This window comes from Pipistrellus kuhlii, unplaced genomic scaffold (assembly GCF_014108245.1).
Source record: "Pipistrellus kuhlii isolate mPipKuh1 unplaced genomic scaffold, mPipKuh1.p scaffold_m20_p_6, whole genome shotgun sequence".
Lineage (NCBI taxonomy): Eukaryota > Metazoa > Chordata > Mammalia > Chiroptera > Vespertilionidae > Pipistrellus > Pipistrellus kuhlii.
This window is the reverse complement of record NW_023425562.1, coordinates 55,949,425-56,090,144: the sequence shown is the minus strand read 5'-3', so window position 1 is coordinate 56,090,144 and position 140,720 is coordinate 55,949,425. Positions and strand designations below refer to the sequence as shown.

Genomic DNA, 140,720 nt, shown 5'->3' with positions numbered 1-140,720 from the left:
TCAATTGCTCTATCATCCTGCCACAGTCCTGCCCTCGTTGGGGCAGGCAGCACCTCCACTGCCACTTGATGCCAGCGCTACTTCGCCAACACCTGCCATGTTCTGCTCTGCCCCCTGGTGGTCAGCACACATCATAGCGAGCAATCAAACTCCTGGTAGAGGGAACAATTTGCATATTATGCTTTTATTATATAGGATAGCTGTGGAAGTAGGTAAGGTGCTCACCATTTCACAGGTCAAGATGCTGAGCCTTAGAAAGGTTAAGTAACTCATAGTTGCTTTTATGTCAGATTCAAGCCCAAGTCTGTCGAACTCCAGAGTTACTTTTACTTACCATTTAGCACCTCCCACCCCTGTACTTAGCCGAGGGTCAACAAAGAGGTAGTAGTTTTTTGTTTTTTTCTTCCATCTAACAAAACTATACTTTTTGAGAATTTCAGGGACTACCATTGTCTGATCTAAAACTATACTGTCCATTATAGTAGCCACTAGCCTCGTGTGTTTTTTTAAATTAAGTATTTGTACTTAACCACATTCAAATGCTCAGTAGCCACATGTGACTAGTGGTTCCATATTTGATAATCCACACTGCAGAAAATGTGATCTGACAAAGGACATTTATGCCACTTTAGGGTTCCAGAGTAGCCTGAGAAATAGAGTTTTGATGTTGAAAAATTGAGATTTCTGAGACATTTTGCCAACTTGTGGAGGACAAAGACAAAATATTCTGAAATTGGCAGTGTCCTCAAGACATCCATACCATTAAGGTAACTCTCAGAAGTGTTTCTCAAATAGTCAGTCTCTCTCCCCCCCACCACCCACCTCTGGTTTTTATCACATTATTGTGTATGTCCATGGACTATGGGCATGAATGATTTTAAGGCAGTTGTTGAACAGGCCCCTAGATCATAAGCAAGGCTTGGAGATCCCGTACAGTCCATTGAGCAATGAAACTATTAAATATTTCATTTGTGGGGCCTGAGGATTTGCAAACTGTGAGAAATCCAAATCCTCAGGCCCCACTTTAGACCTCTATATTCAGGGTTTATTTTTGTTTTTATTGGTTAAAATGGTTGCTGGTCGCCTCCCGCCCCTGAGAGCTCCTGGGCTGTGAGAGAGGGCAGGCTGGGCTAAGGAACTCCCCCTTCCAGTGCAAGAATTTTCATGTACCTGTACCAGGCCTCTAGTCTTACATAATAATAGACAAACATGTAAATTAACCATACCTCTGCCACACCCACAGCCAATCAGAGTGAGTGTGTAAATTAGAAGGCCAAAGATGGCCGATACCCAGCTGCTCCAGGTGTAGAGTGGCCAGGCGGGGCAGGACGCCTGCTATTCGAGGGAGAACGGAGGGAGGGTGGGGGGGAGTGTGGGGTTGAAGGGACCTACAGGAGCAGAGTGCCGCAGCAAAGATGAAGATGGCAGACTGGCCAGAGTGAAGGCCTGGGTCCAGGGTCCCGGGTGAAAGCCAGTGCTGGAAGCCAAGGGAAGGAAGGCCTATTGCATGAATTTCTTTGTGCAGTGGGCCTCTAGTGTTTTTATAAAATGAATGTCTTGTGATCCTTGAAAAACTAAGATGGTTCTTCGCAGACAAATCTAAACTAGAAAAAAAGTGGCAGTGTAAGACAACGTCAGAGGAGGAAATTAATCCTCCACACACTCATTTTTTGTGTGCCTCTAAACTACACCACAGGCAACTCTGCTTTTTTTCTAAATATTGAAAATACTTTTAAAATTTTTTTTTATTGATTTCAGAGAGAAAGGGAGAGGATGAGAGAGAGAGAAACATTAATGATGAGAGGATCATTGATTGGCTGCCTCCTGCATGCCCCCAACCGGGGATCGAGCCCACAACCCGGGCATGTGCCCTCAACCGGAATTGAACCTGGGACCCTTCAGTCTATAGGCCGACACTCTATCCACTGAGCCAAACTGGCTAGGGTCATTAGTAATTTTTTAATATATTTTATTGATTTTTTTACAGGGAGGAAGAGAGAGGGATAGAGAGTTAGAAACATCAATTAGAGAGAATCATCCACCAGCTGCCTCTTGCACAACCTCTACTGGGGATGCGCCCGCAACCAAGGTACATGCCCTTGACCGGAATCGAACCCGGGACATTTCAGTCTGCAGGCTGACGCTCTGTCCACTGAGCCAAACCAGTTTCGGCCATTAGTAAATTTTTTAAATAGTGCAGACTCCCATCCTGTTTCTCTCCCCCTTTCTAAACTTATTATCAATCCTGTGTCACCTTGAAGAAATAAATGCCACATTATTTTATATATAAACTTGGAGAGATTAACTGTTTTCTACAAAAATCCTCTTCCTATCCACCAAAAAATCTAACCCCAGTGTCCTCAACTCCTTAACAGCTGGTGATGGGGGTTACCTTTCATGAACTTCCCTGAGATAATTTTGTTGTTTTCTGCATCTCTAGCGATAACAGGGTAACATCCTTCAAAGACCTCATTCATGACCAAGATGATGATGAGGAAGAGGAAGAAGGCCAGAGGTGAGTCTTTGATGGGGGAACACAATTCACAGAAAAGTTCGTGCTAATGTATAAATCATGGTAAGGTGTAAATCATGTAGAAGGATAAACGTGTTTGGTTATCATTAGCTATTGTTACCGTGGACTAGTCACACACATAGTAGAAACAGTCTCCCCCTCCTCCCAGAGATAACTTAGAAGTAATCCCTATCCCCTGTTACTGCTGCTTTTATTTTGGTATATTCGGGGTTTATTTTTGTTTTTAATGGTTAAAATATTTACTTGTTGAAGAAAATTATGAGAAGGGAAATAAATCAATAAGAAAGAAAAAAGTATCTTATGATACCACAACCTAGAGGTAACCAGGTATCAGTATTTTTTGGTGTATTTCTTTCCAGCGTTTTCTTTTTAATTAAAGCAATACATCCAGCCCTGACAGGTGTGGCTCAAGTGAGCATCTTTCTGTGCACCAAAAGGCTGCTGGTCTGATTCCTGGTCAGGACACATGGCTAGATTGCTGACTCGATCCCCACTATGGGGTATGCAGGAGGCAGCTGATTGATGTTCTGCTTTCACATTGTTGTTTCTCTTCCTTCTTCTTCCTCTAAAAAAATCAGTTAAAAAAAAAACACATTAAAAAAAAAAAAAAAAGTCAATACATTATTCCCCAGTGGCGTGGCTCAGTGCTTGAGCTGCAAACCGGAAGGTCACAGTTCAATTTTCAGTCAGGGCACATGCTCAGTTGTGGGCTCCATTCCCAGTATGGGATGTGTAGGAGGCAGCATCAATTATTCTCTCTCATCATTGATGTTTTTATCTCTCTCTCGCCCTCTCTCTTCCTCTCTGAAATCAATGAAGTAATATTTAAAAGTAAAATAAAATAAAAAGCAATACATCACATAATAAACAATAAAAGGATTATAAATGTATATTTCCCCCACTATATTTTATTGATTTTTTACAGAGAGGAAGAGAGAGGGATAGAGAGTTAGAAACATTGATGAGAAAGAATCATCGATCAGCTGCCTCTTGCACACCCCTACTGGGGATGTGCCAGCAACCAAGGTACATGCCCTTGACCAGAATCGAACCTAGGACCTTTCAGTCTGCAGGCCGATGCTCTATCCACTGAGCCATATTGATTTCGGCTGCTGAGTGCTTTTTGGTGTTTTTTTTTTTTTTTTAATGAATTTACTTTAGTGTTTGTTTTTTAAAATCTTTATTGTTGAAAGTATTGCAGATGTCCCATTTTCCCCCCCATTGACCCCTTCTGAGCAATCCCACCTCCATCCCCCGCCTCCCATCTCTGGTCTTTATCACACTATTGTGTATGTCCTTGGGCTATGGGCTGAATCATTTTAAGGCAGTTGTTGAACAGACCTCTAGTTCATAAGCAAGGCTTGGAGATCCTGTACAGTCCATTGAGCAAAACTTCATCTACCTGAAATGAGCAAAAATGAACTGGCTGCAGCCTCATTTCACGGGTTTTGCTTCTTCGTGGATTCTGCCTTGGTCTCTCAGACATTCCTAAGGAACATTGTGTAATAACCATTATGGAAATGCAATTAGCTTATCATGGTCATTCTTTGGGAAGAGGGCTGAGAAATTGCATATGTTTTATTCTCTGATTTCATCTGAATACACTTTACACTGCCTTCAGCCTTCTTGGATACACTCAAGGTTGAGAAAGAAATGTTAACTTGGGGGTTTTACACTCCTTGAGTGACAGGCAATGTCATCAAGTATGTGACTGCCTAGCTCCTAAATGACCTGTTCTTCCAAACATTGACCCTTTATTTCACCTCCTAATTACTTCCTTGGCTCCTCAGCATTTTAGACCTGATGACTCTGGTGGTAGTGTTCTTGCCAAAGCCTATAGCTTTGCCTTGCAAAATATATATATATAGTTGATATTTTCACAGAGAGGGAGAGGGAGAGAGATAGAAACATCGATTATAGAGAAACATCGATCAGCTGTCTCCTGCACACCTCCTACTGGGGATATGCCCGCAACAAGGTACCTTCCCTTGACCGGAATTGAACCTCGGATCCTTCAGTCCTTAGGCCAACGTTAGGCTATCCACTGAGCCAAACCGGTTAGGGCTGCCTTGCATTTCTTAGGGAATGTCAGGAAATGAAAGGCTGAGACTTATTTTTATAGGTTCTTAATTCCCCCTATCCAGGTAATGCTATTGACTTAGCTGTGAATAGGAGTAATAAGGAGGCAGCTAGCCAGGCTATGTGACTCCTGGTTTTCAGACCCAGGTAAAAAAGTGCTAACTTAATCTCAAGTCATGCTTGGCCCATTGCAACACCCAATGTGGGTGTCTTCAGGCTTGTTTTTGGGCATCCCTGACCTTTTCCAGTACCCTCACCTCAGTGCCCGCAGTATATGTCACAAGATTAGCAAGGTGAGGTAAGGCTTGGGTGAGCTGTTGATGCTGTATCACCCCACCTTACATGTGTGCATTACTTTGTGCTTGTTCTTTTGCATACATCTGCTGATTTGAACCTCATGGCCCTGACTTAAGGAGCCGGTAGGTAGAGCATGTGATTCTTTCCTCTCATTTCAGAGACAAAGAAAATAAGATGCAGGGCAATGCACTGTCTTGCCCAGCGTCACTCAGCAGCAGAGCCAGTACTGGAGTCTCGCTGCCTGTACTGATTATGCCATTGTTACCATTAACACAGAACTGCTAGAGGCAGCTGCTTCTGACTGTGACCATAGTTGCTATGTTCTGGAGAAGTGCTGACCACCGGATGGCCAATTGCCAGTGGGACTCTCCGGAGCTGACTTGCTGTCATGCATGCCTGGAATGCCTTCCCCTTGATTTCTTCGCCTGATAATCTCATCCTCTTACTCAAGACTCAGCTCAGAAGACACCTTTCTTAGGAAGCCTTGACTGTCCTCCCCAGCTCAGTGTTCCTAGAGTATCCCTTATACTGGCCTGTTGCTGCTCAGCCTGCATTGTGCCTGCCTGCCTCCTTACATATGCCCCAACTAGATAGTGAGTTCCTTAAAGATGAGCATAGTACCCTTCTCCTCAGTGTGCCCAGAACCTGGTACATACTGTATTTGTGTTTTCAAGTGCATTTGGTGTTAGATGTGTATTTTCTGCACAGGTTTTATGCCGGAGGCTCAGAGAGAAGTGGACAACAGATTGTTGGCCCTCCCAGGAAGAAAAGTCCCAATGAGCTGGTGGATGATCTATTTAAAGGTGCCAAGGAACATGGAGCTGTAGCTGTGGAGCAAATGACCAGGAGCCCTGGAGAGACCAGTAAACCAAAAGTGAGCATAGAAGGTCATCTCTGTCTACAGGACTCAGGTTCCAGCAAGAGAAGGAGGCCCTCCTCACCGCAGTAGTGACTGAATTTTTGTTTTGTTTTTCATTTGTCGCTTACTCTCATACACAGGAGAGCAGCATGGTTTCTCCCACCCTTTAATATGAAATTAACATTTGGAGCAATGTTTTCAAACTTGTGACCCATAGTTTGGGTTGGGTGCAGAACCTAACCCATTTTTATATGGCCTATCCTATTTGACTTAGTGTTTTGCTTTATTTTGTTTTAATTGAATTAATAGATACTTGTTTTATATAAAATCTGGATTTCTGTCACTTTGGGGAAATCAGAAATTCTACATTTATCCTATACACCCTTTTCTACATTAGGTCTAGTAATAATTAATGTCGTTTTCTAATACTTTTTTTAAATCGAATTTATTTAAACAACACAATAAAATTTAATCAACAATATAGTTGCCGTTGTTTTCTACTACTTGTGCCCAACGCTCAGGAAGCATTTTAATCCCTCTGTTGTAAAATTCTTGTGATTTTGATGCAAAAAATTCGGTCAATGCATTTTTGAGGCATTCTTCATTATTAAATTTTTTTCCAAGAAGGAAGTTTTGCAAAGAACGAAACAAATGGTAATCGGAAGGGGCAATATCAGGAGAATATGCAGGTTGAGGGAGAACTTCCCATTCCAACTGGCGCAGTTTTTCAGCAGTGATTCTTGCAGTATGCGGTCGTGCGATATCGTGGTGAAGAATTACGCCCTTCCGATTAATCAGCGCAGGTTCTTTTTCTCTTAAAGCTTGGGCTTAACCTTTCCAATTGGGCACTATACACTGCACTTGTAATGGTTTGGTTAGATGGTAAAAATTCATAATGAAGAATTCCTTTAAAATTCCACCAAACACACAACATCACTTTTTTCGCATGCAAGTCAGGTTTTGGCGTGGGCTGCGGAGCCTCATTTTTGTCCAACCATTGAGGCCGCCTTTTCAAATTAACATACAGCACCCATTCTTCATCTCCGGTAACAATTTGCTCTAAAAACAGCAAACGGTTTTGACGAGAGAGGAGCGAACTGCAAATTGTGACTCTTTGATTACGGTTGTTGTCGGTCAACTCATGAGGAACCCATTTTCCAAACTTTTGGACTTTGCCAAGTGCACGCAATCGATTGGAAATTGTTTTTTGTGAACAATTTAAAGTTGTCGCAAGCTCTTGTTGGGTAATTTGAGGATTTTGCACCAAAAGAGCTTGAAGAGCTTATTGATCAAAATTGGACACACGGCCTCGACCACTCTTGTCATCTAACGAAAAATTTCCCTCGCGAAATTTCTCAAACCAACGCTGGCATTTTCTGGCGCTAACTGCATCTTGAGCAAGAGCACTACAGATGTTTTTTGCAGCCTCACTTGCTTTTCTTCCTAATTGGAACTCGTAAAGCATGCAGTGCCGAATATGCTCTTCATCCGCCATCTTCTTAGCCCTAGTTTTGCAACAAAAACCAAACCAAACACAAACTTTTTCAAGCAAAACTTGTTAATTGCACTTCACACGTTCTGTAGATACCACGTGTTTGAAGGTTATGTCAATACAAGTCAACGCCAAGCAAGATTTTAAACGAATGTTTAAAACGACATTAATTATTACTAGACCCGATACATGGTGATGATTAACTAGAGCTAGGAGCAACTGTTCTCTTGAGCCAAGCAGCATTCCCCTCTTCCAGTTCTCACCCTAATCCTGACCACTTAATGACCAGGCTGTTAATGGCTCTGCAGTCCACCTGGGCCTATAGCTCTACATTTATGGGAAGTGGATCTAGTAGTTAACGAGCTTTTACTACATCAAGAGAGTATCCCCACCTCTATTGACCCATTCTTCAAGTCTTTATGAATTTTTCTTTTACAGCCATTTGCTGGGGGTGGTTACCGTCTTGGGGCAGCACCAGAGGAAGAGTCTGCTTATGTAGCAGGAGAAAGGAGGCGGCATTCCAGCCACGATGTGAGTGTGCATCTACCTTCCTTAGGGGAAGTTTGTGAACTGTTCTACCGTTTTCCAGAGGGGACTGGTCATGTTGCACATGAACCAGCAGCCCGTGAGAGGGGAGAGACAGTGTCCTTGCTGTGGCCCATGAACAGAGGCTTACCTGAGAATCCAAGGCAGCTTTCATCTGGCTGGGCAGGGGGCTCTGAGAAGGGGTAAGCAGAGGGGATGGACAAAGAAGTCAACTAGCACTCCATGGACCTCAGGCAGAGGGGCAGTATATTCAGGGTTGTCTGGTGAGGTAAGCACAGCTAAAGAATGATCTCCATACCACTAGAAGAGGTGTGAAATGCAACCTAAATTTTTTTTCTTATTATTTTTCAGTTCTCTTGTCCTTGTGCATAAGGGTTTCTCTCCCCCCCTCCTTGTAAGACTAATCATACTATATAAACAATTTTGAGGTTGTTTTAATTTAATATTAATGCCATAAACTTTTTTTAAAGTTCCCTTTCTTTTTAATATATTTTATTGATTTTAGAGAGAAAAGGTGTGAGGGAGAGAGAGATAGAAATATCAATAATGAAAGAGAATCATTGATGGGCTGCATCTGCATGCCTCCTACTGGGGACCGAGCCCACAACCCGGGCTTGTGCCCTTGACACAGAATCTGACTGGGAATCGCACCTGTGACCTCTTGGTGCATGGATTGATACTCAACCATTTAGCCACATCAGCCAGGCTGTCTGTGTTTTAATAATGGCACAATAAAATAGTAAAAACATGCTAACTTGCAGGTTCACAATGGTGTGCTTGCGAGGTTCCTGACAATGTATGGACTACGTCCTCTTGTCACAGGTTCATATAGTGTTGAAGCTCTGGAAGAGTGGATTCAGCCTGGACAATGGTGAACTCAGAAGCTACCAAGACCCATCTAATGCCCAGTTTCTGGAATCAATCCGCAGAGGGTGAGCAGAAAAGTCCTCTTCTGGATTCCAGGTCAGCGAGTGAGATGGGGTGATCTGAATGTTTACTATTTAAGAAGTAAATTTGTAAGCAGATTTAGCACAGTTGAGATACAGATTCACAGATCTGCGCCTAAAACCTTCTGTGTCTTCCCTCTTTGGTTCTTGAGCAGAACCAAGTGACCAAATAAATACAGGTCTCTACCATGCCTTTGAGTAGACAAGAGAAAAGGGGAGGCAAACAGATAGCCATGAGAGTAGCCAGTTTCTGTGGAGGCCCAGTGATTTTCACTGAGAAGTTTATACTATCACTGTCATTCCCATCCTTCTCTGTGGGTCCCAGCATTGCTTTTTCTCCTGCAGGGAGGTGCCAGCAGAGCTCCGGAGGTTAGCTCATGGTGGGCAGGTGAATTTGGACATGGAGGACCATCGAGATGAGGACTTTGTGAAGCCCAAAGGAGCCTTCAAAGCCTTCACTGGCGAGGGTCAGAAACTGGGCAGGTAAGGAGCAGCACAGGTAGGAGCGGAACTGCTGTTAGGTTCAACATTTCCTGCGTATTGCTCACTTTATATAAGTCTTCACTCTTTATTAAGTATTTCACATTTTATTTTTATGGGAGGAAAATTATGGAGAATGTGAACTTTGATGTTAATAGACCTGAGTTTAAATCTTCATTTCCTAGCCACGTGACCTTGGACTGTATAGCCTCAGTTTTCCCACTTATAAAATAGGACTGATAGTAGTCATTATCTCTTTGATATTGTTTTGAGGAGCACATAGCACTGTTCCACAATGAGTATTGTTCCACAATAAGGGTAACACATTGCTGGTTTGACTAAGTAATTTAGAGTGTGAAGCCTTGTGGCTTAAGGCTGAAACAGACAAATATACTTAGGTCAGCTGAAATGGGGATTTAGGGGGAATAAGGAATCTTGGTCTCTTCCCTCCCAGCAAGCCCTGCAGCAGCATGTTCAGGATCCAAAAAAGCTCAAATATACTGTTGACCAGTGCAGGATACTGGTCAACCATTATGTTAGCTCTTATCTCTTACTTCTGTGCTCCTTCCTGACACTCACTCTGCCACTTCCTGTGACTTTTCTGCTTGTGTCCTCTGGCATGGCCTCCATCTTGCATTCAGACCCCTGATGGGAACTGGTTAATTGATAAGCACTGTTACCTGATAGGCAGAGTTCTCCCACCAGACCCTTGACGACCCTATATGCAGGCTACCTCTCTCGGGTCCCATTCACTTTTGGCAATGGTCATGGGGTCACTTGACCATTATTCTTCAGAGGGAATTGAGTACACATGAGAGGCACTTGGAGCATAGTCCTTGCTTTACAAAGAGAAAACTGAGGCTCTTGGACTTTAGGGTTACTACCCTTGGGTATATGATTGGTATGTGTTGGAGCCAGAACCCAGGCCTTCTAATTGGCATTCCTTCCCACAGTCCTGCCTAACAAGATATCCTCTCTGTCTTAGATCTGGCAGCTCTTCCATTGCCCTTGCTCTTCTCACCCTCATCTGCAGGGATCAGAGTGTGGTCTATCAACAGCTGTGCTTTTTGAGCTGCTGGCTGGCCCTCCTAGGATCCCCTACCTCCTTGTTGGCCAGCATGCCTCATCAGAGGCAAGGGTCATAGCTCAGGGCATTAGAGACCAACAGATTATAATTTACCAGAACCAACATAGTTAAGTCCACCTGCTTCATCATTTCACCTACCACATTGGGGTTGTGGATTAGTTCAGGACAACTATTCTCAAAGTAGTCCATTTGTAGCTTTCCTGTTAGCTATGGTAAGCTTTGTAGAGCATCAGATAATTTTTTCTTTTATTTTTATTAAAATGAAATGTTTTCTTTTTTTAAAAAAAAAAACTAGAAAATAAAAACTATTCCTAAATCTAATTACCAGATATATTCAGTCAGTATCTTGGTGGTTTTATGTATATTATAGTGTGTGTGTAAACATGCTCTTTTAGCTCCTGCTATTTTGCCTAATCCATATAGTTTTGCTGTCATTTCATATCAGCAGAAGTATTTCTATAACTTTATTTTTTAAATATATTTTATTGATTTTTTTACAAAGAGGAAGAGAGAGGGATAGAGAGTTAGAAACATCGATCAGCTGCCTCTTGCACACCCCCTACTGGGGATGTGCCCGCAACCAGGGTACATGCCCTTTACTGGAATCGAACCTGGGACCTGTCAGTCCACAGGCTGACGCTCTATCCATTGAGTCAAACCGGTTTCGGCTATAACTTTATTTCTAATGTTAATATAATTTTCTGTCCCATGTATGTGCTATAATTGAACCAGTCTTTGCTGTTAAATATTTAGGCAGCTGCCACTACCTGGTTTCCCTGAAAATAAGACAGCCTCCGAAAATAAGACCTAGCGCATGGAAAGATAAGGCATCCCCTAGCACAACTTTGGGAGAAAAAATTAATATAAGACATTGTCTTATTTTTGGGGAAACGGTATTATGAACAACATTGTAGTGAATATCTCTAATTAAATCTTTGTATACCCCTTAATCATAGACTAGGAGTAAAATTGCTGGCTCCAAAGGTCTTTACATTTTTAAATTGTCAAATTGACCTCCAAAAAAAGGATTTATCAGTTTTTTAACCACTAGCAATTCTAGAGAAAGGCTCAGAACACCATGAAATTTGGGAATTGTTCAGTTTCATAATACTAACAGGAAATGCTTTTATTAGAAGATCCAACAATATTATGTGTACAAGACTCCACATCTCAAAAAATGAAAATATTTTTAAGGAAGTCTATTTTAGCCAGATGGGAATACATACTTTATTAGTGTGGAGGATGAACCCACAGATGGAGACAGAGTGTGATAATCAGGTGTGGTGTTTGTCAGCTAAATAAATATTCATTGCCAGTTCCACTTTCATTTTATTTTAGTTCTGGTGTGTTATTGGTTTTTTTAATTTGTTCTTACTGATTTTTGTTTGTTTGTTTTTTAAGGGAGAGAGAAAAAACATTGATGTGAGAGCAAATTATCAATCAGTTGGCTGCCTCTGGCACGCAACCTATTGAGAATAGAGCCCACAAGCATGTGTCCTGATGGGTTTCAAACTGGCAACCTTTTGCCCTAGCCCAATGGTCGGCAAATTCATTAGTCAATAGAGCGGCAAACTGGGGCTCGAGAGTTTATCCACTCGCCGGTTTGGCTCAGTGGATAAAGCGTTGGCCTGTGGACTGAAGAGTCCTGGGTTCGATTTCAGTCAGGGGCACATGCCTGGGTTGTGTCCTCGATCCCCAGTGTGGGTATGCAGAAGGTAGTGAATCAATGGTTCTTTCTCATCATTGATGTTTCTATCTCTTCCTCTCCCTTCCTCTCTGAAATCAATACAAATATCTCAATTACTTTACAAAAACAAACAGGCAGTCCTTTGGTGCATAGAACAATGCTCAACCAACTGAGCCACACTGGCTAGGGCTTTTAAAAAGTTTTATATAGTTAAGTGAGATGGGATTTTAGTTTTTTAGTCTAAACCAGGTGGATAACCTTTTGGGTTTGTTTTTTGTTGTTCCATTTTGTGGGGTGTGTGTGTGTGTGTGTGTGTGTGTGTGTGTTTTAGTTTTTTCCATAAATTTTACTGTTTTCCATTGTCATCTTGTCAACTAAAATGATCTGGAACCAAAAGTTTTAAAAAAAAATTTCTCAAATTTGCTTCAAAAGTCAGTCCTGAGCGTTTTTTTCTTCTTCTTCTTTTTTTTTTTTTTCTCCAGTAATCTGGAAAAATACTTTGAAGTGAATGAATAGGTTGTTCTCAGTTGAAAAATTTCTTTCAGTTACATTACACTTATTGTTTTAGCTGTTGCAGTTGTTTGCATGGGAACTAATTTGAAGATTTGGATAAGACTGCATTTATTTGAGTTTGAGTAACAAACACCAGGAGTTGCACTTGGGTGGGCCTGGGTCACTACAGTGTGGGGATGATCGCCCTGCTTTGTAGTAGTCAATTTTGATGGCAGGGTCTCAGAACTTATAATTGTGGAAACAAAGCATCTTAGTGTCCACTTTATTTTCACTACAAAGGAAATGAGCAGACAGGTGATTTAAACTCTTAATCTGAGTAAGACTCAATTTTCCTGTGATTCATGTGATATTTTCAGGGAGACAGTAAAGAAACTACTTTTTTAATAGATGTCTGATCTGATCTGACCATTCCTGCCTCTGGATGTAGTACCCTCACTGCTACAGATGGCCCAGCCACTGCTGGAGAGGAATGACCCAGATGATAACAGTTCTCAAGCACCAGACACGGCTGGGCATCCCTTGAACAGATGCACGTGGCTGTCCTACGATGATTAGAACAATATAGATCTAATGTTCTTTGAATGTATTGCTTCAAATTAGAACCGCAAGGCCAGTATTGAGGTTTCTCCTCCACTCCCTACCTCTCAGCATAGGCTGCAGTGCCTCTGGTGGCCTTCCATTTACAGCCTATGGGTAGACAGTTGCATCTCTGAGTGATCTGGGTCCATCATTTAGGCCACATGTGTCAAACACAAGGCCCGCGGGCCAAATCCGTCCCGCCAGGCCTTGCAATGTGGCCCGCAGCGCGCTGTCATCACTGCACTCCGCTGCGTTTCCATCACAATGACAGTTTATGACTGTTCAGTAAACCATTCGGCCCGCGATTTAGGCTGGATTTTAGATTTTGGCCCCTTCTCTGATTGAGTTCGACACCACTAATTTAGGCAAACGTAAGTGGAAGAGGACTTGAAGAATGATAGCAATCAGCTATTTGAGTATTTTCCTACAGTTAACTAAGGACTATATTAAATACCGTATTTTTCGGACCATAAGACGCTCCGGACCATAAGACGCACCAGTTTTTAGAGAAGGGAAATGAAGAAAAAAAGATTCTGAAACAAATAGTGTCCTAAAATATTTTATGTGCATTAAAACCCAACATCACAGTCATAAACACATGTAATCAACCCTGTAAAGTAAACAGCAGCATTTAGAACCATTTTAGAGCCGGGCAAGCACACAGAGACCACACAGAGCCGGGCAAGTAAAAAAACTTTTTTTTTAAAGTATATGTGTAGGCTATATTTGGACCATAAGACGCAGGGACTTTCCCCCCCCACTTCTGGGGGGAAAAAAGTGCATCTTATGGTCCGAAAAATACGGTATTTCATATGTATTATGGCCTTTAATCCTGTTTTGATCCACATCCTACAAATGAGGATTCTGAGGCTTTTTTTTTTTCTTGTTATTGAGTTTATTGGGGTGACACTGGTTTACAAAATTATACAGGTTTTAGGTGCATAATTCTACAACATGTTAATGTAAAAACATTCAAACCTGTAAGAATTTTTGTGAGTTTATTTTAGGCAAACTGTCGACAATTGCCAGGAAGCAGTATCTCAATGGATTGGGATAATGCTCCAGAGCACATGTGTCAAACACAACGTCCGCGGGCCAAATCCGTCCCGCCAGGCCTTGCAATGTGGCCCGCAGCGCGCTGTCATCACTGCACTCCGCTGCGTTTCCATCACAATGACAGTTTATGACTGTTCAGTAAACCATTCGGCCCGCGATTTAGGCTGGATTTAAGATTTTGGCCCCTTCTCTGATTGAGTTCGACACCCCTACTCCAGAGCAGTTTCCCAAACTTCTCTCATGATGAGAATAACCTGGTGGAGTTGTTAAACTACAGATTCCTGAATCCCAAATAAGAAGTGCTAAACTAGAATTTTTGGGAACATATAGGTAAAACTGTATAAATTATATACTTAAAATTTTACCTATATGTTCCCAAAAATTCTAGTTTAGTACTTTTAAAAAATATATATATTTTATTGATTTTTCACAGAAAGGGAGAGGGACAGAGAGCTAGAAACAGAATCATCGATCAGCTGCCTTCTGCACACCCCCCACCTAGGATGTGCCCGCAACCAAGGCACATGCCCCTGACCGGAGTCGAACCCGGGACCTTCCAGTCCGCAGGCCGATGCTCTATCCACTGAGCAAAACCGGTTTCGGCAGTTTAGCACTTCTTAGTTGGGATTCAGGAATCTGTAGTTTAACAACAACACCAGATGATTCTCATCATGAGAGAAGTTTGGGAAACACTGCTCCAGAGAATGGTAGTCTTTCATCTATTTTTATACATTTCAATCAAAGAAGGAGACAGGTGGGTTACATGAAATCTATTGGTGATAGAGGAGAGGTAGGAGAAAGCAAAGTGGGGAAACCTCGAAGTGGATAAAAAGCAAAGTGATAGACACACACTTAAGTGGATGCAGGACAGTTAAAGGAATTTGTGGCGTCCGTCCTGGCATCCAGACACATTAGGTTGTGCCCCAAAGGGCCCAGAAAAAGGGAAGTTACAAGTTACCCAGATGTTTCAAGAATGTGTTATAATAGATGCAAAAAGTTATGCTTAGTTAAGGTAAAGGTTGACCTTGTCAATGAAGATACCGGCCTAGGAGGTGACTACCCCCCAACTGCTTTTAGTTAAAGTTTAAATTCAGACCATCCTTTGTGGTTACTTAGGTCTTTGATTTTGCTAGACTGCCACGCAGGCCTTCCCTGAGCTTGGCAGGTTAGCATGTGGCCCCATTCGTCAACGAACACATAATCTATACACTTATTTTGTGTTTGCCACTCCAAAGTGGTAAAAGTCTGTCCATCACCATTTATACTTCACCCTTCTCTACCTTTCCTAACTCCCTCTCCCCTTTGCAATCACTACACTGCTGTCTGCATCTGAGTTGTTTTTTTTTCTCTCTTTTTTTCTGTTTTGTGAAATTCTCTGTCCATGAGTCAAGTCACACCCAAGACCAGTGCAGAGCTGGGTTCCCTCCGTACTGCATTTTACCCTGGAATATATATATTCCAGACAGGAAAGGAAAAAGAGAGAGATAGAAACATCAATGATGATAGAGAATCATTGGTTGGCTGCCTCCTGCATGACCCCAATTGGGGATCGAGCCCACAACCCATGCATGTGCCTTTGACCAGAATTGAACCTGGGACCTTTTAGTCCATAGGGAAATGCTTTATCCATGAGCCAAACCAGCTAGGGCTAACCTGGATGTTCTTCCATAGCCGCATAGACTTTAATATTTGTTTCCATTATATTCTGGGTATGGTGCATTAGTTTTAGCTATTATCTTAGTAATTATGGGAGATTTTGTCTAACTCCCATTTTATTGATGAGGAATTTCATCTTGGGGGTAATGTTTCTGAAATCAAGTCTAGGTCAGTCTGACCCCTAGACCTGGCAGGAGAGTGTGGTAAGTGTTAGAAGCACTGGACCTAGAGCTAGACAGCTTGGATTGTATCCTGGATTCACCTACCCTATTTCCCCGAAAATAAGACAGAGTCTTATATTAATTTTTTCTCCCAAAGTTGTGCTAGGTCTTATTTTCAGGGGATGTCTTATCTTTCCATGCGCTAGGTCTTATTTTCGGAGGATGTCTTATTTTCGGGGAAACACGGTAGAACCAACACTGGAATTTTGGGAGAGTTGCCTAATCCCACTGTGCCTTGATTTCCTCATCTGTGAAGTGTTGGTGATGAATCCCTTCCTCGCACGCTGGTGTGAGGATTAAATGAACTGGTACTTGCAAAGTACTCAGCACAGGGTCCAACTTGGTAATGGGTGCTTCGTAAACATACACTATATTCACCATGCTTCTCTAACCCACCTTATTTTCAGAGTATGCAAGAGAAACAGTCAAGCATGACAAGTCCATGTGTCATGCTTTCTTTGACCTTCAAATGATGAGCACCAGCTCTATGCAAGAGGCTGTGCTAGGAAGAAAGCCAAAAATATCAGTTGCTTTCTTGTATGGAGTGCCCTGTCTTGGGCATTCTGCATACCTTATCTTATCTAATCCTATAGCGCACATGTGTCAAACAAGGCCCGCGGGCCAAATCCGTCCCGCCAGGCCTTGCAATGTGGCCCGCACCGCACTGTCATCACTGCACTCCGCTGCGTTTCCATCACAATGACAGTTTATGACTGTTCAGTAAACCATTCGGCCCGCGATTTAGGCTGGATTTTAGATTTTGGCCCCTTCTCTGATTGAGTTCGACACCCCTACTATAGCAGAACAGTTCCTTGTGCTACACATGGAGAAACTGAAGCCCTGGGAAGTCAAGTGACTTATCCAAGGCCAGTCTTCTTGTTTAATTTAGCAGTAGAGCAGGGACCAGGTGGCCGGTCTTACGCTGTTTCTCCAGCATCACACTGACTCCTGTATAATAATGGCTGCCATTCAGTAGTCTGAAATTCTCTGCAAGAGATCAACAAGTGTAACATGAAAAGGACATGGTGCTAGAATAAGTTTGCCTTAACCGCCCAATCTCTCAAGACTTTAATACGCTAGTGCCCCATGATGCTCAGATGCTCATGGGGCACTAGCGTATTAAAGTCTTGAGAGATAGGTGGCATTTCTGAGACCTTCCTGGAGATATCTCAAGGGACAGGACCCTAGGAAGCACATTTGGGAAATAACTTCCAATTCAATGTGTTAAGAGCACCCTTCTTAGTTTTAAAGATCAGAGGGAAGGGAAAGGTATAGGGACTGATCTGATTGTAGGGGTGTCGAACTCAGAGAAGGGGCCAAAATCTAAAATCCAGCCTAAATCGCGGGCCGAATGGTTTACTGAACAGTCATAAACTGTCATTGTGATGGAAACGCAGCGGAGTGCAGTGATGACAGCGCGGTGCGGGCCACATTGCAAGGCCTGGCGGGACGGATTTGGCCCTCGGGCCTTGTGTTTGACAAATGTGGATTAGAGGCTTTGAGGGGAAACAAGATCTGCAGAGGCCTAGGCCAGGGCATCTGCTAAGAGAAAGGCTGCAAGCAAGATGTATGTTGGTTTACAGGAGAGAGACAAAGATCAGAGAATTGGGAATTGTATGTACTTTTTGTGTTTGTCAGCTACCCTAATAGCTTTATTTGATTCACTCCTTAAATTCCCACAAAACCTGAGCAGGGCTAGTAGCCTTAACCCTTGTTAAAAATCCTTGTTACCATCCTTGTTGAAACTAAGGGAGCTTAAGTAACTTGCTGAACACACCATGGGTAGGGGGTGAATTCCAGCCTCGGTCCATCTTCGAGCTCTAAACACGGCAGCAGACACCGTGTCTTATTCATAAAACATCCCGCACCCACTCCCCTTTCTCATAGTTGGCGCATGAGTATGAAATAGACACATGAGAGGTTTCAGTAAGGAATGCAGGCCTGAAAATTCCATCACAGAGAAAGAGTCTAGACTCATCCCTGTGTCCCATCGGCCACGGCCAGGCTGTGACAATCCTGCCTCCACTGCAGACTTAGAGTGCTTCTCCCCATTCTGCCCTCCACCTCTCATTGAAGCTAAACGCATCCTGATCTGTTGGACCCTCCAAGTTCCCGCCATGGTCTCTCCTACCCCAGGCTGTCTTACATACAGCTTTCATCTCTTTAAGCCCTTATTCATGTGAGCACATCAAGGAAGAGGGGGTTGAATAACTTACCTAATGTTACTAGAGTGAGGGGGAGCTAGCAGTAACTCAGAGTCTGAGGTGAATTCTGCTGGGCCTGTAAGTTCCACGAGGGCAGGCATTCTGTCTCAGTCATTCCTGTTTCAGCAAGACCAACACAATGCCAGGTGCAGCAAATGCTTAGTAAAAGTCTGAGACAGGATCTTCCTCCTGCTTCGGGCCTTGTTTTTGTTAGTATCCTGACATGATCCTCTCTCCTCAGCACTGTACCCCAGGTATTGAATACTGACTTTCCAGCCCAGCAAGCAGAAAATGAAGCCAAAGCCAGCTCTTCTGTCTCAATCGACGAGTCACAGCCTACCACAAACATCCAAATACGGCTTGCTGATGGCGGGAGGCTGGTGCAGAAATTTAATCACAGCCACAGGTACCTTATGTTGTCTGGCCTACCTTATTTTAGGAGGGTCCCAAAGATTCCCACAAAAGGGGGAAGCAGAGGACTGTTTTTTCTTCTAACCTCGGCAGGCACTCCATGCCTTTCGAAAAGGAGGCAGTGGAATGGAAAGCATGCAAGTCTGAAGCCTTTTGCCCCTACTTCCATTAAATGAGGCCAGTGGCTGCTCTCTTGGCCTACTGTGGTTCTCATTCCTTTCCTGTAAAATTAGGGGATTGGATTCCTTAGGGATTTTTCAGCCATCACACTCTTTATTCAAAGGAAATCTCATGCTAAATCCCAAATGTAGAACAGATAAAATTTGAACAGCTGTGCTTAATAGAAAGGAGAGGAGACACAGGACCAGCATCCCACCCATGGCTTTCTCCACCTTCTTCCCACAAGGGGTCTCTGAAAATGACCAGGATGTTAAGATCTCTTTCAGATCTGGCATTTGAGAATTCCAGAACACCTGCTTTACTATCTCAGATCATCTGGCCTGGATCAAAGTAAACTGCCTCCCTCCATTAAGACTCAGAGTGATGAAGTGATTAGCAGGGGAAGATAGAGTCAAAATATTTCACAACTCCTTTTTCTAGACTAGCAGTGTCTAAATGTCATCAATCATAGGCCAGGTGAACCAGAACCCACATGTGGGACTCAATGAATGGCTCGACAATGCTTGAGTGTTGACAAGGCTCACATGTTGGGTGAGCTGTGAAACAGGCCCCAGGAGCACATGGAATCTTTGTTCAAACATTTCTGTTAGTAGGAACTATTCACTGCACTGTCAGGTGCTTTGTGTTTAAGGGAATTAATTCATGTCACTTGTCTGAGTTCTTGGCCTCAGTTTCATGTCGCTCAGTAACTCCAGCTTTTCAGCATGAGTGTTGCTCACTCACCCGGGTGGTCAGCCCATCCCAAGAGTTTACCAGCTGGTTGGGTAGAAGATTCTGCTGGAGGTCTCAGACTATGTCATGGATATCTACGCCCTTAAATGTGCCAGATTGTGAACTGCATAAATTTTAAGTGTTGGAGGTAGAAAGAAGATTCTGTTTAAGCACTCTAGGGAAGAAGGCTGGCTCTTTCAGATCACTTTTCTCATGGTTGGTGACCATGGTGGTTCAGGACACAAGCAGTATCTAGAGTAGGGATTCCTGGAATCACCTTCAGTGATTCTTCTCACTAATCATTTTCACTAAAATGGTGATTTTCTAAGAGACGTAGTATTTGCTGCCCTTATGGAATTCGTGGTCTACAGGGGGAGACAGACCTTAATCCTATCCCAAAATTATTTGATTACAAACTTGATCAGTCCTGTGGAAGCAAGATCAGGGGATGGAGCTTGGGGAGAAGGCTGTTCAAGGAGGCAGCATTTGAGCTGAGGCCTAAGGTTTGGTTAGGATTACAGGGGGGGAAATCAGGCAGAGGAGCTTCTAGAAAGAGGGACCCAAATGTAGGCATGGAACATAGCATGATAAGGAACTGAAAGAAGGGTGGTGTAAAATAGGTCAGGCCTTGGGACCACAGTAAGGAGATGGGCATTTCTCCCAAAGAAAATGGGAGTAACCCTGAAGGGTTTTAGGCAAGGGAGTGACCTGCTCAGGTGGGCTTCCAAAGGAGAGCTTTGGCCACTCCAGAAGATGGGGCCTCGGGAGGGAGCTTGGGGATGCGGTGCATCCTTCTGAAGGGTGGGGTTTGTGGGCAGCAGAGAAGGGCACTGCTCACCCACTTCCCACTCACCCTTGCTCCACCAGGATCAGTGACATCCGACTCTTCATTGTGGACGCCCGGCCGGCCATGGCTGCCACCAGCTTTGTCCTCATGACTACTTTCCCGAACACAGAGCTGGCTGATGAGAACCAGACCCTTAAGGAAGCCAACCTGCTCAACGCCGTCATCGTGCAGCGATTAACATAACCACTTGGCCCTGCCAGGTGGCCTCACCTTCCTCCTGTGTTTCCCATGGCCAGCTGCCCCGTGGAGACTGCCCCTTCCGCCCCCTCTTGAACACCCAGCAGTCCAGTGCCGTCTCCTCCATAGCTCTGGGTTCTTAGATCTCCGTTGGACATTTGTTTTCTCCTTAGTTGCATTTCCTGGGTTTTTGTGACGATCAATGGACTTTAAAGAAAAAAGATAATAAAAACAACTAAAAAAATTGAAGGAATATTGCCAGGATGTTATAGGGAACCTCTCCCACTGAAATAGGCTTTGATTGCTTTAAAATAACTTCTCTCCAGGGCATGTGAGAAGAACCTCTCCTTTCTGCATAAAAATTGCTTGTGGCCCACAATACCCATCTACTTGTGTGTCCACCTGCCTCTCCCATGACGACTAGTGGAGGATTTCCCCCTTTATAAGGAAGGAAGTGGGGGATTTCTAGAAAGAGGATTTGCAGCCACTTACTCCCATAAGAACAAACCTCTTGCCCAGATAAAACCAGGCAGCAGCAAAATTCCCCAGATCTAGAGGCACATGACTCCTTTAGATGAAAATAAATATTCCCTGTGCTCCTTTCACTCAACCTGGGAAGTTGGAACCAGTTGAGATTCTAATTTCACCTGTCTGCCCCGGGCCTTTCCTCCCTCATCATCTGGACCATTGTCACCCTGGTGATTCTCAGCTGCCCTGCCATTGCTTTACTCCACGGGCAGAAGTGTGTACCTAGGGAATAGATGGGATATTTTCTCATTGGGAAACAGTTCATGCCAACCTGAGTTCAGAGTCAGGGTATCTTAGTGAGAAATAATCAAAATATTACTGAGCATCCTAGCCAGTGTATCTCAGCAGTTAAGAGTGTTGGCCTGCACATCGAAGGGTCTCAGATTCAATTCCTGGTTAAGGGTGTGTACCTGGGTTGCAGATTTGATTCCCTGCCCTGTCGGGGTATATGCAGGAGGCAGTCAATCAATGTTTCTGTCTCTTTCCCTTCCTCCTTTCCATTCTCTGAAAAAAGAAATGGGAAAATGTCCTCTGGTGATATATTAATATATATATCGGCTAGCTATTTGATAATGTGTGTAGCAAATCAAATGTTGAAAGGGGAGAGGAGGCCTGTGCTGAGTAAATTTTAAGAGTAAGGGTAATGTCAGTGCCTGGCTTTGGTGTGCAGGTTCCGCCTCACAGTTCTTTGCCCCACTGAATTCAGACTTATAGCAACTTAGGCAGTCTGATAAGTAAGTGCCTTTTTTTGTGTGTGTGCAAGTTTGGGAAAGGAGGGTCACTGGGGTCTTGAAAGCCTTTCCACATCCCAATTAAGTGAACCACATAGTTAGAATCAACACTGACTCAGAATCTCCTGGTTTCGAATCAATATGCCTCAATCCTCTTCCAAGCACTCATCACCAATCCTGCTTCACACCCTGCAACAAGCCAAGAACCAACACTACTTACATTCAGAGCTGGGGAATGGCTTGGATTTCCCCAAGACCCATTCTGAGGAAGGGACACACAGTTTGGTGCTTCTGATCCCAAATTGGCACAGGCCTGTCAGGGCTGCAGCAGCTGCCAGTGTCCTACAGCAGATGGAAACAATGCAGGTCTGGAAAAGCTTTGTAAATTATTGTCACCTTGACCATGCAACCCATGACCGGGAATTGAACAGAATGAGGACAATGGAGTTTGATACTTTATAATGGGTTGCCTTGAAGAAGTGTAATAGCAACCATTGTAAGTCCATCTGTGCCACAAGCATTCCATTTTACAGTGCAAAACCTAAAGCCCAGCTGGTAAGTGGTAAGGTTTGCTTGCTTCCAAACATGCTCTAAATCTTGATGCTCCACATACATACATGCTGTCCCCAACCCGGGCCCTGTATACATTCACTCAACCCCCTCCTACCCTGCTTCAGAGTTTTTTTTTCCCCAAAGATTTTTTTTTATTGAATTTAAAAAAATATATATATTTTATTGATTTTTTTACAGAGAGGAAAGGAGAGGGATAGAGAGCTAGAAACATCGATGAGAGAGAAACATCGACCAGCTGCCTCCCGCACAGCCCCCACTGGGGATGTGCCCGCAACGAAGGTACCAGAATCGAACCTGGGACTTTCCAGTCCTCAGGCCAATACTCTATTCACTGAGCCAAATCAGTTCGGCATGAATTTTTTTTGTTTTAAGAGAGGAAAGAAAAGGAGAGGGAGAGAGTAAAACATCAATCAGCTGTCTCTGACATGCCCCCTACTGGGGATAAAGCTTGCAACCTGGGTATGTACCCTGATCGAATCAAACTGGCAACCTTTTGGTGCACTGGACAATGCCCAACTAACAGCTATACTGCCAGGGCATGCTTTTTTAATTTTTTTAACATCAGAATTTCTGCTTAAGTTTCATTAGTACATACCAGAAGAGATCACAAAAACACCCCTTACAACCTGCATCATCTAGAAAAGCACAGAGTCCTTAGCGATTCCCAGCCTGGAGAAGCGATCTGATGCAGTTGTCACAGTTCTGACCATCCAAGGTTAGAGAACTTGGTCCAGAGGGAAAGGTTCATCCACCCACGGTGGGTTTTGTTTTTGTTTTCTTTTGTTGTTTTGTGTGTATGTGTGTGTGTGTGTGTGTGTGTGTTTTAATATAGGGTACTTAGCAACTGGTTCTGGGGCTTCTGAATGCAGGGCATTCATTCTCAACTGAAGCATTTTGTTAATTGGTAGGAACATTTTGGATCATCCCAAAATTTGGTTGGCAAGTAAGGAACCTCCTGCAGTTAAATAGGCCAGGCCAAGAATATATTGCAATGCATGGGACATGTCCTGATGGAATGACATCCGCAGTGAAAAGGCAAATTAGTTAGGAGGATGCCCTTCCTAACAAGTTCAGCTTAAACTGCTCTCTACTGTGGGGCAAACATGGTGTTTCTGTTTGGTCTTGTAAACCACACCATGCCCAACAACCTTGTAGGTACAGTTTGGGGCACATCTGGTCGCTTCGTCAGAAGCAGGCATGTGTGGCAAGAGCTGAGCATGTCTTTGTGGCTTTGGACAGCATTGCCAAAATGTCTTTCAAAGCAGCAATGCCCTTTTCTGTGCCCACCAGCACTGCAAAATATGCTGGTCAACTTCTTCAAGCTGACTGGGCTCATATGTGTCCATGGAAGCAACTGGTGCAGAAGTGTGGGTTCTCTGCTGCCCTCTAGCCCATCCACTAGGATTTCCAGAGGAACTGCTGTCTGGATTTCTCCCTGCCAAAGCCATATTTTTTCTTTAAAATGGATTCTCCCCTCCCTTCCCCATCCCACACCCCTCCTCTCAAATATACACTTTCTTCCAGGTCCATTTTCCTCAGGGCAGGACAGGGAAGCACATTGTTGACTTCAAGTGGACAATCTGGCCCCAGTTGAGCAAGCTTCTGTGCTGTTTGGCTATATCTCTTCTCACCCCACATCCAGTCCATGAGCAAATTCTCAAGGTTCTGCTGCAGATGCATCCCAAATCCAGCCACTCACCCTTCCTATCCTGCAATCTCCCACGTCCAGCCTCCATCATCTCTCACATGGACAACTGCAGTGACCTGGCCCACTACTAGCTCCATTTGCCCTGCTTTATTTCCCTTATTCTGTCTCCATGTGATGCATTATATACTCTCTCTGTGTTCATTTCCTGTGTCCCTCCACTGGGTTATAAGCTCCATGACTCGAAGCACTTGGCACAGTGCCTGATATATCTTAGGTCTTCAACAAAAGACTGGTTGTATGAACTTGTGAAATGGAGATAAGATTTCCCTGTCTAAAGGGCGAAGGTGATGATGCTTCAAGTGTCCCTTGAAATAGTGCTTATGTAACTGCAGTCCTTCCCTCTCTCCCGAAGTAGGTTCTCATTCAGCCACAGGGGGCATCGTTCTAAAGGGCACCTGTAGCTGCCAGTAAAGGCATCCAGGTTCTTCCAGCAAAGACACTAAGAAGGTGGAACTAAGCCGAAACCGGTTTGGCTCAGTGGTGGAGCATCAATCTGTGGACTGAAAGGTCCCGGGTTCAATTCCGGTCAGGGGCATGTACCTTGGTTGCGGGCACATCCCTGGTAGAGGGTGTGCAAGAGGCAGCTGGTCGATGTTTCTCTCATTGACGTTTCTAGCTCTCTAGCTCTCTCCCTTCCTCTCTCTAAAACACATGTGTCAAACACAAGGCCCGCGGGCCAAATCCGTCCCGCCAGGCCTTGCAATGTGGCCCGCACCGCGCTGTCATCACTGCACTCCGCTGCGTTTCCATCACAATGACAGTTTATGACTGTTCAGTAAACCATTCGGCCCGCGATTTAGGCTGGATTTTAGATTTTGGCCCCTTCTCTGATTGAGTTCGACACCCCTACTCTAAAAAATCAATAAAATATATTTAAAAAAAAAAAAAAAAAAAGGAGGTGGAACTAAAACAGATATGGCCCTAGCCGATTTGGCTCAGAGGATAGAGTGTCAGCCTGCACACCAGAGGGTCCCAGGTTTGATCCCGTCAAGGGCACATACCTTGGTTGCAGTTTCTCCCCAGCCCAAACCCAACTGGGCCCTTGCAATCAATGTGTTTCTCTCAGATGTTTCTGTCTTTCCCCTCTCTCTTCCACTCTCCCTAAAAATCAGTGGAAAAATATCCTCGATTGAGGATTATCAACAACAAAAACCCACAAAAAGGCAGATATGAATGTGGAGTGGGAGAGCAAGATGTGCAGGGGCTGCCTCACCACCTTCCCCACCCTGACAGGATTGGACTCAGAAGTTTAAGGGCCAATCACCCTCCATCTAGAGCACCTGAAACTCTCAATGCCAGGACCAGATCTTCAGCCACAACCACTGATAACAGCAGCTGCCATTATCTGAGCACAATTTTGTGCTAGGCTCTATATGTACCTTGCCTTGTGTAGTTTGATAGCAACTCAAAGGTACCATGGCTAGCTTATTATGGGGGAAGACAGGCTCAGAGTAGTGAGGTCACACACCATGTAAAAGGCACAGCCATGATTGGAACCCCCAACTGCCTGAACCCTTGGCTTTAGGAGGAGTTAGGTCAAGAGCTAAGTTATGGTAACCTTTGCCAGGTGGTTTAAATGAGGGCCATAGGGATCTATACCGTAATCAAAGGAAATAAATGATTCACAAAGAAGCTTAATATATGATAGTCTCACTACAAAACCTCAAATACACTCCTTTCTTAAAGAGGGTCAGAGGATCTCATAATAGATGTTTATTTACAAATGGTCACGAAATGCACTTAACTGCGTGCAAAACTACCTGCACTGCCGCCTCCACCATCTCGGCCATCTTCCACCACTTCCTCTCCGTCACCATCACCTTTACCACCATCTGCACAATTACCAGTACCACCACCTGTGTCCACCACCACCATCTCCACAATCTCCACTATCATCTTATGGGACGTTCCAGTCTCACCCACCTGCTCTCTCCCAGCCTCCTATACAAGATACTCATTTTTTGTCTGATTTTTTTTTCTGTTTGTTTGTTTTGAGCACTTTATTACTTTTCATCACAACCAGAAGCTCCAGGCTCATCTTGTATGCTTCCTTTCCCAGTTCTAGAATCAGCCCTGGTTTCTTTACTTTGAGAATTGTATGGGAAACCAAGATCTGGGCACTAGTCAAGTTCATTGCTCTTTGGATATCTTTCTTTTAGGCTATCTTAGCTAACAGTGTAAAGAAATATATGCCTGAATACTAATCCACAATATACACATATCCATAAATATTACTATATGTAACCATCTGTATTAAATTAAACAAGTTCTTAACAGAGGCTTTCTTTTTTTATAATGTGTATTTCATTGCTGAGATTTCTAATTTTTCCTTGTTGCAAGAGATTTGTAATTGATGGCTGTTTTCAAACCCTTGTCCTATAATTCCATTTTTGTTTGTTTTTAAATATATATATTTTGTTGATTTTTTACAGAGAGAAAGGGAGAGGGATAAAGAGTTAGAAACATTGATGGGAGAGAAACATTGATCAGCTGCCTCTTGCACACCCCCTACTGGAGATGTGCCCACAATCAAGGTACATGTCCCTGACTAGAATCAAACCTGGGACCCTTGAGTCTGTAAGCCGACGCTCTCTGTATCCACTGAGCCAAACTAGTCAGGGCCATTTTTATGTTTTTAATTGATTTTTTAGGAGAAGAGAAAGAGAGAGAGATCTGTTGTTCCACTTATTCATACATTCATTGGTTGATTCTTGTATGTGCCCTGACCAAAGATTGAACCTGCAGCCCTGGTGAATCAGTTCGATTCTCCAAGCAACTGAGCTGCCTGGCCAACTAACATCTAACTTATCTCAATGTTGGAGTTAGTTGATTGTGTTCTCATTCAAGTTGTGACTTTTTTTAAAAAAATATATTTTATTGATTTTGTACAGAGAGGAAGGGAGAGAGATAGAGAGTTAGAAACATCGATGAGAGTCATCGATCAGCTGCCTCTTGCACACCCCCTACTGGGGATATATATGCTCGAAACCAAGGTACGTGCCCTTGACCGGAATCAAACCCGGGACCCTTCAGTCCCCAAGCCGACGCTCTATCCATTGAGCCAAACCGGTCTCGGCAAGTTGTGACTTTTTTATTCTTATTTTTATGGGTGATTTTCTCTCTGGGTTCTATTTCAATCCTTTATTTTAGCAGGCAACCACCCTGTTTAGGTTTAGCACACAGCCTACTTTTGTAGGCTTTGGTTCCAATGATTTGCTTGGATTATCTGGTGTTGCAGGGTCTTCCACCGGCCTCTGCTTAAGCTGCCATGAGGGTGGGAGGAGTTTCCCCAGGCCTGGCCACCATGTGTCTCTTGGTGGGGAGGGAAATGTCAGACCTACTGTGGTTGCTTATTGTCCCAGGTTCCCTCCTGCCTGTTCCACCTGCTCACCTTCCCCTGTGTCTCCCTATGGGAAGGAGACTATTACCCCACCCCCACCTCCGGTCCACCATGCTTACTGTTAGTGAGGCTTCCCATCAGCAGTGTTGGGTGCACCTATTGCTGGCAGTGGGGCTCCCATTCAATCTGGAGCTGCCTACCTGGGCCACCTTCTGTTGCTGGGTTGGGGTGAGGAAGTGCCAGGTCCAGGTTCCTTCTTCTGTGGGGTGGAGGAATATAAGAGATACTGCCTCTGTTGCTTTTTCAATCCTGGGCAACTTCCTTTACCACTTGTCATAGTGCTCCTTAGGTTGCCTCTTGGTTTATCATTGTGCTTAACCATGAAGAAAAGTATGTAATGTCATCTTGTCCAACCAAAAGTCCAGTAAGCACATTTTTAACGCTATGGATTTGTGTTGCCAGCTACAATACTTTCTTGAAAGGCCATTCTAGCCATGGCCAGTTTGGCTCAGTGGATAGAGCATCGGCCTGCAAACTAAAGGGTCCTGGGTTTGATTCCGGTCAAGGGCACATGCCTGGGTTGTGGGCTCAATCCCCAATAGGGGGCATGCAGGAGGCAGCCAATCAATGGTTCTTTCATCATTGATATTTCTATTTCTCTCTGAAATCGATAAAAAAAATTTTTTTAAGGCCATTCTAATATATATTGCCTCAAAAGCTGCACGAGGGCCTATTCTCATTTTACAGTGTAAGATCACCTGCCCAATGTCACACAGGAGCACATAGCAGTGCAGAGTCCTGCACAAATCCTGTGTTCTACATCCCCACCTGCTGCTACCACACTCAGCACCACTTCCCAGCGCTCCAGGAAGCTCACAGCCTGGCAAGGACAGCAGACTCAGGCATTAAGCTCTGAGGGGGAATGAAAGTAGAAGGGCACCCAGGCCTGAGAGTGAAGAATCAGTCCAGAGAGGACATCCTTGAGCCTGACAAGATGCTCTGCTCAGAGCCCTGCTCCTGCCCCTTCCAGCCCTCTGTGTTCAAGCACTTCAGGCTCTAGGCCACTGTGAGCACTGCAGATATGGATTCAGATTCCCCAACTGTGGGGACTCCTGCATGTCTCTGCTGATGACTGCCACCAGTCCTCCGGTGGGAAATAGGGGGCAGATCCAGGCATCTGTGACAGCACAGGCACCGCCTGCCCTAGGAGAGCCTGGACACCCAGCCCCACCCCTGGCACAGTGGATCCCACTGGGCAAGCCACTGCCCCTGTTTGTGCTTTAATTTCCTTCCCTGTGAAATGGAGGCACTCATTCTCATCCTTCGGAGAATCCATGTTGTTAATAGGCCAGATAGACTAAGCTCTGTTAAAATGTGAGAGTTGGAAAGCTTTAATAGGATAAAGCAAATCTTGGCTCTCTCTGGCTTAAAATCGTCCAGTGGCTTCCATCACATTTGAACTAAAACCAAGGCCTCATGTAGTAATGGAATTAATACCCTTCACTCCTCATGCTCCTTTACCCTGTTCTTATTTTTCTTCATAGACTCATCACTTAGTGTGTGTGTGTTTCTTTTCAGTCTCTTCCCACAAGCACCATGGAGGCAGGAATAATGTCTTCTTCAGTCCCTGAGCCTAGGACAGCGCACCACAGACTCCTGCCTCCCTGCCCACAGCTCTTCCCACTGTACCACGCACCTCACCCTGGAAACTGTTTCGTGTCCCTCCTATTTCTTCTCTGTGACTGGCTCGTCTCTGGAGGGAAACTGTCCAGTTCTGGTGCCCTGACAACTTTGCACATGTCCACCTAGGCCATGTAGGCAAGGCTTAACCACAGCTGACCTCTGCCTTGATCGAACATCCAAGGATCCTCCTGGAACATGAGGAGTCAGGTGGTCATGAGAGAAGCTGCCACAAGGCCGTTTCTATCCTCATAGGCTCCCCCATTTCTATCCCCCATTTCTGCAGCCATAGGCTCTTTCTCACCTGTCACCCTGATTCTGATGAGCTCGGGGTTCATCCCCTTACCTTCCTTCCAGCTTCAGGCTGTCAAATGGCTTAGCTGCAGCATGGAATTGGGATCCTATTATTCTTGTTTCATGTTACCGAGTCCCTTTTGTTTCAGTATTATCTTGTGGACTAGGGATGCTAACACCATTGCTGATCTTGCTTTTGCTGTCTATGTAAATAATAAACCATTTGGGCTTGATGTATTTCCATCTGCTAACTCTATGACAGAATGACACTCTTATCTAGCAGCTTATGATACTTGGAATTTGTAAGTCTGCCTGACAATATTATTTTCATGTCAGCATTATTGTCCCTCTCAGGAGCATCTGTCGAGCATCCCTCATCCTGGGTTGTGCCACCACGCCTCCTCAGGATCCAGCCCCTAGAATCCTGTTATTCAGAAGCCTGAATCAAGGAGCATTTTCAGACTACCACATCTAGCCCAAGACCAACCTGGTCAATTGCTTACTAAAACAAAATATATCACAATCTTCCATGGGAGTTTAAAAAGACTCAATATTGTATCATGACATTCAAAATGTTCAGGATATATTCCAATATTATTTGACATATTGTTAGGGTCACCAAAGAAGAAATGCACAAGGACAAAAGTGGCAAGGGATTACAAATTTATTAGATCATTTGGAGACCAGATGAGCTGAACCAAAATGGCATCAGCAGCCAGGGACAGAGAGTCAGAAATTTTAAATGACTCTAGGAGGATTTTTTTTCTATGGAGAATTCTCTCGGCAGGTCCAGATCCTGGGCAAGTCTGGAGGGGAAAGTTACTGTTCTTAGCAAATGGAATGTGGTCTAAGCGAAAGAGAATGTCAGTTGTGAAATGATCTAAAGGTCAGTTTCCAGAGGAGGCAAAATTGATTTGATTATTTGATCAGAGCTAACACATATGAAGGAACATGAAAATCTCAACTCACAAAGGAAAAGACAATCAACAAATGCTGAGAGTACACAGCTGTTGGAATTATCTGACAAAGTCTTTAAAACAGCTACTATAAACATGCTCCAGTAAGGACAAACCATCTAGAAACAAATGGAAAGATAGAAAGTTTAAGCAAATTCATATGTAAATAACAAAATGGAACTCTTTGAACTGAAAAATAAAGTAACCAAAAATGTAAAAACTCTTTGCCCCTAGCTGGTTTGGCTCAGTGGATAGAGCATTGACCTGCAGACCAAAGGTCCTTGGTTTGCATTATACAATGATTGCAGGCTTCTTCCCCCCACCTTTTTTTTTGGGGGGGGGGCGCTCTTAATACCTGTTCTTCCCTTTTTCTATAAGCACAGAACTCCTATTTTTCACTGGGCACACAAGAAGCTAAATTTGGCCATACAAATAGGTTGTAGCCAATGAGATGTGTGAAGAAGAGATGTGTGCAACTTCTAGGTCATGCACCTAAAGGGACTGGGTAAGCTTTCACTCCCCCTTTCCACTGGTTGGAATGCAAGAATGTTGGAGTCAGCTTGGACCATGCAGAGGAAGGTAGGATCCTACAGACAGAGAGGCACAAGTAAAGGAACACAATCCTCTGGAGAGCCTGTGAAGCCAAGCTGTCTGTCCTACCTGCCTCTGGGCCATTAAAAGAGAGAAAGCCTGGCTAGCTTAGCTCAGTGGTTGAGCATTGACCTATGAACCAGGAGGTCACGGTTCCATTCCCAGTCAGGGCAGTCAGAGCACAAGCCTGGGTTAGAGGCTCCATCCCCAGTGTGGGGTGTGCAGGAGGCAGCCGATCAATGATCCTCTCTCATCATTGGTGTTTCTCTCTCCCTCTCCCTTTCTCTTTGAAATCAATACAAATATATTAAAAAAAATAATAATAAGACAGCAGTTTAAGTCACAAGGTCCCTGAGATTGTAAGGAAGGGAATGCAGATGATGGGAAGAGTGACAAAGAACTTTAAAGTCATATTTGAGACACCTGAGGAACACACGCAGGTCCCAGACCCATGGTCGGTAAACTGTGGCTCTTTGGCCCCTTGAGTGTGGCTCTTCTACAAAATACCACAGCCTGGGCAAGTCTGTTTTGAAGAAGTGGTGTTAGAAGAAGTTTAAGTTTAAAAAATGTGGCTTTCGAAAGAAATTTCAATTGTTGTACTGTTGATATTTGGCTCTGTTGACTAATGAGTTTGCCTACCACTGTCCTCGACTGTCACAATGCTCCTTCAAGTCACTATGCTTCCCTCCTATGACATCACAATGCTTCCCACCTGCCACAATGCCTCCTGCGTGTTCTTTCTGCCTCTCCCAGCTCAACACACACAGCTGGTCAACTCTTTCAGACCTTGGCTAAACCTAGCTACCTAAGGAAGCATTTCACTACACTCCAGGCTGAGACAGGCCTCTCTATTCTGTCTCAGAACATAACGACAGGGATCGCTCTCACACAACTTACAAGTTTGAAACTTGACATTTACCTCTGTGGTTATTGGTTGTCTCTCACCAAAGTTTAAGTTCTATGAGATCAGGGACTGAATCTGTCTCCTTCTCTGCTCTTTCCCCAGCACCTAGCACAAAGTAAGGTATGAATCAATGAATCCAGGGTACACAATGACTCCTCCAACGTCGAAAAGCAGAGATCCTTATCTTGAACCATTTGTACGCACATCTGCGCTGCACCCTCACAATCATCCTTTTTTACAGGATGAGTGTGTACTTAGTGTGAACCTGCTGAAAGTCACCTATTCATTTACCGTCGGATCCCCAACTAGTCTTCCCATTCCTGATGCAGAAACTTGATTAAAGAGATGCCGGCTTGGCCGGACGCTAAGAGAAAGGAAGCGGGGCGGGGGCGGGGTAGGTCTAGAGTCCGCACGAGAGCATCCGCAAGGTAGCCACCGCAGGCCTCCGGACTTCCGGTTCCCTGGCGCGGGGACGTGCGCGCCGTGAGTGTACGGGGCGCGCGCGCAGGGCGGGGCGTGCAGGGCGGGGCGCGCGTGCGCAGGCGTCGCGCGAGGGCCGGGGCAGAGCCGCGCAATCGCCAGATCCGCTCTCGGTCCACGCCGTCCATCGCGCTGCCCGCCCGCCCGCCCGCCGCCGCCGCCGCCGCTGCCGCCGCCGCCGCCATGGGAGTGCAGGTGGAGACCATCTCCCCCGGAGACGGTGAGTAGGCGCATCCGACGGTCCTGGGGCCCCCGCTGCCGCGCGCATCCGCTCACCGCGCCCGTCTGTCGTCTGTCTCCTCAGGGCGCACCTTCCCGAAGCGCGGCCAGACCTGTGTGGTGCACTACACGGGTGAGTCGGCGGGCCCGGAGGCGGGGAGGAAGAGGAGGAGAGCCACCGGGAGGGCGGCCTGGGGGCAAAGGCCTGAGGCGTGGCGGCGGCGAGGCCCGCGTGGCCGGAGGCCGAGGCCTGGGCGGTGGCAGCGCCCCCGAGGGGCAGCCTCCGGCCTGTGGAACCCGCGACCGGTTGAGCCGGCGCCGGCCTCGGACCGGGTATTACCTTGCCCTTCACAAGCAGTTCTGTGCCTCAGATGCTGCTCCTATGCCCACTGCACAGATAAGGAAACTGAGGCTGGGGGAAGCGAAGGCTCTCGTCCATGGTTACGCTCAGGAAATTGGCAGAGCCCCGGGCAGGGACCTTCAGAAAGGATTTGGGTCCCGGTGGACACCCTACTTCCCACCCCCACCTCCACCCTCACCCCGCCCGCACCCCGCCCCGTCCGGCCCTCCCTTCTTCGGCGATTAGAAGGGCGAGGCACTTCCCAATCTGCCGAGCGGCCTTTCGCCCCGGGAGGTCGGGCTTCAGCCCCTCTGCCGGGAGGAGAAAAGAACGTCCCAGTTCCTAAGCCATTGCTGTGGCCCGGCCTGGCCGCGGAGAAGCCAGATCCGCACGGCCTTTTGCCTCTTGTTACTTTTGAGACACTTAACACATCCAGGCTTCAGTGGCATGGATGGCCCTGGCTGACAGAACGTGTCATTCAGTCCCGCAGCCCTCCTTGGAGACTCTTCTCATCTCCATTTTAAAGATGAGGAAACGGGCCCGGTTAGGGTAACAAACAGTAACGGAAGCCAGAGGAAATGGTAGACCCTCAGCCAGAATTCACATCCGAGCCCAGCACCTTGAGACCATTTTTTAGTCTATGCCCTTACAAGGTCCTCCTGGGCTGAATTGAGGAGGGGGTGGGGAGACTGCGCAGGCGGAGACTCCCGGTCTGTGGGTGGAGAGGGGGGGTTGGTGTAGCTACAATTGCTGATATGAATCACTTTCCCTCCCCCTCCTCCTTCCCCTTCCTCCCCCTTTCCATCCTTCTCTCTGTTCCTCTTCCTTCCTCTTTTTGTTCTCTCTTTTCTCATCTGCTACTTTGCCTGGGTAGGAGGCTGTAAGCAGTTCTGAGTGGCTCAGACCTGCCTTTCCAAGCTTTACCCTTCTCTCCCAGACCATGGAGGCAGCCCTCTCCTCTGGTGAAGGAAAAAAGGCATTTAACGTCTCCCTTCTTCTCTGGGGGTCGACATGCCAAGGACTAGAACTATTTATTTATTTATTTATTTATTTAAAAGTATTTTATTGATTTTTTACAGAGAGGAAGGGAGAGGGATAGAGAGTTAGAAACATCAATGAGAGAGAATTCTTGATCAGCCATCTCCTGCACACCCCCCACCGGGAATGTGCCCACAACCATGGTACATGTCTTTGACCGGAATCGAACCCTGGACCCTTCAGTCTGCAGGCTGACGCTCTAGCTACTGAGCCAAACGGGTTTCGTCAAGACTAGAACCTTTTAAAAGGCTATGGAAGTGGAGGTATTGAAATCCATCTTTGTAAGGAACAGTCTGACGCCTGTGAAGGAAACTGGAAGGTGGTTTTGACATTTTAAATGACTGTCTTTGTAAGCCACAATCAGCACCTGAACCTAGGGAGGCGTCTGGTGGAGGAAAGCTCGTCAGTGTGGTTATTTGTGATCAGTGGGATGAGAAGAGTAACCATTGCCTTTTACTGTGTGGGGGTGAGTGGGCAGTTCATTCACTTCCCACAGCCAGCTGGGCAGAGATGAGCTCAGGTGATGAGGTGATTTCTGCACCCCTCCCCTCACCCCCAGTTTGTAAGTAGCCACATTCAGATAATTGGCTGCTACATCAGTCCTACCCGTCTGCTGGTGCTGGTGGCAGGACTGGGCACCAATACGTAGGCAGAGCCACATTTCACTGTGCCTCTTGATGAGTTGTCCCCACACAGCATTCCTGGAGCCTTTCTCTAAGAGAACAGATGGTCGTGGGACCTAGAACACCATCAGGGTTCCCAGTGCCTCTTCTCAAAGTCTATGCTTTTCCTTGAGGGTGGCACCCACCCACACGTTCCCAGCACAGCAGCAGGACCCTGGCATGCATTAGGACAAAAGCTTTCTTTTTTTATTTCATTTTTTATAAGCCTTACAAAGGCACCTTAGTGAGAAGTCAGCTCTGTCTCATGCTCACAGAATAGGTGGTTCTCAGGTGGGTGGCTTTGTTCCTGTGGGCCTTTGCCACCAGCTTCCCAGGAAGAACCTGTTTCAGACCTGTGGGGGCGTGAGAGGAATGGGTAAGCACTTTGAGATTTCATCTGTAGTAGTTAAACTTTTATGCCATTGGGAACAGATCCACCTTGTGGGAAAATGATTGGCAGGGAGGGGGGCAGGGAGATTATCATAAAAATTCAAAGGCAGGAAGCTTCCTGGGCCTTAAGAAGGGAGAAGGGTTTCTCATGATACCCCCTAGTTTTCATATCTGCTTTGCTCTGCCTGGCTGCCTTAATAATTTCCTATTACAGATTTCTGTTTTTCTGTTCCCAAGTGGTAGGAGCCCCTTGTGTACCCCCTTCTCCACTGCACCCCAATCCCATATCCAGTTTCTGTGTCTCCTTTTGATTGCCTTCCTCTATACTTCTGGTGGCTATCAGTAGTAGCCTTGATGTCACTCTCAAGGTTTCTTCTGGTGCCTTCTAGCAGAACACAGCATGAGCATGGCCTCAGAGAAAGGCCTGTGGTGCCAGAAGGGAAAATGAAAACTTACCAGCCAAGCACCTCCTAATAGCATGCTATCATGCTATATTGAGGTGGAAGGGAAGAGGTGGAAATGCCACATATGTGCCTTGAGGATCAAGTGGATTCTCGCTCCTCCCTCCTTGCCTCCAGTAGCTTTGTCATCTTGATTGTTGAGTTGTCCTGACACAGAGCTAGGCTTATATTTCTTTTACTCACATCAGCTGCCCACGTGCCTCCCATTGTCAGAGCAACCTCAAGTGGATTGAAGGCATTCTTTTTTTTTATCCTCTTAAATGGTAGTTGACATCATGTCCTTGGGATCAGATTTGTCAGAAGCCTGGCTTCTGACAGAAAAACCAAGGTACCTTCAACCCCATTTCCTCAGGAGGTCCAATTGGAGGGCGACTGAGCTCCCCGGGCAGGTGTGGCCACTTGCCTGCGGGCCCCCTCCAGCGCCTTGCTTTTCTTCAGCCCCCCGTTTCCCTTCTCTCTGTTTAATTCCATCCATTTTCCTGCTGGCTGTTTCTTGGATGATGATCTGATGTCTGGAGGAAGGCACGCCCCTCAGATTGCTTCCCTCTGCTCTCTTCAGGTAGACAGACTATAACTATTGGGTCTGGACTGCAGCAGGGCCTTTCCTTTCTACTGCAGATGTTTAGTGAGCAATAGCAACAAGCCAGGCAATAGGGATGTGGCCAGTGAGGTAATCTGGGGGGCTTACCTGGTGATAAGACTAATAACTTGAAGGTAGTTAGAAGCATTGTGCAGAGATTAAACAGGGTTAGAGAGGGCATGGGGAGCAGACTTGTTTTTAGTGAGGGAGTTCAGAAAAGGCCTCTGACAAAATGACTAATATTTACCCAAAGAAAGTTGGGGAGTGAGTGGCATGACTGTCTAGAGCAGTGGTCGGCAAACTCATTAGTCAATAGAGCCAGATGTCAACAGTACAACGACTGAAATTTCTTTTGAGAGCCAAATTTTTTAAACTTCTTCTAATGCCACTTCTTCAAAATAGACTCACCCAGGCTGTGGTATTTTGTGGAAGAGCCACACTCAAGGGGCCAAAGAGCTGCATGTGGCTCGAGAGCCGTAGTTTGCCAACCATGGGTCTAGAGTAGGGGTGTCGAACCCAATCAGAGAAGGGGCCAAAATCTAAAATCCAGCCTAAATCGTGGGCCGAATGGTTTACTGAACAGTCATAAACTGTCATTGTGATGGAAACACAGCGGAGTGCAGTGATGACAGCGCGGTGCGGGCCACATTGCAAGGCTCTAGAGCACATGTGTCAAACACAAGGCCCGCGGGCCAAATCCGTCCCGCCAGGCCTTGCAATGTGGCCCGCACCTCGCTGTCATCACTGCACTCCGCTGCGTTTCCATCACAGTGACAGTTTATGACTGTTCAGTAAACCATTCGGCCCGCGATTTAGGCTGGATTTTAGATTTTGGCCCCTTCTCTGATTGAGTTTGACACCCCTACTCTAGAGGAATACTCAGGCAGAGGGAAGACCTAGTACAGAGATCTTGAGGCTTTGTGTATATCAGGGGAACAGCAAGGCGACCAGTATGGCTGGAATAGATTGTGTAAGGAGGTGGATTGATAGAAGATGAAGTGATGATGGAGCCTGGTAGGTTGTTATAGGAACATTAGAGGCTTGGTGCAGGAATTCGTGCACAGGTGGGGATCCCTCAGCCTGGCCAGATGGGTTCCGATTGGGGCAGACTTGGAGAGACCACTGGAGGTTGGCCTGCTGTGGGAGATTGGCTGTGGGAACACACTGACAACCAGGGAGCAGCTCCTGTGTCGAGTGTCTGCCCCCTAGTGGTCAATGCGATCATAGCAACTGGTTTTTCGGTTGCTTAGGCTTTTATATATACAGATTGTCTTTCTCCGGGAGTAAGGTGGGACCATTGGAGGGTGATGAGCTGTTCTGGGTTTTAATAGGCCCCTTTTAGCTATTGTATGGACATTGAACTGTTTGGTGGCAAGGGCAGAAACAGGGCCCTGGTTGTATCCTGGGTGGGTGTAGTGTGCCAGCGAGGGCAGGTGTGCAGAGGTGGTGCCAAGTGGATGTGAGCCCCAAGAAGATATGTGGGTCCTTTGTTGGGTTCACATCTTCCTCTGCTGTGTGTGACACGTTATGAGTGTTTGGGACAATCCATGTGCCATCTGCATAATGGGAGTGACAATGCCTGGTATAAGGAGTCGCTGGGGCAAGTGCATTCCCAGATGGGCAGTGACAACAGTGATGCTGTTATTTCACATACTGTCATTAAGGCTCCATGTCCCAGTCACTGGACTATGCTCTGCCCCCACATCTTTTGTCCAGCTAACAAGATCTGTAATGTCTAGACTCTAGAGTAGGGGTGTCGAACCCAATCAGAGAAGGGGCCAAAATCTAAAATCCAGCCTAAATCGCGGGCCGAATGGTTTACTGAACAGTCATAAACTGTCATTGTGATGGAAACACAGCGGAGTGCAGTGATGACAGCGCGGTGCGGGCCACATTGCAAGGCTCTAGAGCACATGTGTCAAACACAAGGCCCGCGGGCCAAATCCGTCCCGCCAGGCCTTGCAATGTGGCCCGCACCTCGCTGTCATCACTGCACTCCGCTGCGTTTCCATCACAATGACAGTTTATGACTGTTCAGTAAACCATTCGGCCTGCGATTTAGGCTGGATTTTAGATTTTGGCCCCTTCTCTGATTGAGTTTGACACCCCTACTCTAGAGGAATACTCAGGCAGAGGGAAGACCTAGTACAGAGATCTTGAGGCTTTGTGTATATCAGGGGAACAGCAAGGCGACCAGTATGGCTGGAATAGATTGTGTAAGGAGGTGGATTGATAGAAGATGAAGTGATGATGGAGCCTGGTAGGTTGTTATAGGAACATTAGAGGCTTGGTGCAGGAATTCGTGCACAGGTGGGGATCCCTCAGCCTGGCCAGATGGGTTCCGATTGGGGCAGACTTGGAGAGACCACTGGAGGTTGGCCTGCTGTGGGAGATTGGCTGTGGGAACACACTGACAACCGGGGAGCAGCTCCTGTGTCGAGTGTCTGCCCCCTAGTGGTCAATGCGATCATAGCAACTGGTTTTTCGGTTGCTTAGGCTTTTATATATACAGATTGTCTTTCTCCGGGAGTAAGGTGGGACCATTGGAGGGTGATGAGCTGTACTGGGTTTTAATAGGCCCCTTTTAGCTATTGTATGGACATTGAACTGTTTGGTGGCAAGGGCAGAAACAGGGCCCTGGTTGTATCCTGGGTGGGTGTAGTGTGCCAGCGAGGGCAGGTGTGCAGAGGTGGTGCCAAGTGGATGTGAGCCCCAAGAAGATATGTGGGTCCTTTGTTGGGTTCACATCTTCCTCTGCTGTGTGTGACACGTTATGAGTGTTTGGGACAATCCATGTGCCATCTGCATAATGGGAGTGACAATGCCTGGTATAAGGAGTCGCTGGGGCAAGTGCATTCCCAGATGGGCAGTGACAACAGTGATGCTGTTATTTCACATACTGTCATTAAGGCTCCATGTCCCAGTCACTGGACTATGCTCTGCCCCCACATCTTTTGTCCAGCTAACAAGATCTGCAATGTCTAGACTCTAGAGTAGGGGTGTCGAACTCAATCAGAGAAGGGGCCAAAATCTAAAATCCAGCCTAAATCGCGGGCCGAATGGTTTACTGAACAGTCATAAACTGTCATTGTGATGGAAGCGGTGCGGGCCACATTGCAAGGCCTGGCGGGACGGATTTGGCCCGCGGGCCTTGTGTTTGACACATGTGCTCTAGAGGAACCCTGGTGTGAGTCTAGCACTGCAGCTTCTGGAGTGGCCCAAATGTACATGCACTTTAGGGTCAGTGGAGGGGGTTGGGCCGAGACCTCACTCCTTTTGTTTTACAGATAGGGAAATAGGTACCTATAAAAAAGAGATGAACCTGAGCTGGAATTTATTTTAAAACATGCTTACATGTTGCCTGCAGAATATAATGGCTAAGAAGAACGCAGCAGTTTTTTTAAGTTTGAGGACCACGGGACGTTTTTAGTGTTTGTTGTTGTTTTTTGTGGGTATGAGAGGGACGAGGTTGGGCTATAGCAGCATGGCCATGTGGGCAATTTAAAATGCAGTCCTTTTTCTCCTCAAGTTTCTTTTAACATGATATTTTAACATTTTGAAAATGGACCTTGTTATAGACACATTATTTTTTTTCCTTTGAGATTGTGATCATCATAATACAGAATCCTTCAGATGCTATTGCTTGTCTTAAATGAACCAAAGGCCCCACAGCATTCTTGTGTGTATGTGCAGCTATTATTTGTAAAGTTTTCAGACAAAGAGAAAAATAAAACTGGAACAGTAAATACCCATGTACTCACCACCTATGTTCCATGATGGTTGACATTTTGTCACATTGGCCATTTGCTATTTACAGAATTCACGGGTTTTGTTTTGCTGAGCCATTAAAGTTATAGACATGACACTGTACCTATAAATATTTGAGCATGCTCTAAGAACTAGAATAATCTTATTCTCCTATTGGTCATATCTAAGAAAAATGATTCAGTAATATGATTCAATATGAACCAAATTCATATTGAAACTGCCACAGTTGTTTTCTGCCTTGATTTCCTGTACATTGGAAGTTGAAATGTCTGATGGTTTAAAAAAATTAAAAAAAATATATATATTTTATTGATTTTGTACAGAGAGGAAGGGAGAGAGATAGAGAGTTAGAAACATAGATGAGAGAGAGTCACCGATCAGCTGCCTCCTGCACACCCCCCACTGGAGATGTGCCCGCAACCAAGGTACATGCCCCTGACCGGAATCGAACCTGGGACCTTTCAGTCCCTAAGCCGACGCTCTATCCACTGAGCCAAACTGGTTTTGGCTAAAAAAATTTTTTTTTAAATCAGAAATAATTTTATTGTTGCCCTGGCCAGTATGGCTCAGTTGGTTGGAGAATCCTCCCATGCACTTAAAGGTCGCAGGTTTGATTCCTGGTCAAGACACATACCTAGGTTGTGGATTTGATCCCATCAGGATGCTTGCAGGAGGTAACCCATGGATGTTTCACTCTTATATCAATGTTTCAGTCTCCCTCCCTCCCTCTCACCCTTCTCTCTTCCACTCCCTCCTCCCCCTTTCCATCTTTCTAAAAAAAGAATGAACATGTTATTAAATAAAATACAGAGATTAAAAAATAATAATTTTATTTTTGACACTATTACATGTGTCCCCATTTTCCCTCCCTTTGCCCCCATCTACCCAGTCCCCGCCCTACCCTCTCCCTCTGGCCATCATCACACTGTTATCTGTTTCTGTGAGTTATGCATATATTTTATTTGGCTAATCTCTTCACCTTTCATATAGACCCCTAACCCCTCTGACAGCTGTCCTGACTGGTCTCTATTTCTCTTTTGTCAGTTTATTTTGTTCATTAGATTCTACATATAAGTAAGATCAGATGGTATTTATCTTTCTCTGACTGGCTTATTTAATTTAGCATAATAATCTCCAGGTCCATCCATATAAGGTTTTCTTTGTTTTTCATGGCCACATAGTATTCCATTGTACCACATCTTTCATAGTATTCCATTGTACCACTCATTTACTAGTGAACACTTGGGCTGTTTCCAGATCTTGGCTATCTATGTATATAAAAGCCTAAGTGACCCGCCAATCGGCCGACCAACCAGTAGCTATGATGCACACTGACTACACAGGGCAGATGTTCAATGCAGGAGTGGAAGCCACAGGCATGGAAACCTGGAACAGACTATGAATCTCAGAGGGAAGTGGGGAGGAGGGTATGCGGGAAGAGTTTAAACAAAGATCTTATATGCATATTAAAGGCCCGGTGCATGGATTTGTGCACCGGTGGGGTCCCTTGGCCTGGCCTGCGGGGATCGGGCCAAAACTGGCTCTCAAACATCCCCTAAGGGGTTCTGGATTGCAAGAGGGCTCAGGCCAGGCCCAGGGAACCCAAAGGTGCACAAATCTGTGCATTGGGCCTCTAGTTATAAATAAATCTGCTATGAACATAGGGAGCATATATTCTTTTGAGTTGGTGTCTGGGTTTCTTAGGATATGTCCCCCAGAAGTGGGATAGCTAGGTCAAAAGATAGTTCCATTTTAAATTTTTTAAGGAAACAAATCTGCACTGTTTTCTACAGTGGCTGCACCAGTCTGCATTCCCACCAACATTGCACATCCTTGCCAGTACGTGTTTGTTGATGTATTGATGGTAGCCATTATTGCAGATGTGAGATGATACCTCATTGTGGTTTTAATTTGCATATCTGACAATTAGTAATGTGGAGTATTTTTCATATGTCTATTGACCATCTGTCCTCTTTGGAGAACTATCTATTTAGGTCTTTTGCCAATTTTTAAAATTGGATTATTTGTCTTATCTGGTGTTGACTTGTATAAATCTTTATGTATTTTGGGTATTAACTCCTTACCAGGTGTATCATTGGAAAATATGTTCTTCCATACAGTAGGTTCCCTTTTCATTTTGCTGGTGGCTGCTTCTGCTGTACAGAAACTTTTTAGTTTGATGGAGTCCCATTAGTTTATTTTTTCTTTTATAGCTCTTGCCCTGAAGACATATCAATAAAAATATTACTATAAGAGATACCTGATTTTTTACTGCTTGTGTTTTGTTTTAGGATTTTTATGGTTTTGTGACTTACATTTAATTGCCCATTTTTAAAATTGGATTATTTGTCTTAACTGGTATTGACTTGTATAAAGCTTTATGTATTTTGGGTATAACTCCTTACCAGGTATATCATTCGAAAATATAAAGTGATCAGGTTGGCAGGCAGAAGTGGTTAGTAGTCCTGGATTGTGAGAGGGATGTCCGACTGCCCTCTCACAATCATGACGGGCAGTTTAACATCCCTCTAGGGGTCCCAGATTGGAGAGGGTCACCCCTAGAGGGGCTGAGGGACACCCCCTATACCCCGTGCACGAATTTCGTGCACCGGGCCTCTAGTGTTGAATAATATTGGTGAAAGTGGACATCCCTATCTTGTTTCTGATCTTAAGGGAAGAATTTTAAGAATTTTTTTTTTATTGGTTTCAAAGAGGGGGAGAGAGAGAGAGAGGGAGGGAGGGAGGGAGGGAGGGAGGGGGAGAGGGAGAGGGGAACAGCAATGATGAGAGTGAATCATTGGTTGGCTGCCTCCTGTTCGACCCCCACTGGGGATGGAGTCTGCAGCCCAAGCATGTGCCCTGACCAGGAATGGAACTGTGACCTGGTTGACACAAACACTGAGCCATGTTGGCTGGGCTTAAGGCAAGCACTTTTAGTTTTTGCCCACTGAGTATGATGTAGGCTGTGGATTTGTCATATGGTCTTTTTTATGTTGAGGTATGTTTCTTTTTCTTTCTTTCTTTTTTTTTTCAGACATACTGAGTTTTATTTTTTTGGTCTTAGACTCTACAGAAATTAGGAGGTACTGACCCCGGGCGGCAGCCCTGGCCCTGGATTGCGTTTGCCTCAGTGGATCTGTTTACACAGATGAATATAAGAAGTTCTTTTTCTTTTAGATTATTGCTTTTTTTGTGTGTTTTTTTTTGTTTGTTTGTTTGTTTGCCCCCCTCCCTCCCAGTATGTTTCTTCTATTCCCACTTTGCTGAGAGTTTTTATCATAAATGGGTACTGGATTTCATCAAATGCTTTTTCTGCATCTATGTGTATGCTCATGCAATTTTTATCCTTCATTTTGTTTATGTGGTATATCACCTTTATTGATTGGTGAATATTGTACCAACCTTGCATTCCTGGCATAAATCCCACTTAATCATGGTGTATGACCTTTGTATTGTATTGCTGGATCAAGTTTGCTAATATTGTATTTTGTTGAGGATTTTAGCATCTATGTTCATTAGGGATATTTGCCTATTTTTGTCATATCTTTATCTGGTTTTGGAATTTAGATAATGCTAACCTGGTAAAATGAGCTTGAGAGTCTTCCTTCCTTTTTAATTTTTTGGAATACTTAGAGAAGGATAGATATTAGTTCTTTGGATGTTTGGTAAAATTCATCTATGAAGCCATCTAGTTCAGGACTTTTACTTGTTGGGAGGTTTTTGTTGTTGTTGGTTGTTTTTTTACTGCTTCAATTTTACTAGTTGTAATCTGTCTATTCAGATTCTCTGATTCTTCCTGTTTCAGTTTTGAAGGATTGTATGTTTTTAGGAATTTATTGAGTTCTTCCAGATTGTCCAATTTTTTAGCATATAGCTGTTTATCCTTTCCTTCCTTCCTTCCTTCCTTCCTTCCTTCCTTCCTTCCTTCCTTCCTTTCTTCCTTCCTTCCTTCCTTTTTTTCCCTCCCTCCCTCCCTCCCTCCCTCCCTCCTTCCTTCCTTCCTTCCTTTCTTCCTTTCCTTCTGAATATTTTTCCATTGTTTTTTAGAGGGAGTGGAAGGGAGGAGTGGGGAAAGAGAGAGACATCGATGTGAGAGACACACATTGATTGCTTGCCTCCTGCACGCATCTTGAATCGGGGCCAAGGGTCAAACATGTAATCCAGGTACATGCCCTTGACCAGGAATCAAATCCATGATCTTTCAGTGTGCAGTCCAACACTAACCACTGAGCAACACATTACCTGCTTTTCTCTTGCTGCTTTTAAGATTCTCTTTAATTGTCTTTATGCCCTGGACAGCAATCAGGGCTGATCAGGTTCCCCACTTCCCTGCCTCCTTCCCCTCCAGCCTATGGATCTCTCTGCCTCCCCCTTCTCTCCCTCAGCACTCCTCCCCCTCCGCTCTTTGCCCTCCATGTGGTGGTCAGCACATGTCATAGTGAGTGATCGAACTCCCAGTCAAACTTTCAAGGGGACACTTTGCATACTAGCCTTTTATATAAATTTAGACGTGTCTTGCTAGATGGTCTCTTTGGTTCGTCTTGTTTGGGACTCTCTGCACTTCCTGGACTGTGTCTTTTTCCTTCACCAGGTTAGGGAATTTTTCAGGCATTATTTCTTGAATTAGATTTTTGATCCCTTGCTCTCAATCTCTTCTCCTTCTGGTACCCCTAAGATCTGCATGTTGTTACATTTCATGTTGTCCCCAAATTCCCTTAAACTATCCTAATTCTTTTTCATTTTTTCTTCACCCAGCTCTTAGTGGTGTTTTTTTTTCCCCTCTCTACCTTGTTTTCCAAATCTGATTTGATCCTTTGCTTTATCCATCCTACTTTTTATTCCTTCTGTGTATTCTTTGAATATTTGTGAAATGTGGTATTTTTCATTTCTGACAGGTTCTTTTTTATGGTTTCTATATCCCTTTTCTTGCTGGTATAGTTCTTACTAAGTTCCTTGAGCATTCTTATTATCATTACTTTGACCTTTATATCCGCTAAGTTGTTTACCTCCATTCCATTTAGCTCTTTTTCTGTAGATTTCTTCTGTTCTTTCATTTGGGGCCTGTTTTTTGTTTTGTGTTTGTTTTTGTCTCCCATTTTGGTTGTCTCTTTGTATATGTTCCTGTGTATTAGATAGAACTTCTATGACTCCCAGGCTTTTGAAGTGGCCTAATGTAGTATCCTGTTTCCCCGAAAATAAGACAGTTTCTTATATTAATTTTTTTTCCCAAAGTTGCGCTAGGTCTTATTTTCAGGGAATGTCTTATCTTTCCATGGGCTAGGTCTTATTTTTGGGAAAACACGGTAGGTGTCCTGTGGGAGCCAGTGGTATATTCTCCTTGATCCCCTGAGTGGGTGCTCTAGAAATGTCCCTTGTGTAGGTTATATGGGCCTTCCTATTGTATAATAATTGGGTCTTGATTGTTGTTGACCCATTTGTTGGAGGAATCAATCCTTTGGCTGGCTGACTGTGAGGCTCAATCATGACCAAGGCATGCAAGCTGCTGTACAGATGCCATTTTCACTGGAATTTTACACTGCATCTCCTCAGAGCTGCTCCTTCTGAGACTCCGTCTGAATGGTTTCTGGTTAAACATTTGAGTTTGAAGACTTCATATATGATGCTGTTTACTTTTTTCTCAGCATCACTATTTGTAATTTTAAATGTGATTTTTTTTTTTTTTTTTTTTTTTGTAAAGGCACATTTTCCCCTTTGCAAGGAGCAGGCAATCTGGGAGGTATTGCACATCCTGCAAATGCCCTGCTCCTCATCAGGCTTCTCCCTACTGGCATTTACACCAATGATAATTCATACTGGAGGAAATTATTTCATTGCCATTTACAACATGGCGATTTTAAATTCCTTCATATCTTGTACACTTGTTAGCTGCAACTCTATAAAGTGGGGTAAAACTTAATTCTTTTGATTACTATGGTCTCGTGATTTTTAACTGGAGACCCCCACATTTTTTAAGTGAGAAGTTGATTTTATAGTCATTCCCAATGGTGGCGTGACTTTTTTCTCCTCTTTTTGTTTATTTTTAGTATACTGTGAACTCATAAATTGTACTTAGTAGGGTCATTTCTCTTTTTGATACACTGTCTCAAATTTTGCCAGTAGGAGTCCCTTCAGGCTGGCTCTCATACCTTTTTGAAATGCTCCCACTATTTCTTAATCACCACCTTGGTTTTACTGCTCTGGCCTTGGTTGCATTAATCTCTCTAAAGAGCTCTGGTTCCTTTTATTGGGTCTCATGGACTTCTGTTTTCATTAGCAGCTTTATTGGATATAATTTGTGTACAAAAAAATACTCCTATTTACCCAGAGGCTTTTTAACTTGAACATTTTTGGTGGTTAAAAACTGATTTTTTGTGAAGTGTAATGGATTCACTGTACCCGCAAACTGGAAAATCCTTGTATGCCATGGGATTTTCTCTAAAAATAGTATTGTCACCTGCTATTTCCTGGAAAAGGCCAGGGGTATTTTGTATAACAGGCATGTATTATCCAGTTCTTACTTTGGTGCTCTTGGTAATGTTTGCTTGTTTTCATTTCTGTTTTCCTTGTTCTGTTTTGTTTTTTGTTGTTATTTTTATCTACTAAGGAACTGAACTGGGTCCTTGCATCCCTTCCACCAGCACCCTTTAACTTGAACCAGATAAACTCTAGCAGTTTCAGAAAGAAGCAGGAGGGGAAAGGAAGTGCGCAAAAGAAATAATCTGGATGCTGCTGTCTCTGCTCTCATTGCCTTTACACTTCCTTCCCAAGACTCAGACCATCCTGGCTTGCATTTATTTCCTCAAGTACCCCTTCCAGGAAGGACTCTGCCCCTATGCTTATGTGCCACCACACTGCCCCCACTCCCCATCACAAGGCAGGCTGTTATTGCAGCTTAATTGATACCCTTTCAGTAGATCTCCCATGACCCTTGATCCTTGACCCTCTCTGATTCTCCAACAAGGCACCTGTCCATTTTCTTCTTAGCCTTCCTCACAGTCTGATTTGTATTCTGGGATCCTGTGTGTTGTACCCCTCATGGACCCTCCTTTGAAAATACACTTTTAGTCATAGAACCTACATGGATTTAGCCAAAGGTTAGAAGCATTTCCAGATGGGAAAATATTCTTGCAGTCATTTTGTGTGGTGGAGAGAAAGAAGCTGGTTCTGTCTTTAGGTAGACATTTGATCTTTGTACCACAGTAGGCTCTCAGAACTCACGAGTGCCCTCATTGTGAGTGCCAGGGGGTAAGCTGAGTGCCACAAAGACATAGAACTCTGAGTCCAGGTCTGTGACCTCAAGAGAGTTTTTGAAATCGAGAATATGGAGCTATCTCAGGCAGATTCTGGGTCATGCGGTATATAGGTTTGTGTGTAGTCAGAAATGAAATCAGTCATGCTGACGATTTTCGCTAAGAGTGCCCTTTGGAGCTTAGAGAATGCCAGCTGTCGTGTCTGAGCTGTAACTTCAGTTGCCTTTGCGCAGCAGAGCATGCCTTCTCTAGGAAATTATGGCACCAACTTGGCAGGTGGTTTCGCTGTTGAAGGGCTCCAGGCCCTGGCACGGAGAAGTTTAGAACTAAAATGGGAACAGCTGCTGAGACTTGACTTGCTGCTGCTTTACCTGCTCCTTCCCCAAACAGGAAGCACCTTACTGTTACTGCCAGCTTGGGTGTAGTAGGTAAACATGCGGAATTTTAATAAATCTCATTTTTTTTCCTTTAAAAAAACAAACACAGTTTTATAGAGGCATAATTGACATCCAATAAACTGATTATATTCAATATTTAATGTGTACAATTTCATAAGTTTTGATGTTACTTTGTTACCCTTTCTTCCCATCTCCAAAAACCATATGATTTTTTCTGTCAGCATAGATTAGTTTGCATTTCATAAAGCTTTATATAGCCGAGACCGGTTTGGCTCAATGGATAGAGCGTCGGCTTGGGGACTGAAGAGTCCCGGGTTCGATTCCGGTCAAGGGCATGTACCTTGGTTGCGGGCATTTCCCCAGTAGGGGATGTGCAAGAGGCAGCTGATCGATGACTCTCTCTCATCGATGTTTCTAACTATCTCTCTCCCTTCCTCTCTGCACAAAATCAATAAAATATATTAAAAAAATAAATAAAGCTTTATATAAATGGAATCATACAGTATGTACTCTTTAATTTTTCAGTTGTAGTTGACATTTTATAGTTGACATTCTATATTGGTTTCAGGTGTCGGTATATCTTCTTTTTTCTTTTTCTTTTGTTTGGCTGCTTTCACCTGACATAATTATTTTGAGATTTTTGTGTTAGTCCATGTGTTCATAGTTCATTCCTTTTTATTACTGAGTAGCTTTCTTTCTTTTTTTTTTCTTTTTATTTTTTTTTATTGATTTCAGAGAGAGGGAGAGGGAAAGAGAGATAGGAACATCAATGATGAGAGATAATCATTGATCGGTTGCCTCCGCATGGCCCGCACTGGGATCCAGCCCGTATCCCAGGTATGTGCCCTGATCAGGAATCGAACCATGACCTCCTGGTTCATGGATTGATGCTCAACCACTGAGCCACACCTTTCCAGCAATGCTATATGCTTTACAAAGATTTTTTTTCTCTGTCTTGTGCCTTAACTTTGCATTCTCTCTCTTTAAAAAAAAATATATATTTTATTGATTTTTCCAGAGAGGAAGAGAGAGGGATAGAGAGTTAGAAACATCGATGAGAGAGAATCATGATCAGCTGCCCTACTGGTGATGTGCCCACAACCAAGGTACATGCTCTTGCCGGAATCTAACCTGGGACCTTTCAGTCTGCAGGACAAAGCTCTATCCACTGAGCCAAACCGGTTTGGCTCTTTTTTTTTTTTTTTTTGTCTTTTAAAGTTCAGAAGTTTTTAATTTTGATGAAGTTCAATTTATCCTTTTATGAATTGTGCTTTTTGGTTTCATATCTATGGAATCTTTGCCTAAACCACAGTTACAATGATGATTTCCCTACTTCTAGAAGTTTTATAGATTTCTTGTTTATATTTAGATCTGTTACCCATTTTGAGTTGATATTAATTATGATGTTAAGTGCAGGTTTAGATTTTTACTTTTTGCTCGTGGATATCTCATTGTTCCAGCCTAGTGTATTTTTCAGACATTGTAGTTTTCATATCTGGAAGTTTGATTTAAATCTTACTGTCCTTCTCTACTAATTTTATTTTATTTATTTAAAAAAAAACAAACATGTTTTTTTATTTTATTTATTTTATTTATTTTATTTATTTAAAAAACAAACAAACATGTTTGTGTGCATGGGTGGGAATATGTGATTTTTTAAAAACATATTTTATTGATTTTTGTATAGAGAGGAAGGGAGAGAGAGAGAGAGTTAGAAACATTGATGAGAGTCATCAATCAGCTGCCTCTTGCACACCCCCTCCTGGGAATATGCTTGCAACCAAGGTACATGCCCTTGACCGGAATCAAACCCAGGACCCCCAAGCTCTATCCATTGAGCCAAACTGGTCCCGGCATTCTCTACTAATTTTAACATCTGTGTCAGTTCTGAGTTGTTTTCAATTGATTGATTAGTCTTCGCATTGTGAGTCATGTTTTCCTGCCTCTTTGCATGCTTGGTAATCAGATAATATACATTATGAATTTTACTTTTTTGGGGTACTGGCTATTTTCATTCCTGTAAATCAGTGTTTCCCAAGCCTCTCTCATGATGAGAATCACCTGGTGGAGTTGTTAAAATACAGAGTCCTGAATCCCAACTAAGAAGTGCTAAACTAGAATTTTTGGGAACATATAAGTAAAATTGTATACTTAACTAGTGCTCTAAGTTTAGCACTTCTTAGTTGGGATTCAGGAATTTGTAGTTTAACAACTCCACCAGGTGATTCTCATCATGAAAGAAGTTTGGGAAACGCTGCTTAACTCATCCTGAGCTTTGTACTGGGAACCAATTTGCTTGAAAGCAGTTTCCAAGATCCTGCCTCAGTTCTTCCTGGGTATCCTACCCAGTGCCTCATGAACTGTGTCTTTCTCCTGTCGGGCTAGTGGGAACAGGTGCTGACCCTTTTAAACATTTGGGTGGTTCTTTTCCTGGCCTTAAGTAGTTTCCTAAAACACATGCATTGATTAGTACTCTCTGAATACTTAAAGGAGACCCCCCCCTCCAAATCCCTGGGGATCTCTCTATAGTTCTCTGCTCCCTGGTACATGTCCTGTACACTCGGGCTGTCTTGAGCTCCATCCCAGTTTCCTCTTCCTGGAAACTCCCAAGGATAGGGCCCATCTTGTTAGTTTCTTTTGTGTGGGGGTTATTTTTTTTATTTGTTTGGGATTTTTGTTTTTGGTTTAGATGGGAGGGTAAATCCAATTCCTGTTTCTCCATCTTGCCAGAACTATGACCTGTTTTGATGTCACAGCTTCTCTTATATTCTACATTCAACACTGACCAGCCCAATTCCCACTTCAGAAAATAACTGTATGCACATTTGTTCCTGCTGCTTAGGGGACTCTGCTTCCTTTCCTGAATGATCCTCTCCCCCAGGCTAACAACTTACAGCCGTATATAAAGTGGTCTGTCCCTCCCCATTGCGAGGAAGCCCTCCTTCTAGCACCTCCTTGCTCCTCTAGCCTGGGCCAGTTGTGTGACTTTATGCTCAGCTCTGGGGATATTGTTTACCTTTTAGTCTTAGATTATAGGAAATCCCCTCCTCAGGCTAAAGGGACCCCATCATTTATCAACACCACCACTTAGCCCTTCTCTGTGAAGATTTCTCAAAGGAAGTAGGTGAGATTGACAGTTGGTGTCTGTGGTCTGATGTTCTGGAGCAAGACTCATGTACTCTTCCGAGAAACAAGAGCTCATCTGAATTGAGTAGGAGAATAAGATCCTTGGCAAGGTTCTTGCTTAAAGCCCCTTTACTCAGAAGTCCTACTTCTTGGCATTTATGGTTTCTTAAAATAATAGGAAGAGGCTTTGCCCCTCAGTGTCCCAGAAGAGTTTAAGAAAGACACACTCCCAGACCAGTGGCCCCAAACTCAGTCAATAGAGCCACATATCAACAGTACAGTGATTGAAATTTCTTTTGAGAGCCGAAAACTTACTTCTGTGCATGGGCCACGAAGTTTCGATCGCACTGTATGTGCGCGCTGGCACGTGGTATTTTGTGGAAGAGCCACACTCAAGGGGCCAAAGAGCTGCATGTGGCTTGCCAGCTGCAGTTTGCCGACCACTGACCCAGACCTAGCCTCTTTGCTAAAGAGCTCTGGTTCTCTAGGCAGGCTCAGTAGCAGGTAGAGGCTGGTTCCAGCTTGTGCTTCCAGCTTGGTACCAGTCAAACACTAAAGCATTTCACCTTTAGGCAAAGTGAAATGGATGCACGTCTGGAGAATGCGTGGCAATGCATTTAATCAGGAATAAAGGGAGTCTGTCTCAGTACCCTGTGGTTTTTCATTGTAATTAAATGCAATCTTGCCCTGGTCTGGGGCATGTTCAAATTTGGCAGGAAATAAGATAATTCTTTCATAGGTTTACTGTATTTAAAAGTGAGTTGCAGCTCATTAGCGTATCATAAAATAAATTTAGTGGTCACAATCAGCATTCTTCTTAATGCTGCGAAGTGTTTCCCATGTAGTAACTATTACATAATGTAAATATCTCAATCAGTGATAGCTCTTTGTGGAGTAGGTGATTGAATTCCATTTCTCTGTTTCTCCTCTCTTGGCAGCGCTGCAATTGGGTATGCTCAGTAAATGTCATATAAATATGTACCTCATACCAATTAGGTTATTTTCAGCTGCAAGTAACTGAAAACCTGACTTAAGGCAAAGCAGACTTTCAGTCACTTAGAGCACAAGCCTTGAGGGAGGTGATTTGGGCCTGGTTTAGATCAATGAGACATCTACTCTGTGGTGCTCCTGACCTTTTCATGGTTACAAGGTGGCTGCTATCCTCACACAACAGCGTTCAACAGGAAGGGAGAACAGGAGCTTTCTTCCTGAGCGTGTTTTTCTTTTTTACCACTGAGACAGGTCTTTTCTTGCAAGATTTCAGTAGACTTCACAGTTATTCTGAATGCCCAAACTGACACATATGCCCAACCCTGGTATAAAAGAACAGCTTAGATTGATTCCAGTTCATGTACTGGGCCATGCGGTTGCTGCTCCTGGAAAGTTGATATTCAGTTAAAAAGGAGGGGAGGGCTGCTGAGTTTGAAATGTGCCATAGCCTGGGTTCCAGGTGTCTCTCTGGCAGGTATTTCTCTGAGGGTTTTGTTCAGCTAGCCTTTGCAGACAGTCAGGGCTGGGGACCTCACCCTTCCATCCTTGGCTCTTTCCCCGAGAGTTTCTTCACCAGTGACTTACCCACTATAACCCCTCAGGAAGCCCTAGGAGTCCTCACATTCTGCTCTATAACGAGCAGAGCAGACCAGGGAGAAGCTATTTCTTCTCATTAGCCTCCTTTGTAGCTCACAGTCCCCACTGAGCTAAATAAAGCCTTTTGGTAGAGCCAGACCCCACTGCTCACTGGCTCTGACCTTGAGCAGGTTACTGAACCTGGAAGTTGTTCCCTTATTTCGGTTACATAGTCTCAGGAGAGTTAATGGGAAGGCTCCCTGCCTGGCACACAGAGAATTGAGAATCCTAGCTGTTCATTGCCTACTCTCACCCTAAATGCTGAGTCAGCTGGTTTGAGTTCACTGTATGAAGCAGAGCCCAATGTTTTGAAAAGGGATCTCTACAATGAGGATTGTGAAAAGTGGAGATCTGTTCTTCTCCCAGTTACTCATTTATAGAAAACTGTTCAAGTCCTGCCATTTGTTATTTCTTTTACCAGATAGTGAAAGTGTTCTGGCAAGGAGTTGAGCTTCATGTACAACCCAACTTGCTAGTTCTGGGTGCCAGTTCCTGGCCCTGCACTTGGCAGGCGTGGATTCCCGTCCTCCTATCTTCCTCTCAGTCCTTAGCTCCCAGTTCCACACAGTCTCAGCATGTACTCTGCCTCAGGACATCTGTCACCCCTCCTGCTCTGTAAGGACAGCAGTTCCTGTCCACCTCCCTCCTCAGTTCCCCATTTTGTCAACGGATAGTCTGTGGCTGAGATAAAGCTCTCTCTTGATCTCTGCTTTCCTAACCCACCTACAAGTTTTGACATTTTTAGGTTGGGATTTTGTTGGGATTCTCTCTTCCTGTAAAAAATACAGACACAACTAAATTCTGTATTTTAGAGGGTCTTCTGAGTGATGCTTAGAACCACGGCAGCCTGTCCTTAGCCTCCAATGGAATTAGCTGTATGTTACATGACAACTGGCTGATCCCTTCCAGTCTGGGATCCTGGCATAAGAGTTTTCAGGCCCTTACTGACAGTTACCACAATTGGCTGACAATCTTTTAAAAAATATTTTATGTACTTTATTTTTTAAAGATATTTTTATTTTTATTGATTTCAGAGAGGAAAGGAGAGGGAGAGAGATAGAACATACTTGAGAGAATCATGAGTCAGTTGCCCCCTGCATGCCCCATACTGAGGATTGAGCTAGAAACTCAGGCATATGTCCTGACCAGGATTCGAACCATGACCTCCTGGTTCATAGGTCAACGCTCAACCACTGAGCCACTCTAGCCGGGCATGGCTGACAGTCTTTTTTGAACAAGGAGTTGCAAATGTCTGTTCCTCTTTTCTCAGGGCACATCTTCATCCCTGGAATTCCCCCTTTTAGGAAGGTGCCATTGTGGTTTGTCTGGTTTCTAAGAAACTGGAATAGTAAAATGAACATGGTTTTTGGATTTTATAGTCCAGCTTTATTACTTCAACAAGCTACTTCACTACTCTCTGACTCGGTTCCTTCATTTGGGAAATGGAGACAGTGCAGTGGGGGGGATTGAGTAAGTTTTATATGGAAAGTGCCTCGCTCTGCCCCTGGCTTGGGGTGGAAGCACTGCCCACAGTTCAACTGGAGTTGTCAGCAGTTCACTTGGAAGAGGTTTTCTGTGTCTTTTCCAATGCCACTCCTCTGATTCTGATTAGCTGCTGTCCTACAACTCAGTTCAGTGCTGCCACTACCCACATTTCTGTAAAAGATGACGGGTGAATTAAGAAAGGAATAGTGCTGCTTACCCTGTATGTGAGTTTGAGCCATTGTGTGTGCCTAAAGGACCCACAGTTAGTCTGGGAGGAAATCCACAGGGTACTGGAAATTCATGCAATGAGTGTGTACACTTCCCTATTCTCCAGACTAAGCAAGGTACCTTGCTGCCTGCCTCTCGTGATCAACATACTACTTTGAGTTAGGGAGGAGCATTCACAAGGCCGGGTGGAGGACTACCACACTCCTTAGAGACCCACTGAGCCCTCCCTGGACTCTGCAGTCCCTCTTCAGGCCTAGACACCCTTCCAGGCCCTTCAGTTCAGGCATCTGGGATTTGCACTCTGCTAATGGCTTATGACTTGCCTCATGTCATTACTCCTTGTTGCTCATGTTACAACTGCCCTTTTTCACAGGGATGCTTGAAGATGGAAAGAAATTTGATTCCTCCCGGGACAGAAACAAGCCCTTTAAGTTTATGCTAGGCAAACAGGAGGTGATCCGAGGCTGGGAAGAAGGGGTTGCCCAGGTATGCTCTCATTTGTTTTGTTCTGTTTCTGAGTGTGTCTACCTTTTAAACTATATTTATGGTTAGAACATTTATATGGTTCAAAAATACGAAAGGTATGAGTAAAAAAGTCTATTCCCATCTCACCTGATTTTTCAGTCTCTCCCTCCTCCCCCAACTCCTGTTATTAATGTTTCTTGTAGAGTCCCTTTAAGCATATACTTTTTTTTTTCTTTTATACACACGCATTGTTTTGCTCTTTGCTTTTTTACTTACTCTATTTTTAAAACACTTTCTAATCCAGGACAAAACCCCCCCCACAGTTTTTCTTTCAGCTGCATAGTGTTTCCTTAGGTGTGTACAATCTAATTTACTTGACCTGGACTCTGTTGATGGCCATTTGGGTCGTTTCCAGTGTTTAGCTATTGTAAACCGTGCTATAGTGACTAACCTTGTATGGACTTTATTTTACGTTTATCAAGTGGTGTTAGAGGCAAATTCTCTGTAGTGGGGTGAGTGGTTCAGTGGCTGTCTTTGGCATGCTGCCATCCGTAGGGATCACACTGAACTGCCACCAGTGGCCTCTGAAGCTGCCTGTTTCCTCTTAGCCTTGCCAGCAGTGTGTGTTGTTAGACTTTTGGCTCAGGGCAGTATGAATGACAAATGTTGTCTTGGGGTAGTTTCAGTTTGTGTGTGTCTTATTGTAGACCATGTTGTGTCAGACCACTTCTGAGAGGTCATATTCACAGATAAAGTAATTTTGTTTGTTTTGAGTCTTTCTTCACCTCTCCCTCCCCATCGTGTAAACATCTTTTGTCTGCCAACACTACAAAATTCCCAGTACACAATAGGGTTGCCAAATTTCAGTTGGATTCTAGCCTTCCATGGAGTCCAGAAATTTTTTTCTTGGCCCTACCAGGTAAAGGGGTGTTTACAGTGGCTTGAGACCAAGCAAGCTTTATAATTAGGCCCTGAATGATAGTAATCAGTCGATTTCCCTCTCACCAAAGAGAATTGGGAGATTTAACCAAAGTGTACAGAGATTTCTCTTTTTTTGTTGTTAATCCTTATCCAAGGATATATTTCATTGATCTTTAGAGAGAGTGGAAGGAAGAGGCAGAGACAGAGAGAAACATTGATGTGAGAGAGACTGATTGCTTGCTTTCCACATGTACCCTGACCAGGACCAGGGGTCAAGCCTACAACCAAGGTACATGCCCATGACTGGGAATTGAATCTGGGACCCTTCAGTCTGCAGGCCGATAACTCCATCCACTGAGCCAAACTGGGTAGGGCTCTCTTTCTCTTTTCTAGAATAGACATTGCTCCACTTCCTCAATAAATATCAATGATTTACCTCCAATTAAATTGCTTAACTTTCAGGGACTTTAAGCCATTCCACTCGTAGGCATCTAGAATTCTGTTCCTGCAGGGCAAAGGAGAGGATCTTTGTGACTTACTTCCCTTTGGAAACCCCTTCAGCTGTACCTTTCTGTCTCATCCTCTCCCCTCTCCCAAGTCTGGGCAGCTCTTGGTCTGTAGCCCTTCCCCCATCTCCCATGCCAGCCATTGTCCATATCACAACTCATCTTCTGTGGCTATTCTAACACTGGAACAATAATTGTGTTTTGTGTTCCAAGATCTGTAATTGTCACCAAGGTAGTATTATCAGGCTTGGTAAGGCATGACATGGTACTGGGAAGATGCCCAGATGCCCCCTGGGCCCAGTGTGCTTGGAAGTCAGTCACAGCTCACTTGTCAGAAGTCTGGGTGCTCTTGAGACCTCTGCAGGGCATCTTCCTTTAAACTCCTCTACAGATACTATATACTTCAGCAAGTGAGCTAAAAGCACAGAAAGACAGGGGATAGTTTTTTGCCCCTTTCTCCTTGTTTTGATATTGTTTTGTTTTTAAGTGTTCACAGATATGTAATCCTACCACAAGTACTATTTTGACAGCTTGCTTTTTTCATTTAACGATATATCTTGAGCATCTTTCCATATTAATATATTTAAAGTCATTATATTCTTTCTAGTGGCCACTCCATGGTGTGCATGTGTCTTTGACATGTCTGTTCTTTAATGTACATTTAGGGTTGTTAGCAGAAGATTCTGGAAGTAGAATTGCTGGGTAAAAGGATATGATTCATGCTTTTAACTGTCTTTATCACCTTGGTCTAACATGTCCTTGTTTTTGAAGGGAGCTGTAGGAAGCAAGGCTTTTGAATTTCATTGGAAACTTCATTCCAGCCTGCTGCTTCCTCTTTAGTCATTGTCTCTTAGTCTGGGTCAGAGTTAGTTTCAGAATGGAAATACAGCAGAAAACTTGCTCATGCTTCAGAATAAAAGAGCTAGTTAAACTTATTTGTATATTTGATTAGAAAATGAAAAAAGTACAATTATTTTTCTTTCTCCCTCTCCTCCTTCCCTACTCTGTCTCCCTCTCCCTCTCCTTCATTTTAGAGAGGGAGGAAGAGAGAGAGAGAGAGTGATGGAGATATATGAAAGACACATCTACTGGCTGCCATAGATCAGACCTACAACATAAGTGTGTGCCCTGACCAGGAATCACACCTGAGACCTGGTGCATTGGACAACACTCCACTCAACTGAAACACACAGCCAGGGCAATACCAATATTTTTAAGTGAAAAAAATTTTTCTTTTCTCTTTTTGTTATTTTGATCAGTTGCTTCCCATCTTGGCCAATACTATCTTCTCCCTATAGAAAAATGCTGGTTTAAAAACTTTTTCTGTATTTCTGAGGTATGAGTATAAATATAGGCCCTGAATGATAGTAATCAGTCGATTTCTCTCTCACCAAAGAGAATTGGGAGAAGTGCAGAAAAGTAGACTACCCTCCTGCCCCCAGTATTACTTTCTCTGTGTATGTTTTTTAAAGCAAAGGTTTGGACAAAGTAATGCTTTTTTCAAGAGCATCTGTCCTTGGACTGAGCAGACCACTGAAAGACTAGGTGGTGACACTTCCCGAGTGTTGGCTGCCTAGAGTCAGGTTAGTTACACCCGTGCAGAAAGGTTGAGGGCCTGACCGTTTCAGGAATCAGAGGTTTTATCTGCCTTTGGGCTCCTTGGAGATGCAAGGATCATCCCACTTGACTGCCAGTATCCACGTCCTGCACAGTGGAGTGCCCGGTGCCCATGCAGCTGCACAGTCTCTGTAATGTCCTGCTCATATCGTCCTGGGCAAGGGACACCCAGACTTCTTCCGGAGACAGTTGAGGGATGCATCCAGCTGATTCTTTTTCCCTTGTTCTTTTCACAGATGAGTGTGGGTCAGAGAGCCAAACTGACTATCTCCCCAGACTATGCCTATGGTTCCACTGGGCACCCAGGCATCATCCCACCAAATGCCACTCTCGTCTTTGATGTGGAACTTCTAAAACTGGAATGACAGGAATGGCCTACTCCCTGAGTTCCCTGTGCTTGGGTAAGGAACTGAATGCTAAAGAACCTTTAAATTACCGTTACTCCTCCCATGTCATGATCAGCATTTGATGGGTGGGTAGTAGAGAGAATGAAAAATGCCATGGGCTGCTTCCTCCCTCCCCCTATTCTAACTCTCGGGATCCTTTCAGTTTTAGTTGTCAGTGTACACTTTGAATGTAAAGATTGGTCACCCTATGAAAGGGATGGCATATGTTCTTCAATGTATTTATGGGGATGGGACAGCTTAATGTAGCTGTCTAAATAAAATGTTTTTTATGTAGCTTATAAACTAAACCTCAGTTGGGAGCTGGAAATATTAGGCTGATTTTTAGTGCCAACATTTTAGTTCTTTAGAAGTAAGAGTGTTGGTGACTTTGCTTACCCTGCCCTGGTTTGTACAGCTTCCTCACCCATAGTTTGTGGCTACCTGCCTTGGGGAGCAAACTCTGCATGGTTGAGGCCAGCAGGCCAGCTTCTTTTCAGTGGGTTGAAAGTAAGGCCTCAGGACATTATTGAAGTGTAAAGGGTGCTCTCAGACAGTCATAGGAAGGAATCTTAGGGTGTCAGCTTTCCTATGCAACAGATGAGGAAACAGGCTCAGAGAAAAGGGCCTTACAAAGTCTCATTTAGTCAGTGGCATACTAGATCCAGACCAGAATCCCTTTCATGTTTTTCTTTCTGAGGCTTTTTTTCTTCCCATTACCTTCATTTCTAGGAAACCAAACTCCATATCCTAATGACACATAACTTTTCATGTGGCTGCTAGAATCCTAAAACACATTCATCTTCTTTCACTTGGCCCCACATCTCTGTTTGCTCTCCTCAGGAACCAGAGGTCCACAGCCAGTGGCTGGGAAAAATGCTTCTGTTTGAAAGCTACAATAATTGTTTGCCAACTGTCAGTTATAGTGTAACCTTGTCCTGTTTTGGACTTCCTTAAGTAGAGGGCTTTTAAAAAATTAATAGTTATTTTCTCTCTTAGTGGTTTGAACTCTACACACCTGGGTCATACAGTCCTGGTCAGGTTTGATGACTTTGGCTTCTCCATTTGCCATTTCTACAAGAGGGGAACTCCTGACACTTTAGAGTAGGGGTGTCGAACTCAATCAGAGAAGGGACCAAAATCTAAAATCCAGCCTAAATCACGGGCCGAATGGTTTACTGAACAGTCATAAACTGTCATTGTGATGGAAACGCAGCGGAGTGCAGTGATGACAGCGCGGTGCGGGCCACATTGCAAGGCCTGGCGGGACGGATTTGGCCCGCGGGCCTTGTGTTTGACACATGTGCTTTAGAGAGTCTCCCTCTGCCCAAAGGTCTACCCCTAGTCCAAACCCTCTTTTCTGTTCTTTGAGAGCTAAGTCCTTTGAACATAATTGTATTTGAGGGAGCCTTGGAGTTATTCTGATTTGGGAATAGGCTTTCTGTAAATCTGAGAGGATGGAGGGTGGAGAAGGAAAGGAGAAGGAGATGAATGGCTAAAAGTCACTCTGATCTAAGCCTCCCCATGCACTGCCACAGAGCATCTCAGGGCTTCTTGCAAGACTGCAGACATTCTCTAAGTAAGTTCAACACGGGGACTATCTGCTTAGAGCACATGTGTCAAACACAAGGCCCGCGGGCCAAATCCGTCCCGCCAGGCCTTGCAATGTGGCCCGCACCGCGCTGTCATCACTGCACTCCGCTGCGTTTCCATCACAATGACAGTTTATGACTGTTCAGTAAACCATTCGGCCCGCGATTTAGGCTGGATTTTAGATTTTGGCCCCTTCTCTGATTGAGTTCGACACCCCTAGCTTAGAGCTTTGCACATTAAAGGTACCTGAGAAGCTTTTAAAACTCTCCTGATGGCCAGGCCACAGATGACCACAGTCATTGGGAGTGAGATCTAGACATTAAAGATTTTATTTTTTATTTATTTTTTAAATATATATTTTATTGAATTTTTTTACAGAGAGGAAGAGAGAGGGACAGAGAATTAGAAATATCAATGAGAGAGAATCATCGATCAGCTGCCTCTTGCACACCCACTACTGGGGATGTAACTGCACCAAGGTACATACCCTTAACCAGAATCGAACCTGGGACCTTTCAGTCCGCAGGCTGACGCTCTATCCACTGAGCCAAACCGGTTTTGGCTAGACATTAAAGATTTTAAACAGCTCCCCACCCCCAAGCAATTCCTATATGCAACCAATGATAATAGGAAACTGTATTTGTTAGTGGCCTTGGTGGACTGCCCCTCCTGCTGTCCTCAGCAAGATAAACTTACCTTAGGTATTTAAGCAAGAAGGAGGTTGTTCGTCTGGGAATCCAACCCTATCCCAGGGACTCTCCCAGCTCAAGCAGAAGTGGCTTGGTCCACGTAAGACCTCCCGGATGTTGGGGAAGGGACTTGGTGTGGCAGCCAGCGGTGTGTTTGTCCCACTGCACACAAAGAGCACTGAGTTGCTGGAACTCACAAATTTTCTGTCCCCAACAGATGTGCCATGGAGGGATCTGGCGCCCCCGACGCGCACACGCGAATCCGTGCGGAGCTTTTCCTGATGTTCCACTACACTTTGTATAAACATCTGCCCCGACTGAATGTGTTCTGTCACCCAGCTTTGCTCTTCCCCTTCCTCTTCGTATGTGTGTTGACCTAAACTACATGCCATAAACCTCAAGTTACTCTTTATTTTTGTTTTGGGGTGAAGATTCAGTTTCAGTCTTTTGGGTCTAGGTTTTCAATTACATATTAGTCAAGTATTAACAGCACAAGTAATGGGTTAACTTTAGACTAGGAATTGGTGTGTGGGGGATGAATCTTTATTTTATTTTATTTTTTTGGATGAAATTTTTATCTATTATATATTAAACATTCTTGCTGCTGCGCTGCAAAGCCATAGCAGACAGGCGCTGTTGAGGGCCGAACTATCTCCAAGTTGAGAGATGTCTTTAGGTTGATTTAAGAGCCCTACCCAAAACTGAAGTGGGGAGGGGAGAGCCCTCACCTCCACTGCCCCATCCCACTCTCCCCTTAAACCCTCTGCCTTTTAAAAGCAAATCGTTTTCACTGCGATGTTGGACACTACAGGTATCTGTCCCCCGGCCAGCAGGGACCTCTGAAGCCTTCTTTATGGCCTGGCTTTTCCCCCCCATCCTGTGGTTTTTTTCCTAATAGACATTCAGGACTTTTATAATATCATAGCTATCCAGGCTCCACTCCCCTGAATTTAACAACTTTAATCGAAAGTTTAAAATGAAGGTGCTGTTTGTAGACACTTAAAACCCAATGAAAGCCCAGCCATCATGACAAATCCTTGAGTGTTGTCTTAAGAAAATGATGCTGGTCATCACAGCTTCAGCATCTCCTGTTTTTTTGATGCTCACCTTCCCCTGCTGAGCTCAAAGTTTTCTGGCTTCTTCCCTCCTCTCACTCCTTTGCTGTCCTGTGTAGTGATTTGGTGAGAGAAATTATGGCTGCCTACCCCCCACCCACTCCCCTGCACTACATATGAGTTTCGAGTTTATTGCAATAAAAGTGCTTTACGCTGGCTTTTCTCAGCTCGGTGTGATGGTGGTTCCTTTCAGGGTCCCCGCCCTGCCACTTGGTGCAACTCGATGGGGTTAGAGGTTTGACACGGTACATAGCGTGGGAGGTTGTGTCTTGTCAGAAGAACCGCAGCAGGAACTTCTCCCCTGGTCTCTGGAAGCAGGGTGGTGGGGGTAGGTTTGTCATCAGGGAGAACCCCCTCACCCATCGTCAAGTGTTTATTAAGTACATGTTCTGGGTAGAGCACTACACTGGGTTGTCTGGGGTTACCAAGAAGTTGGAGATGCACATCTAGCAAACTGATGAATTACAAAGGGAAGAAGGGATTTTAAATTGGTTTCCTCAATAACATTTGGTGTGGAGGTTTTGTCCTGTGGACAGGCTGGGTGGTTACAGTACCTTCCTGGCCCCTGCCCTGTATATGTTCCCCATCTCCCTTATTACAGAGACAACCAAAAATGCTCCCACGTCGATATAGACGGTTTCCAAAATTGCCCTAGTGAAGAGCCTTTGATTTTTATTTATTTATTTATTTATTTATTTATTATTTTTTTAAAATATATATTTTATTGATTGTTTACAGAGAGGAAGAGAGAGGGATGGAGAGTTAGAAAGTAAGACTTCCTGGTCTTACTCGGAGGTTTTACTTGGTCTGCGGACTGAAAGGTCCCAGTTTCGATTCCAGTCAAGGGCATGTACATTGGTTGCGGGGATGTGCAAGAGGCAGCTGGTCGATGTTTCTCTCTCATCGATGTTTCTAGCTCTCTATTCCACTCCCTTCCTCTCTGTAAAAAAAATCAATAAAAAAAATATTTTTTAAAGGTCACATAAAAAAAAAAAAAGTATTTGCCCATGTTGCTTTATGGTATACTACTACAAGAGGACTGTAATAAAAATCAAATAATGATACTAAATTTATTTAACCACCAAATTTTAAAGAACATTTTTTAAAGTAAAATGATTCAAATACAAAATGAACATATTAAAGATTTTATTTAACTCATTAATGAAAGAGACAGAAAGATGTTTCATTTGGTTCAAAGGAGAATTCAGAGAGCAAGTAAATATACAGTAAATCCTCACTTTATGTCATCCATTGATTCTGAGAACCTGTGACTTAAGCAAAGCCCTGTGTGATAAAACCCATTTTACCCTTGCCTAATTATATAAATAAGTTAAATTCCTATTGCATGTTTCTGGTCACAAAAAAAAATCAAACTTCTAAATAAAGACCCAAAACACTTGTCATATGAAACACTAAAATAAATGTGAGCTATACTTACATTGAAGAAAGATTAATAAAAACATAATTATTTTACAACCCATTCAATCCAATTCAGGGTTGAAGGTAGACAGAGCCTCTCCTGGTAGCTCAGAGCACAAGGTGGGCACCCACCTGGAAAGGACATCCTTCCATGGCAGGGTACATTCACACCCACACTCAGGCTGGGACAGTGGAGAAACCAATTCACCTAAAGTGCATATGGATGGGATGTGAAAGGAAAGCCGAGTCCCAGAGAAAAGGCATGCAGGCATGGGGAGAAGGCACACTCCCAGACAGTGGGCCCCAGCTGGGACTGGTTTTTTTATTGTTATTTGAGGACCTGCTATATAATAAGCCCCATAAAAAACTAAGATGAATTTGCATAATACAAAACTGGCAGAGTTGGCATTAATCACTAACATTCCATTGAATGCATTTCTGTGGACAAGAATTAACGTGCATTATCAGTTTGCCTCTATATACATTATTTTAAAGTACTAGTAAGTAAAAGAAAATAAAGTGGAGACACTCAGAAGGGTGAGCTAGATAGAATGCCCTTAGGTAGGGTCAGAACCTATTTCAAAGTCCCACAGTGTTTTCTGACACCCACTTTTTCCTCATGATCATTGGCCACAATTAAATAGGAAGAGCTGACTGGTCTGGACCAACTGAGAACCCCACCCCGATATACACTAGCAATGGGGAAGGGCTCAGGCCCCAAAGCCCTGGTCCCCTGAACCAGATTCTTACTAATAAAGTGGGGAGGATGTCAGTGGGCCTGGCTAGAACTGGCTTATGTTACTACTGACTTTTATTTTTCCTTTTTGTTTTTATTTCTGAGAAGCATGATGATTATAGTCAGTTCTGGGATCCAGGAAAACTTCCTAATTCTGCTTCTGACTTCTGCTAAGGCTTTAGACACCACATCCTGTTTCTGAGTTTTCCCGTTTGTTCAATGGACTTGGGGTAGGGGCTGAGGTGTGGGTGGTGGGTCTAATTATTCAGATGAACATAAGATAACTTCCAACTCAAAAATTGTAAGTAGTTAAGTTTGATGATCACGTGAGAAACTTCTTGCTGTGACAGCCACACACACCGTCCCCCCCCAATAAATATGATGACAATTTGACTACAAAAAGGCATCCCATCAGTCTCCTCTTCTTCCAGGAAATGGCTGGCCACAGAAAACCTCTTCCTCTTTTGATATGTCCCCAAACTGCCTTTTTGCCCCTTGGGAGCTAACTGTGATGACCAACTGTACTTGAATACCAGCTGGTCTCTCCTTCACTCCATAAATCCTTCCTTACTAGGACTTTTCCCACTGAGACAGTGGTCAGCATCTCTTTTTTACTTAGTAAAAACTACTCCCTAACACCTTTGAACCCCTGCTGAAACTGGTGATGGCAGATGGGTTTTCTTGCTCCAGGTTTTATTAATCTTGTTTTGAACTTAGATTTATCTTTCACACATGGGATGTTTGTCTAAGAATTCTGCACTTAACATGCACCTGCTTCCCAGATAAAGGTGGGTTTGGGTTCACTTTGGTTGACAACCTCTGACTGCACTGGCTTCTTAGGAGCCGTCGAGAAACCATAGTTTAAGGATTCTCATGAGCCTTCTAATTAAACGTAGTGAGTTAATGAGGGACAGCTGACACCAAAAATGGATTAAAATTAAAATGTCAAGGGCAGCACTCCCTGGCTTCTGCCCGGAGTGTCTGATGCGTTCCTCTAAGTTCCCCAAGTTCCATGCATGCACAGGGCAGATGGCCTTGTGCAGCAGCTGCCCATAGGGCACCCAGGAAACAGCTGTCAGCTTTTATTAGGAAGGTAGGAATATTTGCCAGTGGGTATGTGGGACTGATACATTATTGGATCTGTCTGCTAATTACCACTATAGTTTTTCCTATTTTGGAATTAGTTCATATATTTCTCAATGCAGGGAATACCCATGATTTAGGGAAATAAATTGAGTTAAACCTTAGAATATATTTATGGTATGCCATCCCTGTGATCAGAGCTGTCCTAGGTGCTAGGAGTGAATCCAGGATAGGACAGAGAAAGACACTTCTCCCAAGGAATTTCATCCAGTGGAAACCCAAAATAGGAAGAAATAAGTAGTGTCAACTATCCAGAGAGTGAAAGCAGTGAGGAGAGTGAGGAGGCCAAGTGAAGGTTTGGAGGAAAACTGTTCTAGGCTATGGAACAAGCAGGTGTAAAGGCTTTCCAACCCACTTTGAGGAGTGGTGAGTTAGGGGTGCTTGGGAAACCCCGAGACCAGTATGGGGAGAGCAGAGGTGTGAAGGACAGGCTTGGGCAGGGGCCAGGCAAGGCAGAGTCTGTTACAGATACAGTGAGCATGATGATGCTATTGCTGGATTTCAGATGGGGTGTGGTATCTGTTTGTTTTTAAAATATGTCTCTGTGGACTCGGCTGGGCAGCATGTCTGCCCACGCACTGAAAGGTCTCAGGTTTGATTCCTGGTCAAGGTCATGTACCTGGGTTGTGGGGTTGCTTTCCTCCCTGGTGGGGGTGCATGAGGGAGGCAACCAGTCAGTGTGTGTCCCTCACATCAATATCTCCCTCTCCCCCTCTGTCTGTCTTTTACCCCCTCCTTTCCTCACGCCTCCCTCCCTCTCTCCCATTCTTTCTAAATCAATGGCAAAAATCCAAGGATAAGGATAAAAAAAAAAAAAAAAAAAAGATGTCTCTTGAAACTGGAAGATTGCCTGAAGGGGATCATGACAGCTAGTCTCCAAAGATGGCCCACAATGATCCCTGCATTCCCCTTGACTCTTGGCTTGACCATTACCAGGCAGTGGAAGGAAAGTTCTGGGACTTCCAAGCCTAGGCCTGAAGAAAACTGCCAGTTTCCACTTTCTTCCTCTTGGAATACTAGCTCTTGGGCCCAAGCTACACAGAAAAGAATTGAGGCCCAGAGCCCACCCCAGCTGAGGACCCAGCCAACTGCCAGCACCAACTACCTGCCAGGTTGAGTAAGCCATCTGGACATTCTGCCCAGTCGAGCCCACAGATGTCCACAGCCCAGCAATATCACAGGGCTAGAGAACACTCCTCAGCTCAAGAAAAGTCCCAGAACTTTCCTTCCACTGCCTGGTAATGGTCAAGCCAAGAGTCAAGGGGAATGCAGGGATCATTGTGGGCCATCTTTGGAGACTAGCTGTCATGATCCCCTTCAGGCAATCTTCCAGTTTCAAGAGACATCTTTTTTTTTTTTTTTTTTGAATTGTGAGATTTAATATATTGGTTTTGAAGTGGTTTATTTCATAGTGATGGATAACTGAAACAGGAGCCGGACACCAGTAAGCCGGCCATTGGGGTAATTTAGGCAAGAAATGGAGGCTTTCACTGGAATGGTAGAAGTGAGGGTAAATCCAGGTCACACTTTAACGTAACTTTCAGGCTGGACAGAGGGAAAGAGTCGTAATAGAAAAGCAGCAGTTCCTTGCCTGGCCCTCCTCACTCCAGACTGCTCTATGGAGAGAACTTTTAAACTCTTTACTCTCTTATAGTCACCACTATATAGCACCAATTGTTTATACTGAGTGTGTGTGTGTGTGTTTTAAGAAAATAAGATTTAAGTAAATTGTTATGTGGAAAGATTCTTTATCATAAGAAACAAAATCTCAAAGACCTAAAGGAAATTATTTGTAGATGCGGCCACTGCAAAATGGATAAAAAAATAAAAGCTTTCATAAAAGATACCATACAGTTAAAAGATAAGCCATAATGGAGAATAAATATTTATAAAATATAACAAAATCCTTATATCCTAAATAGATATACAATTCTAAATCAAAAGACAGTGTAATGGAAAATAGCATTAAGCTGCTCTAGGAATTTTATATTATGCTTCTGCATCTTCCTGTGTCGACATCTTTCCATGGCCTCTCATCCTCCGTTAGACATGCCTAGGCTTCTTCACAGCATGGTGGTTTCACTTCCAGGTAGGTAAGAGGAGATACATAAAGCCTCTTTAAAGCCATGGCTATAGAACTCACACAGTATCACTTCTGCCTCATGCTATTGGTCACAACAGATCACAAGGTCAGCCCAGATTCAAGGGAGTGAAGAAGCAAACTACCTCTCATTGAATGGACTGTTACATTGAAAGGGGCTTGGCTGCAGGGAGGAGTGATTCATTGGGGATCATTATAACACTTGAGCACACAATTTCTAAAATTGTCTTCTACCCTCACAAATGATTGATAGTTTGGCTGGGACTATTATTCTAAACTAAAGGCCTGGTGCACGAAATTGATGCACAGGTGGGGCGGGGGGTCGGGGGGTCCCTCAGCCCAGCCTGCATTCTCTTCAATCTGGGATACCTCTCATAATCCAAGACTGCTGCCTCCCAACCACTCGCCTGCCTGCAAGACTGGTCATCCCTTAAACACCACTGCCAGCCTGATCAGAGCTTAACTGCTCCCCTGGTGGCCCAGTTGCCCCCAACTGCCCTCCCTTGCCATCCTAATCACCCCACACTGCCAGCCCTGCCCCCCGCAACTGCCCTCTCCTGCAGACCCTGTCCACCGCGACTGCCCTCCCCTGCAGGCTCAGTCCTCCCCAGCTGCCCTCTCTTGCTGGCCATCTTGTGGCGGCCATCTTGTGCAAGGGTGTGAGGGTCAATTTGCATATTGCCTATTTATTATATAGGTTATCATTATCCCTAAGAATGAAGTCATTGCTGCATTGTTTTGTAGTCTCCAGTGTTGAGAAGAGTGACGCCGTTTTTTTGTGTGTGTGTTTTTTTAAAAAAATATATTTTATTGATTTTTTACAGAGAGGAAGGGAGAGAGATAGAGAGCTAGAAATGTCGATGAGAGAGAAACATCGGCCAGCTGCCTCTTGCACACCCCCTACCGGGGATGTGCCCCAACCAGCGTACATGCCCCTGACCAGAATTGAACCTGGGACCTTTCAGACCGCAGACTGATGCTCTGAGCCAAACCGGCTTCGGCAAGAGTGACGCCGTTTTGATTGCTGTTGCTTTATACTGTATGTGATCTCTTTTATTCCTCCCTGAAATCTGTCAGGATCTGCTACCTATGATTTTTTTATTGTTTGTTAATCTTCACCAAAGGATATTTCTCCATTGATTTTTTTAGAGAGAGTGGAAGGGAAGGCCAGGGATTGAGTCTGCAATTGAGGTAGGTACCCTTGATTGGAATCGAATCTGAGACTCTTCAGTCTGCAGGTTGACACTCTTAACCACTGAGCAAACTGGCTAGGGCTGCTTATCAATGGTTTGATGAAATTTCATAATATGGCTTTGTGGGGGGTCTTCTCTTTTTAAAAAATCTTTTCCTCCTGTTTTTCATTTACTCTGCTGGGTATTTGGAAAGTCATTTTAATCTGGAAACATGTGTCCTTCAGTTTGGGACTTTTTCTTAAGTCATTTATCTGATAGCTGCATTTTCCACAAATACATTTTCTCACAAAATATATTAGAAGAGTGGTATTTTACATTTTTGCAAGTCTCTTTAATGCTTGACTTAATAGAAGACAATTCTCACATCTACTTCTGCATTCCATCTGTTGCAATGTGCTGTTTTGGTTAAAGTGTATGAAGAAATTTCAGTAGGCACATTTACAAAAGAGCTTATGTCTGAACAGATAGTACAGAAACCAATATAATTAGAAACCTGGCACCCACCTGTTTATCTTAGGTCTTGGCTAAATGGGGAATATTCAATCAGTCATTTTTTTTTTTTTTAAAGAATATATCCAACCTTATATTGGTAGAAAATAAAACTGACTTTGTCTCCTTGTATAAACACCACTTAGCACTTCATTTGGAGGTCTGAATATATAATTTTGTGAAGAACGCTGTCCACTAGGTAAATATAATTAGCCAGAGAAAATCTACAAAGTCAGATAACCTCCTAGATGGTCTGACAGTTGTCATCATAAAGTGAATCAGCTGCTCAGAGTAACAACCTTCTTCCATCAGGGATTTGAGCCATGGTGTGGACAGAAGACAAATCTTAGAGACCCTGAGAATGTGGATAAGACTGTTTAGTAAGGCACTCAACTCATCACAAGCACCAGATATTCAACATGAAAGGATGGTGACAGTTTCATAAGAAGAAGGTGTCGATATTCTGTAGAACACAGCAATGTAAGACCAAGGTTATAAACCCCTGAAATTGTCTGGAAGAGAATGACTTTTTATTTTTATTTTATTTATTTATTTATTTTTTAATGTACTTTGGTCTGAGCAGGTAATTAGCAAGTAAATGATGCAGCATATCAATTCAGGCATCCAGAAGAAAACACCCCTTTACTTGGAAATCTTATCCTACCCATGACTTGAAATAAGTACCAAGTAATGCATCTAAATTTTCCTCCCTTGGATCAAAGAACAGGAACCTGGAGAGCAGAACCATAACAAGGGTCATGGCAGGAGCAGTGCTGGTCCATTGGCTCTTGGTGTCTGTCTGGCAGGAGCAGAGGGTAGTGACAGTCCAAGTGAAAGCACAGACAAAAATATCCTGGGATGCTGCTCAGCAATATGAAGGACTAAATGGCTAGTACACTCGGTGATGCTGGTGAATCCCACTGACATACTGAGTAAATGAAGGCATACTTACCAAAGAGTACATTCCATATGATTTTTTTTTTTAATCGGAAACTAGAAAATATGTCAAATCCAGCTAGAGTGACAGAAATCAGATCAGTGCTTGACTGAGGCCTGTGATGGAGAGAATTGACTGGGAAGGGGCACAGAAGGGTTTTTGGGGTGATAGAAATGTTCTTTACCTTGGCTGTGGTTACATGGGTGTATATATTTATGAAAATGTAACTTTTAAGTGGATACATTTTGCATAAATTGCACGTTAAAAAGTTAATTTAAAAATATATATGAAAAAAAATATATATGGTTTTCAATTTTCAGACAAGATGGAATAAATTGTTTTCATCCTATTCCTTCTACTTACTACAAGTAAACATTTGATAAAATACATAAAGCAACTATCAGGGTACTCTGGTAGTGGGGAAAGGAAGGTGGACTGGTGCGGCAATTTGGTTCTCAAGGGATGACCTCGTCAGGGGTCTTCAGGAGCTTTTCTTTGTCCTGCATCCCAGCCTGGGCACTAGAGAAAGCCATGACCCAAAACTACCACAGGCACAAAGTCCCAAGGAAAGCCTGTTTTCTTACATTAGAGGGCTGGGAAGGGCAGAGTTAAGGACAAGTCTTTTTCCAATACTTGCTCCTCTCCAGGCAAACACCATGAAAGAAGGCCCTCCCTCTCCAGCAGGCTCTGCAGAGACTGTGGTGTGAAGCTTGTCAGCTATCCCTTCTGTGCACTAATGTGTGGGCAGCCACGCCCTCCCTAACAGGGGTGACTGTGATATGGAACTCTTATCAGCTCCACTTTGCCCTAATGTGATCAGAGGGGGTACTCTGGAGACTGAAGGGGAGTCCTGCCACAATCCTGGCCCTGCACTAAGCAAAGGTAACAATGAGGCAGCACCCACTCCCTCACACCTTGAGTGCATGGGGAGGGGAACAGAGAAGAGGGAGCTGCAGAAAGAGATCCTTCCCATTTGTGTATGAAAACCAGGCCACACCCCCAAGTGACCCATATATGAAACCCACCAGAATTATTGTAATATAGCAAAAGCTTTGAGAACTGAACTGTGGAATACTGTGTGGTTTCAAATTGGCTTCTGGGTAGCACACAAGCAGGGAAGACCAAAATAGCACTGACTTTGAAACTAAATTGATATTCAAACTCACAGAGCACAAAAGTGAGCCATGACATGTGCATTCTGAACTTAAACAGGTTGAATGCATGCTAAAATAGATTTTAAAAGGAACCAGAGCCTCATAACATAATACCCAAAAAGTCCAGAATAAAATTTACTGCTTATACCAAAACCAAGAAGTCAACTGGAATGAGAAAGGGCAATCAACAGATGGCAGCATCAAGATGACACAGATGTAAGATTATCTGACAAGGATTTTAAAGCAGCTATCACAATAAAGAGAAAAATTTTTTTTACTAAGCTTCAACAAGCTTTCACTACAAGTGTTTAAGCTATAAACACTTGTTTTGTTGTTAAACCTCATCTAAGGATACTTTTCCATTGATTTTTAGAGAGAGTGGGAAGGAGGGGGAGAGACAGAGAAACATTAATGTGAGAAAGACACATTGATTGGTCGCCAACTGGGCCAGGGATTAGATGGGGAATCGAGCTGCAACCAAGGTACGTGCCCTTAACTGGAATCGAATCCAGAACCCTTTATTCCATGGGCAGGTGCTCTGTCCACTAAGCCATACCAGCTAGGGCCACTATAAACACTCTTAAAACAGAAAATAGAAGGGTTCAGCAAAGAAATAGAAGATATAAAGAAAACATGGGGGGGGGGGGGAGAAGATGGAAGTTGTACAACTGAAAAATACAAGTAAAAAATTTATAGGATGGGCACAGAATGGAGATGGCAGAGGGAAAAAGCAAGGAACTTGAAGATAGACCAACAAAATGTATATCATACAACCTGAACAGATAAACAATTTATGCAAAGGAACAGAACTTCAGGGCCTGTAGGCAGTACCAAAATACATTATGTCATTGGAGTACCAGAAGGAGAGGAGAAAGGGTGTAGGGTAGAAAGAGAGCTTGGCTGGTGTGGCCTCAGTTGGTTTAGGGTTCAATGTCCAGTCAGGGCACATGCCCAGGTTGTGGGCTTGATCCCCAGTAGGGGGCATGCAGGAGGCAGCCAATTGATGTTTCTTATGGGTGCTTCTATCTTCCTCTCTAAAAAAAAGTAAAAATGTATTTTTTTAAAATTATATATAGATATATAGATATGGAAAGATAGCAGAGGTTCTAGGTAGATAACAATGTCACCTTTAACCAACCTCAGCTGCAGCACGGTCCACAAGAAAGGAGAGGGCTGAGTGACAGGATTGAAAGAAGATGTCATTTTCACCCCTGGCCAGCACTCTGGGGCCTCTGTAACAGCTGGACACTGGGAATGCTGGGGAAAGAGGTGGCTACAGTGGAAGCCATGAGGCAACTCCAATGGCAGGGTTGTTGGGAGTTGGAGATGTCCAGAGCTTCAGAAAATAGCCTCTTCCCTGTAAGGGACCCCTATAGAACATTAAAGGCAGCTGAAGAGAGAGGGAGGGAGGGAGGGAGGGGGAGAGAGAGAGAGAGAGAGAGAGAGAGAGAGAGAGAGAGAGAGAGAGAGAGAGAGAGAGAGAGAGAGAGAGAGAGAAACATTGATGGGTTGCCTTCTGTACATAGTCCAATGGTGGATCGAACCCGAGATCTAGGTATGTGCTGTGACGAGGAATCAAGTCTGAAAAGCCTGAAACCTTTTGGTGTATGGGATGATGCTACAACCAAATGAGCCACCCGGCCAGGGCTGACCATTATTGTTACTCATTTTACTTTGTGATTAATAAGGACAATAATTATGTTGTATGGGGAGGGACAGAAAGCAGCAGCTGCCTGAAGGCTAACTCCAAGTAAGGTTGACTTCACCTGAAACTTCACATGGACCTCTGAGAGGGGCTTTTGTAGTCCATTTTCCAGGTGAGAAACCAAGGCTCGGTAAAGTGGGGGAATGAACTCAGGATCACACAATAAGTGGCGGGAGGAGGATTCACGCCCAAAGTCAGACTGACTAAAGTGCATGTCTGAAATGCTTGCAAGTGTTGAGATCCTGCCTGAGCAAGGCACAGGGATGTGTGCCGGGTGGCCAATTGGAGCTTGGAGGATGAGTTGCTGGGAGGGATGTCTACATGGGAGGACAGTGAAGCGTGAGGACCATGTGAGGAGTCTGAATGGGGGCTCCAGCTTGAGCCTTGTCACTTCCCGGCTGTAGTTTTCAAAGGCCTAAGATTCCAAAGATAAGATTAAGACAGTGGTCTGGGCGGTGAGCTTGCTGATAATATGACCTTTCCAGTCCCTGGCTGGAAGTCTGATGGCTGACGGTTAAAAACATAAACCTGGACTGGCTGGTGAGGCTCAGTGGTTGAGCATTGGCCCATGAACCAGGAGGCCATGGTTCAATTCCTAGTCAGGGCTCATGCCTAGGTCGTGGGCTCAATCCCCAGTGGGGGTTATGTAGGAGGCAGCTGATCGATGATATTCTCATTGACTAGAGGCCCAGTGCACAAAATTCTTGCAAAGGGGGGAGGGTGGAGAAGAGGAGGGTGTCCCTTAGCCCAGCCTGCACCCTCTCATAGTCCAGGGACCCTTGGGGGAATGTCTGACTGCCATGGAGGTGGGAGAGGCTCCCACCACCACTGTTGCACTTGCCAGCTGTGAGCCCAGCTTCTGGATGATTGGCAGTTCACTGACCTTGGGATTGCACTGACCACTAGGGGGCACTTCCCGCATTAAGAGGGATTGGGTCAAAACGGGCTTTCTGACATTCCCTGAGGGCTCCTGGTTTGCAAGAGAATGCAGGCCAGGCTGAGGGATCCCACCCCAGTTTGATCAAGGCCAGGGCATCTCTGGCCTGTCTTGCTCAGTCCTGATCTGCCAGACCCCAGCAGCAAGCTAACCTACCAGTTGGAGTTTCTGCCCCCTGGTGGTCAGTGTTCATCATAGCGAACGGTTGAGCAGCCTTAACATATCATTAGCATAGAATGCTTTGGTTGAATGGACAACTGGACACTTAGCATATTAGGATTTTATTATATAGGATGTGTTTATCTCTCCCTTCCTCTCTCTAAAATCAATAAAAACATATTTTAAAAAACACACCCCTAAACCTGGCTTGGAGTCCCCAGATCCACCACCTCCTTCCCAGATAAGTGACCTTGGACATACCACTTCCTTAACCTCAGTGTCCTAAACCACATGTGTCAAACACAAGGCCCGCGGGCCAAATCCGTCCCGCCAGGCCTTGCAATGTGGCCCGCACCGCGCTGTCATCACTGCACTCCGCTGCGTTTCCATCACAATGACAGTTTATGACTGTCCAGTAAACCATTCGGCCCACGATTTAGGCCGGATTTTAGATTTTGGCCCCTTCTCTGATTGAGTTCGACACCCCTATCCTAAACCATAAAGTAGGGTCATCATATTGACCTCAAAGGGTAGTTGTGATAATTAAATACTAATACCAGATATTTACTGGATAATTCTTATATGCCAACACTCTTCTAAAAGTTCTCATTAAAACTAAGTCTCCCCAACCACACTAGGAAGCTATTTGCCATTTATAGGTATGACAATTGAGACCAAAGTGATGATGTCACTTGTCCCACCCCATACCTCTGTTCTGCTTAGCTCACTGCCTGACTCATAGGAAAAGGTAACTATGACCATAACTAGTTCTGATACACTGGCCCCACACACATCTTCATGTTTCTGGAATCAGGATGTGCCCATCATTGATGCGGAAGGAACATGCCAGCCAGCAGGCAGAGGGTGACTTAGTCATCGTCTGCTGTCCAATTGCCTGGATGGAATTTTACCAGATCTCAAATATTGCATAAAATGACTTCTAAAATGATGCCACTTGAAAATAAAAGGTTATTGAGTGTATGGAAGGCTATCACTGGCCAGGCGATGCAATTAGAAGTGAAAATTGCCAAATTCAACTAAGGAAAGTTTAGACTCTAAATGTGAAGAGTTTTGATCACATCACCAATGGACATGTGTTGTACAACTTTTTAAGTACTAAAAACATGACCAATGTCAATTATTTATTTGTTTGTTTATTTCCTAACCTGAGGCTATTTTTTTCATTGATTTTTAGGAAGAGAGAAAAATATTTATGTGAGGCAACATGGGTTAGTTGCCTCTTGCACACACCCTGACTAGGGCCTGGGCCTGGGAGGAGCCTGCAACCCAAGCAAGTGTCGTGCTCTTGACTGGAATTGAACCCAGGACCTTTGGGTCCTCAGGCCAATGCACCATCCACTGAGCCAAACCGGCTACCGTCAGTGTTAGATTTTTATAAGGGGCACTGCTAATAGGCTTATTTTTTCATCCAAAAGTTGTTATTGAATAGATATATTTTCCTTTTAAAACCATCTTATAGCCATAGCCAGTTTGGCTCAGCGGATAGAGTGCTGGCCCAAAGACTGAAGGGACTCAGGTTCAATTCCAGTCAAGGGTACATAACTCAGATGCAGGCTCGATCCCTGACCCTGGTTGGGGTGCATGGGAGAGGCAACCAATTGATATGGCTTTCTCACATCAATGTTTTGTTTTGTTTTTAATATAGTTCACTGATTTTTTTACAGAGAGGAAGGGAGAGGGAGAGAGAAACACTGGTCAGCTGCCTCCTGCACACCACCCACTGGGGATGTGCCTGCAACCAAGGTACATGCCCTTGACCAGAATCAAACCTGGGACCTTTGAGTCTGCAGGCCGACACTCTATCCACTGAGCCACACCAGTTAGGGCAACATCAATGTTTCTGTCTTTCCCTCTTTCTTTCACTCTCTCTAAAGATCAATGCAAGAATATCCTCAGGTGAGGATTAATCAAAAATATATAAATAAATAATAAAAATCTTATAATTGATAATGCTATAAAATCAAGCAAAAACAGTCAAGACTCTTGGTTGTGAGCAACAGAAAATGCATTTCCAACTGGCTTAAGTGAAAAGGCATTTCATTGACTCTTGAACTTGAAAAGCATAATATAATAGCTAGATGGGAGGGATAAGGACACATCAACTGATCCTGATCTCCCCGCCCCCAACTCTGCCCTTCCTTTGTTTCACTGTGTCCAGCTCTAATAAACCTACTCTCAAAATCACATAGTCTCATTGTGAAGTCTTTCCTGCATGAAGTCAAGAATCCATGCACTGCCGAAACCGGTTTGGCTCAGTGGTAGAGCATCCGTCTGCGGACTGAAAGGTCCCAGGTTCGATTCCGGTCAAGGGCATGTACATTGGTTGCGGGCACATCCCCAGTAGGGGGTGTGCAAGAGGCAGCTGGTCAACGTTTCTCTCTCATCGATGTTTCTAGCTCTCTATCCCTCTCTCCTTTTCTCTGTAAAAAATCAATAAAATATATTTAAAAAAAAAAAAATCCATGCTACTGGCCGGCCAGAGGCAGACCTGCTCAGTGACACATAGACAAGATTTTTCAGCCTGGTAGGGCTTTTAGACAAGGATGATAACTAAGGACAATATTTATGACAAAAAAAAAAAAAATCTGTCAATGATACAAGTGAAAAAGGAAAACTGTGAGAAAGTATATACAGCATGAGTGTGTGTGAGTGTGTGCACGCACATGTATAAAATTTACAGAGGTTAAGAGCTTTGGATCTGGAGCTAGACTGCTCAGATCCAAATCTTGCTTTCACCTCTTAGGCATTTTACTTAAACTCTCCATATCTCAATTTCTTCATCAGTAAATAGGGCTAAAATAGGTGTAAGGCAAGGATTCCATGGGATAACCCATCTAAGGTGTTTAACTCGGGTCCTGGTGTTATCGGTGGAAGTAGGGTTTCCATTGGTGGAAGTAAGGGGATTCTTTTCCCCACTGGCTGCTGGAGGTTGGGTTCTTACAATACCCTGAGAAAAAGACTTTCTAAGACTTACACGATGGAATGAATGATTTTTATTAGCATGGAGTTATATACCTCAGTTTCAAAAGTCCCATTTTCCTTATCCAGCCTGGGAGAGGTGCAGCTGGGGACTCAGCAGAGCTAGAAGCACAGCCAGTGTGCAGGGTTTCTGTTCCGTGTGGATCTGGGCCTGCACAGAATCAGGCTAGTCGCAGCCCATCAGTGCATTAGGTGTGGGGTCCACGTGGCTGTGGTCTACATGGGCAAATGCAGAGCAGGAGAGCCTGCAAGCCAGGGTCAGGTGAGCAGCAAGAGATAAGGGGCAAGAGGCCTGGAGAGGCAACTTCCGTTGTTTAGGAGCTTGCCTGTCTCAGATTTCATATCCTTCCTTGCAGTGGCCATGCTTATTCTAGCCAATGACCTGCTCCAGGTGTGACTGACAAGTAACCACCTTTCCTAGTCGTTCCCACCTTCCTGGGCATGCCTATACTCTTCAGCCTTCCTTTGCTCCTTCTCTATCAATTAATAACTGGGTCAATTACAACGGTATTATTGGCTTGCTCTAAGTGCTCAGACAACATTAGTGGTTAATCTTGTCAGTCTCCTGTGCAGGGGCCTCATTCCCACAGTCTCCTAGAGCCGGCTCCACCCTGCTCCGGAACCCAGCACCCCTCTGCCGCTGGCCGCCCATTGTTCCTGCCTTCCTGCTCTGGCTGCTCCAAGGATCCTGTGGGAGCAGCTCCAGCCCAGGCTGGAAAAGCACCGGCTCCAGCTGCCCCTCCCCCTCCTTTATGGGCCTTCGGCCAGGCCTCTCCCGCCTCTGCACCCACCTAGGGAGGGAGGGGAGAGGGTGGGAAGCGGTGTGTGAGCACTGGACTGAGTCCTGGGGCCTCAGTTTCCTCTCTGGAAAAATAGAAAACCTCACAGGGACACGTGAGGAGGCGGAGCCCCATGCCTGGCTTCCCGCCGTGAACACTTCTGTTCTCAGAGGTATTGTCTCACGCAGGTCAGCTTTCAGATTGCGGCTCCCGGGCCCTAGTGTCTGGGCCTGAATGGGTCGGCTGCCTCTCCCTGCAATCGCCCCTCCACCAGCACCAGCAAAAAGTGGGTGAAAGGGTTGGGCAGCTTTCCCAGGCTGGCAGCCAGGAGAGAGACAGGGTCTGGAGCCCTTGCATTCTGGCTCTGCTTCAGAAGTGCTGTGTGACCTTGGCAAGGCCTTCCCCCTCTGTGCCCGTTTCCTTCCTCTCCTGGCTCAGGGAGGCCAGTGTGGCTCCTCCGCCTGGCTGCCCCGCCGGCTGGTTGGGTCACTCTGGCAAAGTTGACCTTCCAGGGCTCAGTTTATCTGCAAAATGGAATGCTCAGGGAGATTAATGAGAGGGCATCAGGGCCCCCATTTCTCTGTTCAGAAGAGGAACTGAGCCGAAACCGGTTTGGCTCAGTGGATAGAGCGTCGGCCTGCGCACTGAAAGGTCCCGGGTTCGATTCTGGTCAAGGGCTTGTACCTTGGTTGTGGGCACATCCCCAGTAGGGGGTGTGCAAGAGGCAGCTGATGGATGATTCTCTCTCATCGATGTTTCTAACTCTCTATCCCTCTCTCTTCCTCTCTGTAAAAAATCAATAAAATATATTAAGAGAGAGAGAGAGAGAGAGAGAGAGAGAGAGAGAGAGAGAGAGAGAGAGAGAGAGAGAGAGAGAGAGAGAGAGAGAGAGAAACTGTGCCACCCAACTGGGGCAGGCTATGTGAGGCTTCCAGAGAGTAAGTCTGAGCCTTAGCATCATGTCTTCCTGTGCTGGGCAGGACCAGGCCAGACACTGGCTGTGCTTTCTCTCCTGGAAGCAGGGAGAGCCTCCGTGTCCACAGGCTGGCTCTGGCATGCCACAGACACAGGGCAGCGTGCCCATGGTGCCGGAGCGAACCCCGTCAGCAGAGGGAGTTTTCTCCAGATCTCAGGGGAAGGAACTGGAGCTTAGACCTCACATCACAGCTTCAAAGCTAACCCTGTTCTCAGAATAACTTTCCCTGGAGATTACTGTACCTGCTGGCCTCTCCCCATCACGTGGCCTTCCTTCCCGTTCCCCTCTTTTTTGCTCCCAAGTCATGGGCTGCTGCAGGAACCCCCAAATCTTCTGTTGCACAGAACAATCGATCTCTTTCCAGTTTTGATGGGGACAGGTGTGGGGGCTTGGACGCTCCCAGATTCTCCATACACTCTCTCAGCACCATCTCAAATAAAGGCACCCCAAAGACATCTTAGGAATGTACTGTGCCTCAGTAAGCACACTCAGCCTTGGAAAAGCCCTTCTCCAGCCTGAGTCCTCCAAGCCCCTTTTCGACAAGCTCCTGCTTTCAAATGTGTCCACCCGAATTCTTCAATGGGCTCAGCAGGGCAAAGGCTTTTCACCAAAAATATCGCCTCCTGTGGAAGGCTGCTGGGAGGATCAAGGCACGTTTCCCCATGCTGCTCACCTATTTCAATGAATCTTCACTAACGTTCCTCAGGTCAAGGAATACTGTCCCGGTTTTACAGCAGTGGAGCCTGGGCTCCTGGCCAGCTTGGTGGGTAGGACTGTTGGGCATCACAGCCCCAGCTCTGGAATGCCAGCTGTCCTTGCTTCTCCTCATCACTCTCAGCCCCAGGTGGGTCCCAGCAGGCTCCACCGCCAGACCCAGCTGCCCCCCTTGCCCCTGCACAGGTGCAGAGCGGACCCTGATCAGAGCCCTGCGGTCATCATCAGTGCCATTCTCCATATTATTTCCCAAGCTCTGCCCTCAGGCATGTGGTAGGATGGAATATTTCTGCACCCTCGTGACTGGGTTGGGGTCATGTGACTAATCCTGGCCAAAGAAGTACGAGAAGTGACATTTGTCCCCTCGGCCTGGAGCCTTTCATTGCCAGGTGAAGACCCTCTCCCACTGCGGAGGCTACTGGAATGAGGAGCCCTGAGGAGCCCTGCCAGCCCACCACGGGTGTGTGGTGTGTGAGGCAAATAGCTTCATGCAGCCGGACCCAGCCTACCTTGCCTAGTCCACATCTCCAGAAAGCAAAACCCAGGCGGGAGCTGAGAGGTGGCCTGGAGGACCTGCCTCTGGAGACCTGTCTGTATTGTTTTAGGAGGGGCCAGTCTGGTGCAGCACAGAGGAGAGGCCCAGAACAAGTTTCTTACACTCTCAGGTCCTAGGGACGGGAGGCATGCATGCCGCTCAGGGCCACATGGTCTCTGCGGCAGGTGGCCCGGCCACTGCACTGGGAGAAACACAAGATCCGGGGGATAGAATGGAGAAGGTGATTACTTCTAGAATAACCAGCTCAGGGAGAGTCCAACCTACACTAATTGTCCAGAAGGGATGCAAGTAATTTCTGTATCTGATCTTCTGTCACATTAAGGACAGTAATGGACAGCTTTCTCACTTGGATGATGCAATAATCCAGTAACATGGATGGAAATATAATAGTTCAAACATAGTTAGCTCATCCTCTGAGCCACACATTAAGCGAGAGTACTTTACTTGTGCTAATAAATACAAAGTGAAATCATTTTCCCCATCTCACAGGTGAGGAAACTGAGGCCCAGAGAGCGCATTTGCCCAAGGTCACAGCCTAACAGTAAGGATTTGAGCCTAAGCTGTGCCCCCTTCAGGTTGTCATGTCGGGGTATTGCGAGGGCCTTAGAGGTCAGGGTCTCTGGCCAGTGCCTGCACTATCAGGCAAGGGGCCGAGGTGCTGGGTGGGGGTAAGTGGGGTACAAGTGTGAGGAACTGTCAGACACTAGCCCACTGGGCGTCTGATTTGGCTACCACCTGGGACACCTGGGACTCAGCCGTGAGGGATGGGAGACTCCTGGAGCCCAGGCAGCTGCATGCGACTTGGAGCCAAAGCCTGGCCTTCCCCCCCGGGCGGCATGGTCTGGACAAGGTGCTTCTCTCTCTCTGAATCTGGGGGTGCTGTGAACAGAGGAAACCAGGTTATGCCCCAGGCCCAACAGAGCACCCAACATGGAGGAGGGCCAACCAGCGACCTCTTCCTGTTACCATCATCTGGCCGAGAGGATACAGCCACGGTGACAGACCATCCAGATCCATGCAGAGGCAGGAGGGCACAGCGGGCACTTCTCTCTGCCCAGGACCCTGCTGCAGGAAGGACCGTTTTCACCTGAACCAGATAACTTGTATTTCTGTAGCTTATAGCTGGACTGATTCCATGCGGAAGTCGGAAACTAACATTTATTGAGTGCCAGCTGTGTCCTAGGTACTGTGTATGACTAATTCATTTAATCCTCAAGATAAGCCTGTAAAGCAGGTCCCAACATCCCCATTTGTAGGTTTGGAAACCGTAGCTCAGAGAGGTTTCGTAATGGGCGACGTCATAGATCTGGGCCTCAGATTTGATGCTGCGGCCCCGCCCAGCCCATCTTTTATCTATCTATCTATCATCTATCTATCTATCTATCTATCTATCTATATATATATATTATTGATTTTTTTTATAGAGAGGAAGGGAGAGGGACAGAGAGTTAGAAATATCAATGAGAGAGAAACATCAATCAGCTGCCTCCTGCACACCCCACACTGGGGATGTGCCCACAACCGAGGTATATGCCTCTGACCAGAATCAAATCTGGGACCTTTCAGTCCGCAAGCCAACGCTCTATCCACTGAGCCAAACCAGCTCCATCTTCTCTTAAAGGCCCTTTCAGACCATAACTAAATAAATGATTGAGGTGTGTGTGGAGGTGGGGGTGGGGAAAGTCAGGATCTCTATTTCCTACATTTCTTTGGCCTTGAAGACCTGGCCTAAGGTGGCCCATCACCCCGGCTTCCTTCAAGCTTCGGGACCATGTGGCCCAGCCCTGGGCGTGTCCACCCTTCAGCTCCAAGCTGCATTTGTCTCACAGAAGAGAGAGCATGACCTCGGAGCAACTTTCCAGCGGCGTAACTAGGGAAGGGGCTTCGCCGCTCGCCCCTGCTCTCAGGGATGAGAGGAGCCGTGGACAGACACCTCCCAAGCACCTGGGCAGGATCTGTCGTTCCACAGGCAGGACTGGAAGGGACCTCCAAGCCTGTATGTAGAGCATCTTTATGAGGTTATCTGAGCCAAACTGATGACAGCCGCTGGGAGGCAAAATCTCAATGGATGGAGAAGATGCTCTGGAGAAAGGCAGCTTATGTTATTCACGGGAATAAAGGGAGAAGAAAGGAGGGTTCCTTGAAAAACAGAAGTGGAAGATGAAGGAGGCAGGAGAAAGCAAAGTGGGGAAATCTCTGGGGTTGAATAAAAAGGCAAAACAGAGAAACGCCTATTGGTGCTCACCTTGGAGGGTACAGGACAGTTAATGAACATTTTCAGCACAGGGAGAGGGTACACCGGCGGGTACGCAGAACAAGGTAACAAGGAGCCGTTCCGTGATCTCCTGCTCTGGCGCAGGCAGCTGTGCCTTGATGGGTCTGGAGAAGGTTCCTCTGACATCTCCAAGGTATGCTCCCTTAGTGTGAGAAGACAACAGACTGGTTCACTTAAGGTAAAGAGCCACCTTTGTCCAGGAAGCTACAGGCCTAGGATGTGACTCCAGCCCGGCCCCGCCCCATGACCTTTCAGTTCGGAGCTTCAGCGTTCAGAATCTCCTCGTGGTTACTTTTGGCAGGCCTCCCTGAGCTTGTCAGGTTTGGTATGAGGCCCCCTTTCCATCCACTGTGCTGTTAATGACCGCTGCTTTCCGCGCTGTTGTCTCTCACGTGTCCTGTGGGCTCTGGGCTGTAAGCTCCTCGGAGGGCAGCGTTATCGCCTCCCCGGGGCCGAGCACCAGCAGGGCCCTGGCCGGGGTCTGACGCCGAGGCTAGTGCAGCTCCACCCAGGCTTGTCATGGGGATTGACGCGGGCCTGCCTGGCCTGGTGAGCAGCCCTGACACTCACCCGCCCTGTGTGGGAGCCCTGCGTCATCCACACGGGACTGCCCCGCACAGGTCCCCAGTCCCCTCCCGGCTCCAAGCGTGACAGGCACCTCGAGACAACTGAACACCAGCAACTAAACAAAATGTGTCCTCCTTTCTGTTTAACTCTATATGATTATTTTGGGGCATACGTAATGCATTGAAATGTTTCAAAATTTAAAAGGCACCAAAGAATGTGCTATAGAAAAGATCCCCTCATACCTCAGCACACAGCCAACCTAAATCCCTTTTTTTTCTTCATTTTTTAATTAAGGTATTATATGTGTACATATCTTACCATTGCTCCCCCCCCCCCCCCCACTCCCATACATGCCCTCACCCCCCAGAGTTTTGCGTCCATTGGATATGCTTATATTCATGCATAAAAGTCCTTCGGTTGATCTCTTATTCCTTTTTAAAACAAATGTAATTTGCTTCCTCTTTGAAAAACCATAAGCAAAGCAAAAACTAACTTCAAAACAAAACAGAACTTCACCACCTTAGAATATACACGAAAGTACAAACCAAAAACCCCACGCACCACCCAGATTTTCAGCATTTTAAGGTCTTCCCAGACCGTTTTCAATGCACATCCACTTTTCAAAACAATGAAGACAAATCACAGGAAGAGTATGGCAGTCCTGATCTTGCCAGCATCTCAAGGGCATTTCCTCCTGGCTTCTTCCCTAAACAACCCTGACAGCTGTGTCATTGCCCATAGGCACTGGCTTATGTAACCAGACCCCATGATGGGCATTTGAAATTTCTAGATTTGCCTTCAAAAGCAACATGGTGATGGCCTGAGACCTCACTGCCTACTTGTTTATTTATTATATATATATATATATTTTCTTTTTGTTTTTACATTTAATATATTTTTATTGATTTCAGAGGAAAGGAGAGGGAGAGATAGAAATATCAGTGAGAGAGAATTACAGGTCAGCTGCCTCCTGCATGCCCCCCACTGGGGATTGAGCCCACAAATGTGCCCCTGACTGAAATGGAATCCTGGGACTCCCCTCCTTCCCTACCTCTAACCCCCCAACACCCAGTCCACAGGCCAACGCTCTATCCACTGAGCCAAACCGGCCAGGGCTATTTTTGTAACAAATTCCTAGAAGAGAAAATGCCGGATCACCATTTTTCAAGACCCTGGATCCCCTTCACACTGCCTTCACGTTCACCAGGACTGGTGTCCAATGCAAATCCGAAGGCCAAGAAGTTTTGGTTCAAATCGCTCTTAATAGTAACAGCTGTGTGTGCCCCAAACCCACCTCCTCATCGAGACAAAGGCCACAGTCCTCCCGTGGGCGTGGTGACCTTTGTTTGCCCCAGAGAACTACCTGGGCCTGCCCGGTCCCAGGCCCGCTGAGTCAGCTGACCAGGAGCGGGCACCACCCTTCCAGGAGCCGGAGCAGCTGTGACAAGGGCCACCACCTCCCAGGGAGGGAAACAGTCTCTCCGGGCGGTGGCAGGAGGAGGACGTGCAGCAGCTCCAGGCCCGCAGGTAAGATCTGCCTCCCGCTTCACCCCAGCTCCCCTATAGCCTGGGACCCAGATCTGTGAGATTTGTTCTCACGCTGTCCTGAGGCCTTTGGGATTCCCCAGGCATTTCCTTTCCAGGTGCTTCGCTCCGGAAGCGAAATGTGAACGGGGGTCTCCTCTTCTGACCCAGCCCTGGGCCAGGTTTGAGGGCTGGGAGTTCTCTATCCAGAGCAGGGCCCCAGCCTCCTCCTGCTCGCCTTTGAGGGTGCACAGGGACACGGGACCCCCAGGTCACTCCTTGAAGTGGGCCCTTGGAGACCAGACAGAGAGAAGCGCATTTCCACAAGAACCGAGTGCAGGCCTCAGTATCTGCTACTTCTCTGCTGAGGCTGTTTCTCCCCACAGCCTCCCGACCACAGCCGGGAACATCGTGGGCCAGTGGCTTGAGCCCTCTAAAACCTGGTTTCCTCACTTGGAGTCTGGAAATACCCCTAACGACAGGAGAACTGAGTGAGGTAATGGACATGAGGTGCTCAGTAAACGCTCTGAAGGAACGACAGCTAATGATTAATTGCTGTGTGCCCTGCATGTGCCAGGCACTGTGATAAGTGCTTCCCATGCCTAGCTTATCTCTCTTTAAGAATCTTTTCCTCTCCACGAAAACTGTGATGCCTGTACTGCTACCTGTGTTACAACAGAAATGTCATTCGGAAGGGACGTGTCCATGCTAGTTCTCACAGACCGGCAGCTATCTGAACCGTCCTGCCTCCCGCCAAGGCCCCTGCGCCTGCCCTGCCTCCCCTGGGCCTGGCTTGGGGAGCATCTGCATTCTCGGAAGAAGTCCCCAGCCTTCCTCTAGCAGGCTGTACACCCTGAGCGGAGGAGGGGGCTGTGCTGGTGGCCTAGCAACAGCCTCTTCCTTTCCGACGCACCATGTCCCTGGGCTAATTTGGCCTTCCCGGAGCGATTCCTCTGACGCTCTAGCCCACGCTTCCCTCCCGCTCACTGTCTTCTGAGACGGATGAGTTGTCCACAGAACAGGTGGGAGTCCCCTCGCCTCAGCTCTTGGGAACACAGCGTTCCAGGGGAGTGCTCTCACCCCAAATCCAGAGATGCGGCTGAGCCCTGAGGACTCGGTTGCTGAGTTGTTGTGGGTGTTGTTATTGTGTGTGTGTGTGTGTGTGTGTGTGTGTGTGTATTCACACTGAGGCCCAGGGATGGTCATTCTGCAGAGTGCAGTGGGAGAAGGAAATTCCTCTCAGAGGGGCTACCTGTGGGATTCCGTCAGCACTGAACTGAGCAAATTCTTCCCTTGCCAGAGTGTGGGAGCCAGACCTTCACTCTGCCTCAGAGGCAGACTTATCTCCCCTTCTAGGCCCAGGGTATTTGTTCAAAGGACTTTCTGGGCTTTCTCTCCCCTCTGTGTCTGCTTTTCCATTTCTTTAAGAAATGATAACCGGACGTCTGCTGGGTGCCAGGCCCTGGGCTCAGTACTGGGGATTCGGAAATGAGCAACCTTCTTGACCAGAGAGGGAAGACAGGCAAACAAACACAAAACTGGAAATCCCACTCAGAAATGCCAAAGGCTTTGACCACAGTAGGTGATTAACCAACATGAGTGGAGTAGATGTTGAGTAGGTGAATATGAAACCTGTGGTCTAGAAAAGGGAGGCTGAGGGTGTGGGCATTTGGGGGGAAATTTAGAATTGGAGTCCACCAGATGAATAACACATTCAACTTGTTTCCTGTCCCAGAGCATCTGCATTCTCTGAAGACATCCCCGGGGGGAGGGAGAAGGCATGAATGGCATTAAAGACAAAGGGCACAGCCATGAACAAGCAGGCTGGGTTTTAGGATCAGCTGTCCGGAATGAATGAAATGCAAGATGAGTGTAGAAGAGGGTGAGATGGAGCTGTACCAGGAGTCAGGTCATGGGAATCTGGACACGAAGTTGGAGACTTCTCATGAGGAGAAGAGCTGGGTCAGGATGACTTCAGGAGCAGGTGCCGAAGACGACTCCCAGGCTTCTAGCTTAGACCTTCGGTTGGATTTGATGGGGCAGCTGAGGAAGGCGGCAGAGCTGGGGAGAATGAGTTCAGGCAGTACCAAAGACGTGGAAGGCAGCTGGACTCCTGGCCTGGGCCTCCCTATCCCTGGAATAGCACCCCCTACTCCCACCCTTCTGCACCCTCCATACTTCAGCCTTTTCAGGGTCTCCTTCCTTCCTCCTAAAGGTGCCCTTGCCTTTTACCCTTTACTCTGTAAACCCAACCTCCTGAACCCCTTGCGCTAGTAAAATGCAGTGGGTCCAATGTTGCTGTAGGACCTGGTCTGCTGGGCCAAGCACAAGTCCCCTAACCTGGGCAGCAGGGGCTCCATCACTCGGTCAGCCGGCTGGGAACACTGGGTGAGTCAGTGTGGAGTGGGGCGAGGCACCTGTAGCTCAGGCCTGGCAGGAGTCAGGGCTCCCCCCACCCCCAGGAACCGGTGAGAGAGTGGGCGGGATGGTGACGTCACAGTGGGTAGGAACTAGTCGATCAAAGATGCTTCCAAATCGCAAGAAGCGAGGGTGTGTGTGGGCTAAGATTCCTTTTCAGTTTGAGCAACAGGCAGCGGGAAACGCAGGCGTGTTGACTCTGTCCGCCTCCTCCGTACAGAGCCTCGTCAGCGGTGAGCAGCTCAACTGCACCCCACTGCTTCCGAGGCAATGAATGGCCCTCAGGGGTCCGTGGAAACGGGGCACACGCCCCTTTAAAGCTCGATTCCACCGTAATCAATTCAAAGCTGATTTCGTCTCCAGCCCGGGAAAGAGAGAACCGCGGAGCCTGGCTGACCCCTCCTGTCTTTTAATCTGCTGCTCTCCCTGATCTCTTCTTGAGGGTGCCAGCGCCAGCTGCGGGCACCTTAAGAGAGGCGCCATGGCCGGTTTGGCTCAGTGGATAGAGCATCGGCCTGTGGACTGAAGGGTCTCAGGTTCGATTCCAGCCAAAGGTACCTGCCGGGTTGCGGGCTCGGGCTCGATCCCCAGGGGGGATATGCAGGAGGCAGCTGATCAATGATTCTCTCTCATCATTGATGTTTCTCCCATCCTCTCTGAAATCAATAAAGAAATAAAAAAAAATAAAAAAGCGAGAGGCCAACCCTGACAGCGTGGCTCAGTGGCTGAGCAACGACCTATGAACAAGGAGGTCCTGGTCAGGTTGGGGCACCTGCTGGGGTTGCGGGCTCCATCCCCAGGGCTGGGCGCGCAAGAGGCAGCCCATCAGTGATTCTCTTCATCGCTGTTTCTATCTCCCCCCCCCTCTAAAATCAACGAAAACATATTAAAAACAAAGGAGCCCGAGTGGATTCTAGTAACCAACCACGCCAACAACCCACTCGGCGGAGAAGCAGGCGTTTCCAACCCCGCAACTGGGAAGCATTCTGGGAGTCGCCCGCCCGCAGCCCGCGCCTGCCGGGGTGGTCCAGACGCATGCGCCCTAGACACCGCCGCGCACCGGAGCAGCCCGTCGGGGCCTCTGCGCAGGCGCCGTAGCCCATAGCAACCGGGAGAGGCCGCTTCCGGCGGGGATCCGAGCTGCGTGGGGGCTGGAGGCCGAGTGTGTGAGAGGGATGGACGGCGGGACAGGCTGGGGAGCGGGCCTGGGGCGGAGAGCAAACCTGGGCACGCCCGGCCCTCTGGTGCCCGGGCACGGAGACTGTGCTTGGCGGCTCCCATGTGACCGTGGGAACCGAGGCTGAGGGAGGCGGGTTCGCCCTCAGCGGCCATTTCCTCCGGGAAGAAATGGACAGGATGCCCTCCGCGCCTTGGCACGAAGGAGAAACGAGGGCACTGAGAGTAACTTATAATAAAAGGTTATGCACTTCACTGTGTGAAAGCTCAGATTGGGAGATCCCCCATTATGCTCGTACCTAACAAAATGATTAGGTTTGGATTATTAAAACACAACGGTGAATTTTGCCACCAGTTTCTAGCTGACAGCTTAGGTCAAAGGCTAAATGTGTTTGCATCAGGCGTGGAAGCGCTGGGGCAGCTATAAATGCAGACCCATGGGCGTGCTCTGGGGACGGACCTGCGGTGAGAAGGCTCACAGTGATTTTCCAAAAACGGTGAACAAAACAAAATATAACTTCCCTCCATTAACCTGGTATATGCGCTTCTGGATAATCCATTGTATGTTAAAGCCGGGGGAAATGTTGTATATTTTGTGTCTGTGTATAAAACAGGCTATAAGCAGGTGTTTTGCCTCCCTGGAGGTTTGCAGGACAGAGGACAGGTTATTGCGGTGAATTTTTCTGTGCATTTGGGTCCGGATCTCTGCTCCCTGCTTCCTGAAGGCTAGTAGCGTCCCCTCGAAATGCCCACACAGAATTCCACCCTGGTTTTTGGAAAACCACTGATTTATTCAGCCAAATAAGTTTTGCCAGCATTCGTGTGCTGGGCACGTTTGGTGAAGGAGGCATAGAGTGGTGAACGGGGAGAGAGGTGCCTTCTGAGGTTGGGTCCAGTGTGAGAAAATGCCCAGATAGTAATCATATAATATGCTAAGTAGCTCAGGTTAGGAACAAAAGAAGACCCAGCCAACTGGCAGAGAAGTAGCATTTGAGCTGAGCCGTGAAAGGGCGCCAGGTAGAGAAGGGTGGTGGGCCCAGCAGAGGGACCAGCGTGACTGACAGAGGGCCAGGGTCCCCGGCCCACAGTAGACGCTCACGTTCTGTGGGTGACCAGGTGGACGGTTGAATGAGACAGCCATGCTTGCTGGCAGGGAGCCATCCCTCACTCTACCATGAACTTCTAAGCACTGCGAAAAGGCAGGGGAACCCCTGCCTCTTGATCCCCCAGACCCCCAGACTGCGCCGGGACCCCAGCAGGTGACAGTGGCGGAAGGGTCACTGACACGGAGAAAGGGCTGTGTGGTCCTGGCCTGGGAGTGATTTCCAGGAAGCGGCTCTCTGGTTCTGCTCTCCCAGAGGGCAGCTGCTAAAAATATAGCCTCTCTATTGCTTCATGGTTGGGAAAAAACCAGGGCAGGGGTAGCCTCTTACCGCTGTTCATGCGAGATTCTGCCGGCACGGGGTGTTTTTGGCAGATGGCACCTGCTGGGGACTGTCCTAAGATAAAAACTTCCCGGAGTATGTGCACAGTGGGGAGGCCACAGGCAGAGGGCGCCCCCCCCTTCACCCTCCCCGCCCTCCCGCCAGCTGGTCTAAAGGAGGTCAGAGTCACTCTCCCTCTCACCCCTAAGAAAATCCCTGACCTCCTGAGGTGATCATTTCTTCCCCAAAGGCTGGGCAAGGGCAAGGATCTGGAGCTACACCGGCTGGATGGGCACTGGGGGAAATAGGAAAGCATGAGCAGACCCCTCTAGGGGTAGGCTGAGTCCGCACGACCCCTGCTCTTGCATTGCCACATATTTTTATGGTTTTTCCCTACAATTAGAAGTGAAGGATTTTATATTTCCATATTTTACAAAGTTGGCACTAATTCAAATAAAAAGCACCTAAGCCCGTGAGAAGTGAACAAACAGGGCTGGGACCTCGGAAGGCGGGTGTCTTGAAAAGTGAGAGCCCAGGCCCAGTGCAGTGCCTCGGGCAGCATCATGGAGTTAGTGTCCGCGCTGGGGGCGAGTGCTCCACGGCAAGCCGCCAGGCCCAGTCCTGCCGTTTTGGAACTCCCAGTGGAACAGGCAGAGGGGCACTTAAAGAGGCAGCTACAGGAGGTGTGAGTGACCAGCGAGAGTAAGGATGTGGGTGGGGGTGGGGAAGAGCACAAATCAAGGCAGGCTTCCCCAGAGAAGAGTGCTCTGGTCTGGGAAAACCATGAGCCGTTAGCCAGGCAGGAAGTGGAAGGGCTGAGGAGTGTTCAGAGAGAGGGACTAGCATATGCAAAGGCCCGGAGACGAAAAAACTCGATTCATTCAAGAATCTGAAAGTAGCTCTGTCCTCACGGTTTCACCTCGGGAGGAAACCAAGCACCACGTGTAGCTCCTTTGAGTGTCTTTGGATACCTCGCTCCAAGGCCTTCCTGATGCTCCTCCGGGACTCTTAGAAGGTACTTGGTAAAGGTGCATGGTGCTCCCCAAGTCCCCTTTCTTCCTCCCTCAGGAGCAATTCTCTATTGAGTTTTTAAATTCTGCTACAGTGTGCATGCCTGTCTTTAAGAATTTCCATTGGTCTCACTTCACCGTGGGCAAGGTCAAGGCTAGAAATGGGAAATACAGTAGGAACTGAGATGCCCAGAAGTGAAAAGGGGTGTGGAGAAGGAATTCTAAAGGGCCCGCTGCCTTTCTGTGGTATACGAAGTCCCCACCCACTTGACACTGGACCGGATTCTGTGTAGTTGTGGGGCAATGCTTTGCAAACCCCTAACAGGCCGGTATGCAGCAGTTCCTCACTGTGCACCTCCTGGATTGAGTTTCGGTCTCATAAACATGTCTGACCTTTGAAACAGGGTAGGGAAGGATGTGGCCCAAGTCCTGCTTCTCCAGGCCAGCATGTCCTGGTGGTTCCCTGAGCCCGGCTCCTGTAGCCCAGAACCAACGGACTGTGATGGGGTGGAATTCTGCAAGGCTGGAGACCCTGAGCTCGGGGACCAAACAGACTTGGGTACAAACCGCAGCTCCCCCATTTCCAGAGTGGGGGATAGTTATGCCGCCCTGCTATCCTTTTCATCCTGAGAGCTAAATGGCTCATGGGGACAGAAGGTGGACATCGTGCCTCCTCTCCGTCCTCACTCCTCCTCACCCTCTGTGCCCCGCAGGGCGCTTCCAGGGGCAGCCATGGCCACCCTGTACCCGTCTCTGGAGGACCTGAAGGTAGACCAAGCCATTCAGGTATGTCGCCGGCCCCTGCTAGCCTGGGCCCCCTGGTGGAGCCTTCAGGATCACCCCAGGGCAGCTAAGGGAGACTTGGCTTGGGCATTGGGCGGTGGTTGGGGCCCCAGGCATGCAGGTCACCACCGAAGGGCCTGCTGAGCGGGGCAGGTGCCAGAGGCCAAGGCATTGGAGTCACAGCAGGAATGGAGACGGCCAGGCCTCTATCTGCCTGCTTTGTCTCAGCCTTTTTTCCACCAGGCTCGGTCCACCCCACACTGCAGGGCAGGCTCTTGGCCTTCTCAGCCCCCACAAGCCCCTCTTCCCTCCACCCCATCTGTGGTCTCAGTGAGTGTTGAGAGTTTGGGACTTTTTGACCGAGAACTTGGGCCCCAATGTCTGGCTGCCTCAGGGAGAAAATGGGTCATTTGGTGGCTCGCAGAGAATGGCCACGAACCTCCCCAGAAACATGGACATCTCAGAGGCCACGCTTACACGGGACCTCAAAGGGCCATGGACGTCCTCCAGCCCTCAGGCCCGCCAGCGCACGTAATGCCTCATCCCAGGTCCAAGGGTCCTGGGGTGGGGGGTCCCAGACACAGCTGACCAGCACCCCTCACCTCTTCCCAGGCCCAGGCCAGAGACACCTCCAAGATGCCCATCCTGCCTGCGCAGGAGAGAGCTGTCCCCCAGTCTCCAGGTGAGTGAGCCTGTGGGGGGGTACTCCTGACCGAGAGTGACCACTTCCAGCATCTCCGAGTGCTGGTCTCCCGTCTGCTTCCTGTGCTGTGTGCTCTAGCCACGCTCCACCGTCACCAGGACCCTTTGAGGGCGCAGAGAGAACAGGATGAGTGAGGCCCTCACTCCCTGCTGTGGGCCCCGCTCCGTGTGCTGCCTGAGGGCCAGATGTGGTGGTGGATCAGGGCCAGATGTGGTGGTGGGTCAGGGCCAGATGTGGTGGTGGATCGGGGCCAGATGTGGTGGTGGGTCAGGGCCAGATGTGGTGGTGGATCAGGGCCAGATGTAGTGGTGGATCAGGGCCAGATGTGGTGGTGGGTCAGGGCCAGATGTGGTGGTGGATCAGGGCCAGATGTAGTGGTGGATCGGGGCCAGATGTGGTGGTGGGTCAGGGCCAGATGTGGTGGTGGATCAGGGCCAGATGTAGTGGTGGATCAGGGCCAGATGTGGTGGTGGGTCAGGGCCAGATGTGGTGGTGGATCAGGGCCAGATGTAGTGGTGGATCAGGGCCAGATGTGGTGGTGGGTCAGGGCCAGATGTGGTGGTGGATCAGGGCCAGATGTGGTGGTGGCCCCTAGAGTGGTCCGTGGCAGTCTCGATGCAGGTTTTGGTAACAAACGTGAACTTAGGCTCAGTTCTGCCCTCCTCCCCGAGCACACTGTCCCCGGAGCTGAGCAGCCCTTGGGCCAGACGCCTCCTTCCGTGGATTTCTTCAGAGCAGGGCCTCCCGGCCCCAGCGCCGGCCCTGTGCTCTGTGTTGGGTGTCTGGCCGGTGCCAAGGAAAGTGGTGCAGGAGGCACTCGGTGTACACGAGGCCCTCCTGGAGGGAGGAGGACCCTGTGTGTGTTCCTGCCGCCTCTCCCTCACACCACCTCTCCCTCACACCACCTCTCCCTCACACCACCTCTCCCTCACACCACCTCTCCCTCACACCACCTCTCCCTCACACCACCTCTCCCTCACACCACCTCTCCCTCACACCACCTCTCCCTCACACCACCTCTCCCTCACACCACCTCTCCCTCACACCACGCCCCCGGGGGCACTGTGTCCCCAGGGAAGAGCTGCGTTCCTGGGAGCTGACAGCCTTCCCAGGCCGCTTCTTAGCAACGAGCCACCAGGTTGGAGCCAGGCAGTGGTGGCTAAGCTCACCTCGATAACACCTCTCTTCCTCCTTCTTCCTTTCCCATCAGTTTTGTACCCAAACCTGGCAGAACTGGAAAATTATATGGGTCTTTCCCTCTCCAGCCAAGAAGTCCAACAGAGCCTGCCTCAGATTCCAGACGGTACCAGTGTAGGTATCTGTCTCCTGCCTGATGTGGGCACACATCTCCCGACTCTCCCTCCTCCCTGGTCTTGCCTTTGAAACGTTCTTACAGCCCGTTTCTTGCTGGTGCTTTTCATTCTGAGCCCTCCTTGTAAGTGCTGTGGGATTTCGTGGGGTCCCGTGGGCCTTGGGGTTGGAGGGCCATGCCTGCTCTCTGACCCCTGGCTTCAGGCTGCCGAAGGAGAAGGAAAGACATTAACCTCAGCCGGCGTCTGGGAGCTTCTCAGGAAGGGCTGCCTATAGCTTGAGAGCAGCCGCATGGACAGGCAGAGGCAAGGGGGAGGAGCTTGCCCCCCAGCCCTGGTCCCCAAATTAAACCACCGGGCTTGATTCCCGATCTACTTGGCTCAGGGGCCAAAGGAAATCCTGACAGAAACATTCACTCTTGAAAATGTGTCACTTACAGACTCAGTCCCCACATAGACCCCTCCCAGTTATGTCCAGCACCCTGCGGCCATCTGTCAGAGTCCTGTCTGCCAGTCTGGGCCTGAGCCCGGGGAAATCCATGGCAAAGTGCAGCAGGCACTCTTGCTGGGCCTGGAGGATTGCTCAAAGTGGTGGAAGTGACATGGAAAATGCTGCAGCCACATACAAAGCTCTGACAGGGAGAACACTGGCAGGGATGAGGGCATGTGAGGCCCTGAGAAAAGCCAGTGGCATCTGGGGTGTTTCTCTAAAATGACCCCTTGGTAGTCATGCTGGGAAGTACATGCGAAGTAAAGAAGGTCATGTTTATGTAGTTCAATTTTAATCCATTGATTTAATCCCTCTGTTCCAATAATTAGGACATAAATGCATTTAACCTAAGTTTTGATAAAAATATGACAGATGAATGCATTTCATAATATTTTAAAGTTTTGTTCTTATTTTTAACTTTTTATTTTTAAATAATCATAGATCCATAGGAAGTGGCCAAGGACAGAGACAGGCGCCGGAGATTGTACCCTTCACTCAGTTTTCCCAGTGACCACGCCTTACATAGGGATAGTATAATGTCAGAGCAGGCGTTTCATTGTACAGTGTGTGCGAGAGTTCTGTGCTGTTCTACCACCTGCATGGATTCCTGCAGCCACCAGCACAATCCGGGTGTCTTCCCCCAGGTCTCCTACGAGCTGTCCTTTCATAATCCTGCTTCCTCCCCCGTCCCCGTTCTTCACCCGGGCAACCACTCCTCTCTCTCCTGTTCCTATAACGTCATTTAGGAATGTCACGTTAGTGGAATCCTACAGTGCGTGACCTTTTCACTCAGCATAAGGCCCTGGAGATGCTTCCAGCTTTCCCCCCTCTTTATTGCTACGCCGTGTCCCTGGTGTGGAGGGGCCGCAGTTTGCTTAGCCTGTTGAGGGGCATTTCAGTTGTTTCTATTACAAATGAAGCCGTTGTGATGTTTGTAGACAGGTTTTGTATGAACATAAGTTTTTATTTATCTGGGGTAAATGCCCAGGAGGGCAATTGCTAGGTTGTATGATAATAAATGAATGTTTACATGTTTAAAGAAATCGCTAAACTGCTCCTAGAGTGGTTTGACCAACTTATTTTCCCATTAGCAACGCATGACAGCCCCAGTTTCTTCGCATCCTCACTAGCACTTGGTTTTATTGCCAATTTTAGTTTTAGATGTTATGATGGGTGTTTATTGGAATCTTATCAAGGTCTTAATTTGCATCTCCCTAATGGCTAGTGATGTTGAATATCTTTCCATGATCTTATTTACTATCTATACTCTTTTCAGTAAAATGTTTCCTCATATCTTTTGCTTATTTTCTAAATAGATTGTTTGCTTTTTTAAGTCAAGTTTTTTTTTGTTAATCCTCACTTGTGGATATTTTTTCCTTTGCTTTTCAGAGAGAATAGAAGGAGGGAGGAGTGAGAGAAACATTGATGTGAGAGAGACACATGGACTGGTTGCCTCCTAAACTTGTCCTGACTGGGGGTGGGAACTTTACCCGACACCTAGCCCCTGACCGGGAATTGACCCGTCACCCTTCGGTGATCTTGTGTCCTGTGACCTTGCTGAATTCACTTATTAGTTTAAGGAGTTTACTCATAGATTCCTTAGAATTTTTTTAGTAGGCCATAATGCCATCTGCAAATAGGGACCATTTAATTTTTATTTTCCGATCTATATGTCTTTTATTTCCTTTTTTAAAATATATATTTTTATTGATTTTTTTTTTTTTTTTTTTTTTTTTTTTTACAGAGAGGAAGAGAGAGGGATAGAGTTAGAAACATCGATGAGAGAGAGTCATCCATCAGCTGCCTATAGCACACTGCCTATAGCAACCAACGTACATGCCGTTCTGGAATCGAACCCGGGACCTTTCAGTCTGCAGGCGGATGCTCTATCCACTGAGCCGAACCGGTTTGGGCTATTTCCTTTTCTTGCCTGTCGCTCTGGCTAGTTCCTTCAGAACTATATTTGATAGAAGTGGTGAGCATGGACATGTTACTGGTTCTGGATCTTTGGGAGAAAGCATTCATTTTTATTTTTAGAGAAATGAAACTGAGCCCACTTTTTCCCATTGGTCACTATTGCTACTTTGTAATTTTATTTACTTTTATTTTAAAGTGAATTTTAAAGAGATCTTTACCTGAAATCGATTAGCTTTGGAAAATGAGGGCCTCTTTTCTGTATAGCCTGCTCTTTCCTCATTTTCCTGGCTGTTTTTCAAGGCCGTGGAGTTGGATGCCCCCTAGTGGCTTCATGGCGTCATGTCCGCTCTGGGCTCCAGCGGATAAGTGTGTGATCTGCCGGTGGAAGAGGCCCCAGGGACCATTCCATCCTTGCCCCATCCTTTCGAGGCCCCTGGGGCCCGCTGACCCTCTCCTTCCCTGGTGTCTGCAGACGGTGGTCTCCGGCCCCTTGCCGGGCCAGGTGGTGGCGCCGGTGTCCGGGAACAGCCTGGGTGTGCGGCGTGCGGAGATCAAGCCCGGGGTGCGTGAGATCCACCTGTGCAAGGACGAGCGTGGCAAGACGGGGCTGCGGCTGCGGGCCATCGACAAGGTGGGGCTGGTGGCCTGGGGGGACGGGGGTGGTGGACAGAACCCGCAAGCAGCCTGAGCCGCCCGAGCCCCGTGCGTTTGGGGCTTTGGCCGCACAGCCCATCAGCTGGGGGGGGGGGGGGGGGGCATGGCGGGGTGGGGATGGGGGTGGGGAACACGCAGAGGATGCTGGGAGCAAGGCCCACCTAACTCCCAAGCCCAGCCCCTTCCTCTTAGCTCCTCCCCCAAGGCCCGAGGCCTGGCACTGGGTTGCTGCCGGGACCCACCAGCTGCCTCTGAAGCTCCCGTTGCTCAGAGCCCCCTTCCCCAGGTCCCCCGGTTCACAGGGACCGGGCTGCCAGGCGGCTCTCCGTAGGGCCTTGATGCCATTGGGAGAGGCCTGCGGTCCAGGGCTTTCAGGTGCAGCCTCCAGCCAGGGTTAAATCCTGCCTCAGCTGCTCCCTGGGTGAGTGGCCTGGGAGTGTCCGCTGCAGGAAAACGGGGAACCGGTGTGCCTGCTGGAGCAGTAGTCTCCGCACCTGTGGGCCCCAGAGCACCGGGAGGGGACAGCTCCCAGGAGGAGAGACGGGGCTCCCGTGGGCAGGCTGACTGGGCCCTGCCTCTCCCAGGGCCTCTTCGTGCAGCTGGTGCAGGCCAACACCCCTGCGTCCCTCGTGGGGCTGCGCTTCGGGGACCAGGTCCTGCAGATTGACGGGCGCGACTGTGCCGGGTGGAGCACGGACAAAGCCCACCGGGCGGTGAAGAGGGCCTCGGCGGAGAAGATCGTCATGGTGGTGCGGGACAGGTGAGTGCCGGGGGCCGGGGCTTCTCCATCCGCCTCCGGCCGCGAGCCCAGCCCAGCTCACGTCCCCCTCCGGCAGGCCTTTCCAGCGGACCGTCACCCTGCACAGGGACAGCGCCGGCCACGTGGGCTTCGTGATCAAGAAGGGGAAGGTGGTCTCCGTGGTCAAAGGGAGCTCCGCGGCCCGCAACGGGCTCCTCACCAACCACTACGTGTGTGAGGTGAACGGGCAGAACGTCATCGAGCTGAAGGTAGGCCAGCGGCGGCTCTGCCTGGAGCTGCAGGGGCGGGAGACGGCTGGGCGGGGGGAGGGCCCTGCCTGCAGGCGCCATCCGGGCTTGTTCCTCCACCCTGAGGCTGCTGGGAGGAGCCGGTAAGACAGTGCATAGACCTTTGGGCACATGGTCCGTGCTCAGTGAATGCTAGCTATTGACCCTAACACATGGAGGTCACAGGTGTGGCAGGAAGGGGGTGATGGCATGTCAGGTGGCTACGGGCTGCATGAACACCTCCCTGCTTTGTGTGGTAACTTCTGGCTGCATCCTGGATCACGTGGCAGGAATGTTTTGAAAACAGTTCTTCAGAAATCTGTTTCTGACCTCTGTTCATTAAAAAAAAATATATTATATATATATATATATATATCTATATCTATCTATCTATCTATCTATCTATATAGATAGATATAGATATATATATTTTATTGATTTTTTTACAGAGAGGAAGAGAGAGGGATAGAGAGCTAGAAACATCGATGAGAGAGAATCATCCATCAGCTGCCTCTTGCACACCCCCTACTGGGGATGTGCCCGCAACCAAGGTACATGCCCTTGACCAGAATCGAACCCACGACCTTTCAGTCCGCAGGCCGACGCTCTGTCCATTGAGCCAAACCAGTTTCGGCCTCTGTTCATTTTTTGAGGGGATGTGTGTAGCGAACTCTTATTTTTGAAAAACAGAGTGGCCTCGAGTCAGTGCTGTGGGCATGGGCTGCGGGTGGGTGCCTTCAGGGAATGGGCCACAGAGGATGCCGAATCACGTGGCTTGTGGTTCCTGAACAAGTGAAAGTAATTTCATCCTAACCTGGAGAAGAGTGGCTCCCAAACCAGGTGTGACTGATGAGCCCCCCCTCGGGCAGCCAGGGCTCCGGGCTCCCAGGCAGGCCGTCGCAGCAGTGAGCTCATCCCGCAGCTTTTAGGCCAGGTCTGCACCCCTCCCCAGGGCCGTCGCCGAGCCATTCCTGTCACTTCTGCTTCCCTGTGCCTGGCGGTCTCCCCCGCCTTCCCTGGCGGAAGGCTCAGCTCATGGTGATCAGGAAGAGCTTCCTAATGTCTGTCCAGGCCCTTCCTGCTGCATCTCCCCGCTCAGGGATCAGGGGGGACAATCCCAAGGGAACCCCCTGGGCCTGAGAAGCTGGTACACTGGTACCAGTTCCGAGCAGCCGGCTCCTGGATATATCACTGCATTCTCCCCGTGAGAGCGTTACTGCTCCAGACCCTGACGGTGAGAGCAGTCATGGACAGGTGCCGCCCATCCTCTCCTCTCGGACGGCTCACAGCTGCGTTAGGGCTTTCCTTATCCTGCCAAACCAGCGTGGGAGGGCTCCTACGACTGGGCTTGTCTTTGTAAGTGGCCACAGATCGCTCTGCTACTGAGATGATCTCTTCAGAGTTCATCTGCTCTCCCTCTGGGGCCTCACTGGTCCTCTCCAGCCGCCTTCTCCCCTTTGTCCTGGGGCAACCAGGCCAGAGAGGAGGAGAGCCAAGGCCTCTGGTCTCGGACGGGCCAGGGGTCTTCTGCGGCCATCGCGCTCTCCCTGTTGGGCTGCTTGGCCCACTGCACGGACAATTTTGTGCTCCCAGCATCTCATCGGCTTCTGCGGGCCTTTCCTCTTCGCTGAGTGAGATGTGAGAGGAAGCAACCCGTTCAGTCAGGCCCACGTGACTGGCTCATTTCACCGAGGGGAGCCTCAGGGGGGGTCCACGTGCCTGCGCCAGCAGGGCCTCACCCGGGCGTCTGCCTGGGACCCTCCCCTGAAGCCAGGTGCCAGGGGCTCCCTAGCAGCGGCCACACTGACCCCGTCCATAGCGTTGCCTGCAGGTACCCCTGGCCCCAGGGTGACCCCTCGCTCGCCTCCTCTCAGGACAAAGCGGTCACGGAGATTCTGGCCACGGCCGGGAACGTCGTCACCCTGACCATCATCCCGACGGTCATCTACGAGCACATGGTCAAAAAGTAAGGCCCTCCCGCTTCTTCCCCTCCCCTCCCCGCATCCCCACGCTGCTTCCTCAGAGCTCACGCAGTGCACAGCCTGCTCCCCCGGCTCCCTCCCTTCGGCATGGCGGGGGCTTCTGGTGACGGGAAATCTTAGCAATAAGAGTGGAGGCCCCGGGGAGGCACTGCCCGCTGTGGCCACTGTCGCCGTTGCCGTGTCTAGGTTGTCCCCGACGCTGCTCCGTCACACCATGGACCACTCCGTCCCCGACATCTGAGGTCAGACACCTCCCGCAGGACGGGAGGCCTGCTGCCCGGGGCCGGCACGTCCCACGGGGGGCGCTCCGGGGTGCGGGGTGGCCGCAGAGCACGTCTCCATGTGCGGCACAGGCCTCCTTGGAGCCCGACTCTCTCCTGGACGAGGGCCGGGCCGGGGCCACAGGCAGCGGCTCCCGGTGCGGGTCTCACGCTGGCCTCCGGGAGGGGCAGCGGGTCCCTCTGGAGACGTCGCTGCCACCAGGACAGCCCACATAGGAGAGGACAGAGCACATTCCTTGTGAGGATTTTCCCCGCACTGACATGGGCATGACTCCTCACTTCTTTTGAATAAAGCTTTGGTTTTAAGTAAAGTTCCTTCCTCAGAAGTCGTTGAGAAGTCCAGCATTTCAGCCCCCGCACAGGCCAGGCTGGTTTCTTCTCCCAGGCAGTCGTGGGACCGAGGCCTTGCCTGCGCCTGGCCTGAGAGCCGTTGGTGCTCCGACCCGTCATGGCTGCCCGCCCGTCTGGGGAGGGCCGTGGGCCCCAGCTGCCCACGCAGCTGCGCGGCAGAGCGGAACCACCCACCGCTCGTCTCCCCTGACCTGGAGGAGAGCTCTGCCTCCCTCACCCCCCACCTCAGGAAACAGGCCGAGGGTCGTGTGCGTTTTCATGCTTTAATTCAGAGCCGTCTGCTGCAGGTACAACTCTGAACAGAAGTTCAAAGGAGACAAAAGTGGATGTCCCTCCCGCCTCCCCCCTTCCCGGGCCCCCTGGATTCTGTCAAGGGGATGGCCGGATATGAGCGTGCACTGTGACCGGGGTGCACTGTGCCCCTGGGTCAGAGGGGGGACCGTGAGGTCACTGGGCAAGGGCCCCTCCCAGACCTTTGCCCCAGAACCTGGTCCTTTGCCCACCCCTCGCCCAGGCCCTGTCAGCTACCCGTGCAGCTGTCAGCCAGCTGTGCGAGTGGTGAGTGGGAAGGTGCTGCATGAAAAGCTCAGTTATCCCCTTGGGAGATGTGCAGGGCTCTCCGCCCGAGCCAGCGGTGTGCAGAGTCCCGGCCCGACTCTGATTCCCGCCTGAGCCTGGACCAGCGGAGCAGCAGGGCCGCTCCGGCCTGAACCTGCAACTAAGAAGCTGCCCTTCCCCACTGGGCTCCAAGGGGCCAGCATTCCCAGAAAGCGACTCTGGAGACGCTGTGCCGTGGGACCTGGCCGTCAGCTCTGGCAGAGGCTGTGGAAGGGGGCCCATGGGTCTCTGCTCCGGAAGCAGAGGGCAGCGGGGAAGGTCACAGCCCGGCGGGAGGAGGTGCTAAGCAGACATTTGCAGAAGGAGCACTCAGCAGCCCGGGCCCCTGGCCTTGCCCCAGCCCCACATTCTGCCCTGCATAGTCGGGGGGGGGGGGGGGGGGGGACAGGCCCCTCCCCCATCCATCGCCTGGAGCCGCACAGGTGGCGCTGCACCTTTTGCATAGATGCGGACACTGAGCACGCACACACACACAGACACACAGGAGCCCTGCGGGCCACTGACCAACAGGGGCCCCGGGGCTGCCTCGGGGCTGCCGGTAAGCCGTCGCCTCCACTAACACGAAGAAGAAACGCCCGCCGAAGGCCCCGCCAGACCCCTCCATCCCAAGAGAGAGGCCCCTCCGTGCTGAGAGCAGGGCCCCTGGGGCCAGACAGGCGAGTCTCAGGCCAGAGGCGGCACAGAGGGTGGCGGCCGGTCACCCTCCCACCTCACCCAGAGGCCTCGGGTCTGCGCCCGGCCAGCCCTTCAGCAGCGGCTTCTCGGGTAGCAGGCGGCGTGGACTGTGGCCCCAGCCCTGCCCACGTCCACCAAAACATAAGACACAACAGGAAGGCCACAGACAGCAAGACACGGACACGAGCAGAGGGGCTCAGCAGCGCCACTCAGTTCCAGGGGTGAGGAACAGACTCGACGATGTCTAACAGCCACACGCTGGTTTCCGCAGCGAAGCTCCGCCCGTTTCTAAGGAGACGCTCTGCGGCCCGTGAGCACGCGGCGCAGGAGGCTGGGTCCCGGCCGGTCCGGCTCGGCTTTGGGTTGGGCTTGTCCTCCCTCCACGCCGCGGCCCCAGCCGCCCCGGGCAGCCCCGGCTGGGCCCAGGCCTTCGGGTTCGCTCGGCTGCGTGGGAGGCGCCCCCCAAAGGCCGGCCGGCCTGAGGCCTGAGGAGGGGGAGCTTTGGAGGCACAGAGCGCGTGGCAGGGGGGGCTGCTGCCCCCATGGCGGCCGGCGGCCCACTCCCAGTGCATGCAGTGCTGCCCCCGTGAGGGGGCGCGCAGGAAGGAAGGGCAGAGCCCGTGAGTCGGGCAGCGGCTGCTGGAGCAGCAGGGGCGGGCAAGCAACCTTGGCAGAGAACCAGAGTGGCCCGTAGGCCAGAGGGGCGAGTAGGACACAGGGTCCCAACCCTCCCCCTTCCCCAGGTGGGGGGCCTTACTCTGAAGAGTGGGTGGGACAACCAGAGGGGGTAAGCCTGAAGGGAAAAAGGATTGGGTTTTCTTTGTAAAATAATCTATATATATATAAAAGGCTAAGTGACCGTCTGACCGTCTGACCGGCAGCTATGATGCGCACTGACCACCAGGGGGCAGGGGCTCAACGCAGGAGCTGCCGAGCTGTGGTGACTTGGCAGCAGGGGTACTCGGGTGATGCCCCCCCAGAACCAGAGAAGAGGGAGCCTGATTCCAGGGGGCATCACCCGAGAACCGCCCTCTTGCAATCCGGGAATGTCAGTGAGCTGGTTTCAGCCTGATCCCCGTAGGCTAGGCCAAGGGACCCCACCTGCCAGAGGATCCCCGCTCACTCCACCGACACCCTTCGAGCCACGGCACTGCCCGAGGTGCGGACAGCCAGGCAGGGACCATGGGAGGAGGTTGGCTCCAGGGCGTGTCCGGCCTGTCTCACCCAGTCTCGCCCCGCTGGCCGCCTTCTAATTAATTTCCTTTCAGTGTGCACAGATCCGTGCACCGGGGCACTAGTAATGGTAATAAAGTGTTAGCAGCTTTTCTGGGGACCCTGATGTGGTCCTGGGGAAGGAAGGAGGGAGGACAGTGAGCCTTCCCAGGCTGGGCTCAGGCTGGGAGCAGGGGGGCTGTGGGGTTCTCCGCCCGCCCCGTCCCCCACCCCCACCCCCAGGAAACACCCAGGCACCTGCTTTGGCCTGGACGACAAAATGGCTTCAGTTCCTTCTTGCCATTCATCCTGCAGTCATCCCCCCTGAGGCAGGTGAGTCTAAGCTCCAGGAACCCTTCCCTTAGACGGTAAGCAGCCCCTCTCAGGAGGTCCGGACACACGAGAACCAAGCCCCCGCATGAACAGTGCAAAGCAGAAGTCGGGCCCGAGGCCCCAGGGTGAGCTCCAGGGCCGTCACGGCCTTGGCTGTCCGCACCAGCTGAGGACTGCCGAGTGCAGCCCGGCCGCCCAGACCACAGGGCCTCAGCTCAGGCCGGAGGCCCCGAGCTGCCAGCCCGCCTCCCCGCCTCGCGCTGGCCCTCCGGAGGGGAGCACTCCTGCCCCAGCACAGCCTGGATTATCTGACGACGCCCAGACGCCTCAGGAGGAAAGCGGACCGCAGGGAAGGTCTGGGACCGACAGATGCAGGACTCACACTGCCCTCTGCCACCCCCGCCCGTCTCCGCCTTTCCCCCAGGTGCGGGGCAGGCTGAGGGGCGGGGGCTCCAGCCCAGGCTCGCGGTTCCGGGCTCTGCTCGGAGTCCTGGGCCAGGAGTCTGCACTTTGGGTCGCAGCTGCCTGCCCTGAGGAGGTAATACTGGTCCAGACGCCGGGCTGAGGGCGGGCGGTGTGGAGTGGCCCGGGGACTGAACAGGATGTGGGGGGTGGAGAACGGGGAGACTAACGTGGGCAACCGCGGCCCAGCCTCTCTGGCTCAGTACACCAGAGACTTCCTGAGCAGGGGCCGCCCTGGGACAGGACGGGCGGAGGGGCTGGGCTGGGCTGGGCTGGGCTGGGCTGGGGGCTCCCCAGTACTCAGCCTGCAGTGTGCCTCCCTGCCTGGCGACTCTCTTCCCTTCTCCCCGGTCCCCACACTGTGAACATCCAGAAAACGCCGCTTCCGAACCCAGAACTAAATAAGACGATGCCCCACGGGAACGTGCGGGAGGGAGGACGGCAGGCCTACGATCAGTGGCCGGGCCTCAGAGCTGGGAGCCGGCGGCGGCGGCGGGGCTGGGGCCCTGGGGGCCCAGCGAGCGGCAGCTGATCCTGCGGATGGAGTGCAAGGCCACCGTGCAGCAGCCCCGCAGCAGGGAGCTGATGTTGTAGATGGGCTGGCCCTGGCGCCGCTGCGAGCGGCACAGCCAGGCCACGGTGGGCACCGCGGGCACCACCACGGCCAGCAGATCCACGATGTAGTGGCGGCTCCAGTAGCTCTTGGGCTCGGCCGCCGCCTCCTCCTCCTCATCCACGGGGCACGCCACGCTCACCGACAGGCTGTGGCCGGGGTTGGCGCCGGGCCGGTGCGGGGTCGGCCCGCGGGTGATGGGCTCCGGGGCCTCGGCCTCATCCCCCACCGTCTCCACCACCGCCGCCGCCGCTGAGTTGGGGTCTCTGGGCCCTGAGGGGTGGGGATCCGGCTCCGGGCACCCGCCCCCCGACGCGGGACCCGTCCCGCAGCCCTGGGCCTGGGCCACCTTCTCCAGGACGGCGTCGAGGTCGGGCTGGTACTGCAGGAGGTCCGTCTGGATGGCGCGCTCCTGCATGCAGCTGGCCTGCACGCCGGCCTCCGTGGCGCACAGCAGCTTCTCGTAGGTGCTGCTGGCGGGGAAGCGGGGCCCCAGGCCGAAGGAGCCGTGCAGCGAGGCCTCCTCGGGGCCGCAGTCCACCCCCGACGACAGCAGGCTGCTGGCCTCCAGCGCGTCCGTCCGGCTCGCGGCGTCGTCGTTGGCCACGAAGCCGCTGTCGGCCCCGTCCTCGGCCGAGGAGCCGGGCTGGTCCCCGGGGGGCTGGTCCCCGCAGACGGCAGGGTCGCTCAGCTTGGTGTAGGTGGAGCTGCGGGTGAGGGAGCGGGCGGGGGAGCCGCCGGCCGACTCGCCCGCGCCGTCCTCCTTGGCCGTGCCGTTCTGGGCCACCTCCATGCTGTGCAGCAGCGTCTCCAGCTTCTTGTTCTGGATGTTGATGTCCATGAAGTACTTCTGCAGCCCCTTGTCCTTGTCGATGAGGTTGTTCTTGACGGTGTCGATGACCTGCTTGAGCTGCTTGATCTCCTTGCGGGCCTCCTTCAGGGCCAGCTGGGCCTCCACGCGGTGGCACTCCTCCTCGATCCAGTCCTCCTGCATGCGCGACAGCTGCGTCTTCAGGTCGTCGATCTCCGTGTCCCTGTGGCAGAGGAGACACACGCTCGCTGCCGACCGGGCACCGCCACCAGGGGGACAGGTCGGGGGCGGGCGGGGGGCTGTCACCACGGATAGACGATGGCCTGTGCTGCCGCCTCACAGCTAAAAACAGGATCTAGCCGAAACCGGTTTGGCTCAGTGGATAGAGCGTCGGCCTGCAGACTGGGGGGTCCCGGGTTCGATTCTGGTCAGGGGCATGTACCTTGGTTGCGGGCACATCCCCAGTGGGGGGTGTGCAGGAGGCAGCTGATCGATGATTCTCTCTCATCGATGTTTCTAACTCTCTATTCCTCTCTCTTCCTCTCTGTAAAAAAATCAATAAGATATATTAAAGAACAATAAAAACAGGATCTACTCAACACTCCTTCCTTCTCTTTACTCCCTCAGGTGAGGGGCGGGGGGGGGGGGGGGCGCGGAGAGGGCCAAGTGGTAAAGTCAGGAGAAGAAATGGGGCTGAGAGACAGCGAGGCACCCCACCCGCTCCAGGCCGCAATGCCGAGGACTGTCCACGTTTAAATCCATCCCCTACAGAGCAGAGTAGACGGTAAAGAGTTTCACTGTCAAGGTGCTACTCCTGTAGACCTAAGACATCTTTAAAACTCTTAACGTATAACCACAGAAGGAAACAGATTGTCTACTCTGTGGGAAGGGATGTGGCCTCCTGTTTAGCTGGCTTTAAATGACCACCTTCAACATGGGGGCTGGGGCAGGGGGAGTGGGGGAGGACAGGGAAGCTGGTAATTCTACGTCTCCCCTCAGGGGGAGAGAGAAGTGGACAGTCAGGGGGAGTGAAGAAACGGGGGCACTCTCATCCGGGGGCCGTTTCCTTTTTATGTCTGTTAGGAAGAGGCAGTGCCAGGTGGACCGTCGGCAGACTCTTATGCAGAAACTCTCAGGCCGTTTGAGCCCTGGAGCTGATGATGATGGGGGGGGGGGGGGTTGGACAAAGATGCCATCAGGCCCAGAGCTGACACCAGGGCAGGCCAGAGCAGTGAGAAGGCAGAGAGCCTGGGAGCCGGCCAGGCCCCTCCTCAGCACACCCCTCGGTGACACACGCAGCCTCTGGCCCGGCATTTGTGCAAATACAGCAAGTACAAGGTCACTGTGGGGTTTTGATCCCATTAGGATGACAGTCCCAGCATCATTTATGTTCAAAGTGAGACTGGAAATGCATTGGGGAGGGAGGCCTGGGATCGCAGCCACAGGGTGCTGAGGGCTGGGCCGAGGGTGTCACCACAGACCACCTGAAGGGAACAGACTGCTAACGGGACACAGCGACCAGCTCAGAGTGGCAGCAGCAGCGGCGATGCCAGCAGGCGTGGGGGTACTTGCCCTCATTCCTCCCGTCTCCCATCTCAGGGTGGGGGGCTCCTCCCCCGGGGACCCTCCTCACGGACATGGAGCCCGGGAGAAGAGTGAGCTTGGAAGAAGGAGCTGGGCACGCTCAGCTCTGCGGGCACCTGCCCCCTCTCCTCGGAGCCAGCAGGATCCCCGGGACTATGGCTTCCCAGTCCTGCCTGGGGCTGTTTTTGAACCGGGTCCTGAAGGGTAGTTTGCCAAGAACACCAATGGGGAAAGGCCATCCCACGCGGTGGGGACAGAGTGTAAGAGATGACGGCGGAGGGAGGCAACTGCTGGAGGGGCAGGTACCAAACCGGACACACAGAGAGAGTGGAGGAAGCCGTGAGGAACGGCCACAGGTCCCTGCCGGTGCAGGCAGCAGGCAGGGAGCGCAGGCCAGCCCTCCAACCTGAGAGGGCCGCCTCCTTCCTGAGACCTCAGGGCAGACGCCCAGCAGACCCGGGGCAGTGCTGAGGGGAAAGAAAAACAGAAGCCCAGCCCTGCAGACAGGAGCCCTCAGAGAGCCGCCTTCAGCTCCCACAGTTCAAGGAAGAGGCGGCCTGCGAACTGTGTGCTTCCCGGGACCTGCAGAGCCCGGACAGACGAGCCTGCAGAGAGACGGAGACTCGGGGTTCCTGGGGGGCAGGGGGTGCCTGCCGGGGAGTGGCCTGCCGCTGCTGGGTGAATGTTCTGGAATGAGATATGTGTCGGCCGCAGAGTTCTGTGAACGTGTCAGAAATGACAGAATTGTGTGGCGTGTGATTTGCAACTCAATGACGTGGCGATATGTGAAAGGCCAGACGAAGGAAGGCGTGGCCATGGGGCTGGCCCTGCCCTCCAGCGCCCGGAGCGCCCCTCTGGCCCCGGTCGGCTGCACATCAAAACCAACAGGAGATGATGGTGTAAGCGAGGGAGAGATCGGAGGGCGGCCCTGAAGATGAGGCCACCGGCCTGGATGGGGGAGGCCAAAGATCGGCTTTCAGGCTGGCGAATGCACTCGGGGGGCCCGCGGGGTCCTGGGAGACCCCTGGGCTGGGGTGGGGCTCAGCCAAAGGTTTCTCCGGCTGAACATCATCTGCAGCAGACGAGGAGGAAGGCTCCGGGCCTGAACGGGTGGGTGAGAGTCCCCTGGGGACCAGCAGGGCCAGTGGGCTGCCTCCTCCTCACAGAGAAGGCAGGCCGGGCTGGCTGCCCAGGAGGGAGGAGCCAGGGGGAGGTGGCCAGAGGGGATGCGGCTAGCCCCGGGGGAGCACAGCCCTGGGAGGGAAGTTAGACAAGCCGTCTAACACTGCTCCCGGCCCAGCCCCAAACGGCTAGCTTCCTGAGGTCCAAGACAGCTACTGGGGGGGGGGGGGGGGGGATGGGGAGGTGACAGGGACCCGCAGGCGCTCTGGAAAGGGGCTCCGGCTGGCTTTGCTGGGAGAGCAGCCCCCAGGCCACGCCCCCTCCCAGAGGTGCCAGGCCCTGGCTCCTCGGCAGCGTGGGGAGCGTGCCCCCAGAGCTGCCCCCGGCCGCCCCGGCCCCCTGCTCACCGGTCCTGGAGCCGGTCCTGCGTGTCCTTCAGCCGGGCCCTCAGGTGCCGGATGCACACCTCCTTCTGCTGCAGGGGGGTCAGGTACTGCTCCGGCGTGGGCGGCTTGATGCCATGGTTGTCGCTGCACAGCATGTACTTCATGGAGCGCCTGCAAGGGGGCGCTCGTCAGCCAGGAGGGACGGAGGGAGGGCTGGGCCAGGGGCAGGAGGCCAGCCCCACCACCCAGGCCCACGGCCACCAGGGCTCCAGGCCGGGCCTCCCGGGCAGGCCCCAGGGCCCTGGACACCACCCTTTTCCAGAAGGCGGGTTTTACCAGAGCTTTTCTGAGGGAAAACGAGTCAGGGTGGGAGCCCTGGCTCTAGTTGGGGGTGGGGAGACATGCTGTAGGACATACTGACATCCATCAATCCATCCGGAGAGCTCAGGGCCCAGTCTCCCAACCTGGGAACGAGGCTGGGGCTGGGGCTGGGCTGGAGGGCTCTCCTCCTCTAATCTGCACACACTCACAGGCGTGCACATCAGAGCACACGGACTCCCAGCCCACCTGCGCCTGCGTGTCCACATACATGAGCACACACCATGCCCACGCATCCCACCCTTTCTCTACCGGCACAGGCACATGTGAGGACCCCATGCATGTGTTCATACAAATGCATCCCCCCCTTTACTCTGGGACACATGTGAACACACGTGTAGACACTGCTGGCCCTGGACCCGATGTACCCCAGGTGGCAGCCGCTGGCTGTGCACTGCTCCGGAGGCCATGTGCTGCCCGGCATGAGGCGGCACAGGCGTGTGTGTGTGTGTGTGTGTGTGTGTGGTGAGAGCACCCTGGTCCCACCAGGGCAGAGGAAGGAAGGCCTAGGCTTTCATCCTGAGAAGGAGGGCACCCGATTCTACCAACAGAGCATGGCCCGCCCGCCTCGGCGCCCAGCTTCCTGCCTGCTGGTTGCTCTGTTCACGAACCCCCTTGGAGCTTGGCTGAACACCCCGGGCAGGTTTTCCACGCAACGCGGCTCCTCTGGGGCAGGGCTCCCAGGTCTAGGGAGGCGCAGTGGCCTGGGGAGGGCCTCCTGTGTTGCAGGCAGAGGAGGAGGGGGGAGGGGGGGAGGGGTGGAGCTCAGCGGTGCCTCGCTGGGGGGCGCTAAGAGATCTCTTTCCGAAAGACAAGCCCCCACGGGACTGCGGGACACAGCTCCGTGCCTGGGGGCGGGGAGCCAGGGTTGGTAAGTGTGAGGCTTAGCGAGGAAGTCACTCTTTTAACCTCCCCACTTGCTTTCATGAGTGTTTTCCCCAAGATAACACTGACACTCACACGTTTTAGTCACTAGCTCCATCTTTGTGGGCAAACACTTATCCGTGGGGAGAGAAATGCACTGTAACTCAGGCCTCTCCGCTGCTCCCTCGGAGAGCCCAGCCCTGCAGGGAGGCCACACAGGCCCTGCTCGCCCTCAGCGGCCTCTCCGCGGGCGCGGACCCTTCCCCGCAGAGGCCAGCCTCCGGGCGGGGCCCGCCCGGCCCGCAGTTGTGCATTACAAAAATCTGCTACTGAACGAAAAAACAGTACAGTTGTTAATTATGAACCTCTAAAAATGTAAGTGGCCCGGCCGGTGTTGCTCAGTGGCTGAGCATCAGCCCATGAACATGGACTCCCGGTCAGGGCATATGCCTGGGTTGTGGGCTCGATCCCCAGTAGGGGGCGTGCAGGAGGCAGCTGATCAGTGATTCTAATCATTGATGTTCCTAACTCTCTCTACCTCTTCTTTCCTCTCTGAAATCAATAAAAATATATTTTAAAAAATAGTTATTAATGAATCAGAACTGCAACTAGGCTGGCTGGTGTGGCTCAGTGGTTGAATGTTGACTTACGAACCAGGAGGTCATGGTTCAATTCCTGGTTGGGGCATATGCCCAGGTTGCGGGCACATCCCCAGTGCGGGGTGTGCAGGAGGCAGCTGATCAATGATTCTCTCTCATCTTTGATGTTTCTATCCCTTTCTCCCTTTCCCTTCCTCTCTCTGAAGATGCATGCGTACACTTTAAAATATACGAGTAAGTGTACACATCCATCTTCCTCACGCCTGTGTTCTGGAGCGGGGTCACCCACGGAATGCTGGGGCATGGGTCCTGCTCACGCGTCGCCCATCACACGCGTGTCACCCATCACACATGTGTCACCCATCACACGTGTGTCACCCATCATGCGTGTGTCATGCTGGACAACTCTGTGAAATGTTGCCTCAGCACAACCGGAACATCGCTTCCCACAATGACACCCTCTCCACTGGGACGAGCGGACGAGTCCTCCCGGGGTGCTCTGGCCTGGGGTGCAGGCCGCCTTCGGCCGGGACTCCCAGGAGGACCCGAGTCCCACGGACGGAGTCACCCTTTGGATGGAGCCCTGGGGACGGGAAGTGTCCAAACACAAAGCCCCCGCCCTCGGCTTCCCCTGCATGTCACCGCTGGCGGCAGGCTTGTGCCGCCGTCACAACTCTAACTCCCTGGTCTCCGGGGACCCACGGCGCCCCTGGCCCTGCCTGCCAGCCCGATCCCGCTTCCCGGGTCTCTGCTCGCCTTTCCTGAGGGCACAGCTCAGCCTTTGTCCCCCCACTCTGCTTTCCAAACCCGCTCCCCTCTGCCCCCCTCAGAGGTCCCCCAGGAAAGCAGCGGCAGAAGCTGCGGGGTGCCCTCCAGCGCGGTGCCCAGGAGCGCACGGCTCTGCCCGCCCTGGGCCTGCACGTCACCCAGCTCCACACGAGGGGCACACGGGGAGCTCCCGTCAGAGCCGGGGCCGGCGGGCAGGGGCTTTGGGCTTTTACCGTTCTCCTTCCTGCTGCCTGGAGGTGTGGGAGCCACATGAGGACGAGAGCCACACCCCGAGGACGGTGAGCAGGAAGGCAGGAGCCGGGCCTCAGCATCCCTCCCCGTGGCCTCGGACACTGTCCGGGAGACCCACAGCCGGACAGCATCACACCGTCTCAGACCCAGGACTGAGCTCCGAGAGGCAGTGAGCTGCTTGGGGCTGCACAGCCGGTGAGAGTGGGGGTGGTGAGGACACCCACTCCCCGCACCCCAAGGCCCCCGGGCAGCCGGGCCGGGCCAGGCCAGGCTGGGGGGGCGGTTACCTGGGCGTGGGGCTGCCGTCGCTGCCCTTGCAGGAGCCCGAGGTGCTGCTGCCGCTGACGGAGGAGGTGCCGTAGGCGTCCCGCATGCTCACGGGCGGCGAGGTGCGCCTGGGGGCGGGGAGAGGGGGCAGGTGCTCGTCCTGGCCGGGGGGCAGCTGCGGACCCTGGGCGAGCACAGCCACGCCGCTGCAGCCCAATGCGCCCCCGCTTCGGGGTCACCGCCGGGAGAGAAGCAGGGGCCGGGGGTGCACAGACAGGGGGACAGACAGACAGCGCCAATCAAGATGGAACACCAGAAGCACAGTCCTCCTGACTCCCCAGGGCAGGCATGGAGGCCGGACAGGGCTGCAGGCCAAGCAGGGGGGGGGGCAGGGGAGGGGGGAGAAGGATGCAGGCCAACGGGGTGGGGGGAGAGAAGCATCTTCCCTTACAGGGTCCCCAAGCCCAGAGGAGGGGTCCTGCATGGGCCGAGTCACAGGAGGAGAGATGGGGCAGGCGGGAGGAGAGGCAGAGGGCACTGCCAGGAGGCGGAGTGACACCCTCTGATTGTGAAGGTCAAACACAGCACTGTGCGGGCGGGACCCCGGGGTGTGCCTTCAGAGAACTTCACACCCACAGTCCCAGGAGGGGCCGGGAGGCAGCAAGCCCGTCTGAAAGCTGGGAAGACCAGGGAAACGCCTCCAGGGTGGTGGCAGAGCGGGGCCGCCCCTCCCGTCCTCCGGGCCGGGTCTGGGGGGGACAGGGGGGAGACTCACCTGCGGGATCCAGCAGAGGCCCGTCTACTGCCCTGCAGGGACATGGCCATGAGGCTGCGGGTCCGGGTGAGGGGTGGGACGGGCGGTGCCCCTGGGGCTGAGGAGAGAGGGCGCATTGGGGGGGCCGCGGCCAGGGCCGGGCCGGGCCACGTCATCCTCTCGCTGCCCGGCATGGCCTCTCCTCGCGCCCCTCCGCAGGGCACCCAGGACCGAGCGAGGGCCTGGCGGGCCGGGCTCTGGGCACCGCCGGCTCCGGGCGCCCGGCTCACGACGCCTGGCAGAGCCTCGGGGCAGCCAGAGGTCATCGGTCCCCGCCGTGCTCTCCGAGGGGCGGCCGCGGCTGGAGCGGAGGCCTCGGCCGAGGTCACACCTGGCGCCTGCAGACCCCGCAGCACCGGGTCCTCTCTGCTACGAGCCGGCCCCCGGGTCCCTGACACTCAGACCCCGGTCCGCCCCCCGCAGTGGGGGCTGCAGGCTGGAGGGCTCCGGGAGCCGGACCAGGACCCCAATTACGCTGGGCTGGTCTCGACGTCACCTTCCCAGAGTGCCTGCCGGCGTGTGGCTCGGGGCTTCCCGTCTACAGGGGGAGACAAGACAGACCGACAAGACAGACCGACAGCACACGTGTAGAAAGACACATGGATACACACGGTTGTGATAAGGCACCACGCCCCGGACATTCCACGGGAACATGCTCGGCAGGCCATGCAGCGGCCTCCCGCACACGTGCTGCACACACACACACATGCCCGCACCATGCAGGGGCGCGTGCCGATCCTGCCATGCAGGGAGCTCAGGGCGCGGGCTCAGGCATGAGCACCGGGGCGGTGGGAGCAGAGTCCCCCTCGGGATGTCTCGGGGGCTGGGCCCAGGAGAAGGTGACCGTGCCCGCAGAGGCCCCTCCTTGGTCCTCCTGACGGAGGGTAGGGGGACACAGGCCCTCTGGTGCCAGCCTAGGAGTCGCTAGGCCCCTCCCCTGGGACCCCCCAGGGGTGTAAGGAGGGGAGGCCCCAGGCCGGGCAGGGTGTGAGCTGCTGTGGGAAGTGGCTGCCTGGGGCTCCCGGAGTCTGAGGTGGAGGGCCTGGGCCCCTGCAGCCAACATGCTGGCCTTGTGCGGGCTCCGGAGAGCAGCCCCTTCTTCCACGCTCAGGGCGGGGAGTCAGACGGGAGCCTGGGCTACGGGAGACTCGCTGAGGACGCCGGGCCCGACACCTGCCCCCATGCCGGGAAGCAAGCATCCGCCCAGCCCCGCGCGCCCGTCTCAGACCCCAGGCCGAGCACGTTACACGGTACGTACATTCCGCCATCGACTCCTCCCAACAACCCTATGAGGAAGCGCTGGGGTTAGTCCCTTCACAGGTGAGGAGTCCCAGAGTCCCAGGTGGGGGGGCGGAGAGGGGGCTGGACCTCAAACCAGGAAACCTGGAGTCCCCGGGCCAGGAACCACCCCTTCCCACGACAGGGCCCCTGGGAGCCTGGCCGTCCGGCAGACAAAGGCGCTGCTCAGTGGCCTGTTTCCTGGCTGTGACACAGATGCGGCCTGTCCCCCGGAGGCCGGACACAGCCGGCATTGTCTGCACCGAGGTGTCGGGTGCCGGCGCGGGAGCCTCCGACACCGTGCCCGTCACCTGAGCCGCTCGCCCTCGCTAGGTGACGCGGCCCACCCGTCGTGCCCCGTCACCCAGCCGGGACCTCCTGGGGCTGCGGGGCCGGCACCCAGAGGAGGGGCCACGGAACAGGGCCCCCACACTGGTCAGGAAGCCCCGGTGGCCCCCGGCCACCTGCCTCCCGAGCACAGGGGGGCTGGGCCAGATGCAGGGGGAGGCGGTGTTGGGGGGGGGGTAAGGCCTCCAGCATCGCCTGCTGTGGCCTGAGCCCGGTGTGGCCCGCTGACATTTTGGCCAAGGTCATGCGGCTGCAGGTCTGACAGGCCCTGGTGGCTCGTCCCTGCCAGCCCGGCTCCGCTGGCATCGTCCCCCATCCCCGGCTCCCTCTGCTTCTGGGGGGAGGCAGAGTGGAGGCTGTGCCTCCAGGAGACCTCTCTGCAGGGGCGGGACTCAGGTCCTGCACGGCCTCGCTCGTCCCGGCCTGTCGGGGTGAGGGTGCTGAGGAGCTTGGGTGGGAAAGGCCAAGGGGAGCTCTAGCCCCAGGTCCCGGGAGGAGGAGCTGCGTGCGGCCTCGGACAATGAGGGCCTTGTCCCCACTGCCCCGCCCCTACCTTGCGTGGCAGCCCCACTGCTCCCCCTCTTGGGCTCCGGCTTCCTTTCCTTCCTTTCTGACGGGGGTAGGGGTGTGTGTGAGAGGGGGAGGGAAGGGGACTGCCTTTGTACTGGATAAAGCCCCGTCTCCTGGGAGGCCAGGGCCAGCCATCCACCCGGGAGGAGGTGGAAGTGGTGTTCCCCAGCTGGGACGGGGCTGTGCAGGCAGGGTCCTCCAGGGCGGCCAGTCACCCAGGCCCAGAGGCAGCCACCTTCTAGGATCCGCTCAGAGGTCCCGGGGTGGGGCCTGTGCGCTCCGCTCCTCCCTCTCCTCCAGGCCCCGCGCAGGCAGGTTGCCATGGCGTTTGTCGCCATGGCCCAGAGTCCCCGCAGGCCTGTCCCCAGGTGGCCAGAAGCTGCCACTGGAACGGAGGGCGGGAAGGAAATCCTTCGCCGAGGGTCACAGTCTCTCATCATCTCAACCCCGAGGAACTGCAGCCCCTTCTTCCCTGCCGCCTCCCTCAGGTCCCCACCTGCCCTGCGGTCAGCCCTCACACGCCCAGCGTTTCTGAGGACGCCCAGGGAGGGTGGGGGTACAGGAGGATCTCGGGAACAGCAGAGGGGAGATGCAGGAACAGTCGAAGAGATCTGGGCTCACATCCCAGCTCTGTCACCTGCCTCCTCATCTGCCAGTGGGGCTGTGCTGGAAGGCGCCTCCTGTGGTCGCTGTGAGGATGACACGGGTGAGGCATGCTGAGCCCAGGGCCCACCTCCCGGCACTCCCCGAGGGGAATGCCGGTCACTGAGAGGGGCGTCCCTGCAGGGCACGTGACCTTCAGGACAGGAACGCATCCCCGGCAGGACCGGGCCTCAGGACGGCCAGGGGAAGCTGCTCCAAGGAAATGTGCTCGGGCCCGGAGGATGAACAGGAGTTCACAGGCAGGGAAAGTGAGCAGGAAGCAAGCGGCCTGGCACAGGTACCGCTGCGCAGGGCACGAGGGGCCTGCTGAGGGCGCAGTCCCAGCGGGGTGAGGCTGCGGAGAGGGCTGCATCACCAGGCCTCACCCTCGGGGCCACAGGAGGTCATGGATTGGCATTGCAGAGAGCCCTGCGGCAGGGACCCTGGGGAGTGTGGCTGGGAAGGGACAAGAGGAGAGGCAGGGAGGTGAGGTAGGAGGTTACCAAACACTCCCAGGTAAGGAATGAGAAGGCCCAGGCTAGGGCGGCAGCGGGGGGGGGGGGGGGCAATGGACAAGAGGCGGAAACCTCCTCAGAATTCACCAGAGGCGCCCGATTAAGTAAAGATCAGGGTAACACTCTTGACCCCGGAGTCCAGGGCCCTCTCATGTGTACCCTTCCACCTGCTCTCAGCTGCTGCTATTCCCTCCCCGCTCCCCCAGGAAAGCCATTTTCTGCTCCCACAGCTGTGCCTGGGCTGACGCACCATCCTGCAGTGCACACCCCCTCCCCCCCCCCCCCCCCCCCCCCCCCCCCCCGCCAGTCCTGCCAGCCCTGCCCCCATGCGCACACCCACGCTGGGCTGTCTCCCATCACTTACTGTCATGACTATTGGGCATGCCAGGCCTGGGGTGGAAACACTGTGAGTTTCACACAGATGAACACAACCAGCACACGACTGTACATAACACAGCGGCTTACACAGGCACGTCTGGTAAGCCCAGGGCTGGGTTAGATGGTCTGAGATGCTGCCAGAGCCTTTTCTGACTGTAATTCCGGGGCCGTTCCGCGTCCTCCCCCTCCGAGCACGGGGACCCCGGCTTCGGTCCCCACGGCGGGGGAACCCGGTCGCGGCTTCCTCTGAGACACCGCGGCACTTCACTCCACCGGCAAGGCGCGAGGGAGACGCCAGGCGCTCGGTTAGCCTAACGTTCCGGCTACGTGGAAGTCCCTCACCTCCTACAAATTACCCTTTTCCAGAGAATCAGCCGTCAGTACCCGGAGACGGCTTCCTCAGGCCCAGCCAGGGAACGGCACGATCTGCGCCTGATGACTCACGCCTCTGGCAGCCGAGCCAAGCCGAGCCTCGCAGCCAGCAGGAGGGAACTTGGGGAGGGGGCCCCTCTCTGCCAAGGCAACGGGGGTGCAGAGCACCCCACCCACCGACAGCAGAGCAGAGCGGACGCCGAGGGAAGAGGGAGGAGAAAGGCCGGCCTGGGAGCGCCCAGCGGCCACCGGGATCACAGGGGGCTGTGCTCTGAGGGTCACTCACGGCCGAGCTCCGTGGCCGTCCACTGGCTTCACAACCTGGCCGGCACCCGCTCCTCGGCGCTGCCGGCCAAACCCGGGCCTTCCGTCCCGGACCTGGGGCGGAGGCAGCGGTGGCATCTCTCCAGCTGGCTGCCTGGCCCTGCCCACGTGCCCTCTGAGCTGGAACCAGGGGTGGGAGCCACGGGACGCCTCCTTCTCACCATGGCAACCCCGGCTCAACGGCAGGGCAGGCCCACCACTGGGCCAAATGCCGTCTGCTCCCTACTGCAACCGGGACGGACCGAGGGCTGAGGCGGCCGCGACACAGGGCTCCTGGGGGTCAGACTCCCGTGGCTGGGAACCTCCCGGAGAACCTGCCCCCGGGGCTGCTGAGGGGTGAGCTGGGCCCCTGCCCCACTGCCCCCGACGAGGCTCCTCTTGTGTGTGTCCTACATATCGGCGATCCGAAGGAAGACGGCTTTTTATTTTTACTTATTTATTTTACTTTAAAAAATTATTCTTTAAAAGATATATTTTTATTGATTTTAGAGAGTAAGGGAGAGGAAGAGAAAGATGGAAACACCAAGGAGGAGAGAGAATCATTGATCGGCTGCCTCCTGCACGCCCCCCCGGGCACATAACCTGGTTCATAGCTGGACGCTCAACCACGGAGCCAAACTGGTCGGGCAGGAACTGACTTTCTTTAAAAAAAAAAAAAAAAAAAAAAAAAAAAAAAAATATATATATATATATATATATATATATATATATATATATATATATATATATTTTTTTATTGATTTTTTTTACAGAGAGGAAGGGAGAGGGATAGAGGATTAGAAACATGGATGAGAGAGAAACACTGATCAGCTGCCTCCTGCCCACCCCCTACTGGGGACGTGCCTGCAACCAAGGTACATGCCCTTGACCGGAATCGAACCTGGGACCTTTCTATCAGTCCGCAGGCCGACGCTCTATCTACTGAGCCAAACCAGCTAGGGCAGGAACTGACTTTTTAAAGAGGGATTTGCAGATTAAAATCCCATGTAAAACACAGCTCCCACAATGAGATCCGATCTCACATCCACAGGATGGCTATAACAGGAGAGATGGACACAGCGAGGCGAGAATGTGCAGAAACAGGAACCTTCGTGCATGGCTGGTGGGAGTGTGAGATGGCGCAGCTGCTGTGGAAGACCGTCTGGCGGCTCCGCAAACGTGAAACTCAGACTCACACGACGCGGCAGCTCCCCCCGAGGGCACACACCCTGCGAGGAGGAGGAGGAGGCGTTCACGCAGACACCGAACAGGGTGCTCACAGAGCACCGGCCGCGGAGCCAAAGGAGACAGCCCATGCCCGTCGGGGCACACACACGGCGTCTATTCACGGAACGGAACACCAGCTGGTCACAGAGACCACAGGCTTCTGACACATGCCACCACGGGCCTGGCCGGGGCCACAGGGTGCCAAAGGGAAGAAGCCGAGCTCGAAGACCACATACTGTAGGGTTCCGTTCACAGGAAATGCCCGGAGGTGGTAAATCCACAGAGACAGAAGGCAGATTAGTGGGGGCCAAGGGTTGGGGGAAGGAGGAATTGCAAGTGACTTATTGGCATGCAGTTTCTTCTGGGGTTGATAAAAACGTGTTTTTTTTGTTTTGTTTTGTGTGTGTGTGTGTGTGTGTGTGTGTGTGTGTGTTTAAAATATATTTTATTGATTTTCCACAAATAGGAAGGAAGAGGGATAGAGAGCCAGAAACGCCGATGAGAGAGAATCATCGATCTGGGGATGTGCCTGCAACCCAGGTACATGCCCTTGACTGGAATGGAACCTGGGACCTTTCAGCCAGCAGGCTGACGCTCTATCCACTGAGCCACACGGGTTTCGGCGATAAAAACGTTCTGAAATTAGGTAGTGGGACTGAATACACAACTTTGGGACTATACTAGAAATCCTTGAACTGTGTACCTTTTAAAAGGGGGAATGCTATGGTATGTGGATTATATCTCAGTAAAAAGCAAATGTGACAGTCTGTGTAACACGTGTGTAAGAGGAACACCTGCAGAGGGACAGGCTCGGTCCAGGAAGGGAGGAAGCTCCCGGGGAGGCTCAGCAAGACGGCCTCCTCCATCGAGGCTTCCCCGGAGCTCCCGCCTCTGGTCGGCCCGGGGGAGACAGGCGCTAAGGCTGCCCCTGTGGGAGGCTTTGCAAACCCTCTCACCCATCTGGTCCTCACACGCTCCCTGTGGAGGGAGGCCAGGCAGAGACCGCTCCATCGGACCCACGGGAAACCCGAAGCTGCAGAGGCTGTAAGATCACTCAAGTCAGACCTTGGACGTCCAGGTCATGAGCACCTGCATTCCCACTGCATCATGAAGGTCTCACGAAACGAGAGATCTGGGACACATACCATTTTGCTGCATAAAAGAGACAAAATCTACCTGCCCAGGGGACTCTCAGGCCACGGTGAGATGAGGGGGCTATATCCCTATGTCCTGACCTCCCCAAGCTTCCATAAAACCAGACCCCACGGAAACAGGGGTAAGCAGGGCACGGAGGCTGTGACAGAGATTCTTCATGTCTTCTCCCGCTCCTCCCAGAATCAGCCAGCGGGCCAGGGAGAAGCCCTCATGCAAGGACCACCGTCCCCATTCTTTTTTTTTTTTCTTTTTTTAAAAAAATATGTATTTTATTGAGTTTTTACAGAAAGGAAGGGAGAGGAATAGAGAGTTAGAAACATCCAGAAACACCGATTGGCTGCCTCCTGCACACCCCCCACCGGGGATGTGCCCGCAATCACGACACATGCCCTTGACCGGAATCAAACCCGGGACCCTTCACTCTACAGGCCAACGCTCTATCCACTGAGCCAAACCGGCCTCGGCCATCCCCCATTCTCCCAGCAGCTGCTGCAGCCCAGTTTTCAGCCCAGGTCGTGGGCGAGGCCACCTCCGAGGGACCCTCAGCTCCCCTGAGCCACACCACACGGCCCCCTTTGGTGTCCCCGGGCCTTAACCTCTTCGGTCTCAGCTGCCTCACGTGTTCAGTGGGAATCACCTCCCGACCCTGCCCGCCTCTTCGGGATGCAGCCAAGGCAGGGAATGGAGGGACGGGGGACGTTCTTGGACAACTGAAAGACTGGACACTTCTTGCTATTACTACTACCACCTCTTTTAAAAATAATTTTAGTTTTATTGATTTCAGAGAGGAAGGGGGAGACAGAGAGATAGAAACATCAATGATGAGAATCATTGATTACCTGCCTCCTGCACACCCCCTAATGGAGTTCAAGCCCACAACCCAGGCATGTGCCTCAACTGGGAATAGAACCATGACCCCCTGGTTCACAGGCCAACGCTTAACCACTGAGCCACACCGCCTGGCCTTCTACTACCACCTCTTGAAGGGGATCTCTCCTTTTTTCAGCGATAGTACTGGCTTTGGCCCTCAGGGTGAGTCAGACCAGGCCCGGGACTAGCTCTGAAATTCCTGGCACCTTCTGCCAGGCCAAGCGCGGAGGCGGCTCTCCAGGGCAGTGACTGGCAGGCCTCCTGTATGGGGAGCAGCAGCAGGTGGGACACTGGTCTCCATCCTCCCACCACCCAGCTCTACGCTAGGGCTGTCTCTCCGCAGACAGCCGAGGGGAGGGGTGGGGAGCAGAGGGACCGTGGGCTGGCCCGCCGGGCAGCTGCCTGGCCAGCGGCTCCTGGCAGATGGAGGCCTTCAGCGACCTTGGCCGCAGCATTTGCTTCCCTGGGCCTCCTGGCTGATAGAGCTGTCAAGCCTCAGCCTGGCTCCTCCACCTGCTCCTGAGTTCCAGCTCTGAAGCATCATGGGAAGAAGAGAGCATGGGGCCTCCATGTCTATGGATTCTCCTTCTCCCCAGATCCCTGTCCTGGTTCTTAGGATCCTTGAGTCGGTGCCCTCCCTGCTTTCATCCCAGGCACCAACCAGGGCTGACACACCCTCAGAATTCTAAGATGGAAAGCCTCGTGGGTAGACTCGTCACTGTCCCTCATTTCAGGAGGGAAACAGAAACCTAGAGAGTGCGTGGTTTGTCTGGGGTCGCACAGCGAGTGGGGTCAGAGCCTGCACCACAGCCCCGCCCCTCACTTGCATCTGAATCCAGGCAAAAGCTCCATAAAATAAGAACAGAGAAGCATCGAACAGACTGTCCAATTACAGCGGGAAGGCTGGGGGAGGGGGTTAGAAGAGAGGAGGTAAGAGATCAACTGGAGGACTTGTAAGCAGGCATATAAGCATAACCAATGGACGCAAGACCCTGGGAGGTGAGGGCATGTATGGGAGTGGGGTGGGGTGGGGCAATGGGGAGATATGGACACACGTAATACCTTAATCAATAAAATTGGGGGGGGGGGGAGAATAAAGGGCAGCTTTCTGAGTAGAGATGTCACGGAGGGAAAACCTGGAGCTGAGACAGGAGAAGCCTCACCACCTGTAAGGCAGCTCACAAAGGACCAGTAATAAAACACACGTGAAACCCGGGCCCGGAGGACGGGAATCCGCAGCCTGACCACAGACACAAGCCTGGCACAGTGACAGGCTCAGATCTGACTCCGAGCCTCCTGGCATCCGACGCAGAAAGAGAAATTGTGCCCAAGCTCACGCTTCCTTGGTTAAGGGAGAATGGAAAGTGGACCAGTGTTTGTTTTTTTAAAAAATATATTTTATTGATTTTTCACAGAGAGGAAGAGAGAGTGATAGAGAGTTAGAAACATCGATGAGAGAGAATCATCGATCAGCTGCCTCTTGCACACCCCCTACTGGGGATGTGCCCACAACCAAGGTACATGCCCTTGACCGGAATTGAACCCAGGACCTTTCAGTCTGCAGGCCGATGCTCTATCCACTGAGCCAAACTGGTTTCGGCTGGACCAGTGTTTTAAGAGAAAGAAAGCCCTCCCTAAAGGTAATGCTAAAAGAAATATTTTTGACCAGAAACACCAATCAGAAAGGAAATATGCACCCCTATGTTCATAGCAGCACAATTTACAATAGCTAGAATTTGGAAACAGCCTAGATGCCCATCAGCAGATGATTGGATCAAAAAACTATGGTACATCTACACAATGGAATACTATGCTGCCATAAAAAAGAAGGAATTCTCATCATTTGCAGCAACCTGGATGGAATTGGAGGACATCAAGGTGAGTGAAATAAGCCAGTCAATGAAAGAGAAACACCACATGACCTCACTCATTTATGGATAATAAAGAACATTATAAACTGATGAACAAAAAGATAGATACAGAGACAGTAAAAGAAACAGACTGTTAAATTACAGTGGGGAGGGTAGGGAGATATGGGGGAGATAAGAGATAAACAGAAGGACTTGTATACATGCATATAAGCAAAACCAATGGACAAAAAATCTGGGGGGGCGGGAGGGCATGTATGGGAATGGGGAGGGCAATGGAAAGATATGTATACATATAATACCTTAATAAAAAAATAAAAAAGAGATCTTTTAGATCAATTAAGAATAAGAAAAAATAAAATAAAAATAAAAGAAATATTTTTGCACGGGATTTGCTGAAGGGGGAGAGGTCTGCCTATGGGGAACCTGCAAGGTGGGTCATAAAATAGAGGCGAGATGACGCCCTCAGAGTTCATCTAGGGGCCCCCTGTGTGCCATGGCCCCGTGTGCGCTGTGCTTTGCTGACGTGAGGGTGAGGACCTGTAGGACACAGGGCACAAGTGGCGATGTGTCTGATCTGCCTGGACCGCTGCCCCTTTCCATGGAGACCATGCCTGGCTCACCTGAAAGCAGACCGCTCTGTGTTCCTGGGAATCCAAAACAGGGAGCCACATAAACTCACTCCTTCATACTGTCACTCATCTCCTCTCTCATCAGATTCATTTCCTCCTCCCTTCCCCTCCCCTCTCCCTCTCCTGGCATTTCGTAACAATCTAGTCTAACTGCCACCTTTGCTAAGCAGCACATGGAGGACTTGCCAAAGGCCGCAGCGCGAGCTGCAGGAGCAGGGACGCCAGGCTGAGAGCTCGCTGACTCCAGTCCCACCAGCCACTCTGGGCACTGCTCCTGGCGGGAGGCATGTCTCCTCCGTCTCCTTGACGTTCCCGGGGGCTCTGCACGGAGATACAAGCCTAGCTCATCCGACCGTTTCCGCTTTAGCCTGGGAGCCATGCAGACCCCATGCAGCCATTCGCCTCCCTCCCAGACCCTCTTTCTTCCTCCAGCTGCAGCGTCCTGCCATCCTGAGCAGCCGGCTCCTGTCCGGCTGATTTCCAACAGCACGTTCCACGTCAAGCTGAATCCGTTTGCCTTCACTAAGCTCCAGGGCCTCCACAGCTCCTGCACGGCTCAGGCTGGCTGGCAGAGGTGGGTCATTGTAAACCCTCTCCTGAGAAGCCTTCTCTCAGGCTGCCCCATGCCTTCATTTGGCTAAAGCGAACATTTCAAAATGTTTTAAAAGGGAGATTCTGTAAATATCCATGTCCTATTTATTTATTTTAAATCCTCACCTGAGGATATTTTCCCATTGATTTTTAGAGAGAGTGGAAGAGAGAAGGAAAGACAGAGAAATGTTGATTGGTTGCCTCCTGCAGGAGCCCCGACCAGAGCCCGGGTTGGGAAGAAGCCTGCAACTGAGGTGCATGTCCTTGACTGGAGTTGAACCCAGGATCCTTTGGTCTGCATGGACACTCTATCCACTGAGCCAAACTGGCTAGGATTGTGGTCGGCAAACTGCGGCTCATGAGCAACTGCAGCTCGTGAGCCACATGCGGCTCTTTGGTCCCTTGAGTGTGGCTCTTCCACAAAATGCCACGGTCTGGGCGAGTCTATTTTGAAGAAGTGGCGTTAGAAGAAGTTTAAGTTTAAAAAATGTGGCTCTCAAAAGAAATTTCAATCGTTATACTGTTAATATTTGGCTCTGTGGTCTAATAAGTTTGCCGACCCCAGGCCTAGGACTATGTCCTATTTAAAAAGCCCTTTTTCACAGAGTGGACAGCGAACCTCATAGAAAGAAATCAGGCTTTGGGCTCAAATATGCCTAATTCGTGACGACACATGCTAAATGCCTAGCAATGACCTGGCACATGGAAAGCACTCTGTGAGCAGTGATGATTGTTTATTCACCTGGACACAGTCTTATTCTTAATGTCTTCATATATACCATGTCCTTATCCCACTCCAAATTCTCAATCTGAAATATTCTAATAGTTGGTATCTCAGGAGTCCTTGACTCCAGAGCCATTTATACCTACGTAGGTCTATTGACATCCACAAAAATCACAACCCAATCACTGCCTGCTCACCAACAGATCTTCCGGGCATTGCCACTTCGATCACACAGAGCGTCCTGAGATGACTATGTCCAAAACATGAACTCCTGATGTGAATGTGACGCCACCCGCACCTGACTGCCCCCTCCCTGGCCCATGCCACCACCTCTCTCCTGGTTAATGCCACAGTCTCACCCCTACGGCCTCTGTGCATTAGTCAGGGATCCTTCAGAATGCGATGTCACTCCTCTGCTCAAAACCTTTCCCAGGGGTTGATCTTGTTCTCACGGTGAAGGGAGAGCGAAAGCTCTGGGATTGGAACAGAAGCCAAAGTGACGAGAGTCCTTCTCTCTCTGACCCCGCCCACCACTCCCCGCATTCACGCTGCCTCGGTGCACACCCCACTCTGGGCCTTCGCACTTCCTGTTCCACCTCCAATCCTTGCAGTCTCTCCCTTCCGGCCCTTGCTCCAATGCCACCTTCTCAGGGACCCTCCCTTGACCACTTTATCTAATTCGCAACCCTAATTCCCCCTCTTTCTTCCCATGCTTCATTCCCCCCCCAGGCCTTAGCAGCAGCTAATGTATTTACGAATTACGTTGCTTATTGTCTCTGACATATAAGCTCCAGAAAGGTGAGGATACCTTCCCATTTTGTTCTTTATTCCAGCGCCCACACCAGCGCCTCGTACACCACAGGCCTTCAATAGATATTTGCTGAATAAACACATAGGCCTACACTCACCAACGTCACCAACCAAACAAGTGCGAGCATCTCAGTAAATAGAAAAGGGGACAAGAAAGCTTTGTAGCACTTTGTTAATCCTATGTAATAAAAGGCCAGCGGCCATAATGGCATAAGGACCAGAACAACCCATCTACCAGCCGCTATGAGGTACATTGACCACCTCTTGGTCCCTCCCCTCAGCCAATCGGCTCTGATGGCTGGATGGCCAATGGGGAACCATGGGGAACTGGGGTGGGCGTCGGCGGTGGGGCGGGACTGGGGACTGGCGAATGAGGGGAAGATGGCCCTGATAGCAGGCTAGGCCTAGGGCCCCTACCCATGCACAATTCTGTGCGCTGGACCTCTAGTTTTATTATTATCTTCTTTTGTTTAAATCCTCACCCAGGGATATGTTACTGACTTTAAAAAGAGAGGAAGGGGGAGAGCACGCCCGCGAGAGAAACATCAATGTGAGAGAGAAACATCATCGGGGATCGGTTGCCTTCCATACGCACCCTGGCCCAGGGATCAAACCTTTTGGTGTACAGGGTGAGCTCCAACCAACTGAGCCATCAGGCCAGGGCTTATGATAGTCTTTTTAATTATTATTATCATCATTATTTTAAAATATTTTTATTGACTTCAGAGAGGAAGGGGGAGAGAGAGAGAGATAGAAACATCCATGATGAGAGAGAATCATTGATCGGCTGCCTCCTGCACAACCCCTTCTGGGGATCGAGCCCACAACCCGGGCATGTGCTTTTGACTGGAATAAAACCCGGAACCCTTCAGTCCGCAAGCTGACACTCTATCTACTGAGCAACCTGGCCAGGGCTTATTATAGTCTTTTTCATACAGTATTCTATTTATTTTGTTTGTTTGTTTATTTATTTATTTATTTATTATTTTTTATATTTTATTGTTGTTTTTTTTTTTTTTCAGCGAGGAAAGGAGAGGGATAGAGAGCCAGAAACATCAATGAGAAACATCGACCAGCTGCCTCCTGCACACCCCACATCGGGAATATGCCCGCAACCAATGTACATGCCCTTGACCGGAATTGAACCCGGGACCTTTCAGTCCACAGACCAACGCTCTATCCACAGAGCCAAACCGGTTTCGGCAAGTATTCTATTCAGGTGGCCGGTCTCTCCTTCCAGATTAGGAACCGGAGGGTTTCAGGCATCTGAAACGTCAGCCTCTCGCAGGCCTGGAGTGCTAAGCTCCTAGTCACTGCATCTTACAGGAAAGCACCACGGCTGCGACCCGCCAGCTGATCGGCGTACTGCCAGGTGCTGTCTGTGTGCCACTCAGTTCTCTCAGTTCCCCGTTAGGACGCCCCCTCGGCCAGAGTGTGTCCTCTCTATTTTACCTCCGAGGAAGCTCAGGCTGCGGAGACCGTGAACTTGGACGAGGGCACACGGCAAGTAGGAGGGCGGAGCTGGGAACGGATGCAGCTGCCCCTCGAAGTGACACCCGCACTCAGAAACGCCGGTCAGTTCCGCCCCAACCCCAGGTCCTGACAGCAGCCGTGGAGAGGATGCGGGACACACAGCTGGAACTCCTGCCACGCGGGTTCTGTTCCTGTGAGTTCACCTACTCCCCGAAACCGTCTGTGACCCTCCGGTCTGAGCTCACAGCCCCGCACAGCCCTCCTCGGACGAGTGCCGAGCCGAGGGAACATCCGAGGTGGAACAGGGTGACCTTCCTGTCCCACCTCCAGTCCTTCCTCTGGCAGCCTGCTCATGCCGTGTGACACACGTCTGTGCTTCTTGTTGATTTTGCTGATTAAAATGGCCCAGGCCACTGGTCGGCAAACCGCGGCTCGCGAGCCACATGGGGCTCTTTGGCCCCTTGAGTGTGGCTCGGCGTTAGAACCACTTCTTCAAAATAGACGCGCCAGGCCGAAAACCGACTTCTGTGCACGGGCTGCGAAGTTTCCATCGCACTGCACGTGCGCGCCCACACGTGGTGTTTTGTGGAAGAGCCGCACTCAAGGGGCCAAAGAGCCGCATGTGGCTCTCGAGCCGAGGTTTGCCGACCACTGGCCCAAGCCTACGTAGTGCCGAAATGCTTCCAGTGTCCCCAGCACAGAAGGAGCCTGTGCCCGGCAGGGAAACGTGTGTCCGATAAGCCCCGTTCAGGTGTGAATGGTAGGGCTGCTGGCTCGAGTTTGATGTGAGTGAACCCGCCATCTATGGGGAAGGTGTCTTTACACGGAAACACACACAAAACAAGGTTATGGGTCGATCGGCTGTGACCGAAGGCTCAGAGGAGCCCAGCCCTGTCCTCTCCCTCAGGGGCACGGGCTCAGTACTCACTAGCTCAGGGTTCGCAGCGGCTTTATAGAACACAACTGCGACCAAGGGTGGGAACGGACGGAGCTGAGCACACCCACCCAGTACACAGACGGGCACTCAGAATGTGGAGCTGTGTTTGTGTGCCACTGTGCACGACAGTCGCCGCCGAGGGCGTGTGAGCCCGGGGCAGACACTCCTGGGTCCGGCTGGGAGTCTGTGCCTCAGGCCAGTCACGCTCAGGGACAATTTCCTATGTGCACATGAGGCCAGTCACTGACCAGACCAGAAAGGGAGCCCAAGCTGCTGAGCACAGCGTCCAGCGCACCACGACCCACAGGCTGGGCGAGAGGCCCTGGCAGCAGCAGGACGGGCCTTCCAGGGCCTGTGTGTTTGCCCAGGGCGGGCCCGGGCACAGGAGAGCCCGTCTAGGGCCTCCTCCTCCTCGGCTGACTGACCTCCCGCTCTCCCAGGCCTGGCCTCATTCTGCCCAGCGACACCTCCCGCAGGATCAGTACCAGGAGTCCAGGCAGCAGAGGGGCCAGGCCGGGTGACCTCAGAGGTGGGCGCCTCCGGAGGTCACGCTGGCAGCCCACAGTCCTCTCCTGCGTGTGCATGTTTGTTAACTGTAGCTCTCATTTGCACATGGAGAGATTCCCTTTTTGAATGAGCCCAGGTTTCTAGCTTGTCTTAACCCAGAGACCCTGCAGCCTGGGGCAGAGCCGGGTGAGGCCCAGCAGAGCCTCCCCAGGAGGCGGAGAGGGTCAGAAAGTAAGAAGATGCTGCCAACTGCTTCCCTAAAGGGTTGAGCTGCCGTTGACAATGCTCCCCCATAACACGGGCACTTCTGCTGTGCCTTCCCTTGACAAGACCATTGGCACTCAGTCCTGCCTCCTAAAAGGCAAGGAGTTCAAGCTCCTGTGCCAGCACCTCCTGAGCTTACCCCGGGCTGTTTGGGAGCTGCCTAGCACTGGAGTTCGGAATCACTTGTCTAGTCAACCCCCTCCGAGAGGGAGAGGGTCTGAGGGCGGGCAGCGTGGCACCAGGTCAGTCAGTGTAGAACTGGGACTCAAGCCCTAGGCGTGCAGTGCTGAATTCGGGGTGCTGGGATGCAGAAGAAGGTGGGGACACAGACTCGGACTTGGGCTGAGGGGGACTTCCTGGTCAGGAAAAGCCTTCCGGCTGGAGAGGTTCAGCAGCGAGCACCGCTGGGCAAACACCGCCGCCCTGTAAGGTAAGCGGGCACGGCTCTGCGGGCGGCAGTGCTCTCAGGTGTCCCTCCCGCCTGCCCTGCCCGGAGCAGCGAGATCTTCACAATCCCGGGGCCCCTGGGGGGTGGGCAGAGCAGGACCCGGGACACCTAGTTCTAAGCAGCCCGAGCATGAGCTTTAGCCTCCACACCTGAAAAGCAGGGCCTGTGAGGAGCCTGGCACACGCCACCCACGGACACGAGCTCCCCTCCCTGATGCCACACACAGGCCCAGAGACACGTGAATAATTCATCCCGAGAGCGTCACGAACGAGAATGTGCTCCCTCAGCGCTGACTGGGTGTCTTTTTTAAAAATTTCTTTATTGATTAAGGGGTTACATATATGTCCTTATCCCCCCATTACCCACCCTCCCCCCAACACACACACTCATGCCCTCATCCCCCTGTTGTCTGTGCCCACTGACTGGGTATTTTAAAAATGTTAAATATAGCCGAAATTGGTTTGGCTCAGTGGTAGAGCGTCGGTCTGTGGACTGAAAGGTTCCAGGTTCGATTCCGATTGGGGACATGTACGTTGGCTGCGGGCACATCCCCGGTGGGGGGTGTGCAGGAGGCGGCTGGTCGATGTTTCTCTTTCATCGACGTTTCTGGCTCTCTATCTCTCTCCCTTCCTATCTGTAAAAAATCAATAAAATATATATAAAAAAATAAAATAAAATAAATATAGCCGAAACTGGTTTGGCTCAGTGGATAGAGCGTCTGCCTGCGGACTGAAAGGTCCCAGGTTCGGGGGCATGTACCTTGGTTTCGGGCACATCCCCAGTGGGGGGTGTGCAAGATTTTCTTGTGTGTGTGTGTATGTGTTAGTTTCCTATGGTCTTTCCTGGGTCTTTACAAAGTGTAGCATGGGCAAGGAACTGCCCACAATATGGCATATGCTTTATAAAAAGTGTTTTAGGGGCTCCATAATATTTCATTCCATGGTCCATCACTGTTAGCGTCCCCCCCCTCTGCTGACCATTCAGACTTTCTCCCTGCCAAAAAGAACACTGTAACAGATCTGTGCGTAAGTGTGTTTCTGTGTTCAGAATGATTTCCTCAGGAGGGGTCCCGGGAGATGAATAGGGTCAGAGAGTAAGAAGATGCTGCCAATGCTTGGGCTGAGGGGGACAATGCTCCCATAACACGGCACATCGGCTGTGCCTTCCCTTGACAAGACCGTTGGCACGCAGTCCTGCCTCCTAAAAGGCAAGGAGCTCAAGCTCAAACACAAGGCTTCACCGAGGTGAGGGCTCTGTGTGTCTCCCGGCTCTGGCTGGGGGAGACCGGCCTCCTGGATAGAGCCGGCTCAGACTGAGAGCGGCTCCCGGAGCTCCTTCCCTCTGTAATCACACACTTATCTGCGCGGCGGCTCTGGCAGGCCAGTCTCAGTCAATATTTACCAAGTGTCCGCTGGGTGGGCCTCCCCCGCAGCCCCTGTAATTGAAGCCGTGGCCAGGGAGGGCAGGGCCCGAGGGCAGAATCTCTGTGCCACACTCAGGGGAGGAAGGTGGATGCAGAGCTGTCTGCGGAGGAGACGCCAGATTCAAGGCAGGGGCAGGGGTGAGCACGCAGAGGCCCGAAGAGGGAGGGGGACAAGGGGTGTCGGTAGACCAGACAGTGTGGGGGCAGCAGGGGAGCAGGAGGGAGGCTGGCAGTGCCATGTGAGCCCCCAGAAAAAGGTTCTGGGCGGGCAAGGACAAGGTCGGAAACCCTGTGCCAGCCCTGCTGAGAATGGGCTGGGAAGAGACGAGAGGCATCGCTCAAAGGGGAGAAGAGGAGGAGTGAGAGAAGCAAAGTCGGAGTGGAGGGAGATCCGGAGGCAGACTCTCAGGGCCCAGGGATGGGTGGTGGGGACGTGGGAGGGGAGAGCACCGTGGTGATTCCCAGGCCCTGGGCAGGTTGGGGTGACGGGCACTAGTCACTGTCCACTCGGTGCCCAGTCCCCTTCTCCCCTAACAACGGAGCCCCATGTGGCTCCAGGGCGGCCGCAGAGCCGGCCTGAAGCAGACGAGGAGCCGGCGTGGCCGCGGCAGCTCTGGCCGTGCGCTGTGAGCAGCACCGCCTGGGCCACTGGCCTGCGAGGCCGAGAGGGAAGTGGGCATTGCGCCTCAGAGTCTTCCCGGTGCTGAGAAAGCGCTGGCCGGAGAACCGGGGCCTCGCACACGCCGCTGAAGGAGGGGGGACCAAGCAGATGCCCCGGGAGGCTGAGACCCCACCCACTGTGCAGGGAGAGCCCCACCGTCCATCGCCCCGGACACGGCAGACAGCACGGCGGCGTGGGCCTCTGGCGCACAGGCCCAGGGCACGCTCCATCTCTTGGTACTTCAGGGGCCCCACTTATAAAATGGAGATACGTCTTCCCCCCTTCTACCCCCCACCCCCCCCACACACAACTGTTGTGACAGCCTGACCCCTGCCTGCCCTGCGAGCTTTGCTCCCATCACACGACCTCCTCAGCGTCTTCCCCGAGCTCACTCTGTGCTTTGCCCGTCTGGTGCCCTCGGCCTAGAAAGCCCTTCCAAGCTCCTGCCCACTTCCTCCCAAAGCCCAGCGCCGGCCCGGGCGCCGAGCACAGCTTCGCTGGAGACAGCGGGCGGGGCTCCTCCATGGGGCCCACACACGCTCTTTCCGCAGCCCTTCTCACACACAGGACACAGGCTGTTTACACACACCCCGCCTGGGACCACGAGCTTCCGTCTCTGAGGGTTTCTAAGGCCCTCAAAGCGGCGGTGCTGCTGGTGAGCTGTGACGGCCGTGCAGAGGGTGGAGATGCCCTCACCAGGCTCTGCACAGCCCAGAGCACAGCAGAGAAGGCTGCCCAGCGCTGGTTCAGCCACACATCCCCAGACCCAGCCGGCGTGGAGCTCCATAAACCTTTAACAAACATGTGTCTCCCCTCCCGGGCCTTTGGTGGCCATAGATGGTGCTTGAAGTTGGGAAGGTCCACTAGAGGGGTCTGCCCCGGCCTCTCACCCACAGGAAGGCACCATGTGCCCATTTTACAGGCAAAGGGAGAGAAGCTCAGAAGAGTGACCTGACTTGCTTGGGCCACAGGAAGAAGAGAAATCCAGGGACCGAGTCCTGGGCCTGCTCTCTCAGTGCTGTCTTTCCTGTTCATGGAGAAGAGCTGAATCCAGAAGCAGGACTCTCACAGGAAGCCAGTCCCTCCTTCCCACCTACACAGTCACACGTGCACACACATGTACACTGAGTCTGAGGCTCCCACAGGGCTCTCCATGGCAAGACACAGACTGGGAGAAGATATTTGCAAAATACATACTTGATAAAGAACTTGTATCCAGAATGCATAAAGAACGGTTACAACCCAATAATAAGATGACCAACAACGCAACAATTAAAGATTTAAAGGTGGGGAAAATATTTAAACAGACGCGTCACCAATAAAGGTAGAGGAATGACAAACACAAAAGATGCTCAACATCATTACTCACTGGAAAATGCAAATTAAAGCCTCAAGGAGACAGGACCCCACACCTGTTAGGATGGTGAACGTTAAAAAGACTGGCCGTACCCAGCGCTGGCGAGGAGGGGAGGGCAGAGCCTCGCACACTGATGAGGGGAACGTAAAATGCTACGACCACGTGGGAACTATTGGGGCAGTTTCTTAAAAGGTTAAGTATATATTTACCGAGTAATTCAGCCATTCCATGCCTAGCTATTCACCCAAGAGAATAGGGAAATATATGCCCACACAACAACTCACACACAAATGCTTCCTGCAGCTTTATTTCCAAACACAAAAAACCTGGGGGAAAAACAAAACAAATGTCCAACAAATGAAGAGATAAACAAATCAAGGTTTATCCTTCCATGCAATAGAATACCACACAGCAATAAAAAGGAATATGCTATTGATATACACAACAACATGAAATCTGAAAACAATTATGCCGAGTGAAAGATGCCAGACCAAAAAAGGCGTGCATACTGGACGATTCTGTTTCTATAAGATTCTAGAAAATGCCAAATAGTCTATAGTCATAGTTGCTGGGTGGTGGGGGAGGGAATGGCATAAGAGGGAGGAACTTAAAGGGGCAAGAGGAAACGTGGGGGCTGATGGATGCGTTCATTATTAATTGTGATGAGGGCTCTGTGGGTTAGATGCCATGTAAAAACTAGCCAAACTGTACACTTCAAATATGTGCAGCTTGTTGTGTGTTGACTATCGATATATATAAAAGCCCAATATGCAAATAGACCAAAGCACGGAACAACCGAAAAACGGGTCGCTATGATGTGCACTGATCACCAGGGGGTGAGTGCAGAACATGGCGGGTGTTGGCTGCAGCTGAATGATGGAGCAGGTGAGTTGGGGCACCAGACCAAGGCAGGGTGCCAGTCGCTGTCACCGGGGTGAGCCTCTGGTGGTTACGGAAAATCCTTTGCTCCCCCATGCCATAGTACCGCCTGGCGCTAGCACGCACTGCTGGCGCCAGAGCCACTGCTCGCACCCGGCACCAGTCCTGATCGCTCGGCACAGTCATCATGTGGGAGCGGTGGTGGGGGAGCAGGGCTGCTGGCAGACAGGGGAGGGGAGGGTGGGAGGGACCAGGCCAGGGCGCGGAGGATGGGCTGAGACCTGCCCCTGAGCCCACCGCAGCCTCGTGGCCCACAGTTCCTTTCAAGGTGCAAGAATTCATGCACTGGGCCCCTAGTAGCTCAACAAGGAGGAGAGGAAGGGGAAAGAGCAGCGGCAAGCAGGTGAGTCTTACGTGGGATGCCAGGCACACACACGTGTGTGGAGTATGAAGCCGCCACCTGGCCTCTGGGAATACTTAAGAGTCTCACCCCAGGATTCTGTCTGCTAGGGACCCGAGGCTACTTTTTCTCTGCTCACGTTCCCTCCCCAGAGCACTTCCTGTGGGCCTGGCCGTGCTGGGCCTGGGATTCAGAGGGAAAGCAAACCCAGTCCTTGTCCTGGGCAGTCCATTCTATCAGTCATGGTGCAGCTTCCCCAAATTCAACCTGAGCATTTAGCCATGTGCCCCAAACGCCCCAAACGCCCCAGCGAGCTCCCTTCTGCCCTCACAGGGCCTCTCGGAGCTCTTCCTGGGCCTGATTTCGCTTCTAGCCTTGCCACCTCGGGGAGGAGCCTTCCATGAACGCATGTCTCCAGCAGAATCTGTCTTTATCTGTGCTGAACACACATCCACGCCAAACCCCAGCTGATTTCTAATAACGGACTAATGAGATCTGAGCCAAGTCTTCCCAGAATCCCAGGAATCTGGGGGAGGGGAGACTCTGAACATTTTGAAGCCCAACATCTGCTTGAAGCTCCATTTCTCCGACATCCCTCAGGCCCAGTCTGGATACCTCCAGAGAGGGCTGCATTGGGTCTTTGGGAAGTTAGAGGGAAAGGTGTGGTGTTTATTAAGCGCCTACTGTGAGCTGGACCCCGTGCAGGGGGTTCTGCACATGTGGGGCTTCTAATCTGGCTTAACTCTCTTGCCGGCGTTGCCCGAAGAGGCTGGAGCTATGATTATGATGCCTGTTCTTACTGCCGAGGAAACAAGTGACTCGCCCAGAGGGACGTCACAAAGGAAGTCCATGTAGAGACCGAGATGGCAGCCTGTGAAGTCTGGGCTTTCTGATCTCCACCACTCACGGCAAGGGGCCTGCCGCCATCTAGATCTGGACCCTGGTTTTCTTCACCTGGATGCTGACCTCTGGGATTCCTTACCATGACCATGTCCTGCCAGTCCTAGCCCACCCGAGGCTCCTCCTCCCGCAGGCACAGAGCCCTCGGCGGCGCCCCCTCCGGGGGAGGAGAAGGGCTTTCAGAAGGGAGTGGGCTCAGGGGACTGTAGGCCCAGGTACCAGCCAGCAATCCCCAGATCCACCTCTCACACAGGTGCTGTGGCGGGTACCTAGCATTCGGAAGGCCCGCAATCAAAGGGCCGCTGTTACTACCATTCCTCTGAGCCAGGCGCCATTTTTCTATCAGGCCGAGCGGCTCCCCGAGGGCGGGGACCGCACCTCGGTGCCGGCCTTGGAGCAGATACCCCGGCATTCTGGTGGGACGAACGGATACACTATAAATGCTTCTTTGCATTTCCCCATAGAGGCCGGGGTCACGCCTCGCCACGGAAGGTGCCTGATGAGTATCTGATTAACGGGAGCCGCAAAAGAGAAGCTGTCACAGAGGTTCCCACCCGAATCCCAGAGCGCCCTGCAGCCTGTCGGTGGGGTTCCTCCCGCTGATCCGGAGCTCCTCTGAGGCCGTTCTCGGAGCACGCTCGGCTTCCTCCACGACCAGATCCCGACATCGCCCCCGTGGCAGCCGCGTGGCAGCGCCGTGCACGTACGGAGAGACTGCTTCCTGTCCAGCCCTCACCACGACCCCGGCAGAAGGCGGCAGAGCCTCGGCCTCAAGGCCAGCCGGGCTTCCCAGGCCAGGAACCGCCCCTCCCACCGAGGAGCTGCCAGCGCCTCTCTTTATGCCACCTCTCCAGGCGGCTCCCCTGCCAGGCTCCGCAGGCCGCCCGCCAAGTCCCCTCTTCTGAGGCTGCCGACCAAGCTCCAAAGACCAGGGGGAGGGAAGCCCGGCTAGTGCCAACGTCAAGGGGACACAGAGGTGTGTGGAGGCCTGGTCCCCGGAGACTCGATCCTGACAGTGCTGCCCAGAGGGAAGGGACACACACAGGGCTCTGGACGCCGAAGGCCACAAGCTGCCAGAGTAACGAGTCCCCCACCTTCAGACAGGCGTGCCCGGGCCAGGGTCGCCCTTCCAGCCTCGCCTCCCTCCTCCACCTCACGCTCAGCTCACAGCCATGGAGCGTTAGTGAGGGCACCTGGCACCGGACATCGCAGGACACGCACGGATGGCCCACACACTCACATCTACAGGGGTCCTCAAACTTTTTAAAGTGGGGGCCAGATCACGGTCCCTCAGAGAGCTGGAGGGCCGGACTATATGAACTACTAATTCCTACTATAACACCTCGGCTGCGCTCACTGCCCAAAAAACCTGGCGGGCCGGATCAGACTCCTCTGCGGGCCGCATGTGGCCCGAGGGCCGTAGTTTGAAGACGCCTGTTAGAATGTGCACTTAAACATGTCGACCACATTTGAAAAATCAAGAGATGTCATGAAGAAGGAACATCCAGATTTCTGTTTATGAATCAGAAGATCTGGCAACACAGGGCCCAGGAGCCGGCTGGCAGCTGCCTCTTGCAAGCTTCAAACGCCTTTCCATTTGCCATAGCCCCCACGCTGCCCGACCCGGTTTGCCTCTGTACACACCTGGGCTGGAGGTCCTGTGCTTCACTTGTTTTACTGTGGCTTTCAGACCTCCCAATGGCCTTACGAGGCGGATGGCACCATTCCCCTATTTTACAGATGCGGAAGCAGAGGATCTGAGAGAACGAGTAACGTGGCCGGGATTTGAACCCAAGCAGCCTGACTCGAGTCAAACACAAGGACACGCGTCTGCGGCAACGTTAATGGGCAGCGCCGTGCTTAGTAAAACAAAATGCACTCAGTTTGAAGAAGCCCTTTCTCCCCTGATATGATGCGGCCTTCGCTCATGGGAGCTGGAAGTGTTAAAATGCACTTTCTCTCACTGCGGGATGGCGATAGTACACAGAACTCTCACTGCCCTTTGAATGTCCGCAGATGGCAGACTACAGCATTGGCCGGCCTAGCTCAGACTCCCACACGTACCGATGTCTGAAATCTAAGTCCGGGGTCCGCTGCTGTGCCCTGAAGCCTCCTGTCCCAGGATGACAGGCTGCTTCGGCGACTCCTGTGGCTTAAAACCCCCAGCCTCTTTATCGGCATCGCATCCCGTCCCATCACCGGAGAGGCGGCTTTTAACTGAGCCTCTCCCCAGCCCCGGCCCTCAGCAGACCGACAGAGCGCTTGTTCTCGCCTCTTGTTATATTTATCTCACTCGTCCTCGGGTTACAGCGATCTGTATCCCATCCACTCCTGTGCCCCCCAGAGTGGCTACAGAACAGAAGAGAGCGCGGCTGAATTGTCTCGTTCTGCAGGTGTGGAGAAGCAAAGGGCCTCGCCTCGGCCACCCAGGGAGCTGCTGGCAGAGCGAGGTGCGTCTCCCAGCTCCGCGCTGGCTCTTTCCACTGCTTCCCAGACTCTCCCTCTTGGCTGACTCAGCACCTCGGTTCAGAGGACAGCGCTGAGCATGTGACAAGAGCTTTGTGAATATCCGTCTATGAAGAGGTGCAAAGCCGCGGAGGGGACACCGGCCTCTCCCTCTCCGGGGCCCTCAGCCCGAGCTTCATTTCACCTGCACCGAACCTTCCCTCTGTGTGAGCTGCCCGTCAGATGGAGACACGGCCCCTCAGGCCCCTGGTGACCTGGATGCAGAGTGACTGCATGCAGCTGAGAAATGCCATTCCGCTAGGCCAGAGTTAGGACCCCAGGCTTGCTGAGGGATCGTGGGTAAACGCCTTTACCTCTCCAGGGGTTAGGTGCGGCAGACAGCAGGAATGGTATCTGGGAGGAAGATTCCCCAACGCTGTTGCACGGTTGTGGGCACCTGACAGGCTTCCCAAGAGGAATGCCAGAGTCCTGCCTCCATAAGCACCTGAGGAGGGGAGCTTCAGGCCCACCCAGGGCACGTGGGCAGCCCCAAGGAGTGCGCCACACAGTGGGCTTGAGCGGTCCCTCAGGTGGCTGTGGCTACTCTGTGGGTTGTTGGGATCAAGAGCCAATAAGACTTTAAAATTGTTTGGAAATATCCTAAGCTGGGTAGATTTATCATTCCCCTCCTCCTCCTCCTCCTCCTCCTCCTCCTCCTCCTCCTCCTCCTCTTGCATAAACTCAATGCCGGAAATAAGGAGATGACAATGGTATCAGCTCTCCGATGCTTTCCTGGCCTCCGAGTAGAAAAGACCATCCCTCCCCCTCCCAGGCCCATCACAGCCCCTGTCAGTATCCTCACGTCCCCAGACGGCGCATCACCCACATGTTTAGATACTTGTCTCCTCTGTCAGCTTCTAACAACTGAAGATCAACTCTTCCTCTTTCCTGTAGCCCCTGCACTTACCCCGGGGGCTAATAAATAACAGATGCCGATTAACGTCCTCCAGACAAGGAATCCCCTTCACTCCTATTCTGGGACAAGGTGGCATTTGGGTCTCTTACAGCCGGCAGACTCAGCCAGTCCTTTTGTGGGAGGGGAGCACCGACATTCAGAGGGAAACTGGCTTACCCACAGCTCCTCCGTCAATGAGCGGGCACGGACTAAAAGCAGCTCTTTGACTCCCCGGACAGCGCACTTCCAGCTCCACCTGCTCAGGTTTCACAACAAATCTGCTGTGTAACTCCGGGCAAGACCCTTTGCGGGTCCGCCCTGACTTTCTCGCTGTGAAGTGGGTAACATTGGGGTGCCTAGAGAATGGGGTTTTCTGAGGGGAACAACATAGCACACAGGAAGCGCTCAAAGAGGGTGTCTGTCGTGACGGCCATTCATTCCGAGCCATTCTCCGTGGTAAAGGGCACCTGCCACCCACCAACTTAGCAGAGTGCACAGTGCAAGGAAGACGTCTCCGCACCGAGGTAAGCACGCTTCGGCCCGGCACGCCCTCTGCAGTAATCCCTTCAGGGAGATGCTTCTCCCATCTCCAAACCACTGTGTGCACGTGCAGCGTACACACGCTCACAGCGATGACAGCGGGTCTGACTCAGGGCAGTGAGACTTTTGCAAGGGTATGCTCTTTGGAGTCAGGTGGACCTGGTGTCAGATAATAGTTCTGCGCCTTCCAGCTGTGCAATCGTAGGCAAGTCAATCTCTCTAAGCCTCAGCCTCAGCCTCTCTCAAATGGGTTAACTTTTCTATGTGGATGACATGAGATAGGGAATGGGCTGGTACTCCATCAATGATACTGAGAGCAAGAATGCTCTCATTTTTATTTAACAAAATCCCCTTAAAAATGTCAGGACCTGGGGGACCATGTGGTCCAGTCCTCTCATTTTATAGCCGGAGACCCAGATCTTGAGAGGAGGCGTGATTATTGGCCCAAGGTCACTCAGTGAGCTGGTGGAATGAGACCCGGGACCTGGGTCTCCTGGCTTTGTACCCTGCACCCATTTTGGCTCACTTGACTCTTCTCATCTGCCTCTACCCCACAAACACAGCAAGTGGCTGGAGTCACTCTCTTCCCAATCCTCTTCCCTTCATAGTCACCTTAGCACCATCTGCTTGCCAGCGACACCACTCTCCCGGGCACAGCCAGCTCCTTTAAACCTGACTTGAGAAGGTAAGACAGCTGTTGGCCACTGGCAATAGCGATAACAACAGAATTAATAACAGAAGTGACAACCAGGAACTGGCACAATGCCCTGTACTTAAAGGTGACCATCAACACATTCTGAAAACTTCTCCCTCCCTAACCCAGTTGGCTTAGGAACATAATTTGCTCAAACTTCCTGAAGACCTACGTTGTGCCTAGCCACAGACCAGTGGCCGAGGACACAGAGAGGAAGAAGACAGGGCCTCTGCCAGGAGGAAACAGGGCAGATGGATGCACCACAACTTCTTTTGACCCAAAGGGGCCAGCAGCAAAATCCCCGCCCCAGCCCATGGGGCACCTTCCTCATCATGCTAGCAAGAGGCAGGAGGTATCTGTGGAATAAGCTGGAGAAAGAAAGGGGAAGTGCAAGCCTGAAAAATCACAGCAGGGAAGAAGACAAAGAACAGAAAATACGGACACTAAAAACTGGACTGACTGCCTTGTCTCCGGAGAGGACAAGGGAGCAGCAGGGGCCCATTTGAAACCAGGAAGCCTTCGGCCTCATCCCCTGCTGGCACACACGATTCTGATGCCTCTGTTCCCTTAGCGACTCTGCCCTCAGATGCCAAGATTTTCCAAACCCACTGCTGGGACCATCTATGCCTCTTTGGGACCATCTTTCGCTAAAATGATGTCATAGCCCTTGCAGTGGGAATGTTGCTTCCTAGGCCCTGGGCCCAGCAGCCTGACGCACTCCAGCATCATTAGCCCCCTGGCAGGGCCACCATCAGCAGGGATGGAGAAGAGGCTGCTGGGGTGGGCTGGGGGTACCAGGCGGAGAAAAGAGGACGAAAAGCAGCTACTCCTCTTCCTTCTCCCCCGTCTATCCCCTAAGTCCCCTGTCTCCGAAACCTACTATGTGCCAGGCACAGGTACAATTGCAGGGTTTCCTTTAATCCCAACATCCACCCTCTGAGATACGTACCCTTCTTCCCGATTCACAGACGAGGAAACTGAAGCTTGGGGAGGGGGAGGAACTTGACAAAGGTCACCCTAAGGATGGCACAGGGATGGTCAGCGAGGACGGCCTGGCACCCCCAGTTCCACGAGACCCACAAGGTCAGGGTTTCCCTTGAGAAGCCAGGAGTCAAACGGGATCAACTGGGGAAAACCCCAATTATTTCATAGACTCGAGTTTAAATCCCGGGTTGCTTTAAGAGATGGATCTCCTGCCACTTTAAAGCTGCCTGAGTGGCATATTAAAACTGTACAGACCATCTAATCCAACTCCTGCAATGAACAGACGAGCAGACAGACACCCACGCCTGAAGGATTTTAAAATGGCTACTAGTAGCCTACTAGCAAGCTAAGGACTAGAACCCCATCTCTGGCACTTTCCCTGCTCCACCAGCCTGCAGAAATCACCGTTTTCTGGGGGGAAGCAACTCCAGCTCATCCCCCCGCGCCCCGCCCCCCCCCCCCCACCCGGTGGGCAGAGAAGGCAGAGGGAACAGGCCATGTGGACCCCGGCCCCCTCTCCTGCAGGGCCTCTCAGGCCAGCAGGCGCTCTAACCGCCCAGCTCCCTGAGAGGAGAGGGAGGAGGAAGCATCCCACCCAGGAAGCTCCAGGCAGAGTGAGGCCAAGACCTCCCGCCTTAGAGGTCACGGGCATTTCCTCCAGACCTCCTGCAGGGCCCAGATGCCTCTCAGGGGGGATGTGGGAAGGAGGCAGTCACTGGCACTTGACCTTGGGCTGGGTGTGGGGTTCCAGCCTCCTTCCGCCCCCCGGGGAGCCCTGCTCCTCCTCCGAGAGGAAAGAGGAGAGCGTGTCTGCCAAATGCGGGAGAGGAAGACCCACGGCAATGGGGGCAGTCCCCAGAGTCCTCTCCATCGCCCATCGTGGGCATCTTCCCCGTTGCAATTGGCATTCCCGGGGTGTGGGTTTCGCGGTGGTGGGTGCCATTAGCAGGGTGCAGGGGAACGAAGGGAGGGGATGAATGAGTCACAGTTAACCCCTCCTCGGCCGGTGCCCCCTGAGGATTCTACCGCAGCGAGAGGCCCCCGCCCGCCGCCCGCTGCGGTGCAGCGCAGGGGCCCCTCCCGGCCCCGCGGCCTCCTCACCTGAGTCCGCTCGCCCTCAGCTCCGGCCCGGCTTGGCGCAGCGCCTCTGCAGTCGCTGCTGCAGCTGCCCGGCCGCGATCAGCAACCTGCGGCGGCGGCGGGGGAAGAAGACAGACAGACAGACAGACAGACAGACAGGTGCGGTGAGCGCGGGCGGGGACGCCGGGCAGGGAAACCCCCAGCTGCCCGCTGACAGCGGGGCCCCTCAGCCAGGGAGCCAGAGGGCGCGCTGCCTGCCCGGCCCCGGCGCCCGGCCCGCTCCTCCCTGCGGTGCGCGCCTCCCCTCCCCCCACTGCACCGAGCACCCCGGGGGCGGCGGGCGCAGCGGGGTGGTGGGCGCAGAGGTCCCCGGAGACCCTGCCATCACCTGTGGAGGCTCCCATGGCTCCGGCTGCCCGGCCGGGGCCGCCGACCTGCTCTCCGGAGCCCCTGCTGGAGGCGGCGGACCGGGCGCTCGCTCGCCGGGGCTGGGCTGCCGGAGGGCGGGGCGGGAGGGCGCGGTGGATGGAGGATGAGCCAGTCGGCGGCTCGCCGGCAGCTGCGTCAGCGGCCGGTCTGCACGCTCCTCCTTAAAGAGATAGTGGGCGCCGGACTCCCTCCCAGGGCGTGGGGGCGGACACGGGAGCGCGGAGTGCGTCCTCGGTCACCTCCACGCCGGCCTGTCCCAGGCGGCGGGGCATCGCGGGAGAGGGCGCTGGTTCACTGAATGGCTGTGTGACCCTGGGCGCTGTGTGACCCTGGGACAGTCCCTTAGCCTCTCTGGGCCTCAGCTTTCTGCTCTGAAACGTGGGAGAAGGACACCAAACTGGCTTCCTGGCACCTCTGCCTACCTGCCTGATTGCCCCTAACTGCTCCCCTGCTAGCCCCTAACTGCCTGTGCCTCGCTCTGCATGCAGGACCCAGGATTTCCTTCTCCTGCTGGTCGCAGATACCCAAGACCGGGGCTGGCTTTGCCTGGGCTGGCTGCACCAGGGCTGCAGCCGCAGGCGCTGGCGCCTGCCCAGGATCACAGGGTGTGTGGCTTGTCCTTCTCCCAGGCCGCAGCCCCAGCTGCTGGTTCCTGGGACTGTGGAGCAGGGGGCTTGTCCCTCTCCTGGGTTGCAGCTTGGCTGGTCGCCATTCCTCTCTCCCCAGTATTGAGTGTTTGAGCTGTTACTGTGTGAGGGCATTATGGTATGAGGGTGTATATTTGCATATTGGCTCTTTATTATATAGGATAGATAGGCTAAAAGTAAAAGATGGAAAAAGATATACCATGCAAATGCTAATCAAAGGAAAGCTGGATAGCTTAGTATAAGTAAAGGACTTTACATGCAGAGAGCAACAAATACCATAAGATTTCACTTACATGTGTAATCTCAAAAACAAACCAAACAAACCAAAATAGAAACAGACTCATAGATACAGGAAACAAATTGATGATTACCAGAGGGAGGAGGAATAGAGGTATAAGTGAAATAGGTGGAGGGGATTAAAAGGTACAAACTCCAGTTATAAAATAAGTAAGTCATAGGGATATAATATACAGCGTGGGGAAGGAAATACAGTCAGTAATATTGTAATAACTTTGGTGACCAATGCTAACTCATTGTAGTGATCATTTTGTAACGTACAG

At 50.5% G+C, this 140,720-nt stretch overlaps 4 protein-coding genes and 1 long non-coding RNA gene across 17 annotated transcripts in view; 3 read left to right on the top strand and 2 right to left on the bottom strand.

The window, feature by feature from the left end:
- NSFL1C (NSFL1 cofactor) overlaps positions 1–20,842 on the top strand; it is a 27,126-nt gene extending 6,284 nt beyond the window's left edge. The window contains exons 3-10 of one of the 5 annotated variants that reach the window (XM_045574523.1): positions 2,441–2,515; positions 5,026–5,031; positions 5,618–5,783; positions 7,699–7,791; positions 8,629–8,738; positions 9,099–9,236; positions 18,478–18,642; positions 20,406–20,842. In XM_045574523.1, the coding sequence (XP_045430479.1) occupies positions 2,441–2,515; positions 5,026–5,031; positions 5,618–5,783; positions 7,699–7,791; positions 8,629–8,738; positions 9,099–9,236; positions 18,478–18,642; positions 20,406–20,568 (916 nt within the window). In that variant the 3' untranslated portion in view covers positions 20,569–20,842. Of the gene's footprint in view, positions 1–2,440; positions 2,519–4,998; positions 5,032–5,614; positions 5,784–7,698; positions 7,792–8,628; positions 8,739–9,098; positions 9,237–18,477; positions 18,643–20,405 lie in introns of all 5 variants that reach the window. The other 4 variants (XM_045574522.1, XM_036419654.2, XM_045574524.1 and 1 more) reach the window with 4 other exon arrangements.
- A 9,214-nt stretch (positions 20,843–30,056) lies between these two features.
- LOC118708358 lies at positions 30,057–32,254 on the bottom strand. The gene is made up of 2 exons (XR_004984554.2): positions 31,883–32,254; positions 30,057–30,491 (listed from the first exon to the last, which is right to left on the bottom strand). It is a non-coding gene; the product is annotated as an uncharacterized LOC118708358 (long non-coding RNA).
- A 141-nt stretch (positions 32,255–32,395) lies between these two features.
- On the top strand, positions 32,396–61,373 carry FKBP1A (FKBP prolyl isomerase 1A). 2 transcript variants are annotated; one of them, XM_036419659.2, is made up of 5 exons: positions 32,396–32,567; positions 32,652–32,699; positions 54,292–54,404; positions 57,664–57,828; positions 60,310–61,373. In XM_036419659.2, the coding sequence occupies exons 1-4, from the start codon at positions 32,531–32,533 to the stop codon at positions 57,790–57,792; spliced, it is 327 nt and encodes a 108-aa protein (XP_036275552.1). In that variant the 5' UTR covers positions 32,396–32,530; the 3' UTR covers positions 57,793–57,828; positions 60,310–61,373. The 2 variants fall into 2 exon arrangements, with proteins under 2 accessions (XP_036275552.1, XP_045430482.1); XM_045574526.1 differs by lacking the exons at positions 32,396–32,567; positions 32,652–32,699 and adding an exon at positions 34,964–34,982.
- Positions 61,374–83,445: 22,072 nt separating this feature from the next.
- SDCBP2 (syndecan binding protein 2) lies at positions 83,446–105,532 on the top strand. Of its 3 annotated transcripts, XM_036418607.2 has the most exons (10): positions 83,453–83,574; positions 90,313–90,385; positions 90,995–91,064; positions 92,296–92,396; positions 95,275–95,433; positions 96,041–96,216; positions 96,293–96,464; positions 98,357–98,448; positions 98,651–98,710; positions 105,514–105,532. In XM_036418607.2, the coding sequence occupies exons 2-9, from the start codon at positions 90,332–90,334 to the stop codon at positions 98,703–98,705; spliced, it is 879 nt and encodes a 292-aa protein (XP_036274500.1). In that variant the 5' UTR covers positions 83,453–83,574; positions 90,313–90,331; the 3' UTR covers positions 98,706–98,710; positions 105,514–105,532. The 3 variants fall into 3 exon arrangements, with proteins under 3 accessions (XP_036274501.1, XP_036274503.1, XP_036274500.1); XM_036418608.2 differs by lacking the exon at positions 92,296–92,396 and having other exon boundaries at positions 83,446–83,574; positions 90,930–91,064; XM_036418610.2 differs by lacking the exons at positions 98,651–98,710; positions 105,514–105,532 and adding an exon at positions 96,570–96,594 and having other exon boundaries at positions 83,450–83,574; positions 98,357–98,442.
- Positions 101,413–139,633, bottom strand: SNPH (syntaphilin). Of its 6 annotated transcripts, none has more exons than XM_045574214.1 (6): positions 139,473–139,633; positions 139,106–139,191; positions 110,816–110,912; positions 110,061–110,267; positions 106,934–107,083; positions 101,413–104,043 (listed from the first exon to the last, which is right to left on the bottom strand). In XM_045574214.1, exons 3-6 carry the CDS (start codon positions 110,863–110,865, stop codon positions 102,864–102,866), a joined length of 1,587 nt encoding a protein of 528 aa, XP_045430170.1. In that variant the 5' UTR covers positions 110,866–110,912; positions 139,106–139,191; positions 139,473–139,633; the 3' UTR covers positions 101,413–102,863. The 6 variants fall into 6 exon arrangements, with proteins under 6 accessions (XP_045430170.1, XP_045430172.1, XP_045430169.1 ...); XM_045574216.1 differs by having other exon boundaries at positions 110,061–110,168; XM_045574213.1 differs by lacking the exons at positions 139,106–139,191; positions 139,473–139,633 and adding an exon at positions 112,113–112,140.
- Positions 139,634–140,720: the final 1,087 nt, after the last annotated feature.

Excerpts from the sequence above, each read along its gene's own strand:
- SNPH (XM_036418605.2), bottom strand. The coding sequence starts at position 111,120 with ATGACCTCTGGCTGCCCCGAGGCTCTGCCAGGCGTCGTGAGCCGGGCG. Across the intron at positions 110,268-110,815 it reads GCCTCTGCTGGATCCCGCAG|CGGGGGCGCATTGGGCTGCA; the intron begins GTGAGTCTCCCC and ends GTGACCCCGAAG. Across the intron at positions 104,044-106,933 it reads CAGGACCGGCTCCAGGACCG|GGACACGGAGATCGACGACC; the intron begins GTGAGCAGGGGG and ends CCTCTGCCACAG.
- SDCBP2 (XM_036418607.2), top strand. The coding sequence starts at position 90,332 with ATGGCCACCCTGTACCCGTCTCTGGAGGACCTGAAGGTAGACCAAGCC. Across the intron at positions 90,386-90,994 it reads AGGTAGACCAAGCCATTCAG|GCCCAGGCCAGAGACACCTC; the intron begins GTATGTCGCCGG and ends ACCTCTTCCCAG. Across the intron at positions 92,397-95,274 it reads AGATTCCAGACGGTACCAGT|ACGGTGGTCTCCGGCCCCTT; the intron begins GTAGGTATCTGT and ends TGGTGTCTGCAG.
- FKBP1A (XM_036419659.2), top strand. The coding sequence starts at position 32,531 with ATGGGAGTGCAGGTGGAGACCATCTCCCCCGGAGACG. Across the intron at positions 32,568-32,651 it reads GACCATCTCCCCCGGAGACG|GGCGCACCTTCCCGAAGCGC; the intron begins GTGAGTAGGCGC and ends CTGTCTCCTCAG. Across the intron at positions 32,700-54,291 it reads CTGTGTGGTGCACTACACGG|GGATGCTTGAAGATGGAAAG; the intron begins GTGAGTCGGCGG and ends CCTTTTTCACAG.